We start from the raw sequence: 107,970 nt of genomic DNA on the forward strand, positions 1-107,970 counted from the left end.
GCTGGACGGAAACTCAACGCCCGGAATCAAATCAATGGCACAATCATACGGACGGTGCGCGGGAAGGGTGAGCGCCAGATCCCTTGCTGAAGACGTCAGCAAGATCGTGGTACTCAACCGGCACTGCCGTCAGATGGGAGGGACTTTGACTTCCTCCTTAGCCTGTAAACCGGGAGGAACCGAGGATCCTAAACACACCCGATGGCAGGTTTCGCTCCACTGAACCACCACCCCAGACGACCAATCAATCCGGGGATTGTGTTTCAACATCCAAGGGGAAGCCCAAAATCATGCGGGAGGTAGCAGGAGTCACAAAAAACTCGATCTCCTCCCGATGATTTCCAGACACCACCAGAGTTACTGGTTGTGTCCTTGTGTGTGATTAAAGGGAAGAAGGGTGCCATCTAGTGGCCCGCACCTGCAATGGCGAAGAGAGTGCCACCAGAGGGAGCCCTACCTCCCTAGTCCATCTGCTGTCTAGCAGATTCCCTTCTGACCCCGTGTCCACCAGTGCTGGGGTTAAATCCCCGCTCAGGATTGTAACTGGGAGTCGTGTGGAAATATGTGTATGCCCCACGTGAATGTCTTGGCCCACCTAAGCCCAGTTTCTAGGTGGCAGGGTTGGTGTTTAACCGCTTGGGGCAGTCTCTCTGCAGAGGGTCACTCGAGCCGCAGACAAAGCACTCCCCGCGGGCCAGCCTCCTCTGTCTGTTAGGTGGTCTAAATGTGGCCCTGCTCGTGTCCATAGCTTCATCAGCAGGGGGAGCTGTAGCCACACGGAGCGTTGAGGCTGTGGAGCGTGGGGAGGACAGCACCCTTTCGGACCCGGAAGGGAGAGGGACGGTGCATGCCCGGCCACGTCCTTCGTCTCGCTCCCGACGGCGTTCCCTCTACTGATTGTCTAACCGTATAACGAGATCAATAAGCCCATCTAGATCCCGCAGGTTCTTCCTTGGCTACCAGGTGCCTCCTTCAGGACCGACGACAGTCCGTTTATGAAGGCGGCGCAGGAGCGCAACGTTATTCCAGCCGGACCTCGCAGCCGCGATGCGGAAATCGACTGCATATTGGCTGCGCAGCAGCAGCACAGTTGAAGCAGTCTCTCCCTCTATTAGGGTGATCAAAAACCATTTTGAACTCCCTCACAAACCCGTATAAGTGGTAAGGAGCCGTGAATTTTGCTCCCAAAGCACTGTAGCCCAAGCGCGTGCCTCACCACGAAGCAAGTAATAACATAAGCCACCTTACTGGCGTCAGACGCGTACATGACGGGACGTTGTGCAAAGACGAGCGAACACTGCATAAGAAAGTCCGCGCACATCTCCACACAACCTCCGTACAGCTCTGGGGGACTTATGTATGCTTCAGGGGATGGTGGGGGGGATCATTGAATGACCAGTGGAATGTCTATATTCTGCACCGGGTCGGCAGGAGGAGGACGTGCAGCAGCGCCCTGAGCACGCGCTTCCACCTGCCTGGTGAGAGCCTCCATCCTGCGGTTAGGATGACGTTTTGCTCGGTCATCAAATCCAACCGAGCGGTAAAGGCGGTGAGGATTTGCTGCAACTCACCAATCACGCCTCCTGCAGACGCCTGTGCACCCTGCTCTTCCATTGGTTGTCCAACAGATGGTTGACGCCCCTTGGGATCCATGATGCTGGCCGAGATATCCTGTTGGGAAAGTGTAGTGACACGGACCCACAACAGGGGGCGCAAATGATCGGACAATGAAAGAGTCGAATATGAACACTTTACTGTTGTGAAAGAGCACAACAAAAACACAGAGGATTACAGAATTTGAGCAAACAGTCAATCCACAAAGGTGACGTGTGGGCAGGCTCAATAGAAGACGTCTGTCCTGAGAAGAACCGGAACCACACGATTTCCTCCGCCACCGAACCTGGAGAATACTGGAGCCGCCAAGTTCCGAGTCCCCAGGTGGCCACCGTCTCTGAGTGTCGGATCTGGTACTGCTGGCGAGGAGCAAAACAGTCATATGTGGGTGCGTGCACACCCAGTAACAACAATGGTGGGAATTCCACCTCCACCTCTAACACACACTCGTGCAGCTCCTGTCTAACCACTTATCTGGTTGGGGTGTGAAGCTGTCGCTGATCACACCAAACGCCAATCTCTCAGATAGGGAACACCACAGGAAAGCGGCTGCAAAAAGAGTTCAGACTAAGACACAGTTAAGGCTGAGAATATTACCTTCACAGGTAGATGATATCTCGGCAACGAGGTGGAGATGACGTCCGGTTTTTATGGAGTGGAATGATGAAGTGTAGATGGATGACAGCTGTCATGAGATAATGAGTGACAGCTGTCACCCCCGGCTGTGTCCGTGGCGGCAGCGCCCGCTCGTGCCTGAAGCCCACACTTCAGGCAGGGCGCCCTCTGGTGGTGGGCCAGCAGTACCTCCTCTTCTGGCAGCCCACACAACAATTCGTCTTCTTCCAAACATGACTAGTTGAGTTTTTACTAAAAAGTTCTATTTTGGTTTCATCTGAGCACATGATATTCTCCCATTCCTTTTATGGATCATCCATATGCTCTCTGGCAAACTTCAGACGGGCCTGGACATGTACTGGCTTAAGCAGGGGGACACGCCTGGCACTACAGGATTTGAGTCCCTCGTAGTTTGTAGCCTCTGTTACTTTGGTCCCAGCTCTTACTCCCACAGTTGATTTATTCACACCAACCTGCTTGACTATTGCAGATTCACTCTTCCCAGCCTGGTGCACATCTGCAATTTTCTTCCTAGTGTCCTTCGACAGCTCTTTGGTCTTGGCCATGGTTGAATTTGGAGTCTGACTGTTTGAGGCTGTGGACAGGTGTCTTTTATACAGATAACGCATTCCAACAGGTGCTATTTACAGATAACAGGTGGAGGACGAGAGCTTCTCAAAGAAGAAGTTACAGGTCTGTGAGAGCCAGAAATTTTGCTTGCTTGTGGGTGACCAAACGTCCTATATAAGTCCTACAATGTTCTGGATTCTGGATTTTTTTTTTTTTCTCATTTTGTTTCTTATAATTGAAGTGTACCTATTATGACAATTACAGACCTCTCTCATCTTTCTAAGTAGGAGAACTTGCACAATCAGGGACTGACTAAATACTTTTTTACCCCACTGTATAACTGAGTATCATCAGCATAGCAGTGAAAGGAATCCCAAAATGGTGCAATATGTGCCAAGGTTTGCTATGGAGAAAAGCAGGGGCCTAAGATGGACCCCTGTGGAACCCAAAATTTCATGTCACTGAGGTTAGATAATGTTACTGTACAAAACACAGTGAGAACGACTGGTCAAGTATGACGTCAACCATGCAAGGGTACTCCCAGTAATCCCAAAGTGATTTTCCATCTTATCAAGTAGAATATGATGATCCACGGTATCAAATGCAGCACTGAGATCTAACAGCACCAGAACGTAGTGATGTCTGAATCCATTGCGAGCACAAGATCATTCACCACTTTATTGAGAGCCGTTTCTGTGGAATGATATTTTCTAAAAGCAGATGGCTCAGAAAGATTATTCTCAGTAAGATAGCCCACGAGCTGCTGTGACACCACTTTTTTCCAGAATTTTAGAGCAAATGATAGATTTGATATCGGTCAATAGTTTTCATTACACTAGGGTCAAGATAAGGTTTCTTAAGTAATGGTTTAATCACTGCAGATTTTAAACATTTAAGAACAGGTCCAGAAGTTAAGAAAGATTAATAATTTCCAGCACAGTTGGCCCAAGAGCGGGCCACAGGTCCTTAAACAGTTTTGTTGGTATCGGATCAAATAAACAGGTTGTACTTTTTGTTGATGTTACGAGTTTCGTCAGCATGCCTAGAGAGATACTCTCAAATTCTGTAAATCTAGGTAATACCTCAATAATGGCACCCACCTCAATAGCAGGGTGTAGTGGCTGGGTTAAGGCATGCTGGGATATGTTTAACCTAATGTCTCCTATTTTCTTCTCAAAGAAATCCAGAAAATCTTGTGCTGTAAAAGGAGAGCGAACTACAGGTGGTTGTCTATGAATAAGTGTTGCCACTGTGTCGAACAAGAACTTTGAGTTATGCTTGTTTTTGTTGATCAAATCAGAGTAATAGGTCCGCTTTGTAGCCAGTAATGCATGCTTATAATCTAAGATAGCATCACGCCACGCAAGGTGGATTACTTCTAATTTTGAACTATGCCATTTCCGTTCTAGACCTTGCTTTATGCTTGAGGTCACGCAGATAATCACTGAACCAAGGTGACTGTGTTTTGGGGGAGCGCGGTTTTAACACAGGTGGCGCAATCATGCCGAGTGTAGTTTTGAGCACTGAGTTTAAACTATCCACAAGACTGTCTACTGATTGGGTATTTTCAAAATGTGAAGCTTAGACATCAGGCAGTCTAGCTTCGAGTTCAGTCTTAGTTGAGGAGTTGATGCATCGCCGTAGTGATAATAAGGTTGTTGTTTCACTAAACATGGCAGCAAAACTGTAAACTTAATAAGTGAGTGATCAGAGACTACTGATGTAAGAGGCATGATGTCAATATTCGTGACAGCAATACCACGTGCGAGAACCAAATCCAGGGTATATCCACTAATGTGCGTCAAGTCCCGAATGCATTGCCGAAATCCTAATGCATCCATAATTTCCATAAATGATTTGCAGAGGGGATCAGAAGGCTTATTTATATGAACATTAAAGTCACCAATGATCAGAATGTTATCTGCACTAGTTGACAAGTTGGAGATGAACACACCAAATTCATCTAAGAATGCAGAATATGGGCCAGGAGGCTTATATACAGTGACAAAGTTGTTATGTGTCGGACGCAGCTCGGAGAACCGACCAGCGTTTGAAGGACCCAGTATGAAATAAGCAGAGCACGGTACAAAGGCTAACTGAATTTAATACATAACAGTGATACAAAAATAACAGAAAGTGCGGTCTGGCGTGGTGCGCTCCCAGCAGCGCTAACGGTCCGGAGCCAGAAGCTGTTCGGACCCAAGGACCCCGCCGACACCCCCAGGTGGCCGCAACAAACCGAGTCTGTGAAAGAAGGAACCATTATGTGAGTCCACACACACACACAGAGAGAACACTTAAAGGTGTACAAACAGCAAACACTTCCTGGCTTGATTACTAATCAACTTCCCAACCTGCAGGCATGGAACATCCAGTTCACAAAACTCCACTGCAGTGGAAGCCGATACATGACTAACATACAGCTCAATATAAAAAGGTGTGAGGGACACCACATTTACTGACTATAAATGTTAGTCACAAAATCTAACGTACCTCAGGAAGTGTGCTGACGAGCGTGAGACCTCACCCCCTCCTCTTTCACAGACCGTGCATCAAACCTGGACGTTCTCTGCATCCACTGATGATGAGATGGCTCCCGAGATGACGATCTCACCCGTCTGGTCACAAGGTCGAGTCTCTGGCAAATACACACTGTAAACTCCAGTCTTAAATGCCACCATGTTCCAATCCATATGATGCACCTCAGCTGTGAGTCCTGACGAGCCGCAGGTGATCAGGGTGAGGTCCTGATAACCTCAGCAACACAGCCACTCAGTCCCAAATGCAAGCCACCTGGAAGGAGAAACAAAGGACAGAAACAAAAGGCAGCCAGGCCCCCCCAGCCATATAACAGTACCCACCCTCACGGGAAGCCTCCGGCAACCACACAAACCTGGCCCAGGAGAAACACCCCCTCCAGGGACCATGGCTGGAAACCGCATCTGCATTCGTCTTCCAACAGAATGGTTGATGTCCTCTCCTCTGGCTGCATCCTTGCCTTTGTTTCAGTCAGTCCCTTAGCACAGGTGTGGCCAGGAGTTCTTAAACCTGTGCAGTCAGCCTTTATCCAACCATGTTCGGTCTTTAGTCAAAAAAAAAAAGACAAACACAAACAACCAAAACATCCCCCCTCCCCAGGGGACCGTCCCATCAAACCCCGGGAAGAGGAGAAAAGAAAAAACCCCCCGTGCATTACACTTCCCCACAGGATAACTCGGCCAGCGTCATGGATCCCGAGGGGCACATACCACCCGTTGAACAATCAATGGAGATGCAAGGTGCACAGGCTCAGCAGGAGCATGATGGGTGAGTTGCAGCAAATATTGACCACCCTCACTGCTTGGCTGGATTTGGTGACCGAGCAGAACATACTGCTCAATCGTAGGATGGAGGCTCTCACGCTCAGGTGGAAGCGCACGGACAGGGCGCGGCTGCAGCTCCTCCTCCTGCAGACCTGTTGCTGAACAGAGACCCTCCAGTGGGTCGTTCAACGAACCCCCCCCCCGAAAGCATACATTAGCCCCCCGGAACCGTACGGAGGTTGTGTTGAGACGTGTGCGGACTTCTTGATGCAGTGCTCGCTCGTCTTTGCACAACGTCCTGTGATGTACGCGTCAGACTCCAGCCGGGTGGCTTATGTCGTAAATTTGCTTCGAGGTGAGACACGCGTCTGGGCTACAGCGCTTTGGGAACAGAATTTGCGGCTCCTAACGACATACACTGGGATTGTGAGGGAGTTCAGACAGGTGTCTGACACACCAGACACAGCCCTTAACACTGGTTGTGTCTGGAAACCACAGGGAGGAGATTGTGTTTTTTGTAACACCTTCTACCTCCAGAATTATTTTGGGTTATCCATGGATGAGTAAGCACAATCCCCGGATCGACTGGCCGACTGGGGTTGTGGCTCAATGGAGCGAAACCTGCCACCGGGAGTGTTTAAGATCCTCTGTCCCACCCGGTGCAACTGCTAAAGAGGAGGTCCGAGTTCCCCCCAATCTTACAGCGGTGCCGGCTGAGTACCACGATCTTGCTGACGTTTTCAGCAAAGATCTGGCACTCATGCTTCCCCCGCACCGACCGTATGATTGTGCCATTGATTTGATCCCGGGCTCTGAGTATCCGTCCAGTAGGCTGTACAATCTCTCACGCCCTGAGCGCAAATCAATGGAGAAGGCGGACTCCGTCCATGCATTGATAATAGAGGGCTGAACAAGATTACGGTTCACAACCGATACCCGTTGCCTCTATTGGATTCAGTGTTCACACGCCCCTGCATGGAGCCAAAATATTCACTAAACTGGATCTTAGGAATGCTTATCACCTGGTTCGGATCCAGAAGGGAGACGAATGGAAGACAGCATTTAACACCCCGTTGGGGTCACTTTGAGTCCCTGGTCATGCCGTTCGGCCTCACTAACGCCCCCACGACATTCCAAGCGTTGGTAAATGACATCTTGCGGGACTTCCTGCATCGGTTCGTCTTCGTATACCTTGACGATATCCTCATCTTCTCCCCGGATCCTGAGACCCATGTTAAGCATGTACGTCAGGTCCTGCAGCGGTTGTTGGAGAACCGGCTGTTTGTGAAGGGCGAGAAGTGCGAGTTCCACCGTACTTCTTTGTCCTTCCTGGGGATCATCATCTCCTCCAACTCCGTCACATCCGATCTGGCCATAGTAGCGGTAGTGAGAGATTGGCCCCAACCGGTAAGCCGTAGGAAGCTGCAACAGTTCCTCGGCTTCACAAATTTCTATAGGAGGTTCATTAAGGTCTATAGTCAAGTTGTTGGTCCCCTTACAGCCCTGACCTCCCCAAAAGTCCCCTTCACCTGGTCGGATCGGTGCGAAGCCGCGTTTAGGGAGTTGAAACCCTGGTTTTCGACTGCGCCAGTTCTGGTGCAGCCCAATCCTAACCGCCAGTTTGTTGTTGAAGTGGATGCCTCTGACTCAGGGATAGGAGCCATGCTGTCCCAGAGCAGGGAGTCCGACAAGGTTCTCCACCCTTGTGCCTATTTCTCCCGCAGGTTGACCCCAGCAGAGCGGAACTATGACGTCGGCAGTCGGGAGCTCCTGGCAGTGAAAGAGTTGAAAGAGGCCCTGGAGGAGTGGAGACATCTGTTGGAGGGAGCTGCGGTTCCATTCACGGTCTTCACTGACCATCGGAACCTGGAGTACATCCGGACCACTAGGCGTCTGAACCCCAGGCAAGCCCATTGGTCACTGTTTTTCAGACAATTTGACTTCCAGATCACCTACCGCCCCGGGACTAAAAACCAGAGGTCTGGCGTGCTGTCCCGGGTGCATGAAGAGGAGGTCAAAACAGAGCTGTCGGATCCACCAGACACCATCTTACCGGAGTCCGCTATTGTCGCCACCTTCACGTGGGGCATGGAGAACATCGTCAGGGAGGCCCTGACGCATCACCCAGACCCCGGCGGTGGACCAGCTAACCGATTGTACATCCCACCAGAAGCAAGAGCTGCAGTCTTGGACTTCTGTCACGGTTCCAAGCTCTCCTGCCATCCAGGGGTGTGAAGAACCGTGGCAGTGGTCCGGCAGCGATTCTGGTGGGCATCGATGGAGACCGATGTCCGGGAGTATGTCCGGGCCTGTACCACCTGCGCCAGGGGCAAGGCTGTGCACCAAGCCGAAAAAGGACTCCTCCAGCCGTTGCCAGTGCCTCGACACCCCTGGTCACACATAGGCCGGAATTCGTCACGGTGGATCCGTGCATTACACTTTCCCCAACAAGTACGGTAGAATGAATGCAACACCATCCCTGCTGCATTGGTTCTCTGGCCGATCTCATGTGCCATTGTCCCCTCACTCGTGAACAAGACCCTGAGGTACTTGAACTCCTCCACTTGGGGCAAGACCACATTCCCTACGCGGAGTAGGCAATCCATCGGTTTCCTGCTGAGAGCCATGGCCTCAGATTTAGAGGTGCTGATCCTCATCCCATCCGCTTGAACCGACCCAGTGAGTGTTGGAGGTGACAGGGTGATGAAGCCAACAGGACCACATCATCTGCAAAAAGCAGTGATGAGACCCTCAGCCTACCAAACTCCAACTACACCTCAATATCATGTCCATGTACATGTACATGTTCATGTCCATGAACATCACAAACAGGACTGGTGTCAAGGCGCAGCACTGGCGGAGGCCAACCGCCACCAGAAACGAGTCCAACTTACTGCTCAGTACAGAGACTGGATGACCCTGAGAAGAGACCCCCTCACACCATACTCCGTACCTCTTGCAGCATCTTCCAGGGTACCCGATTATATGCCTTCTTCAAGTCCACAAAACACATGTAGACTGGATGGCATAGTCCCAAGCCCAGAATTCTTATAGAGGGAAGAGCTGGTCAGTTGTTCTACGTCCACGACGGACCCAAGTTGTTTCCTTTCAATCTGAGGTTCGGCTATTGGCTGAGTCCTCCTTTCAGCACCCTGGAGTAGACTTTCGCAGGGTAGGATGAGTAGAGTGATGCCCCTGTAATTGGCACACATTCTCTGGGCCCCCTATTTAATATTGGGACCACCACCCCAGTTTGCCACTGTTTGGCACTGTTCCAGACCTCCAGCAATGTTGAAGAGACCATTTCTGGATGGATCTCATCAACCCCGGGGCTTTGCCACTGTGGAGTTGTTTGACTGCTTCAAACAACTGACGTTGTTTGACAGTGACTTTCACCAAGGAAATTGATGATGATCCCCCATCAGCTTCGCAGCTCTGCTCCTACAACAGAGGGAGCTCCAGTCTGATTCAGGAGTTCCTCAAATTGCTCCCTCCATCAACCCATTACCTCTTCAATAGAGGTCAACAGAGTCCCATCCTTACTGTATACAGCTTGGATGGTTCCCCATTTTCCTCTCCTGAGGTGCCTCATGGTCCTGCAGAAGCACCTTGGTGCTGACTGAAAGTCCTTCTCCATGGTTGCTGTGAACTTCTCCCACACCCGCTGTTTTCCTCCCCACAACAGATGCTGCCATCCTTCAGGCCTGTTGGTACCTTGCAACTGCCTCAGGAGTCACCTGAAATAACGTATCCTGGAAAGACTCCTTTTTCAGTCGGACATCTTCCCTGACCACCAGTGTCCGCCACGGCGTTCAAAGGTTACCACCTCGTGAGACAGTCAACAGCTCCCTGCTGCAGTTTGCCTATTCTGGTTCAATACCCCCAACCTGCACAGGGATGCCAGAAAAACTCCGCCAGAGGTGTGAGTTGAAGCTCTCTCAGACTGCTCCAGATGTGGGCTCCTCCAGATGTTCCTAGATCACCCACACTATCCATTTGGGCTTATCAGGTCTGTCCAAAGTCTTCCCCCACCCTCTGATCCAACTCACACCAGATGGTGATCAGTTGACAACTCTGCCCCTCTCTTCACCCATGTGTCCAGAACATGCAGCATCAGATCAGATGATACAATCACAAAATCAATCATCAACCTTTGGCCAAGGGTGCTCTGGTACCATGTACACTTATGAGCATCCTTGTGTTTAAACATGGTGTTTGTTATGGACACCCCATGACTAGCACAGAAGTCCAATAACAAACAATCGCTCGGGTTTAGATAAGGAAGGTCGTTCCTCCCAACCACACCTCTCCAGATGTCTCTGTCATTGCCCACATATGCAATGAAGTTCCCCAGCAGAACAATGGAGTCCCCCACTGGAGCCCCATGCAAGACTCCAGCCAGGGACTCCAAGAAGGCTGAATACTCCAAAGTGCTGTTCAATGCATATGAACACACAACAGTCAGTTTTCCACCCACAACCCAAAGGTGCAAGAAGGTGACTCTCTCATCGACTGGTGTAAACTCCACGCAGCGGCGCTCAGCTGGGGGCTCGTGAGTATTCCCACACCTGCCCAGCGCCTCACACACTGGGCAACTCCAGAGAAGAATAAGGTCCAACCTCTATCAAGGAGCGTGGTTCCAGTGCCGAGGCCCACTGGATCTAACTGGTAAAGCTCCACCTCCTGCACAAGCTCTGGCTCCTTCCAGCTCCGGATCCTAAATTGCTGGTTTTAAATCGCAACTGGAGTGGAGGTGAATTTCATAACTCAGTCTTCAAAAATTACAAAACGTGCAATTTTTAGACCCATAATTCTAGACTGGATCAGTGCAGCTTTCAAACCACTGACAATCCAGTTATTTGATTCTTAATTATTGTTTTACCAGTTAGAACTGATTTCACCATTGGAGGGGAGCGAATTTCAGACATCAGCCTTCAAAAATGTAAATAATAAATAAATTGCTCATTTAAGGGGCCATAAATTAGCTGAACGGATCGTCTGGCAACTCATGAATCCATTGCTACCTGGCAGTTTGATGGTAAATATCTGGATTACCAATTACAACGACTTTCTGTCCAGAAGGAGAGCATAGTGAATACCATAATTCAGCCTTCAAAACAGACAGGAAATTTGCATTTTTAAGGCCCATAATTACTGGATTACCAATTAGAACTGGTTTTTACACCAGAATGGGGAGCAGAGTTAAGTCTAGAGTTCAAATAGGATTCCTTTCCTTTCATCATCTGTCCGTTCACCAACACTCACAACAAGCACCTCCGTTTCTAATTGAGTTAGGACATACAGTACTTTGAATTTGAAATTGCAAAAACCCTTTAATTTGTACATTTATGTCAACCTTCATAATTCTATCACAATACCACATTACTGTCCTTAGCTGTCCTCCTTATTTGATTTTTGTCAAAACCTCAAATCTGTTTCATTTTTAGCTTCTTCATAAATCGAACAATATGTCTGAGGTGTCTGCTTTTACTGTAACTTTGGCTACACCAACACGCCACCTACTGTAGACAGTGAGCCTGACAGGTGTGCTCTTCATGCTGCTGATGGGTTTTCCACCGTGCACATGTAAATGTCATCATCTGCCATCAGCACCCGTAAGATGGTCAACACCTTTTGGTCATGTGACAGTAGGAGACGTGAGTCGTTGGCTAGAATTTTATCTCCCTTCAGCCAAGCGTAGACAGGCTTTGTGCCGTTATCATGAGAACAGTGCAGGTTGAAGTTCTCACTGTACTCCAGGACAGACGAGGCCACCATCTGGATGTAAGGTTTGGACACGGGAACTGTAAATCACAGGACACAAAAGCAAGAAGGAAACACTGGTTCTACTGCATTAAACTTCAGAAGATCAATATATTCTGAGTAACGTTTTGTCACATATAACATTATCACAGAGACAAGCAAATTCTTAAATTTTGTGCAAACACAGTGAAGTATATGTAGAGCAGGTAGCTCAGTGGGATAAGGAGTCTGGCTACCAATATGTAGCCTTGGGTTTGATTCCTAGTTGTCCTACCTGTCTGTGTCTTTGGACAAGGAACTTCATCTGCATTGTCCCAGTCCATCCAGCGATCAAGATTGCTGAATGTTGCTTGGGAAGGAACCTGCATGGACTGGAGTCCCGCCCATGAATCTGGGGATGACCAATGCGCCTTTCGGCCAACAGAGGACTAACAGTGGAATGCCAAAAAAGGACATTTTCCCTCTGGAGAAGGGCTGTTTCTAAGGGCTTCACATCTTTATTCATCATTTAGTTTTTTCAGCAAGCTAAAGCATGCTAGTGGTAGCTCAAAAACAGACATTCAAATTTGCTAAAAACACCCCATTACCTGCCAACTTTTGAATTTATCTATATGGAACACCCACACGTGGGCACATAGTGTATCTAGGGGGGTCTGGCTGCATGCCCGGACCAACACAAATGTGGGATGAATGGGCATCCTGCACACACTCGTGCAGGACATGGAACACGGGGTAAATACAGGGATGTCCCGCCCAATGAGGGACGGTTGGAAGTGCTACACCCCACTGACACTGAGGTGCCACATTCTTGACAATAAGTTTTCAGTTAGTAATTACCTCATGACAGATTGTGTGGGTGTATAGCACAGGGTGTAGACAAGTTCAATGGGCGTGTCTGATAGAGCAAGCAGGAATACATAATATTCCTAAAGTAAAAACACTGAAGTACTGAAACGTGCCAACATGTACAGCATACTCTCCATGCTAAAAAAGAGGCGCCTTCATTGGTTTCGACCATGTCAATCAAATGGACACAGGCCGGATCCCGAAAGATCTACTATATGGTGAGCAAGCGAAAGGTGCATGATCGAGGGGACAGCCACGTCTGTGATCCTGAGATGTCTGTAAAAAGGACATGAAGGTGGCAAACATCAGCGCCGGTGACTGGGAAACCTGTGGCAAAATGTTGTTTAGCCTGGTGCCATTGGCATGTCGCCCCAGGTCTCCCAGGCATTGAGGAAGCAGATATACCAGCACCTCCAACTCCTGAGGCTACACCATCATCTCTCGCAGACGGACAGATGCCAACAATATACACACATGATTAAGGAGGTGTAAGTTGACAAACCAACTCTCTCTAATTGTGCACAACATTGGCATGTTACAGATGGTGGATTTATGGCTCGTGGGCTACAATGATTTTGCAGGCCACCAGTTGGAGTCTTTGCTTGATGTCATAAATCCTTTTCGGTCTTTGAGCATTTTCAAAAAACAAGAGTAAGTGGCTTTTTTATTAAGGAGAGTCATTCTGCATACCATCCACAGTGAGCTCAATGTCGTGCTCGCCAGTGAAGGTGTCGTCCGTGATGGAGATTTCCACTTCATATGCGCCTTCATCAGACAGCCTCAGGTTGTGAAGCAGCAGCGAGCCATTTTCAAACACCAGGACACGGTTGCGGTACTCTGGCCTCAGGTTTCCTATAATGTCGATTCCGATGGACTGCACGACAGTGACGGGTTTCTCTTTACCCCTCTTCAGCTGCCACTTAATGACTGGCTTGTCTGAGCTGCTGCTGGCGTAGCTGACAGAAAATAAGGCCTCTTTCCCCACTGTGCCTCTCACCATCTGGGTCTGGCTGGTCACATTCACCCCTAATGCCTCACCTGCAAAAATGACACAATATGGGCCGTAAAAACTGCATTTTAAACATAGGTGACTCTAAGAAGGGCTTGAAGGGGCTGTAACCCCGCTTGAATTACTAGTGGATGCGACCGGAGAAGTTGTGCATAGTGCAAGTTTTGAATCTTGCATTACCAGTTATACAGCTTCACGTGAAGTGGTATAGAGAAGGATTTTTTTTTAAGAAAACTTGAAAGTTCAGCTACAATTTGCCAGAAGGCATACTGGAGATTCTAGCTAGATTCCCTGCTCCACATCACTATGAAGCTAGGAGTGATGATGCAAAATGCAAACTTGCACGATATGCACAATTTCTTCAATCACAGCTACAGAAGTCAGTTCTTCAGAGTTGTCTGGGTGTCTTGGTGGCTTTCCTCACTAGATGATGGTCCCTTAATTTCAATTTCACTTTATTTTCATTTATATAGCGCCAAATCACAACAGAATTGCCTCAAGGCGCTTCACACAAGTAAGGTCGAACCTTACTAACCACCAGAGCAGCAGTGGTAAGGAAAAGCTCTCTCTGAAGAAGAAACCTCAAGCAGACCAGACTCAAGGGGTGACCCTCTGCTTGGGCCATGCTACAAACATAAATTACAGAACAATTCACAGAAACAATTCACAAAAGGAATATACAAGAAATGCTGTTGGTGCACAGGACAGGATGGTCTCCAGCACAAATACAACTCCCATCAATGGATGGAGCGGCACCTTAAACAGAGAGAAAAAACAGAATCAGGCATCAGAAAGACAAGAAATACAGTATAATTTGCCAGCATTAAACAACAAAAAAACAGGAAATGCTAAGGTGATCGCCAGCCACTAACCCTAAGCTTCACTAAAAGACCCAGAATTTAGGTAAAGTTGAGGCCGCAGCCTGCTCCGTTTCTGATTAAAATGAAATAAAGAGTAAAACGCGCAGAACTATACTATGCCAGTATACTTGCCACACGAAAGGGAAAATAAGTACCTCTTAAGACTGGACTTTGTTAATTCTTCCCCCAGTTCTTTCTGTAATACCGCCGCTTACAAAGCACAAACTCGAACTATTCCACACTTTTAAATTTAATTAAAGTCACAACAAAAATAATCAGGCCTGGGCCCTGCAAGAACTTCTCTTACAGACAAGATACGCTTTTACAGAACCCCGGACAATGGATACAAGCAGTTTTTATACAGTCAATCAATCAATCAATTTTTTTTTATATAGCGCCAAATCACAACAAACAGTTGCCCCAAGGCGCTTTATATTGTAAGGCAAGGCCATACAATAATGATGTAAACCCCAACGGTCAAACGACCCCCTGTGAGCAAGCACTTGGCTACAGTGGGAAGGAAAAAACTCCCTTTTAACAGGAAGAAACCTCCAGCAGAACCAGGCTCAGGGAGGGGCAGTCTTCTGCTGGGACTGGTTGGGGCTGAGGGAGAGAACCAGGAAAAAGACATGCTGTGGAGGGGAGCAGAGATCGATCACTAATGATTAAATGCAGAGTGGTGCATACAGAGCAAAAAGAGAAAGAAACAGTGCATCATGGGAACCCCCCAGCAGTCTACGTCTATAGCAGCATAACTAAGGGATGGTTCAGGGTCACCTGATCCAGCCCTAACTATAAGCTTTAGCAAAAAGGAAAGTTTTAAGCCTAATCTTAAAAGTAGAGAGGGTGTCTGTCTCCCTGATCTGAATTGGGAGCTGGTTCCACAGGAGAGGAGCCTGAAAGCTGAAGGCTCTGCCTCCCATTCTACTCTTACAAACCCTAGGAACTACAAGTAAGCCTGCAGTCTGAGAGCGAAGCGCTCTATTGGGGTGATATGTACTACGAGGTCCCTAAGATAAGATGGGACCTGATTATTCAAAACCTTATAAGTAAGAAGAAGAATTTTAAATTCTATTCTAGAATTAACAGGAAGCCAATGAAGAGAGGCCAATATGGGTGAGATATGCTCTCTCCTTCTAGTCCCCGTCAGCACTCTAGCTGCAGCATTTTGAATTAACTGAAGGCTTTTAGGGAACTTTTAGGACAACCTGATAATAATGAATTACAATAGTCCAGCCTAGAGGAAATAAATGCATGAATTAGTTTTTCAGCATCACTCTGAGACAAGACCTTTCTAATTTTAGAGATATTGCGTAAATGCAAAAAAGCAGTCCTACATATTTGTTTAAATATGCGCTTTGAATGACATATCCTGATCAAAAATGACTCCAAGATTTCTCACAGTATTACTAGAGGTCAGGGTAATGCCATCCAGAGTAAGGATCTGGTTAGACACCATGTTTCTAAGATTTTTACAGGATTACGTCTGTGTAACAGAGGTGGACCTTATTTTGCAAAATCCTTCTCTTATTGGCCCCCGTGGGCATTCAAGGGAGGTCCATCCCCCTGCCCCAGGCCCGCACAATAACGGAAGACATATAATTTATAATTGTAACCTAACTCTCTTTATCCTAAGTGGTACAAACCGGTTAAATCCAGTTCTACATGCACATACCAAGAAAGAACAAAGGAAAGTGAGAATAAGAATGAAACTAAAACTATAACCCTAAATATAATAACTACCTTAATACCAAAAGAAATACAGAAAACAAATAAAGAAAACCATAATTAAACACAGAACTATATGTAACAACTTGAAAGTCTCCACAGAATCTGACTGTTTTATTGTCGTGGGGAGATCATTCCACAGAACAGGGGCATGATAAGAGAAAGCTCTATGACCTGCAGACTTCTTATTCACCCTAGGGACACAAAGTAGTCCTGCACACTGAGAACACAAAGCCCAGGCCGGTACGTAAGGTATAATTAGGTCAGCTCGGAAGGGAGGTGCCAGTCCGTGAACAATTTTATAGACGTTAAAATCTGATCTCACTGGGACAGGAAGCCAGTGAAGGGATGCCAAAATTGGTGTAATGTGGTCGAACTTTCTGCTTCGTGCCAAAAGTCTGGCTGCAGCATTTTGAACCAACTGGAGTGCCCTAATGCTGGACTGCGGTAAACCAGAAAATAGAACATTGCAATAATCCAATCTAGAAGAGATAAACATCTCAGCATCAGCCATAGACAGTATGGGACGAATCTTCGCAATATTTCAGAGGTGGAAGAAAGCAGTCCTCATAATATTTCTAATGTGGAGGTCAAACGACAATGTAGGATCAAAAATTACCTCAAGGTTCCTCACTTTGTCAGTGTGATGTATGACACACGAGCCTAGGCTGAGCATCAACTGGTCAAATTAATGCTGATGTCTCACTGGACCAAGAACCATCATTTCAGTCTTATCAGAGTTTAAAAGTAGGAAGTTTCTAGACATCCAACTTCTCACTGACTTCTAAGGATTTTATGTGAATGAGATTACCAGCAGTTATCAGCATGTACAGTGGGGTAAAAAAGTCAGTCCCTTATTGTGCAAGTTCTCCTACGTAGACAGATGAGAGAGGTCTGTAATTTTTAACATAGGTACACTTCAACTGTGAGAGACAAAATGAGAAAAAAAAATCCAGGAAATCACATTGTGGGATTTTTAAAGAATTTATTGCAAATTATGGTGGAAAATACTGTAAGTATATGGTCAATAACAAAAGTTCAACTCAATACTTTGTAACATAATCTATGTTGGCAATGACAGAGGTCAAACGTTTCCTGTAAGTCTTCACCAGGTTTGCACACACTGTAGCTGGTATTTTGGCCCATTCCTCCATGCAGATCTCCTCCAGAGCAGTGATGTTTTGGGGCTGTTGCTGGGCAACACGGACTTTCAACTCCCTCAACAAATTTTCTATTGGGTTGAGGTCTGGAGACTGGCTCGGCCACTCCAGGACCTTGAAATGCTTTTTACGGAGCCACTCCTTCGTTGCCCGAGCGGTGTTTGGGATCATTGTCATGATGGAAGACCCAGCCACGTTGCATCTTCAATGCTTTCACTGTTGGAAGGAAGGTTTGGCTTAAAACCTCATGACACATGCCCCGTTCATTCTTCCCTTAATATGGATCAGTTGTCCTGTCCCCTTTGGAGAAAAACAGCCCCAAAGCATGATGTTTCCACACCCATGCTTCACAGTAGGTATGGTGTTCATGGGATGCAACTCAGCATTCGTGTTGGGAAAGTGTAGTGACACGGACCCACAACAGGGGGCGCAAATGATCGGACAATGGAAGAGTCGAATATGAACATTTTACTGTTGTGAAAGAGCACAACAAAAACACAGAGGATTACAGAATTTGAGCAAACAGTCAATCCACAAAGGTGACGTGTGGGCAGGCTCGAGGATAGAAGACGTCTGTCCTGAGAAGAACCGGAACCACACGATTTCCTCCGCCACCGAACCTGGAGAATACTGGAGCCGCCAAGTTCCGAGTCCCCAGGTGGCCACCGTCTCCGAGTGTCGGATCTGGTACTGCTGGTGAGGAGCAAAAACAGTCATATGTGGGTGCGTGCACACCCAGTAACAACAATGGTGGGAATTCCACCTCCACCTCTAACACACACTCGTGCAGCTCCTGTCTAACCACTTATCTGGTTGGGGTGTGAAGCGAAGCCGTCGCTGATCACACCAAACGCCAATCTCTCAGATAGGGAACACCACAGGAAAGCGGCTGCAAAAAGAGTTCAGACTAAGACACAGTTAAGGCTGAGAATATTACCTTCACAGGTAGATGATATCTCGGCAACGAGGTGGAGATGACGTCCGGTTTTTATGGAGTGGAATGATGAAGTGTAGATGGATGACAGCTGTCATGAGATAATGAGTGACAGCTGTCACCCCCGGCTGTGTCCGTGATGGAAGCGCCCTCTCGTGCATGAAGCCCGCACTTCAGGCAGGGCGCCCTCTGGTGGTGGGCCACAGTACCTCCTCTTGTGGCGTCCCACACAACAGGACCCCCCCCAGGCTTGTCCGGGTGACGGCGGTAGAAATCGGCCAGGAGGGCTGGGTCCAGGATGAAGCTCCTCTTTACCCAGGAGCGTTCTTCGGGTCCACACCCCTCCCAGTCCACCAAATACTGGAACCCCCAGCCCATTCGACGGACGTCCAGGAGCCGGCGCACTGTCCAAGCCGGCTCCCCGTCGATGATCCGGGCAGGAGGCGGTGCCGGACCGGGAGCACAGAGGGGTGAGGTGAGGTGTGGTTTAATCCGGGAGACATGAAAAACAGGGTGGATCCACAGTGAACCGGGAGTTGGATCTTCACTGCAGCAGGACTGAGGATTTTGATGATCTTGAAGGGTCCAATGAATCTGTCCATAAGTTTGGGTGAGTCCACCTGCAGAGGAATGTCCTTAGTAGATAACCACACCTCCTGCCCGGGCTGGTATGCAGGGGCTGGGGACCGCTGGCGGTCTGCATGGGTCTTAGCCCTCATCCGGGCCTTTAATAAGGCAGAACGGGCGGTGCGCCACACACGATGGCACCTCCGCAGGTGGGCCTGGACCGAGGGCACACCGACCTCTCCCTCCACCACGGGAAACAATGGGGGCTGGTACCCCAGACACACCTCAAACGGGGAGAGGCCAGTGGCAGAAGACACCTGACTGTTGTGTGCATACTCGATCCAGGCCAGATGGTTACTCCAGGCCATCGGGTGCGCTGATGTCACACTGCAGAGGGTCTGTTCCAACTCTTGGTTGGCCCGTTCTGCCTGTCCGTTCCTCTGTGGGTGGTACCCGGACGAGAGGCTCATGGTGGCCCCCAGTTCCCTGCAGAAACTCCTCCAGACTAGAGACGAAAACTGGGGACCACGATCTGAGACTATGTCAGCTGGTATCCCATGCAGACGAACGACGTGGTGGACCAGGAGGTCAGCAGTCTCCTGGGCCGTTGGGAGCGTTGGGAGGGCCACGAAGTGGGCCGCCTTGGAGAACCGGTCCACTATTGTCAGGATGGTAGTCATGCCCTGGGACGGTGGGAGGCCCGTGACGAAATCCAGGCAGATATGGGACCAGGGGCAATGAGGCACCGGGAGCGGCTGGAGAAGTCCTTGGGTCCTCTTATGGTCTGCTTTGCCCCTGGCACAGGTGGTGCAGGCCTGGATATACTCCCGGACGTCGGCTTCCATAGACGCCCACCAGAAGCGCTGCCGGACAACTGCCACCGTCCTTCGCACCCCTGGATGACAGGAGAGCTTGGATCCATGACAGAAATCCAAGACTGCAGCTCTGGCCTCTGGTGGGACGTACAGACGATTTTTTGGTCCAGTTCCGGGGTCCGGGTTCCGTGCCAGGGCCTCCCGGACGGTCTTCCCCACGTCCCAGGTGAGGGTGGCCACTATAGTGGACTCCGGAATGATGGGCTCCGGTGGATCCGACAGCTCAGTTTTGACTTCGTCTTCGTGTACCCGGGACAAGGCATCTGATCTTTGGTTCTTGGTCCCGGGGCGATAGGTGATCCGGAAGTCAAAACACCCGAAGAACAGTGACCAGCGGGCTTGCCTGGGGTTCAGCCGCTTGGCGGTCCTGATATACTCCAGGTTCCGTTGGTCAGTGAAAACTGTGAATGGCACAGACGCTCCCTCCAAAAGGTGTCTCCACTCCTCAAGAGCCTCTTTCACCGCAAGGAGTTCTCGGTTGCCGACGTCATAGTTCCATTCAGCCGTGGTCAACCTGCGAGAAAAGTAGGCACATGGGTGAAGAACCTTATCGGTCTCTCCGCTCTGGGATAGCACGGCTCCTATCCCTGAGTCAGAGGCGTCCACTTCAACCACAAACTGGCGGCCAGGGTCGGGCTGCACCAGAACTGGTGCAGTCGAGAACCGTCGTTTCAACTCCCTGAACGCTGCTTCGCACCGATCCGACCAGGTGAAGGGGACTTTTGGAGAGGTCAGGGCTGTCAGGGGGCTAACTACCTGACTGTAGCCCTTAATGAACCTCCTGTAGAAATTTGCAAAACCGAGGAACTGTTGCAGCTTCCTACGGCTTGTTGGTTGGGGCCAATCTCTCACCGCCGCAACCTTGGCCGGATCAGGGGCGACGGAGTTGGAGGAGATGATAAACCCCAGGACAAAGAGGTGCGGTGAAACTCACACTTCTTGTCCCTTCACAAACAGTCGGTTCTCCACCATCACTGCAGGACCTGACGTACATGCTGGACATGAGTCTCAGGATCCGGAGAAAAGATGAGTATATCGTCCAGGTATACGAAGACGAATTGGTGCAGGAAGTCCCGCAAGACATCATTAACCAAAGCTTGGAATGTCGCGGGGGCATTAGTGAGGCCGAACGGCATGACCAGGTACTCAAAATGACCTAACGGGGTGTTAAATGCCGTCTTCCACTCGTCTCCCTTCCGGATCCGAACCAGGTGGTATGCATTTCTAAGATCCAACTTGGTGAAGATTTTGGCTCCATGCAGGGGCGTGAACACTGAATCTAACAGGGGCAACGGGTATCGATTGCGAACCGTAATCTCATTCAGCCCCCTGTAATCAATGCATGGACGGAGTCCGCCGTCTTTCTTGCCCACAAAAAAGAAACCTGCACCCATCGGGGAGGTGGAATTCCGGATCAGCCTGGCAGCTAATGAGTCCCGGATGTAGGTCTCCATTGATTCGCGCTCAGGTCGTGAGAGATTGTACAGCCTGCTGGACGGAAACTCAACGCCCGGAATCAAATCAATGGCACAATCATACGGACGGTGCGCGGGAAGGGTGAGCGCCAGATCCTTGCTGAAGACGTCAGCAAGATCGTGGTACTCAACCGGCACTGCCGTCAGATTGGGAGGGACTTTGACTTCCTCCTTAGCCTGTAAACCGGGAGGAACCGAGGATCCTAAACACACCCGATGGCAGGTTTCGCTCCACTGAACCACCACCCCAGACGACCAATCAATCCGGGGATTGTGTTTCAACATCCAAGGGAAGCCCAAAATCATGCGGGAGGTAGCAGGAGTCACAAAAAACTCGATCTCCTCCCGATGATTTCCAGACACCACCAGAGTTACTGGTTGTGTCTTGTGTGTGATTAAAGGGAGAAGGGTGCCATCTAGTGCCCGCACCTGCAATGGCGAAGAGAGTGCCACCAGAGGGAGCCCTACCTCCCTAGTCCATCTGCTGTCTAGCAGATTCCCTTCTGACCCCGTGTCCACCAGTGCTGGGGTTAAATCCCCGCTCAGGATTGTAACTGGGAGTCGTGTGGAAATATGTGTATGCCCCACGTGAATGTCTTGGCCCACCCTAAGCCCAGTTTCTAGGTGGCAGGCGTTGGTGTTTAACCGCTTGGGGCAGTCTCTCTGCAGAGGGTCACTCGAGCCGCAGACAAAGCACTCCCCGCGGGCCAGCCTCCTCTGTCTGTTAGGTGGTCTAAATGTGGCCCTGCTCGTGTCCATAGCTTCATCAGCAGGGGGAGCTGTAGCCACACGGAGCGTTGAGGCTGTGGAGCGTGGGGAGGACAGAACCTTTTCGGACCCGGAAGGGAGAGGGACGGTGCATGCCCGGCCACGTCCTTCGTCTCGCTCCCGACGGCGTTCCTCTAACTGATTGTCTAACCGTATAACGAGATCAATAAGCCCATCTAGATCCCGCGGTTCTTCCTTGGCTACCAGGTGCTCCTTCAGGACCGACGACAGTCCGTTTATGAAGGCGGCGCAGAGCGCAACGTTATTCCAGCCGGACCTCGCAGCCGCGATGCGGAAATCGACTGCATATTTGGCTGCGCAGCAGCAGCACAGTTGAAGCAGTCTCTCCTCTATTAGGGTGATCAAAAACCATTTTGAACTCCCTCACAAACCCAGTATAAGTGGTAAGGAGCCGTGAATTTTGCTCCCAAAGCACTGTAGCCCAAGCGCGTGCCTCACCACGAAGCAAGTTAATAACATAAGCCACCTTACTGGCGTCAGACGCGTACATGACGGGACGTTGTGCAAAGACGAGCGAACACTGCATAAGAAAGTCCGCGCACATCTCCACACAACCTCCGTACAGCTCTGGGGGACTTATGTATGCTTCAGGGGATGGTGGGGGGGATCATTGAATGACCAGTGGAATGTCTATATTCTGCACCGGGTCGGCAGGAGGAGGAGCTGCAGCAGCGCCCTGAGCACGCGCTTCCACCTGCCTGGTGAGAGCCTCCATCCTGCGGTTAAGGATGACGTTTTGCTCGGTCATCAAATCCAACCGAGCGGTAAAGGCGGTGAGGATTTGCTGCAACTCACCAATCACGCCTCCTGCAGACGCCTGTGCACCCTGCTCTTCCATTGGTTGTCCAACAGATGGTTGACGCCCCTTGGGATCCATGATGCTGGCCGAGATATCCTGTTGGGAAAGTGTAGTGACACGGACCCACAACAGGGGGCGCAAATGATCGGACAATGAAAGAGTCGAATATGAACACTTTACTGTTGTGAAAGAGCACAACAAAAACACAGAGGATTACAGAATTTGAGCAAACAGTCAATCCACAAAGGTGACGTGTGGGCAGGCTCAAGGATAGAAGACGTCTGTCCTGAGAAGAACCGGAACCACACGATTTCCTCCGCCACCGAACCTGGAGAATACTGGAGCCGCCAAGTTCCGAGTCCCCAGGTGGCCACCGTCTCTGAGTGTCGGATCTGGTACTGCTGGCGAGGAGCAAAAACAGTCATATGTGGGTGCGTGCACACCCAGTAACAACAATGGTGGGAATTCCACCTCCACCTCTAACACACACTCGTGCAGCTCCTGTCTAACCACTTATCTGGTTGGGGTGTGAAGCTGTCGCTGATCACACCAAACGCCAATCTCTCAGATAGGGAACACCACAGGAAAGCGGCTGCAAAAAGAGTTCAGACTAAGACACAGTTAAGGCTGAGAATATTACCTTCACAGGTAGATGATATCTCGGCAACGAGGTGGAGATGACGTCCGGTTTTTATGGAGTGGAATGATGAAGTGTAGATGGATGACAGCTGTCATGAGATAATGAGTGACAGCTGTCACCCCCGGCTGTGTCCGTGGCGGCAGCGCCCGCTCGTGCCTGAAGCCCACACTTCAGGCAGGGCGCCCTCTGGTGGTGGGCCAGCAGTACCTCCTCTTCTGGCAGCCCACACAACAATTCGTCTTCTTCCAAACATGACTAGTTGAGTTTTTACTAAAAAGTTCTATTTTGGTTTCATCTGAGCACATGATATTCTCCCATTCCTTTTATGGATCATCCATATGCTCTCTGGCAAACTTCAGACGGGCCTGGACATGTACTGGCTTAAGCAGGGGGACACGCCTGGCACTACAGGATTTGAGTCCCTCGTAGTTTGTAGCCTCTGTTACTTTGGTCCCAGCTCTTACTCCCACAGTTGATTTATTCACACCAACCTGCTTGACTATTGCAGATTCACTCTTCCCAGCCTGGTGCACATCTGCAATTTTCTTCCTAGTGTCCTTCGACAGCTCTTTGGTCTTGGCCATGGTTGAATTTGGAGTCTGACTGTTTGAGGCTGTGGACAGGTGTCTTTTATACAGATAACGCATTCCAACAGGTGCTATTAATACAGATAACAGGTGGAGGACAGAAGAGCTTCTCAAAGAAGAAGTTACAGGTCTGTGAGAGCCAGAAATTTTGCTTGCTTGTGGGTGACCAAATACGTCCTATATAAGTCCTACAATGTTCTGGATTCTGGATTTTTTTTTTTTTCTCATTTTGTTTCTTATAATTGAAGTGTACCTATTATGACAATTACAGACCTCTCTCATCTTTCTAAGTAGGAGAACTTGCACAATCAGGGACTGACTAAATACTTTTTTACCCCACTGTATAACTGAGTATCATCAGCATAGCAGTGAAAGGAATCCCAAAATGGTGCAATATGTGCCAAGGTTTGCTATGGAGAAAAGCAGGGGGCCTAAGATGGACCCCTGTGGAACCCAAAATTTCATGTCACTGAGGTTAGAGATAATGTTACTGTACAAAACACAGTGAGAACGACTGGTCAAGTATGACGTCAACCATGCAAGGGTACTCCCAGTAATCCCAAAGTGATTTTCCATCTTATCAAGTAGAATATGATGATCCACGGTATCAAATGCAGCACTGAGATCTAACAGCACCAGAACCGTAGTGATGTCTGAATCCATTGCGAGCACAAGATCATTCACCACTTTATTGAGAGCCGTTTCTGTGGAATGATATTTTCTAAAAGCAGAGTGGCTCAGAAAGATTATTCTCAGTAAGATAGCCCACGAGCTGCTGTGACACCACTTTTTTCCAGAATTTTAGAGCAAAATGATAGATTTGATATCGGTCAATAGTTTTTCATTACACTAGGGTCAAGATAAGGTTTCTTAAGTAATGGTTTAATCACTGCAGATTTTAAACATTTAAGAACAGGTCCAGAAGTTAAAGAAAGATTAATAATTTCCAGCACAGTTGGCCCAAGAGCGGGCCACAGGTCCTTAAACAGTTTTGTTGGTATCGGATCAAATAAACAGGTTGTACTTTTTGTTGATGTTACGAGTTTCGTCAGCATGCCTAGAGAGATACTCTCAAATTCTGTAAATCTAGGTAATACCTCAATAATGGCACCCACCTCAATAGCAGGGTGTAGTGGCTGGGTTAAGGCATGCTGGGATATGTTTAACCTAATGTCTCCTATTTTCTTCTCAAAGAAATCCAGAAAATCTTGTGCTGTAAAAGGAGAGCGAACTACAGGTGGTTGTCTATGAATAAGTGTTGCCACTGTGTCGAACAAGAACTTTGAGTTATGCTTGTTTTTGTTGATCAAATCAGAGTAATAGGTCCGCTTTGTAGCCAGTAATGCATGCTTATAATCTAAGATAGCATCACGCCACGCAAGGTGGATTACTTCTAATTTTGAACTATGCCATTTCCGTTCTAGACCTCTTGCTTTATGCTTGAGGTCACGCAGATAATCACTGAACCAAGGTGACTGTGTTTTGGGGGAGCGCGGTTTTAACACAGGTGGCGCAATCATGCCGAGTGTAGTTTTGAGCACTGAGTTTAAACTATCCACAAGACTGTCTACTGATTGGGTATTTTCAAAATGTGAAGCTTAGACATCAGGCAGTCTAGCTTCGAGTTCAGTCTTAGTTGAGGAGTTGATGCATCGCCGTAGTGATATATAAGGTTGTTGTTTCACTAAACATGGCAGCAAAACTGTAAACTTAATAAGTGAGTGATCAGAGACTACTGATGTAAGAGGCATGATGTCAATATTCGTGACAGCAATACCACGTGCGAGAACCAAATCCAGGGTATATCCACTAATGTGCGTCAAGTCCCGAATGCATTGCCGAAATCCTAATGCATCCATAATTTCCATAAATGATTTGCAGAGGGGATCAGAAGGCTTATTTATATGAACATTAAAGTCACCAATGATCAGAATGTTATCTGCACTAGTTGACAAGTTGGAGATGAACACACCAAATTCATCTAAGAATGCAGAATATGGGCCAGGAGGCTTATATACAGTGACAAAGTTGTTATGTGTCGGACGCAGCTCGGAGAACCGACCAGCGTTTGAAGGACCCAGTATGAAATAAGCAGAGCACGGTACAAAGGCTAACTGAATTTAATACATAACAGTGATACAAAAATAACAGAAAGTGCGGTCTGGCGTGGTGCGCTCCCAGCAGCGCTAACGGTCCGGAGCCAGAAGCTGTTCGGACCCAAGGACCCCGCCGACACCCCCCAGGTGGCCGCAACAAACCGAGTCTGTGAAAGAAGGAACCATTATGTGAGTCCACACTCTACACACAGAGAGAACACTTAAAGGTGTACAAACAGCAAACACTTCCTGGCTTGATTACTAATCAACTTCCCAACCTGCAGGCATGGAACATCCAGTTCACAAAACTCCACTGCAGTGGAAGCCGATACATGACTAACATACAGCTCAATATAAAAAGGTGTGAGGGACACCACATTTACTGACTATAAATGTTAGTCACAAAATCTAACGTACCTCAGGAAGTGTGCTGACGAGCGTGAGACCTCACCCCCTCCTCTTTCACAGACCGTGCATCAAACCTGGACGTTCTCTGCATCCACTGATGATGAGATGGCTCCCGAGATGACGATCTCACCCGTCTGGTCACAAGGTCGAGTCTCTGGCAAATACACACTGTAAACTCCAGTCTTAAATGCCACCATGTTCCAATCCATATAGATGCACCTCAGCTGTGAGTCCTGACGAGCCGCAGGTGATCAGGGTGAGGTCCTGATAACCTCAGCAACACAGCCACTCAGTCCCAAATGCAAGCCACCTGGAAGGAGAAACAAAGGACAGAAACAAAAAGGCAGCCAGGCCCCCCCAGCCATATAACAGTACCCCACCCTCACGGGAAGCCTCCCGGCAACCACACAAACCTGGCCCAGGAGAAACACCCCCCTCCAGGGACCATGGCTGGAAACCGCATCTGCATTCGTCTTCCAACAGAATGGTTGATGTCCTCTCCTCTGGCTGCATCCTTGCCTTTGTTTCAGTCAGTCCCTTAGCACAGGTGTGGCCAGGAGTTCTTAAACCTGTGCAGTCAGCCTTTATCCAACCATGTTCGGTCTTTAGTCATAAAACAAAAAAGACAAACACAAACAACCAAAACATCCCCCCTCCCCAGGGGACCGTCCCATCAAACCCCGGGAAGAGGAGAAAAGAAAAACCCCAAACTTAAGCTTACAAATAAAAGTGCTAAAACACCCCGCCCCCCCTCCCCCCCCAAACGACATGTAGGGACCAACACCCCCCAGAGGACTTCCCGCCAGCTCCAGGAGTAATAACCACAGCCGAGGTCCCTCTGGGATCCAACGTCACCCACGGGGACTCCCAGCGCCTCCCAGAGGACCACTCGTCAACCCCAGGAGACGCCTCCCCTCATGACCAACGGACCCAGCCTCGGCCGACTATGGCTAGATGGACCCACAGCCCTTTCCCCTCCAGAGGACACCACAGTCAAACCCTGAGGGCGGAAACTGGGGGGAAAAAACAAAAGGAGAAAAACACCCCCCCCCCCCAGGTGCAGAGGTTACCCGGGAAACGCCCAGCATAACCAACCTGCACCTCTCCAGCAACGCCGACTCTACGGCTCACCTGGCTGGAGTCAGAGGAGAAGAGAGGGCACAACAAAAAACAAACAAAAAAAGAAAAAAAAAAAAAACCAATTACCCCCCCATGACCCCCCAGGGGACCGTCCCATCAAACCCTGGGAGGTGAAACTGAAAGAAATAAAAAGAAAGACTAACAGACTAACATACAGTTGCGTGGGTCCTTTTTTTTTTTTTTTCTTAAACAGAGCTGCAGGGTCACGACCCCAGACACTAATAGTGTAATAAAAAAATCCCACACAAAAACCAACTCAAAAAACACCCACACAAAATGAACTAACACAAAACAAATCAGTGACGTATACCGTTAAGCTCAAACAAATCGAACACACCTGTTCTAACTTAAGAGCTTAACGGTAATGTGACTAAGTCACCAAAAGAGGGAGCCAAAGTGCTAAAAATGAAAAACCCCCTTTGGTGACAAAAAACAAACGAGCTGCATCTCCGTGCGCAGCTGTGTGCAACACACAACCAAAATGTGCTCAACTAAATAACGCCGGAGCTGATACAACAGACGCAGTAGTTATCTTTATCCGGGGAAACGGGGCTACAACTGTAACACAGGAAGCACAGCGACCCGTGCCACAGAGCTCCGCCATGCGCGTGCACCCATTACAGACACACTCTTGCAGCTCCCGTTTAAACCTCTTATCCGGTCGGAGCGTGACGCGAAGCCGTCGCCAGTCACACTCCACCACGACCCACGGATAAGGCACAAACACAGGAACACGGCTGCAAGAGAGCACAAATCAGTATTCAGTAATGGGTCTCAAACACGCACCATCCGGGCGGAGAGCACCCGCAACTGATCCGGATAACTACTGAACGTCTGCTGCCGCCTTCCCGCGCGTTACCGTCTCTGCTACCGCTGGGTCCGTGATGTTTGGCCAGAGACTACTGTTATGTGTCGGACGCAGCTCGGAGAACCGACCAGCGTTTGAAGGACCCAGTATGAAATAAGCAGAGCACGGTACAAAGGATAACTGAATTTAATACATAACAGTGATACAAAAATAACAGAAAGTGCGGTCTGGCGTGGTGCGCTCCCAGCAGCGCTAACAGTCCGGAGCCAGAAGCTGTTCGGACCCAAGGACCCCGCCGACACCCCCCAGGTGGCCGCAACAAACCGAGTCTGTGAAAGAAGGAACCATTATGTGAGTCCACACTCTACACACAGAGAGAACACTTAAAGGTGTACAAACAGCAAACACTTCCTGGCTTGATTACTAATCAACTTCCCAACCTGCAGGCATGGAACATCCAGTTCACAAAACTCCACTGCAGTGGAAGCCGATACATGACTAACATACAGCTCAATATAATAAGGTGTGAGGGACACCACATTTACTGACTGTATAAATGTTAGTCACAAAATCTAACGTACCTCAGGAAGTGTGCTGACGAGCGTGAGACCTCACCCCCTCCTCTTTCACAGACCGTGCATCAAACCTGGACGTTCTCTGCATCCACTGATGATGAGATGGCTCCCGAGACGACGATCTCACCCGTCTGGTCACAAGGTCGAGTCTCTGGCAAATACACACTGTATACTCCAGTCTTAAATGCCACCATGTTCCAATCCATATAGATGCACCTCAGCTGTGAGTCCTGACGAGCCGCAGGTGATCAGGGTGAGGTCCTGATAACCTCAGCAACACAGCCACTCAGTCCCAAATGCAAGCCACCTGGAAGGAGAAACAAAGGACAGAAACAAAAAGGCAGCCAGGCCCCCCCAGCCATATAACAAAAGTAATACCACTGATTTTTATTCTTCTGACCTTGGCAATGCGTAATATCCTGAGCAGAGCAGAGAATCAGATGCTCAAAGAAGTTATATTTGTGACCCCCAACAGCTAATAAATTAAACCAAGATTTGTAAATAAGAGCAACACCTCTGCCTTGCTTTGCATCACGAGGGACATGACTAAATGTATACGAGGTCTGTGTGAGCAGTGGTCCACCCCTCTCCGCTCCTCTTTCCATGACAAAAACTCCTGTAACAGAGGAATGTGCCATTCATTTCTAAACTGTGTTTTATCCGGGACGTCCTCTGACTAGCACAGAAATTGCGGAAGATGTGGACATCAGGACTTTTTCGGCACATTGAGACAGACATGTGGAGGAATTCCGCGAGTCGCGGCGGAGCCGCATGGCACAAAGCAACGCCGTGATGAAGCCTCACAGGACATGTTGGGGCATGTCCAGCTCATGCACAATTTCTGGGATAGTCACACGACTGAAAAGCCACCGACAGCCGTCTGAAATCCATCTCAAAGCCGTCCTGTGAGACCAACACGGAGGTGGTTTGTCCCGCGCCATGAGCGGCACGGTGGCACATCCGTCCGCTTCTTTTTCCATGAAAAAAACTCCTGTAACAGTGGAATGTGCCGAAAAAGTGCTGATGTCCACGCCTTATGCCTTTTTTGTGGAAGTCAGACGACGTCCCGGATCAACAAAGCCTTCACATTGGAAATGATCTGGTTGTTTCAGCAGTGTGTCAGCCTGTCGATCGGCGCTCGGACTGCGCCGCACTATCAGACGCTGTGGACGGTCTTTAAACCGGCTGGAGCACTCCTTAATCTGTGTAATCCCCATAAAATGGTCCCTGAAAGCCATCTGAATTTTCCGAATGGTGTCCACCTGGAGGTCTCTCACAGTTTCTCGAAAAAATTGATGCAGCAAAGCTCCAAATCGTTCAGACATTTATTCGCAATAAAAATCCAATGAGAGGGGTGGACCACTGCTCACACAAAGCCTGTTCACAGGCAACTGACGCAACCGACAGGCGTGAAAAAACTCACGCATGCGCACGAAGGTTCAAGCTTGGCTGATGCAATCACACGTGATTCAAATCCATATGGTTTTTGCAAAAAATAAAAAGGTCCGATACTTTTCTAACAGACCTCATATGTTGGTGGGCAGGCCTCATTTAAGGGGAGGACAGCTGTAGGTTTAAGGCAGGTTTCACATAACCCAATCCTATCTAAGTGATGATCAATAATTAGATAATTAATCAACAATGATTTTGCGGATAGTGATCTTATGTTAATGAGACCCAGACTAAGGACCTCAGTGGGGTCGACACTTGAACTGTTTGTGTTTAGGGGTGGTTCCAGAGTAGAATACTGTATATAAGATTCTTAGAAGTAGGTTTAGGTTTGAAACATTCCACTCGCGTTGTAGGGAGCAGACACGAAATCTTTGATATTGCTGGAACAACCATTGGGGCTTCCTCAATTTCAACATCATCCAATGTAGTAATGGGTTTTAAGTTTGCAAAGCATATCCCTCTATGATTTTTATGGACATGGCTACGGAAGCAGGCCACAGTCTCAACTTGTTGAATTTCCCTCCCTGGCAGATACACTGCACTATCACCATAGTGTTTTTTTGCACTAATTTCCCCGCTAAGCTAATGGATTCCACACCCACATTTGTCATAAGCCTTGCAGGGTCTCCAATCATCTGCTCCATGGCCCTTAGTTTTTCAAAACTGTCTGTTCCACACAGATTTGCCATACTGTTTGTATTTCGTCATAATTGATGTAAATAAAATCCAAGACATAATCAGTGACTAAGAAATGTTCATGTATCCATCCCCTGACTTGTCTAAAGAAGACTGGATATAAAAGTGATGGTTTAGATGTAATACTAAAGGGTACACTTACTCATGTATTCACACCATCATTTTGGCTTTTAGATTTGCATTTCTTTTAATTCAAAATGTAGAGATGACTTTTCACTGTGAAATTAAAGGGCACAAATTTAGAAATTCTAATATAAAACACCTGATTTTTTTTCTTTTTTTTTTTTGATGCCTTGAAAATTTTCAAACGTAAAAAACTCAATGGGATCACAAACTATTTAACACACTGTATGTTTTACTTTAAAGGAGCAGAATATTTGTTTCACAATTTGAGTTTTGAGATAGCTAGAATAAAAAAAGTACATTACCAGATTAGTTGTATCTGCAGATGCTGGTTCTAGTATCAATATTTGATCAGACATGGACAAGTATTGTGGCATCCCTTCTCAGAACCTTTAAATGTGACGTGTTAACACATTTCTAATGGAACACACTGCCATACTCTGCAAACTGAATACTATTTCTTGTGTTTCAGATTATATATTTGCAAAAGTTGTCATTTACACTGACATGTCTATATTTTTCACCAGAATTGCAAAAAACCTAAACAAACAAACAACCCCCCCAATCCCCCCCCCCCCCCCCCCCCCCCCCCCCCATGTAGTGTGCCCATTACATTTAGGTGATAACCTGGATCCAAATAATTATGTCAAATATTTGTTCATACTTTTTTGCACAAAAGACCTTGCTTTAAAAACACATTTTTTTCATGAATTATTTCTCAACAGCTAATGAATATTTAGTTGCTTCAGCCAGCAGTGCTCTGTTAGCCTGTGCTAAACACGCTAACAAAAACATATACACTCATGTTTTGTTTACTCATTCCCGTGATGTCTGATCCTGCAATGCTAATTCAGATGCTAACATCTTCGTTAAGTGCCGTGTGACTGGGCCATGACAAGGATTTTCTTGACATTTCCTCACAGTGAAAGGACTTTTTTTTTAATTGATATTGTTATGCTTCACCTCTTACGCAGTTAGAGTCAAGTGATCACAGTGTTAGCTGCGTTCTACCTTCTATGGAAGACTTCTGTTTTGGGAATGTTCATAACCTAAGTTGCCATAAGTCACTAAAGACTAAACATTGGTCTGTAAAGAGCCTTCTTCTGTCAGCTTGAAAAGTAGGGAGGTAGGTAGGGAGAGAGCGAGCAGAAGTGCTCACGATTCTCTACAGCGAGGCTGTTAGCATGGCATCGCCTCATTGCTCGGGCAACCATTTGGGCTGCCTGACAAGAGTTGCCAAGACAATAAAACAAAGGGCATGATTGTTGGAACGGGTTTCCAACCATGAAAAGAGAGAGCGAGTGAGAGAGAAAGTCTTTGTCACTGGGTGAAGTAGGAGACAGACACAGAGCCCAGTGATCCCACTGAAAGAAGCCCAGTCCCCGTTAACTGCCTCCTTGGTACGGCTCATAAGAATCAAATGGCATGCGTTTAAACCAAAATCACCTTTAGCTAAAAAAAACACAAAACTTTTATGTTACTATTGTTGGCCTAAAATGAGGGTAAATAAACAGAAAAAAAGATGGGGGGAAAACACCACAGTTTTTGAGTTTAGTCAACCTAAGGCATTAGTTTAGTCAATGTGTTCAGTATAAGCTAATCTAAGTATAAATTAACCTAACCTATGGCATTGGTCTGGTCAGTGTGTTCATTAAGCTAGCCCTAAAGGATGCCATTACTTTTTTACAATACTTATGTAAACATTATTATAAGTTTTTTTAAAAATATTATTTTGGAAAATTATCTTGGGAAGGAATGAATGAAAATAAACACGGCACTTGCGAAGGCAGATACAGAAGTCCAAAGTCCACTCAAAACAGCAACAAATTAAAGCTAACAATTGTGTAATTATTATACAACAAGTCAAGTCTGGGAGCATGTGCTGGTGCTGCACATCACCGCATCCACAACACCACAAAACTGCATCATGGATGGCATCCACTCAGGTTGTAAAAAATCCTTTTTGTTCATTAAACTCAAAAAGACTTCTCCACTACTTGCCTTAATATCAAGCCAGTATTTTAACATTCACAATTTTGGGTTCCACCTTAAAATTATTCTTCCCAGACTACTTTTATTCAAATAAAATATTAGTTAATAAAGTTCAATGTAAGACTGGGTGACATAACAATATGTATCTTTCAGACATTATAAAAATGTAAATTAATATGCAAATAATGAATGTTTACAAGTGCAATGATAATATTTCATGAGGTGAAAGATGAAATGTTCCATTCAACGAGGATCACAAATGAAAAAAATTATTTGTTTTATATAACGCCTAAAATAGATCCTTGTCATTTGATATCAAATTTATTGCCAAGTAACTTCAATAAATGGACTGCATTTATATAGCGCTTTTCTATCTGCATTAGACACTGAAAGCGCTTTACAATTATGCCTCACATTCACACTCACACACTGATGTCAGGGTGCTGCCATACAAGGTGCCTACTCCACACCAGGAGCAACACAAGGATTAAGGACCTTGCCCAAGGGCCCTTAGTGGTTTTCCGGTCAGGGTGGGGTTTGAACCGAGGATCCTCCAGTCTGAAGCCCAACACTTAACCACTAGAACATCACGAATGATGGTCAAGTTCTCACATATTTGACACCAGATCACATTCCTTGTATATGAGAATTTATTTGGCAATAAATTAAATTCTGATTGTGATATGTTATTAATTTATAAACGTGAGAAAAGCGACTTACATTTTGGTGTGCGTCTTTCACGTCAAGAGGTTCCAAACAGCCCAACACGAACTTTAAATAGTAGTCCAATCCAACCCAAAATTGTTCTTGCAAAAACAGTCAGATAGTTCAAAAACAATCCTGACAATGTAGTACCCGATTCTGTGAAAAAACAAACTCTGCCATGTTTGTCACCGTCAGCACTAGTATGCGCATGTTGTGCCACGCCATGCAATAGCACAAAACATATAGAACCAAAATTGCACGGTAAATGGAACACAATGGCAAATGGTATGAATAATCCATATCACGTGACCAACAAACCACCAGTCAAATGACAATGATCTATTTAGGCGTTAGATAATATAGGCAATATTTATTTCTGTTGTCAATCACAATTGCAGTTAACAAGTTAGGCCATGCTGCACACACACACTGTTTAGCCTACGCAGAGCTAGCTAGCTAGCTATTTCCAGGATCATTTCACTTTGTATGTTCACCTGTCCATTCAACATGGCAAAAGTTGATGTCTCAGAGCAACATTTATAAAGGTACATAGCACAATATTTACTGTGTGTGGTTGAAAACGAAGGCCACAACATTCAGAGGAAGACAGCAAGTGACCTCAGCAACAAGTTATTACCAGCAGCAGAAAAATTTTAATTTGTAATAAAATAATGAAAATAACATTATTAACTGGATACTATTACTTTGAATGTACATTTCTTCTCCAGAACTTAAAAAGATATATATAAAGTTTCTAGTGTTTGTTCCTTGAGGTGGTCAAAGCCTTGCGGTGTGCACGGGGTCACGCGATCAACGGCTGCCTATCAATCAGGAAAATCTGCTTCCAACAAAACCAGGACTAACTTCACCAAAGTATTTACACTTACGATTTCAGCTTCAAAGCTGAACTGATGCATTTGAAAGAGGCCGAAGGCTTTCTGCTGATAATCCTTTGGAATGTAGTCACTTGGGGAATGTCAGGAGTTACCTGTGATCAGAAGGAGCAGGAGGCTGCAGAGCATCGGTAGTGGAGGAACGTCAGCCAAACGCTCGCCCGGAGAGGAGCTCCTGCTCTTCACCTTCATGTTGTGTCCTGGACTGAGTGTTTCTCCCACTTGGTGATCATGGTTTGTCGTCCCTGTGCACGTCTGTGCAGCTCTGTGCACACTGGCCTGTCCGCACTGAGCTCTCCTCACAGCAGCAGCCAACTGTGGGTCATGTGAGGCAGTTTGTGTGAGCTGCTCCCTTTTATTCACAGTAGAAGCTCAAAGAAAACAGTTTTTAAAAGGGGTGATTTCTGTCATTTTGACTTTTTTTTTTTAAAGTGGTAAGAGCTCAGCCCATTACTGAATCCACCCGCTTTGATGGAATTCCTGCAGCGAGAAGTTCTTTAATTTAAATTGCAACTCTGGGAAAGAAAAACAACTCACTTGCCCCCCTCTTTGGCCCACTTTGTCTCATTGTGCAGAAATTTGTGTGGAGTCACACTCACAATAATCTCAGAATCTCACTTGTCATAAACTTGGAGGTCACCTCCAAGCACGGGTGTTTGTTGTGAAGAGAAAAATGAATTATCATAAAATAAATAATGTGCAAACCAATAAGATATGTGCCAACCAACTTTAAAACGGTAAAATATCTCAAAGTGAACTCTAATGTGCACAGTTCATTTTGTTTCGAGATTCAGCATAACGTAAATGAATGAGTTGTTGGCTCCTGATTTAAGCCTGTCTCAGTTAACATTCTTTGATATGGAGTTGTCAACAATTGCAGGGGTGTGAATTAGTGGTTAAAAACAGTGTTGTTGTTGTGTGGCTGGGGGGGCCTGGCTGCCTTTTGTTTCTGTTTTCTGTCCTGTCTTTTGTTTTTCCTTCCAGGTGGTGCGCATTTGGGACTGAGTGGCTGTGTAGCTGAGTTTATCAGGACCTCACCCTGATCACCTGAGGCTGATCACCTGCGGCTCGTCAGGACTCACAGCTGTGGTGCATCTACATGGATTGGAACATGGTGGCATTTAAGACTGGAGTACACAGTGTGTATTTGCCAGAGACTCGACCTTGTGACCAGACGGGTGAGATCGTCGTCTCGGGAGCCATCTCATCATCAGTGGATGCAGAGAACGTCCAGGTTTGATGCATGGTCTGTGAAAGAGGAGGGGGTGAGGTCTCACGCTCGTCAGCACACTTCCTGAGGTACGTTAGATTTTCTGACTAACATTTATACAGTCAGTAAATGTGGTGTCCCTCACACCTTATTATATTGAGCTGTATGTTGGTCATGTAATCAGCTTCCTCTGCAGTGGAGTTTTGTGAACTGGGTGTTCCATGCCTGCAGGATGGGAAGCTGATTAGTAATTAAGCCAGGAAGTGTTTGCTGTTTGTCCACCTTTGAGCGGTCTCTCTGTGTGTTGAGTGTGGACTCACATAATGATTCCTTCTTTCACAGACTCGGTTTGTCGCGGCCACCTGGGGGGTGTCGGCGGGGTCCTTGGGTCCGGGTTGGTTCTGGCTCCGGACCGTTGGCGCTGCTGGGAGCGCACCGCAAAACCACCACGCCAGACCGCGCACTTTTATATTTTTTCACAGCACTGTTATGTTCATTAAACTCTGTTATCTTTTGTACCGTGCTCTGCTTATTTTATACTGGGTCCTTCAAACGCTGGTCGGTTCTCCGGGCTGCGTCCGACACATAACAGTTGTGAGCAATCGGAATGTTTCAAAAAATCTGTGATTTCAGGATAAAAAATGTAAATATCTGGATTTAATTTCATATAAGTGGGGGTAATCTTGTGTAAAAGTAGTAGTGGTCTGCTTGAGGTTTCTTCCTCAAATCATCAGAGGGAGTTTTTCCTTACCACTGTCGCCTGTGTGCTTGCTCTGGGGGTTGGTAAGGTTAGACCTTACTTGTGGGAAACGCCTTGAGGCAACTTTGTTGTGATTTGGTGCTGTATACGAGGTCTGTCAATAAAGTAACGGTCCTTTTTATTTTTTTCAAAAACTATATGGATTTCATTCATATGTTTTTACGTCAGACATGCTTGAACCCTCGTGCGCATGCGTGAGTTTTTCCACGCCTGTCGGTGACGTCATTCGCCTGTGAGCACTCCTTGTGGGAGGAGTCGTCCAGCCCCTCGTCGGAATTCCTTTGTCTGAGAAGTTGCTGAGAGACTGGCGCTTTGTTTGATCAAAATTTTTTCTAAACCTGTGAGACACATCAAAGTGGACACAGTTCGAAAAATTAAGCTGGTTTTCCGTGAAAATTTTAACGGCTGATGAGAGATTTTGAGGTGATACTGTCGCTTTAAGGACTTCCCACGGAGCGAGACGTCATGCAGCACTCCCAGGCGCCGTCGTCGGCCTGTTTCAAGCTGAAAACCTCCACATTTCAGGCTCTATTGATCCAGGACGTCGTGAGAGAACAGAGAAGTTTCAGAAGAAGTCGGTTTCAGCATTTTATCCGGATATTCCACTGTTAAAGGAGATTTTTTCAATGAAAGACGTGCGGACGGGTCCGCGCGTCGGGACGCAGCCGGCGCAGTGCGGCTGCACAGGAAAAACACCTCCGTGTTGATAACCATTTGTAAAATCCAGGTGGCTTTTGATGGCTTTCAGTGGAGTGAGTATATGAGAAATTGTTTAACAGCTGGACATGTTCCAACTTGTCCTTAAGGCTTCCAACAGAGGTGTTTTTCCTGTGGCGGAGCGTCGTGGCGGCTGCGAGCCGACGCTGCAATCCTATGAACTATGAACCGAGCTAAAACAGCAACCGAGGACAGAGTAAAATATATAATGAACTGGGCATGAACATAAAAACTAATCAGAGAATAAATGGAAAATAAACACTAAAGTTAACCTAAATAGGAACTGACAAAGAAGACAAAGAGGTTAAACAAACTATAAGAAAAAAACTGACTACATGATAACAGCAAACAAAACCTGACATTACAGCATAACACAAATGAGAAAATAAACAACTGATGAACAAAAACACAAACCAGCTGAACAAAACTAGAATGGAGCTGAACAATGGCTAAAGTACAAAAAGTAACAAAGAAAAGTGACAACATAAAACATAACAAAGAATAAACAATTAATACTGAATCCACGCCCAGAGCCGATCCCAAAATCGTGACATTTGGCCAAAAATTGGGATTTGGAGATTTCCCTTACATCTGGTGTGAAGCAGTGCAACTTCCATTGCTTGTTTTGGTTTGAAGCAGTTGTCATTTTGTAAGTATCATCTGCAAACAAAATAAATCCCAGCATTTTGACTGTATCAATATCATTTATATGTAAAGTGAACAGTTTTGGACCTAATACTGACCCCTGAGGTACTCCACAAGTTATAGCCAAGCAAGTTGGCTTATAGTCACCTTACTTCACAAACTGCTGCCAGTTATTAAGCAAGCTTTTCACATAATCCAGACTCAACCCTCTAATCAACACCTTTTATTAATTATTTATTGAATAATATGCGGTGATCAATTTTATCAAATGCTTTAAAAATAATCTATAAATACTCCAGCTGCATATGCATTTTTGTCCATAGAATTTGTAATTTCATTTAAGTTCATGTAAGGAAAAATAAATTTACAGCAATGTTTGGTTACTAATGTCATTAAGCTTTTTTAAACTACTTTCTGGTTTATAGTCAGACCACATTATAGAATGAAGAAGTGAAAGTGGAATAGGAATTAAAAAAGGGTATTAACATGAAAAAAGAACAATCAAAAGTGTGCTGTATTTAATATGCACACAAGGTGGTGCAAAAGCTGCATCCTGTCAGTGCACTGCTTCTGGAGAATCTTCAACAACCTGCTTCAGTGTCAAAATGTGTAAAAATTCCACAGTCGCACCATGAGGAAAATCACCTCAGGTCTGCTTTCATTTTTAAATCACACAAATGTAACAGAGCTTAATATGACTTCTAACCTCCTGCTGTTCCAAAATATGCTTTGGTTTTGGCCAAAGAAGAAGTCATTCTTCCAAAATAAATCTTAAATATAGAACACAATGCTAAAATACCCTCGACCATACCAGCATATAATCACTGAAAGAGTGTGCAGAAAGAATGTGACCTTATGACCCCTTAGAATAGGTCAAGGTAAGCCATCTTTGAACTTGTCGTCTGTGTCCCAAGAATGCTCCCTGTCAATTTCAAGACTCTGACAGTAATAGGAGTTATGCTGAACACGGACAGATGGGCGAGTGTTTGTGATACCCGATGGCCACATTATTGGCTTTGGGTAAAAATCAAGTGATGGTTGAACATTTGGTTGTTCATTTGATATATTTATGGGTTTACCTACTTGTCTGTGATGACTGCATATGCTGATGTTTATACAGTTCTGTAATTTTGCAACATATTTTCATGGTTTTTTACATGATATAATACCCTAATATGCGTTTTTGAATGTTAAATGCGAAATGTGTTAAGGTTCAATTTAGGTTTAGCATAAAATGAATAATATGAATTTCCAACTTTTTTCTCAGGTGATGAATATGTGGGACATGTACGGATAACTTTGTGTATTACTTTTTGTGTGTTTTACTTTGAATTTTTCATGAGGATACCCTGACATACCCTTTATGTCCCCCCACACTGATCTGACATTGGACTGGTGTCCTATCCAGTGCTAATATAACTTCAACTTTATTTATATAGCGCCAAATCACAACAAGGCTACCTCAAAGTGCTTCACACGAGTAACGTCTAACCTTACCAACCCACACAGGTGACAGCTGTAAGGAAAAGCCCTCTGTCGCCTATGTGGTAAGAAGGAAGAAATGTAATATTTTGCCGGAATTCCAGTCTTTGGCTCCAGATTGTCTTTTTGCCCAACTGTCATTGTGAACACTGGACTGTATATTCTTGCTGAGTTACAACATTATTCTACAGTATATAGTGTTTTTGTTTTATTTGTTAGTATGGCCAAAGCAGATGGTCACCCCACTGAGGCTGGTCTGCTTGAGGTTTTTTCCAATACAAAAAAAAAAAACGCTAAGGGCTTTTTTTTCTTCCCACTGTGACTAATGTGCTTGTTGATTGGGTGGGAAAGGTTTTATTTCTACCCGGTTCTTTTATGTAAGATTCTGCCCCTTACCAAAAACCAAACCATTGTATTCCTCTTTTTAAGTTTATTCAAGGTCATGTTAGAAACCAGGCCTGTGTTGCTCTTATTTATAAATATAGGTTTAGCTTATTAGCTGTTGGGGATCACAACTACAACTCCTTTGAGCATCTGATTCTCCTCTCTGCTCAGGATATTACGTATTGCCAAGGTCAGAAGAATAAAAATCAGCCGTATTACTTTGTCACTGCATATAGGCCTCCTGGCCCACATTCTGAATTCTTAGATGAATTTGGTGCATTCCTCTCTAACTTGTCAACTAGTGCAGATAACATTCTGATCACTAGTGACTTTAACGTTCATATAAATAAGCCTTCTGATCCCCTCTGCAAATCATTTATGGAAATTGTGGATGCATTAGGATTTCAGCAATGCATTCGGGACTCGACGCACATTAGTGGAAATACCCTGGATTTGGTTCTCGCACATGGTATTGCTGTCACGAATATTCACATCATGCCTTTTATATCAGTGGTCTCTGATCACTCACTTATTAAGTTTACAGTTTCGCTGCCATGTTTAGTGAAACTAAAACCTTTTATATCACTACGGCGATGCATCAACTCATCAACTACGACTGAATTTGAAGCTAAACTGCCTGATGTCTTAGACATTTGGCAAATACCCAATCAGTAGACAGTCTCGTGGCTAGTTTAAACTCAGTGCTCAAAACAACGCTCGACATGATTGCACCACCTGTGTATAAAACCGCACTCCCCCAAATCACAGTCACCTTGGTTCAATGATTACCTGTGTGACCTCAAGCATAAGGCAAGAGGTCTAGAACGGAAATGGCGTCGTTCAAAATTAGATGTTTTCCACCTTGCGTGGCGTGACACTATCTTAGACTATAAGCATGCATTACTGGCTATAAAGCGGACCTACTACTCTGATTTGATCAACAAAAACAAGCATAACTCAAAGTTCTTGTTCGACATAACTCAAAGTTCTTGTTCGACACGGTGGCAACACTTATTCATGGACAACCACCTGTAGTTCGCTCTCCTTTTACAGCACAAGATTTCCTGGATTACTTTGAGAAGAAAATTTCAGACATTAGGTTAAACATATCCCAGCATGCCCTAACCAAGCCACTACGCCCTGCTGTTGAGGTGGGCACCATTACTGAGGTATTACCGAGATTTACAGAATTTGATAGTATCTCACTACATGCTGACGAAACTCGTAATGTCAACAAAAAGCACAACCTGTCTATTTGATCCTATACCAACAAAACTGTTTAAGGACCTGTGGCCCACTCTTAGGCAGACTGTGCTGGAAATTATTAATCTTTCTTTAACTTCTGGATCTGTTCCTAAATGTTTCAAATCTGCAGTGATTAAACCATTACTTAAGAAACCTAATCTTGACCCTAGTGTATTGAAAAACTATCGGCCGATATCAAATCTATCATTTTGCTCAAAAAGTTCTGGAAAAAGTGGTGTCACAGCAGCTCGTGGACTATCTTACTGAGAATAATCTCTTTGAGCCACTGCAGTCTGCTTTTAGAAAAATATCATTCCACAGAGACGGCTCTCACTAAAGTGGTGAATGATCTTCTGCTTACAATGGATTCGGACACCACTAAGGTTCTGGTGCTGTTAGATCTCAGTGCTGCATTTGATAGAGTGGATCAACATATTCTACTTCATAGGCTGGAAAATCATTTTGGGATTACTGGGAGTGCCCTTGCATGGTTGACATCATACTTGACCAGTCATTCTCACTTACCTTCACTGCTATGCTGATGATACTCAGTTATACATGCCGATAACTGCTGGCGGCGATCACCTTAGTATTTCTTGTTTTTTCTTGTTGTTTAATGCTGACAAATTATACTGTATTTCTTGTCTTTCTGATGCCTGGTTCTGTTTATTCTCTCTGTTTAAGGAGCAGCTCCATCCAGAGATGGGAGTTGTATTTGTGCTGGAAACCCTCCTGTCCTGTGCACCAACAGCATTTCCTGTATATTCGTTTTGTGAATTGTTTCTGTAATTTATGTCTGTAGCATGGCCCAAGCAGAGGGTCACCCCTTTGAGTCTGGTCTGCTTGAGGTTTCTTCCTCAGAGGGAGTTTTTCCTTACCACTGCTGCTCTGGGGGTTAGTAAGGTTAGACCTTACTTGTGTGAAGCGCCTTGAGGCAACTCTGTTGTGATTTGGCGCTATATAAATGAAAATAAATTGAAATTGAAAACTGGGACCCTCACAGACAGTGTCCATCTTGTGAAAGGCCCGTAAAATGAGTCAACATGGCTGTGGTTTAGTCTCACATTTCTGTTACTGGCCCTCACCAAGAGGGGACGAGCTCCCTGTGTCTAAAACTTGGACACATGATGAAGTAAAACTTAACTTATATTTCTCAGAACTTCCAAACAAATAACACAAACACTTGAGAGCTAACATAAAATAAAGAATTAGCACAGATATTATCTAACAGTTTAAACCTTGCTCATGTGCAGCACCTTTGGACAACTTACATTGTGATTTTGTACTATATACCAAAGGTGGGATGAAGTCACCATCAAGTCACTCTCAAGTCATGAATCATAATGACCACCAATTGTTTGCAAGCTGACTTGACTTGGGACTTGTAGCATGATGACTCAAGAATGACTTGACAGTGACTTTATCCCACTTCTGCCATATACCTGTAGCTAAACTGAATTTGCACTAAGTGGAAGCTGGGGTTTTTAGCTTTTGCCTGTTGGCACCTTGACACTTGTACAAATTTGATCCCCGGACTGGCACAGAATCTTGTGTGGCAATGAGTAAACTCATCTTAAACTGTTGTAAACTGTGCGCAGCTGCGTACCAGTGCCTTTGAGGCGCGGCAGTGCAAGGATCAAAGTTGTGCAAGTGTCAAGGTCGCTCATCTCTGTCACTTTAAGGCCTTTAATTGTTTCCAAAGTATTTCCAGTGACAACAAAGGGATGTCTCTCACAGAGAAAACAGTGCAGTTGATGGAAAGTTCCAGGAATGTGGGAACAGCTGCTGTTGGCCACCACTCCACGACACAGACTCCTGTGTAGTCGGTCATCAAAGTCGAGCCCCTCCCCTCCACCTCTGCCTTTGGTAAAAGCGGCGCCTCCCTCATCCTCTCATCTTCTTAGAGACTCTAAATCAAGGGCGACATTTTCCAGTCAGTCAAAGAAGAGACAGGAAGTCAACTCTGTCACTTGACGTGAACATTGTTGGGTGAAACATCGGTCTAACAACTGCTCTGATTCAGTGAGAGTCCCACAGTGCAGCCTGGTGCAAGGAGATACAAACGTCACGTATCTGAAAGTCTCAGACACAAGTTCAACAGCCAGTTCTGGATTTATTCAGTTTGTTTTGAAGAGTTCTTTCCCAGCAAATTCACTTCTGTCACTTGTGGCATGCCTCTAATTGCGCTGATGATTTTTCAGGATGTAGGATGATGATCAGATGAATCCAGATGTCTACTCAGAGTATTTTTAATAATGATAACGCCCATTTTTCTGGAGAGATTCCAGTGATAGATTTGAAAATGTGACTCCATGTTTCTTCAAGATGAGGTGGAAGTGGAACAGGATTTGAATTCCATATATATATATATATATATATATATATATATATATATATATATATATATATATATATATATATATATATATATATATATATATATATATGTGTGTGTGTGTGTGTGTGCAATATAGTAGCATTTTAAAGCTACAGCACAGCAATATTAACAGTTCATTAGTGTATACCGTAGTTCCACCAGAGTATGTCACATCTGGCAAAATAAATAAATAAAAATAAAGCCTCTTGCAGAGGACAAAACATATAAAAGTAAGTCACACCACTTTTTTCTTTCTGTATGTGGAACTCACTTTGTAACACTGTGTTTCCCTCGGGGCTGGTTTAACGAGGGGAAAGAACTCAGTGTTACGTATGTGCACACCACAGCCTGTTCTGTTACTTTATGACTTTTTCCAAAGTAAGCAAGATTTAAGTCTGAGTCACACTGTGACAGATTGAGGAAACATATGAGTAAAGAATACGGAATTTTGTCCAGCACAAATCCTTTTTTCAATCATTGAATGCGCTTCTTGTCAGCTGATGTCTGGGACCATGACGAACATCGGCGTTGCTCAACTGATGATGACTTTGCTCCTGTGGAGTCTGGTGGACCTTGATGCTGGTCGACGTTCATCAACTTTTCACTCTCCGTCAGCAAACGATGCGCTAATCGTCAGAGTGTGAATGCACCCTAAGCGGTGTGCCCAAAGTTCCCAGGACATTCATGCCCATGATGATTGTATGTAAAACAGTGACATCTCAAACACTGATTCAACGATTGCGTTACTAATGCACCAGCCCTCCAAAAATAAAAGTCAGCGGACCATCTCCAAACACCAAGCTCCGCCAGTACATCGCCCTCTGCTGAGAATATGTTGCCAAATCACACCAATTTTTCATTTGCTCGACAAACATGCACACAAGCCTTGTAAACCTTCAGATCAGACTTTACATGAGGATCTGTTAAAGGGGGTCATTGCACAAATTCAGCCTTTATTGACTTTTTATGTTGAAATACGGTTGCGCTGTCGTGATGAACACCCTCAAAGTCCTGGAACTGCTCGTGTGCATGTAGGAACTCTGAGCCAGCTGGTTTTTGGACTTCCTTGACAAATGTCAAAGAAGTTCATTTCTCAACTCCTTTCTCTGAGAAATGCTACGTGTGGGCGGGTTGCAGTGAGTAACAGACTTTAATGTGTTTATTAGCTTTGGTGGAAAGGTGTATAACACCACCCCTTTAAGATGGTTTTGAGAAACCTGTCTCTTCCCTGACTCTCACATTTCAATCTGCACCAGCAGGTGGGTGTTGTGCTATGTTTGGAGGTGTGCACATTATCGATTATTCACCCACAATCATTAAAGAGATGGGAGAACGTGTCCATGGCACCTTTGGGACTGAGTAGGAGAGAAGAGCGAATAGGTCCATAAAAAACCCATAGATTATGTTCATGGGAGTGCGGTGGAGGAGGAATGTCAGTCTGAGAAGGAAGTGTTTTGGGTTTGTGCAGAACTAGTGGTTGCAAATGTCCCATCTCTGCAGCTGGTGACACAACCAGTGTGTCCGCGTGTGCGTATACGCATGCACAGGTGACAATGAGTGACTTGTGTGGGATGTGCATGCTAACCGTATGGGTTGGGTGTTTTTCCTGTGTGTGAGCGCCGTGTGCAGCGTGGCTCAGATGTGTGTGGGTGGGCTGAGTGGGAGCGCTGGGAGACTGAAGATGCTGTAGTCTCTTTCTTATAAGACTGCCGCAGCAAACGGAGCAGAACAAGTGTTATTTTTCTCTGATTTACAAAGTCATATGGCAATAAGTGCAGGCGATCCACTGCAAAAACAGCACAGATGCACAAATCAGTCAGTGGTGTTGCCGTTGAGAAAACGAAACTAAGATTTTGTAGCAGAAAGAACGACACAACACTAGTACATAGTACTGATGCAAAAGTCAGCTGGCAGTTGTAAATGTATGGTTACATTTATGTATTATTCATGAGATTCCACGTTACAACTTGTATTTATGCCTGCTAGCATCAACGCCACGCACAACTGGCAATGAAATTTTAGAATTGTGGAATTTCAGTGCTATTTTCCACAATCAGAATATTCATGTGGGCAAAATGTTCACTAAAGTAATCCTCAGTAATGTCCCAATTGAATTACATTTCACAGAGATTCACATCAACCGATCATCAACAAAAGCTGACAAGCGACCACGCATATATTTTTAGCTAAACTATTACTCTGTGGTTGCCAAGGCAGTAATAATTTTTAATACCCACACTGAAGCCACTTGTCTTGAAAACCATTTCAAATAAATATGGACAGCCATCAAATTCAAATGGCTCATCTGCAGTACAGATTCTGTACATTAAAAATTATCTAAATATTCAACCATGACTTTCTAAACACTGCAGAGAAGAAGGCTAAAGTAAGTAGCTTTACGTAGAGGTGGGCGATACCGGGAATTTTGATATTGATCCGATACCAAGTAAATACAGGCCCAGTATCGCCAATATTGATACCGATACTTTTTCATATTTAAGCTTCATAGATCCAAAGGATCCAAAAGACCTAGGATAGAATTTCGCCAAACATTGTACGTGACAACAAAATACTTTATTATCACAATTGACATTTTAGTTTAAAAAATATCACTCACAACTTAAAACAAAATCTCCTGAGGTAGAGGGCTGACTTGAGGAGAGCGCTGAGTGGGCGGGCCAGGCTGATCCTACCTGCATGGCTGTTGGCTGGCGCCGCTGAGCCATGTGATGGCGCAACAACAAAAGACCAGAGAGGAGAGGGTGCGCTGCTCCGTGTTGTGTGACACAGCGCAGCACTGCTCTACAGACAGAGAGTAGACTTTGATGAATCTGCGTGCGCAGCAGTCAGTGCGTTGTTGTTGTACCACATTTTAATCCATGTCGAGATGTGTAGTACTATGGTGTTTTTAGTTTCTACTGTACACTTATATTTTATAGCCGTTTAGCTTGTGGTGGTTTTAACATTCAAACTAAAAACTGAGCCAGTTAAAACTGTTTTCATCACAAGTGATAAGTTGAACACAGAAACATCATTTAAAAATAGGTCCCTGGTTGAAAACTCCCACAGTTCTCTTTGGGAGTAAACAGTGGCTGTGTCCCAATTCAAGGTCTCCACCTTTCTGAAGGGTTACGCACAAAATTCTTCAGGCTTCAGCCCTTCAGACACAGCTGAGGCAGTAACAAACCATTCTGAAATAAGACTGTCTCGCCCATGGAGTGTTTTGCACAAATGTACCCTGGACAGGACGCCAGTCTGTTGCAGGGTCACATATAGACAGACAAACACGTTCCCACTCCCATGCACTCCTACGGTCAATTTCTTATTTAGAATTGTAAATATGGAGCCAAAAAGTGTCCTTTTTTATTTTTAATTCATCAAGTGTTTTGTCTTAGAAAGCGGAACAACAACAAAAAAAATCACACAATGCCTCACAGGATTGTTTGGGCTGTGAAGGTGCCACGTAAAGTATCCTTCATTTGCAGGGGGAAAAAGGCTACAAATGCCGGCCTCTTCACAAGCCCCCCCAACAAATGGAAAGAAAAAGCTCAAGCCGGATGCAGCACTTCCAGTTTCCAGTGTAAAATGTGCATTGGAAACTGTCAATGTTGTGTCCGCAAGCTTGTTGTTACCATAATCCTTCTTGTCGTCTCCAGTACGGAGATTTAAGCAATAGATAGCGATGCATCAGTTACCAATAGGGATGTTTTAATTTTCAAGAATAGGTGTATTTGTGACTGATTCCTGTGATCTTTCATCAGAACCTCCACATTTTACGGGGTGAACGGGAAATGTTCCATCTGGATTGAGCTTTTTCTTTCTGTTTATTAGGTTTGCCTGCACAAGCAGCCTTTGAAATGGGGCAGCCTAGTTGTGCCACTTAAGTCTACAGCCTTAAAGCGTGCAGCTGCTGAATTGGAACACAGCCAGTGTCCACAATGGTAGCTGCTATCCTGTTAGCTAGCCGTGCCAAATAATACAAAGGCTACAAATTTCTGCACTAACGAAAACTATTCCAATAACACATATTTTTTTTAAACAGTAAATCACAAGATAAAAATGGATGAATCAAGTACATTGCCCTTGTGAAGTTATTCACGCAATGACTACATGAGCTAACAAGCTAACTAGCATTGCTCAGTCTTGAGAATGGGTTGCAATGTGAGCTTTTTTGGCTACTTGGTATGTAGCTCTTTGGAAAACAAGCTTAATGGGTAAGCAGAGAATGTATTATGTGTTTATCCGGTGATATTAGACTGCTATCCAGTTAGATATTTTTCAAAATATTAACATTTATTTGTATAAAATGATTAGCTGTTTTCATGTGAAAAAGTAAAGATGGCAGATGAAAAAGGTGGAGAAAAAACTAATAAGTTATATTCCAATCCTGGATGCTTAACAGACCTGATTGTATTTTTGACATGATATTGTTTCATTGATGAAAACTGATTTTATAATCATCCTTTTAAGTTTTTCTTTGAATTTCTTTCAAGTTGTCTTTGAAATTATGTTTAATGTGGCACCAATTAGCCACACTAACAACAAAATGGCTAAAAGTAGTCCACAATACACTGGATTTCCAGATAAAATTGGATTTTGAGACAGTTCTGGATCATCATCTCACTGTCAAGGCTGGTGTAAATTCACCTAAACTGAATTACTGAAGTTTCAAACAAACATTTCACCATTTATTTTAGGTTATTTTATTAGTGCAGCGCCATGATTCTACAACAAAATGCAGCAAGTTACCACTCATCTGTTAATCAAGCGTGAAAGCTCTGACAAGGAAATTTCATACACCTGATTGAACATAAATCAAACAATTTAAACCCACAAACACAACATCACAGCAAACTGAATCTACTGTTATGTGTCACAAGGTAAGAGCTGTCCTAAATCTACGTGAGAATAAGTGTAATTACTGCATGCTTACTGTTCTGGAAGCTCAGATTTATAGAAAATGCTTGAAAAAGTGAAGAGAATTGATCAAACAGTTAAGTGAGCCAATTATAATCTAAATATAGCAATTGAGAATGACTAAAAACATACATAACTTCATCTTCTTGGACCTTTTAATCAATAATGAAGTCAAAATCAGTAGTTATTGTCAAGACACGCGCACAAGGCAGAAAACAGCTGAAGCCACTAACTATGCAAACTGTAATAATGCTGATACGTACAAAGTTTGTACACAGATGGTTTGAAGTGAGCCATCCAAAATAAGCCCTGTTTAGCATTAAGAGGACATTCATTTTCACATTCACAGATCATCATCTAAAACTAGCACACAACCAGAAGTTTCACAAGTACATGCAGTGAGTTGCAAATTCTGGGTCAGAGCGATCCGTACTGATGAGACTGCTGGAGAAGCAGAGGAGGAGTGCTGGAGTTCACAAAACGACACGCCCTCAAGACTGTCCATTTTCTACAGCTAATTTGTGTTGAAAAAGAAAATGACTCCTGGGGTGAAAAGGTGTGCCTGAAGCCAGCCCAGCCAGCTTATCCCAGCCATCTCTCGATACCTTGATTCCATCTTTTCTTTTCATCCAGGTCAGGACAGAGGCATCACTGCTCTGGCACAGATGTGTCGCCTCTCTCTACTGTCCTCGATCTTCCTGTCTCTAGAACCAGAAATAGGTAGAGCACAGTTAGAGCAGAGAGAGAACATTTGCTGAGTGCTTTTTTTTTCCCATTATGAAGGTTTGAGGTCCACATTCTTAGTATTTAAGTGCTGCATAAAGGAAAGAGTCTGATTTTCTATGAAGATAGTCATTGATATGTTACAGAGGTCCTAAAAACACTATGTTGTGGGGGGGGTCTCCTTCCCAGTGGGAGGTACATAGGAAGCTCAGTTTCTGTCTGACAGCTTCATTAATTTTGCTGGGTACTCTGAAGTATATATTGTACCAAATGCACCTGAAGCAATAAATACATCTCTTACGTACACATGGCAACCAGCAACTGGGCTATGTACAATTAAAGATACAAAAATAGGACAGAATAAGGAAAATGTCAACAATTTTAAAACAAAAGCAGCAGGACGGGGCACTGCCCTGTACAGCCAGGGAAACAAGGCATTTTCTCAAACAACACTTTGAAGGCCGCTTTATCTGTGTCTACGAAGATGCTGAGTGGCCACAGTATTCCCCTGACCTTACTCCTCCATACTTCTTCTAGTGGGGGTATCTGAAGGACAGGATCTCAGCTAAAGGAAAACATCCGCCAAGAAATTCTGAACATTCCTCAGGAAACGTGTTGTGAAAGTGTCGTGACACGGACCCACAACAGGGGGCGGTAATGAACGGACAATGGATAAGCCAAAAAGTAACAATTTAATGTTGTGAATCGCACAACGAAGTACAGACAATAACAATATGGTGGAATGTCAATTATACACAAGGTGACGTGTGGGCAGGCTCGAAGATAGAAGACGTCTGGCGAGAGAAGAGCCGGATCCCACACAGCTTCCACCACCAACGGATCTGAAGAACACCGGAGCCGCCAAGACCTGCGCCCCAGGTGGCCACTGTCTTCAGCAGTCAGACCCGGTACTGCTGGCAGAGAACAGAAACAGTATTGATGAGTGCGAGTTCGCACACTCAGTAATCCCACAGTCTGTGTTTAGTTAGGAGGGAGAACCTCCACCTCCGAATCACACACTTGTGCAGCTCCCGAGATAACCACTTATCTGGGTGGGGTGGGAGGCGAAGCCGTCGCAGTCCACACCAAACGCCAACTCAGCAGACAGGGTATCCGTCCCAGGAAAACGGCTGCAAAGAGATCAGACTAATGCTCGGATTAAGGTTCAGCAGAGAATTAATTACCTGAATGGTAGCTGATTTCTCGGCGGGGAGGTGGAGTTGCAGGCCGGCCTTTATGGTGGTGGTGATGTGAATGAGTGACAGCTGGTGCTGATAATGAGTGACAGCTGTCACTCCCGGTTGCTATGACGCCCTCTCATGCTTGAAGCCTGCCCTTCAAGCAGGGCGCCATCTGGTGGTGGTGGGCCAGCAGTACCTCCTCTTCAGCGGCCCACACAACAGGACCCCCCACACAACAGGACCAGGCTTGTCCGGGTGCCGGGCGTAGAAATCGGCCAGGAGGGCCAGGTCCAGGATGAAGCTCCTCTTCACCCAGGAGCGTTCTTCGGGTCCATATCCTTCCCAGTCCACCAAATACTGGAATCCCTGGCCCTTTCGACGAACGTCCAGGAGTCGGCGCACAGTCCAAGCCGGCTCCCCGTCGATGATCCGGGCAGGCGGCGGCACCGGACCAGGGGCACAGAGGGGAGAGGTGTGGCAGGGTTCGAGTCTGGAGACGTGGAATACTGGATGTATCCGCAGTGAAGCTGAAGCTGCCAGCTTCACTGCGGCTGGACTGAGTACCTTCACGATGGTGAAGGGTCCTATAAATCTGTCCTTAAGCTTCTGGGATTCCGTTTGTAGAGGTATGTCCTTTGTGGATAACCAGACCGCCTGCCCGGGCTGGTATGCAGGGGCCGGGGAACGCCGGCGGTCTGCATGGGCCTTAGCCCTCATCCGGGCTCTGAGCAGGGTAGAGTGGGCGGTACGCCACACCCGACAGCACTTCCTCAGATGGGCCTGGACCGAGGGCACCTCGACCTCTCCCTCCACTAGCGGAAACAATGGGGCTGGTACCCCAAACACACCTCAAACGGGGAGAGGCCGGTGGCAGATGAAACTTGGCTATTATGAGCGTACTCGATCCAGGCCAGATGGTCACTCCAGGCCGTTGGGTGCGCGGAGGTCACGCAGCGGAGGGCCTGCTCCAGTTCCTGGTTCGTCCGCTCTGCCTGCCCGTTCGTCTGGGGGTGGTACCCAGACGAGAGACTGACGGTGGCCCCCAGTTCCCTGCGGAAACTCCTCCAGACCTGGGAGGAGAACTGAGGACCACGATCCGAGACAATGTCCGATGGAATCCCATGCAGACGCACGACATGGTGGACCAGGAGGTCTGCAGTCTCCTGGGCCGTCGGGAGCTTCGGGAGGGCCACGAAGTGGGCCGCCTTGGAGAACCGGTCCACTATCGTGAGGATGGTAGTCATGCCCTGGGACGGCGGGAGGCCCGTGACAAAGTCCAGGCCGATGTGAGACCAGGGGCGATGAGGCACGGGCAGAGGCTGGAGGAGGCCTTGGGCCTTGTGGTGGTCGGCTTTGCCCCTGGCACAGGTGGTGCAGGCCTGGACATACTCCCGGACGTCGAATTCCATAGACGCCCACCAGAAGCGCTGCCGGACCACTGCCATGGTCCTTCGCACCCCTGGATGACAGGAGAGCTTGGACCGTGACAGAAGTCAAGGACCGCAGCCCTGGCCTCTGGTGGGACGTACAATTTGTCCTTCGGACCTGTCCCCGGGTCCAGGCTCCGTGTCATGGCCTCCCGGATGGTCTTCTCCACGTCCCAGGTAAGGGTGGCCACGACAGTGGACTCGTGGATGATGGTTTCAGGGGGGTCTGACAGCTCGGTCTTGACCTCCTCTTCATGCACCCGGGACAGGGCGTCAGATCGTTGGTTTTTTTGTTCCCGGGGCGGTAGGTGATCCGGAAGTCAAACACCCGAAGAACAGCGACCAGGGGCTTGCCTGGGGTTCAGACGCCTGGCGGTCCGAATGTACTCCAGGTTCCGATGGTCCGTGAAAACCGTAAATGGTACCGATGCTCCCTCCAACAGGTGTCTCCACTCCTCAAGAGCCTCCTTCACCGCAAGAAGTTCCCGATTGCCGACGTCATAGTTCCTTTCAGCCGGGGTCAACCTGCGGGAAAAGTAGGCACATGGATGGAGAACCTTGTCGGATTCCCCGCTCTGGGATAGCACGGCTCCTATCCCTGAGTCAGAGGCGTCCACTTCAACTACGAACTGGCGATTAGGATCGGGCTGCACCAGAACCGGTGCAGTCGAGAACCAGCGTTTCAACTCCCTAAACGCGGCTTCGCACCGATCCGACCAGGTGAAGGGGACTTTTGTGGAGGTCAGGGCTGTCAGGGGGCTAACTACCTGACTGTAGCCCTTGATGAACCTCCGGTAGAAATTTGCAAAACCGAGGAACTGTTGTAGTTTCCTACGGTTTGTTGGTTGGGGCCAATCTCTCACCGCCGCAACCTTGGCCGGATCAGGGGCGACGGAGTTGGAGGAGATTATAAACAACCGCTGTAGGACCTGACGTACATGCTTGACATGGGTCTCAGGATCCGGAGAAAAGATGAGTATATCATCTAGATATACGAAGACAAACCGATGCAGGAAGTCCCGCAAGACGTCATTAACCAACACTTGGAACGTCGCGGGCGCATTGGTGAGGCCGAACGGCATGACCAGGTACTCAAAGTGACCTAACGGGATGTTAAATGCCGTCTTCCACTCGTCTCCCTCCCGGATCCGAACCAGGTGATAAGCATTCCTAAGATCCAATTTCGTGAATATTTGGGCTCCATGCAGGGGCGTGAACACTGAATCCAACAGGGGTAACGGGTATCGGTTGCGAACCGTGATCTCGTTCAGCCCTCTGTAATCAATGCATGGACGGAGTCCGCCGTCCTTCTTGCCCACAAAAAAGAAACCAACACCCATCGGGGAGGTGGAGTTCCGGATCAACCCGGCAGCTAACGAGTCCCGGATGTAGGTCTCCACTGATTCGCGTTCTGGACGTGAGAGGTTGTACAGCCTGCTGGACGGTACTCAGCGCCCGGTATCAAATCAATGGCACAATCGTACGGACGGTGTGGGGGCAGCGTGAGTGCCAGATCCTTGCTGAAGACGTCAGCAAGGTCATGGTACTCGGCTGGCACCGCCGCCAGATTGGGGGGGACTAAAACCTCCTCCTTAGCTGTCACACCGGGTGGAACCGAGGATCCTAAACACTCCCGGTGGCAGGTTTCGCTCCACTGAACCACAACCCCAGACGGCCAATCAATCCGGGGATTGTGTTTCAACACCCATGAAAAACCCAAAATCACTCGGGAGGTAGAAGGTGTTACATAAAACACAATCTCCTCCCTGTGATTCCCAGACACCACCAATGTCACTGGCTGTGTCTGGTGTGTGATTAGTGGAAGAAGGGTGCCATCTAGTGCCCGCACCGACAATGGTGACGGTAAGGCCACTAGAGGGAGCCCAACCTCCTTTGCCCATCTGCTATCCAGCAGATTCCCCTCCGACCTCGTGTCCACCAGTGCTGGGGCGTGAAGGGTTAGATCCCCGCTCAGGATCGTGACTGGGATTCGTGCAGATCTTCGGGGTTTCCCCGCGTGGGTGTTGTGACCCACCCTTAGCCCAGTCTCTAAGGACGAGTGCTGCTGTTTTGACCGTTTGGGGCATTCTCTCTGTGTGTGCTCGGTTGAGCTGCAGAGAAAACACTCTCCACGGATCAGCCTCCCTTGTCTCTGATCTGATCGCTTTTTGGCCCTGCTCGTTTCCATAGCAACGTCAGCAGGGAGAGCTGTCGTCACATGGAGAGCCCTGGCTGTGGAGCGTGGGGAAGTCGGCTCCCTTTCGGACCCGGGAGGAAGAGGGACGGCTTGTGCCTGACCACGCTCCTCGTCTCGCTCCCGTCGGTGTTCTGTTAATCGGCTGGCTAACCGTATAACCAGGTCGATAAGCCTGTCTAAATCCCGCGGCTCGTCCTTTGCCACCAGGTGCTCCTTAAGGACCAGAGACAGTCCGTTTATAAAGGCGGCGCGGAGCGCAACAGCATTCCAGCCGGCTCGCGCTGCCGCTCCGACGCCCCTGCCGTATCGACAGCAGCACGCTTGAAGCGGTCTCGCCTCTATGAGGGTGGTCGAACACCTGTCGGAACTCCCCTCACAAACTCAGTGTACATTGTTAGGAGCCGTGAATTCTGCTCCCAGAGCGCCGTAGCCCAGACGCGTGCCTCTCCTCGAAGCAGATTTATAACATAAGCCACCCGGCTAGCGTCTGACGCGTACATGACGGGACGCTGTGAAAAGACGAGCAAGCACTGCATCAAGAAGTCCGCGCACGTCTCCACACAGCCTCCGTACGGCTCCGGAGGGCTTATGTATGCTTCAGGGGAAGGTGGGGGGGTTCGTTGAACGACCAGTGGAATGTCTGTCTCTGGCATTCGGTCAGCAGGAGGAGGTGCTGCAGCCGCGCCCTGAGCATGCGCTTCCACCTGAGTGGTGAGAGCCTCCATCCTACGATTGAGAGCAATGCTCTGCTCGGTGACTAAGTCCAACCGAGCAGTAAAAGCGGTTAAGATGTGCTGCAGCTCACCTAACACGTCTCCTGCTGGCGCCTGTGCACCTCGCTCTTCCATTGGCTGTTCAAGCGATGGTTGACGCCCCTCGGGATCCATGACGCTGGCTGAGAAATCCTGTTGTGAAAGTGTCGTGACACGGACCCACAAGAGGGGGTGGTAATGAAGGACAATGGATAAGCCAAAAAGTAACAATTTAATGTTGTGAATCGCACAACGAAGTACAGGACAATAACACTATGGTGGAATGTCAATTATACACAAGGTGAGGTGGGCAGGCTCGAAGATAGAAGACGTCTGGCGAGAGAAGAGCCGGATCCACACACAGCTTCCACCACCAAGGATCTGAAGAACACGGAGCCGCCAAGCCCTGCGCCCCAGGTGGCCACTGTCCTTCAGCAGTCAGACCCGGTACCGCTGGCAAAGAACAGAAACAGTATTGATGAGTTGCGATGTTCGCACACTCAGATCCCACAGTCTGTGTTTAGTTAGGAGGGAGAACCTCCACCTCACGAATCACACACTCGTGCAGCTCCCGAGATAACCACTCTATCTGGGTGGGGTGGGAGGCGAAGCCGTCGCAGTCCACACCAAACGCCAACTCAGCAGACAGGGTATCCGTCCCAGGAAAACGGCTGCAAAGAGATCAGACTAATGCTCGGATTAAGGTTCAGCAGAGAATTAATTACCTGAATGGTAGCTGATTTCTCGGCGGGGAGGTGGAGTTGCAGGCCGGCCTTTATGGTGCTGGTGATGTGAATGAGTGACAGCTGGTGCTGATAACGAGTGACAGCTGTCACTCCCGGTTGCACATGACATGACAATGCATTTGCAGGCAGGTAAACGGACAACGTGGCGCCTACGTCAAACATGTGTCGAGCAGAAAATGATACCCTTATACCAAAATTAAATTTTGGTCATTTTGACATAAGGACAATAAACTTCAACCTTTCAGCTTTCTATCCAGACATATATCTGTTTAAAAAATATATATGTTATGACCATCTTCTGTGCAGATGAAAATTTGTATATTGTTCTAGGACACCCTATATATGTTGTCCTGCTGGTACAAGGCAGAAGCACAATTATTTCTTTGGAGACCATGACAAGTCCAGACTTGAGATATGAGAATAATGTTTTTACAGTGACTCGACTCAAAATTCCCACTATGAGGGATTTCTACAGACTGGAGGACCAGCTGCAGTCTGAGAGAAATTTAACATACGTCCAAAACAAAATTGACAAGGAGATATGACTGAATAGCTTCTGTGCTACAAGTCTATGGGGAATCCTTGCGTTATGACTGGAATGATGTTTGTCAGATGAGCAGGTCCTCGGGACCTAGATGAAGCCGTTTCCATGCATGAGGGAGTGTCAGCAACAATAATGGTCCACGTGGCGCTTTTTCCAGATGACGATCCAAGTGCAGGTGCTTCTTTGCCAAGAGCACATAGCATCATCAAGGATGCCTCTCATCCCATTCATGAACTGTTGTCCTCTGCCCTCTGGGAGGCACTTTAGGAGTCTCTGGAACCAGGACAAGCAGGCTCCGAAGATTTTCCTCCCCAAAGCTGCGCTCGCTTCCCGGTAAACACCATCTCCCATACACACACACACACACACACACACACACCACACACACACACACACACACACACACACACACACACACACACACATAACTGATTTATAAGACATTTTACCCGTTCTGTCTTTACCTACTCTCATCCCAATATGTATATTTCTACTGTCTATACAGTTATGTCCAAATTATATCATACCCTCTGTGTCCGTACTGTATCTGTTTTAATCATATTGCACATATCCAGTTTTTATATGCATATCATGTCCAAAACCATAGTTTATTTCATAGTTTATTATCCTATCTCATATGAAAAAAAAAAAAAAAAAAATAGATCCTTGTCATTTGATGACATTCATTATTTATCAATTTGTATGGAGAAATACTGTGATATCATGTACTGCACATTCTGGTTCTATTTACCATGCATTTTTGTCTCCATTGAATGACTCAACTACCTTTTTGGGAAAGAAATGTGTCCATTATACAAAGAAGCTAAATCCAGTATGGTATAAGCCAATTAGTGTTCATGGAGACATACACTCAACAAAAATATAAACGCAACACTTTTGGTTTTGCTCCCATTTTGTATGAGATGATCTCAAAGGTCTAAAACCTTTTCCACATACACAATATCACCATTTCCCTCAAATATTGTTCACAAACCAGTCTAAATCTGTGATAGTGAGCACTTCTCCTTTGCTGAGATAATCCATCCCACCTCACAGGTGTGCTATATCAAGATGCTGATTAGACACCATGATTAGTGCACAGATGTGCCTTAGACTGTCCACAATAAAAGGCCACTCTGAAAGGTGCAGTTTTGTTTTACTGGGGGGGGGGGGATACCAGTCAGTATCTGGTGTGACCACCATTTGCCTCATGCAGTGCAACACATCTCCTTCGCATAGAGTTGATCAGGTTGTCAATTGTGGCCTGTGGAATGTTGGTCCACTCCTCTTCAATGGCTGTGCGAAGTTGCTGGATATTGGCAGGAACTGGTATACACTGTTGTATACGCCGGTCCAGAGCATCCCAAACATGCTCAATGGGTGACATGTCCGGTGAGTATGCCGGCCATGCAAGAACTGGGACATTTTCAGCTTCCAAGAATTGTGTACAGATCCTTGCAACATGGGGCCGTGCATTATCCTGCTGCAACATGAGGTGATGTTCTTGGATGTATGGCACAACAATGGGCCTCAGGATCTCATCACAGTATCTCTGTGCATTCAAAATGCCATCCATAAAATGCACCTGTGTTCTTCGTCCATAACAGACGCCTGCCCATACCATAACCCCACCGCCACCATGGGCCACTCGTTCCACAACACTGACATCAGAAAACCGCTCACCCACACAACACCACACATGCTGTCTGCCATCTGCCCTGAACAGTGTGAACCGGGATTCATCCGTGAAAAGAACACCTGCCAGTGAATGTGAGCATTTGCCCACTCAAGTCGGTTACAACGGCGAACTGGAGTCAGGTCGAGACCCCGATGAGGACGACGAGCATGCAGATGAGCTTCCCTGAGACGGTTCTGACAGTTTGTGCAGAAATTCTTTGGTTATGCAAACCGATTGTTTCAGCAGCTGTCCGAGTGGCTGGTCTCAGACGATCTTGGAGGTGAACATGCTGGATATGGAGGTCCTGGGCTGGTGTGGTTACACGTGGTCTGCGGTTGTGAGGCTGGTTGGATGTACTGCCAAATTCTCTGAAACACCTTTGGAGATGGCTTATGGTAGAGAAATGAACATTCAATACATGAGCAACAGCTCTGGTTGACATTCCTGCTGTCAGCATGCCAATTGCACGCTCCCTCAAATCTTGCGACATCTGTGGCATTGTGCTGTGTGATAAAACTGCACCTTTCAGAGTGGCCTTTTATTGTGGGCAGTCTAAGGCACACCTGTGCACTAATCATGGTGTCTAATCAGCATCTTGGTATGGCACACCTGTGAGGTGGGATGGATTATCTCAGCAAAGGAGAAGTGCTCACTATCACAGATTTAGACTGGTTTGTTAACAATGTTTGAGGGAAATGGTGATATTGTGTATGTGGAAAAAGTTTTAGATCTTTGAGTTCATCTCGTACAAAATGGTGAGCAAAACCAAAAGTGTTGCGTTAATATTTTTGTTGAGTATATGTACCAGCTGTAGAATACTGACAAATGAGGAATTGTGCACGTTCCATGTGTGTTGAGCTTTTTCTGGATGGATGAAAGCAGACCGTGTGCTGCCACACACTGCGCTTCTTCCTCAGGCGGCTCTCCTAAGCTCAGCGGCATGTCGTTTTATCGCCTGACAGGCAGAATCAACTACTCCAAAGAATAGTTTGATTTAGGTGTCATAATAAAACAAATAATGAATGTTTTCTGAATCTTTCAACACATGCAGACTTTCTTACCATTGCACTCATGAACATTCATTAGTTGTATACCATAGTTACGAATTACACTTAATGCTTCTTGCACTTTTGCTTAGATACCAAACTGCATTTTGTTGCCTCAGTACCTGTACCAGGTGCCAATGACAACACAGATGAATCTAATGTAATCTACAACCCCTGGCAAAAATTATGGAATCACCGGCCTCGGAGGATGTTCATTCATTGTTTAATTTTGTAGGAAAAGCAGATCACAGACATGACACAAAACTAAAGTCATTTCAAATGGCAACTTTCTGGCTTTAAGAAAACACTATAAGAAATCAGGAAAAAAAAATTGTGGTAGTCAGTAACGGTTACTTTTTTAGACCAAGCAGAGGGAAAAAATATGGAATCACTCAATTCTGAGGAAAAAATTATGGAATCATGAAAAACAAAAGACGCTCCAACACATCACTAGTATTTTGTTGCACCACCTCTGGCTTTTATAACAGCTTGCAGTCTCTGAGGCATGGACTTAATGAGTGACAAAACGTACTCTTCATCAATCTGGCTCCAACTTTCTCTGATTGCTGTTGCCAGATCAGCTTTGCAGGTTTGGAGCCTTGTCATGGACCATTTTCTTCAACTTCCCACCAAAGATTTTCAATTGGATTAAGATCCGGACTATTTGCAGGCCATGACATTGACCCTATGTGTCTTTTTGCAAGGAATGTTTTCACAGTTTTTGCTCTATGGCAAGATGCATTATCATCTTGTAAAAATGATTTCATCATCCCCAAACATCCTTTTAATTGATGGGATAAGAAAAGTGTCCAAAATATCAACGTAAACTTGTGCATTTATTGATGAAGTAATGACAGCCATCTCCCTAGTGCCTTTACCTGACATGCAGCCCCATATCATCAATGACTGTGGAAATTTACCTGTTCTCTTCAGGCAGTCATCTTTATAAATCTCATTGGAACGACACCAAACAAAAGTTCCAGCATCATCACCTTGCCCAATGCAGATTCGAGATTCATCACTGAATATGACTTTCATCCAGTCATCCACAGTCCACGATTGCTTTTCCTTAGCCCATTGTACCTTGTTTTTTTCTGTTTAGGTGTTAATGATGGCTTTCGTTTACCTTTTCTGTATGTAATCCCATTCCTTTAGGCGGTTTCTTACAGTTCGGTCACAGACGTTGACTCCAATTCCTCCCATTCGTTCCTCATTGTTTTGTTGTGCATTTTCGATTTTTGAGACATATTGCTTTAAGTTTTCTGTCTTGGCGCTTTGATGTCTTCCTTGGTCTACCAGTATGTTTGCCTTTAACAACCTTCCCATGTTGTTTGTATTTGGTCCAGAGTTTAGACACAGCTGACTGTGAACAACCAACATCTTTTGCAACATTGCGTGATGATTTACCCTCTTTTAAGAGTTTGATAATCCTCTCCTTTGTTTCAATTGACATCTCTCATGTTGGAGCCATGATTCAAGGTGTGATCACTCCTTTTTAGATGCAGACTAAGGAGCAGATCTGATTTGATGCAGGTGTTAGTTTTGGGGATGAAAATTTTACAGGGTGATTCCATTATTTTTTCCTCAGAATTGAGTGATGTCCATATTTTTTCCCCTCTGCTTGGTCTAAAAAAGTAACCGTTACTGACTGCCACAATTTTTTTTTCCTGATTTCTTATAGTGTTTCTTAAAGCCAGAAAGTTGCCATTCGAAATGACTTAGTTTTGTGTCATGTCTGTGATCTGCTTTTTTCTACAAAATTAAACAACTGAATGAACATCCTCAAAGGCCGGTGATTCCATAATTTTTGCCAGGGGTTGTAATATCAACACAGCATATTGTGGTTTCAGATAGCGTACAAGGTTAGTTTCAATTAATCAAGATGGACTGTAGATCTGCCTGGGTGGTTTCCATTTGAGGCATAAAGCTCTTTCATGAGGTGGTGTCCCTAAACACAGCACCGGCACATGTTACAAAACCTGGTTGTCTGTAACATTGATAGGTAAGGCATTTTTGGGCCTATGAGGTTGGATGCCTTTTCATTGGAAAATTTCATCAATCATAAAGGTTGAAAATTTAAAGAAAGTGGTGTTCAAACTGAACAAACGTCTTTCCTCTTTAGTCACATAACAGCCTGTCTGCATTGGTCTCATTATAATCACTTTAGCTGAAGAAATAATTGAGAAATTCAATCATGTGTTGGTGGAGACCCAGTGGGGTAATTAAATGAGTCACTCAGTTATGCACTGCATTAATCACACTTGGGATACCTTTGTGAGGGGCTCTAATAGGTGTATTTAATTATGCATACCTTTTAGATTGGTTGTTCTGTGTTGGAAGGCGAAGTCAGCATCACTGCAGCTGAATGCATGCATCATACAACTTTTTAACAATCTTATATTTGCAGATGTCACGCCTATAAAATGAGAGTAGCTGTTATGGAAATGAGCATAGCACTTTGACTGTTTTCAGCACTCATAATTTTAAATTTACCTTAAGGCTCCGGTCACACGGCACACAACGATAGCTGAACGAACAAAAAAGTCACAAAGTCAAAAAAGGTGGATAAATGATCCTGCACTTTTCCATCGTTAAAAAGCCTGCGAATCAAGAGCGCAAAAAGGAACGAAACGAAACCAAAACTAACAAAAGAAAAACAAAGCGAACGTCGGCTTTGACGCCTTAAATTAAATCAAAGCGAAACATTCACGCACCCGACAGTATGAGGCCGAGCGCAGCCAGCTTGTCCTTATGTCTGCAGCACCTGCAGGTTCAGGATCCGGTTGTCTTGACAACAACATGTGCGCACACGCAGGCTAACCACAAACCACTGCAACATGCATAAATAGTTAAAGTAGTTGATAAAACGTTCTTGCCACTACTGTTTCTGTATGACAACGTTGCTTTTCATCTCACACATCATTTCATCTCCGGAGCACAGCGGTGTTTTTCTGTATCTGTTAGCTGTTTAATCTGCGCAGTTAGATTGATCTAGTTATCTAGATTACGATTTGTTTCCCAGTGTAATCTTTACGTGCCTTAACTAAAGCACTCCTTCTGCTGAATCACCTCTAAATTATTTACACATTATTCACTTTGTGTGTTTTTAGGAATCCGCTAGCTTAGCGTAGCTACTAGCTCTTAGCCGATTTAGCATGGCCGGCTTCTCCTGTCTCTCCCGCACTTTCTGCTCTGGGTGTGAAAGGTTTAGTTATTCCTCGCGCCTCCTTTAGCAGTAACGGTACTGTAATAAGTGTAGCTTATTCGTAGCTTTGGAGGCCAGGCTGGGCGAATTTGGAGACTCGGCTCCGCACCGTGGAAAATTCTACAGGCTAGCCAGGCCCTGTAGTCGGTGCGGACCAAGGTAGCTTAGCCGCCGTTATTTACCCCCTGGCAGATCCCGAGCAGCCGGGGAAAGCAGGCTTGACTGGGGTGACTGTGAGGAGGAAGCGTAGCCCTAAACAGAAGCCCCGTGTACACCGCCAACCCGTTCACATCTCTAACCGTTTTTCCCCACTCGACGACACACCCGCCGAGGATCAAACTCTGGTTATTGGTGACTCTGTTTTGAGAAATGTGAAGTTAGCGACACCAGCAACCATAGTCAATTGTCTTCCGGGGGCCAGAGCAGGCGACATTGAGGAAATTTGAAACTGCTGGCTAAGGCTAAGCGTAAATTTGGTAAGATTGTAATTCACGTCGGCAGTAATGACACCCGGTTTACGCCAATCGGAGGTCACTAAAATTAACATTAAATTGGTGTGTAACTTTGCAAAAACAATGTCGGACTCTGTAGTTTTCTCTGGGCCCCTCCCCAATCGGACCGGGAGTGACATGTTTAGCCGCATGTTCTCCTTGAATTGCTGGCTGTCTGAGTGGTGTCCAAAAAATGAGGTGGGCTTCATAGATAATTGGCAAAGCTTCTGGGGAAACCTGGTCTTGTTAGGAGAGACGGCATCCATCCCACTTTGGATGGAGCAGCTCTCATTTCTAGAAATCTGGCCAATTTTCTTAAATCCTCCAAACCGTGACTATCCAGGCTTGGGACCAGGAAGCAGAGTTGTAGTCTTACACACCTCTCTGCAGCTTCTCTCCCCCTGCCATCCCCTCATTACCCCATCCCTGTAGAGACGGTGCCTGCTCCCAGACTACCAATAACCAGCAAAAATCTATTTAAGCATAAAAATTCAGAAAGAAAAATAATACAGCACCTTCAACTGCACCACAGATTAAAACAGTTAAATGTGGTCTATTAAACATTAGGTCTCTCTCTTCTAAGTCCCTGTTGGTAAATGATATAATAATTGATCAACATATTGATTTATTCTGCCTAACAGAAACCTGGTTACAGCAGGATGAATATGTTAGTTTAAATGAGTCAACACCCCGAGTCACACTAACTGTCAGAATGCTCGTAGCACGGGCCGGGGCGGAGGATTAGCAGCAATCTTACATTCCAGCTTATTAATTAATCAAAAACCCAGACAGAGCTTTAATTCATTTGAAAGCTTGTCTCTTAGTCTTGTCCATCCAAATTGGAAGTCCCAAAAACCAGTTTTATTTGTTATTATCTATCGTCCACCTGGTCGTTACTGTGAGTTTCTCTGTGAATTTTCAGACCTTTTGTCTGACTTAGTGCTTAGCTCAGATAAGATAATTATAGTGGGCGATTTTAACATCCACACAGATGCTGAGAATGACTCTATTGGCTTTGCTCCAAAAGTAAATGAGTCCACCCACCACTTTAATCATATCTTAGATCTTGTTCTGACTTATGGTATGGAAATAGAAGACTTAACAGTATTCCCTGAAAACTCCCTTCTGTCTGATCATTTCTTAGTAACATTTACATTTACTCTGATGGACTACCCAGCAGTGGGGAATAAGTTTCATTACACTAGAAGTCTTTCAGAAAGCGCTGTAACTAGGTTTAAGGATATGATTCCTTCTTTATGTTCTCTAATGCAATATACCAACACAGTGCAGAGTAGTTACCTAAACTCTGTAAGGGAGATAGAGTATCTCGTCAATAGTTTTACATCCTCATTGAAGACAACTTTGGATGCTGTAGCTCCTCTGAAAAAGAGAGCTTTAAATCAGAAGTGTCTGACTCCGTGGTATAACTCACAAACTCGTAGCTTAAAGCAGATAACCCGTAAGTTGGAGAGGAAATGGCGTCTCACTAATTTAGAAGATCTTCACTTAGCCTGGAAAAAGAGTCTGTTGCTCTATAAAAAAGCCCTCCGTAAAGCTAGGACATCTTTCTACTCATCACTAATCACTAAGACAGACACCCTCTCTACTTTTAAGATTAGGCTTAAAACCTTCCTTTTTGCTAAAGCTTATAGTTAGGGCTGGATCAGGTGACCCTGAACCATCCCTTAGTTATGCTGCTATAGACGTAGACTGCTGGGGGGTTCCCATGATGCACTGTTTCTTTCTCTTTTTGCTCTGTATGCACCACTCTGCATTTAATCATTAGTGATCGATCTCTGCTCCCCTCCACAGCATGTCTTTTTCCTGGTTCTCTCCCTCAGCCCCAACCAGTCCCAGCAGAAGACTGCCCCTCCCTGAGCCTGGTTCTGCTGGAGGTTTCTTCCTGTTAAAAGGGAGTTTTTCCTTCCCACTGTAGCCAAGTGCTTGCTCACAGGGGGTCGTTTTGATCGTTGGGGTTTTACATAATTATTGTATGGCCTTGCCTTACAATATAAAGCGCCTTGGGGCAACTGTTTGTTGTGATTTGGCGCTATATAAAAAAAATTGATTGATTGATTGATTGACACATGGCCGAGTCATCAGCGATACAAGGATGCTACATTCAGCTCGTCAGAGCTTTAATTATTGATCCGTTCAGATATCGTCAACCTTCGTACATTACGTCAGACTTGGGAAGTTGGACAAAGTTGGACAACAGTCAACAAGGACGCTGACATCACAGGAACTACGCAAATGATGAGGAACCGTCAGGACAGAAAGCAAAATGAAATATGGATGAATTGAGGTTGTTGTTGGGATTCACAATTTCACATTTTTCAACAGTTTGAAATTTCTGAGGAAGCGCCAGCTGCAGGAACGAAGCTGAATGACTGTTAAACGATGCCCCAGAAAGTTAATGTAAATCCAGATTTCTTGTTTCGTTTTGGGTTTGGAGGTGATGGTCTAGTGGTTAAGCGTTGGGTTTCAGACCAGAAGATCCTCGGTTCAAACCCCAGCCTGACAGGAAAATCACTAAGGGCCCTTGGGCAAGGTCTTAATCCCCTAGTTGCTCCCGGTGTGTAGTGAGCGCCTTGCATGGTGGCATCGGTGTGTGTGTGTGTCTGTGTGAACAGGTGAATGTGAGGCATCATTGTAAAGAACTTTGAGTGTCTGATGCAAATGGAAAAGCACAGTATAAATGCAGTCTATTTACCATTTGCCATTTGTTTAGTTTTGGCTTCATTGTCCTTCGTTAGTGCCGTGTGGCCGGGGCTTTAGATTGTTAAACTGACGGATGCTCTTTTAAAATGTGCTTACATCCAGCTCTTCAGTTTCAGATCAAATGCTTCTATCAACTCCCCATCACTTACCGTAACTCATTACAGCTTCAAATAATGGTCTGTCTTACCATCATTAGCCATGATGCCCGCCAACCTTAAGGGCACTAAGTGACCTAGTCTTTACCCCTTGGGTCCACACCACTGACCTGTATCCCCCTTGTTGCTGCTGAGCACCTCCCCAGTGCTGCTCACCTCCTCCCCTTCCGCTTTGTCCTCGGGCTTCATCTTCTTACGGGTCATGTGGCCACGGAAGCCAGCCTGGATCTTGGCTGCAGCCCTGTTGGCCTCAGGGTCATCCAGGGGGATGTCCATGATGTCCTCCTCCTCCTGGGGCCGGCTGCACTCCTCCTGTATGGTAAAGGAATGCTTCGTCATCATCATATTGTTTTCTTTTACCAGACTGTTACGTCAAATTTTGCAAAATTAAATGTGGAACTGTCATAACATGTTTCAAGAAGTCAGAAAGTCTGAGTGCCTCCCCGCTTCCTCTGCTTTCAGATTCTAAATAATGCACTAGTTGGAAAAACACGTCTGTTTTGTCATGCATTACTGCTGTCTGCTGGTGTGATGCAGCCTGGAAAAGCAGTAACACCACGTGTACAGCAGATACATCAATTCCCAAAACTGCCACTCATAAGACCAGCCTTAATTAATTAATCTACTTGGTACACTTGAGAATACTTGGCTGCTTTGAGAAATCAGTAAAGGGAATGTGCCTTTTAACAGCCATATTTTTAGCTTCTTTGAAATTAAAAGGTGTTGCAAACTAGAAATATAACTTTTCTTATAAATTATTAGATTTTGTATGGGGTTTGAATATGAGCGGTTTTATTTATTATTTGTCTGTCTTGCCAAGGGAAGCAAGATCCCCTGCTGGGAAATCTAAGCTCACAGGAGGTGGTGAAGATGCTTTGGATGCTCTAAGGCTGTCAAAATTAGAAGTGCATAATCCATAAAATCCTAATAACTCACTTACCAGATAATCAAAATTAATTAACAGATCGTTATGTTCTTTGGATAAAGCAAACAGAAAAGTAGAATAATTACAGTTATATATGTCCATTTAAGGTCATTTTTTTAAAACCAAAAACAAACCAAAATTGCAATTAATCACTTTATTCTTTGCAGCGTGTGCCTGCAAGCAATTTAACATATTCTTATGACACATTTCATCCATCCATCCATTTTCAATAGCTGCTTACTCCAATTAAGTGTCACAGGGGCTAGGGCACGAGGTGGGTTTCACCTGGACAGGATGCCAGTCTGTCGCACGGCCACATATAATATTCTCCCTCAGCCCCAACCAGTCCCAGCAGAAGACTGCCCCTCCCTGAGCCTGGTTCTGCTGGAGGTTTCTTCCTGTTAAAAGGGAGTTTTTCCTTCCCACTGTAGCCAAGTGCTTGCTCACAGGGGGTCGTTTTTGACCGTTGGGGTTTTACATAATTATTGTATGGCCTTGCCTTACAATATAAAGCGCCTTGGGGCAACTGTTTGTTGTGATTTGGCGCTATATAAAAAAATTGATTGATTGATTGATTGATATAAACAAACACATTCACACCTGGACTCACACTTACAGACAATTTAAAGTTTCCAATTCTCCTCATCTGCATGTCTTTGGATGTGGGAGGAAGCCGGAGCACCCAGAGGGAACCCACACAGACATGGAGAGAACATGCAAACTCCACACAGAAAGGGTGGGCAACGATCCCACGACCTTCCTGCTGTGAGGCATCAGTGCTAACCACTAAGCCACCATAACACATTTCATACGATACAAAACTTAAACCCAACATTTTATGCATATTCCTACGAATTTCCACACGCATGCGCAACGTGCATTTCGTGTTCAGGAATGTAGGTCTACGTTTTGGTTAGAACGACTTACCAAACTTTTTTCCCCTCCCACTTCGATGATCCACCGTTTTGTTGTCGGTGACATCATCACCACCTCCTGCTGGAGGGCTACATGGTCTATATGTGCGAATCCGATTTGAAAAGAATATGCACAAATTTGTAATAACTGATGTGCCGTATTTTTTTACAATTTTTTTTTTGTGAGAATAGGTTGGGAAGCACTGTCCTATTGGATTAGACTATGGATCATTTTTGACTATATGTGTGATAATATGTAGCTCCTATTAAAACAAACCACAAACAAGGGAATCGGAGACAGAAGACGTAACCCCATTCACACAACTACTGGAATATATCAACTAATAAAAAACATTTTAGCAAATAATTTGTGAATAATATTAAAACATTAATATTAGAATTATTAAAATTTATTTTTTCTATAAAATTATATATAAACATTTTTCATATATGTTATTATTATTATTATTATCATCATCAAAATATCAATTGGGCTCGTGACCCGGTCATGAAAGTGTGTCGACCAGCCCATCAGTTACACTCCATTGCAGGTATTGTCAAGTGCAGAAACAGAAACACACACACACACACACACACACCCTCGGGTGGGTGAGTCAAATATTAAAGTGAAATAAATGCAGAGTTCATAATGGTTGGAGTTCCAGTAGTGTCTCAAAGGAAACATAAAGTGTGTTGCTGCAGTTATCACCAGCAGCTCATTCAATAACTGAAACTAAAAAGCATGTAAGTGTCCTGCTGAAAACACAAGTGGGCGGGACAGAAATCCTGACTTGTCATAAAGTGTCAGTGGAAAAAAAACACAGAGGCTATCAACTAGTTATGTAAATACCAGTTGAGATTCTGTAGTGAGCAAACAATTGGCTACACCCCGCACTTTGACCAACAAAAACAGAATGACATTTTGCACAAAAGCGGACCACAGATTGAGCCCACTGTCATCCCACCAAGTTGGTGCGGCAGTGCTTCTCGTCTACAGTGAAACCCTCCAGCGTGGGAGTGCAGCCGCCCACCTGTTCAGCCAGCATTCATTAGCCTCTCTGTCTGACTGCTGCACTGAGGTGCCACATTCTGCTGGAGCTCTTTTTCCAGCTGCAGAGATGCAGAGCTGCTGGAAGGGAGTTTTTTCCTGACACTTTTCCCTTCCTTTCATCAGAGCAGTACTAGTTTTAAAACTGTGTTGCAAACTCACTTTATACACAACAGAGTGACAGCAGGCGGTCAGAGCTCTTCTTAACCAAACCCAAAGCTGTGCTGCATACAGTCCAAAAACAGTTCACGAAGTAACTGACCAACATTTCAAAAGAAATCTGACTCTGTTACTTACATTGTGACAGTCCATGGCTTCCTCCGAGAGATGACTGCAGTCTTCAGGTGAGCTGATTGAGTGTGCCTAAATTTCTGTGTGAATCAAGTAAGCTCCAGTATAGTACAGATGCCTCACTGGATCTCACTGACAATCAGTGAATGTTCACTAACAGCCGCTCACTCACAGAGAGAGCGAGAGTTAGTGAGGAGCAAGAACGAGAGGGTAGCGAGGGAAAAAGAGAGAGAGAGAGACCTCCTACAAACATGACAGCATGTTCCATCTTTTCAGGCTCATTAAGGTCACTCACCTACTGCGATGGCTTCACTGATCCAGACCATTAACAGAACTCAGTTCACCGTGCACACGAGTTTACAGTACAATCTTTACGACTGAACTGACGCTGTAAAGTTTGACAGCACATCAAGAAGCCTTTGATTAAAATGCCGACAGGTTTTTGGCATTAGAATGTTGACATGCATGCTGGGTCTACATATCAGCAGCCCAATTAACAGATGCCTCAGCTCTGGAAAACAGTAAATGATGTCACCTTCTACATCTCAAAATTAAAAAGGGCATATAGGAATCAGAACTGCTGCAATACGGCCTCTATACATCTAAAAGTAAGAGCTGTGTCCACGTTCTCAACGATACATCAGCCCTGTTCCCAGTGGATGTTGGACTCTGCCAGGGCTGTCCCTTGTCACCAATCCTGTTCGTGAAGTTTATGGACAGGATTTCACCTCAGAATTGCATCTCTGCTTCTTATCCCAAAGACCAGAAAGTGGATTCTGTCTGTCTGTCCTTCCCAAAAAAGGTTATAAGCATTCTGAAATCAACTCCTTTCACTTTTACGAGGAATTTCGTGAAACTCGGTGCAAGTCCTTGTTATAGATTGGTAATACGCATATTTTAATATCATTAAATTTGGGCCCATTTTTACCAGCTATGGCCCTTGATTAAAAAACCTAGACACTGCCAGTTTCATACTTGGGTGTTTGCATTCTGAAATCAACTCCTCTCACACTTTTAGACGGAATTTCATTTAACTTGGTACAATTCCTTGTTATAGGTTAACACACATATTGTAATATTGTACATGACTGACACATTTTGGCACAGTTATGGCCCTTAATTAAAACACCTAGACACTGCCAGTTTCATGAGTTGGTGCCCACATTCTAAAATCAACTCCTCACATATTTAGGACAAATTTTATGAAAATTGGTACAGGTCCTTGAAATGGTATCAGACTGTAGTAAGCACTTGCACCAAAGCAGCATTTGCCAGCAGGGAATACTGTGCTCTCAGAGCACTCTTGTTGATGTGGTTCATAAGGCTTCAATTGGGCTTGTGATCCGATTGTAAAATGCCACCACTACCTGTCACTCAGTGTTGAGAAATGTAGGTTTTTAACCTACATTTCTCAACATTGCACCCAGTGACTCAAAATTTACACATTACACAAGATGGAGAACTACACCCTGCTTTTCAGGATTAGGCTCAAAACTTCTCAGTCGCCCCTCATATATTAGGGCCCCTTCACACATAACATGATTGAAGATGACTAGTGCATGAAGGAGGAACTGCATGCCATTTGTGAAAAATCGGAGCCGCCTCAAACACTTTGTACAGCTGTCACCACAACATTCACACACAAGCGGCCGAAAGACAGCAAGTGCCCTGCGCGTACTCACTTGGCAGGTGTCGGCCAAATTCCAGGTGTCACACACGAACATCTAATACCGCTCACTGCACACTTAGAAAAGGTGGGCGGCCTAGCTGATGTGCCAGTTCTTGCACCAGCTGTACCGCCATCAATGAAATTAACCAAAAAAAAAGAAAAAAAGAACTGATGCCAGCCAATTTCAGCATGCGGGCAGGGATGATAACATTTTTTTTTTAATGGGGCTTAATAATTATAGCTTTTTTTTTTAACACCGATACTCAGTTTTCAGCACCCATAAGGGCCCCTTCACACATAGTGCGAAGTTTGGATGAAGTGTACACTTAGTGCGCATGACGCAGGAATCGTGCAAACCGTGTGAAATCGTCCCTGCCTCTAACACCTCATACACCTGTTGCGACAACTATTTGTGCACACCAGTGGCTGAAAGACAGAGTGTGCGCTGTGTGAACCCATCGAACCCTCTCGTGGCAGGTGTCAGCCAAATTCCAGGTGACACACACAAACATCTAACACCGCTCACATGGCACTTAGAAAATGTGTGGCCAGTCGCACTTTTGGCACAGTAACAGACTGCAGACAACCACTGTTGTACTCACAGAGAAATTTGTCTGTTCCCCACGGGTGTGGCTTTACGTGCATTGCTGAGAACTGGCAGGAGGCATGGCTTCCGTCAGAAGCAGCTGTGGTGATCTGTCATTCTGGATATTCCAGCTGGACAACACCTACTGTGTTTGGACAGACATCGACTAACAACTGTCCACTGTGAGGCACGTGTGTCTGATTGCTGTACTTACGTGGGCATAAATAAAAACATGTTGCCATGGCAACAAGCTGCAGCGAGCGAGTGAGCGTGTGCACGGAATGGACACAGCCTGCAAGGTTTGAATCGAACCATCAGATCAGAACACGCAGCGGGCGATCTGACCGTCATGTCACCCATATGAGCTCTGTTCCACATGACGTGGTGTGTGTGCTGCAGCGCGCCGTCCACAAGACACGCATGTCAGGCAGAACACGTGTGGCTGACTGGACGTATCGGACCAGTAGATGTGGACATGATCAGAGCACACTGCTTCTCATTCATGCCATTTCATGACTGTATGTCTGTGACCATGGGTCATCACCAGAGAATGAATGAATGAATGAATGAATGAATGAATGAATGAATGAAAACTGTTTATTTCGAACATTTGATACAACAACAATTACAAGATAGATCAGTAAAGACAACAACAAAAAAGTTCCTACTGTGTACCCAACATGTCCGAAAAGGGGTAGGGTGAAGCATCAGCTTATTTATCTCTACCCCTTCTTCCCCACAACCAGTAATACCCTTTGCCACATATACACATAGATTCCTACACACCTAAACCGATATCAATATATATATATATATATATATATATATATATATACATACATATACACATATATATATACATACACACATCAACATACATACACATATACATACACATATATACACATATACATATATACACATATATATATACACAAACATAAATGTACACCTACACATACCTACTTACATACAAAATACTATATATTTACAAGCCGAAGCAAAAAACAAAAACACCCTAACCCTCATTACCCTTCCTCCTCCCTATACCTAGAAAAAACCATATTTTTGTACCGCTGTTTGAACTGGTTCATGCTTGGACATTGCTTGAGCCCCACTCCCAATCTGTTCCACATCCTCACCCCACAGACAGAAATACAGAAACCTTTTAATGTTGTTCGTGCCCACTGATGCTTTAAATTAAATTTCCCCCTCAGACTGTAATCCCCTGATCTGTTAAAAAACATATTTTTAATATTTGCTGGAAGTAAATTGTTTATTGCTTTATACACAATTTGTACTGTTTGAAAATGAACCAAGTCTGTGAATTTTAAGAATTTGGATTGTAAAAATAGTGGATTTGTATGATCTCTATAGCCAGTATTATGAATAATTCTTATAGCTCTTTTCTGCATTACTGACAGTGATTGTGTTGTACCTTTATAAGTATTACCCCATACCTCTGCACAGTACTGTAAATATGGTAAAACCAGTGAGCAGTAAAGAATGCGGAGTGAGTTTTGGTCCAGAATATGTTTCGCTTTGTTTAGAACTGAAATGCTTCTTGACAGTTTACTTTGTATATGTTTTATATGAGTCTTCCAGTTTATCTTATCATCTATTATCACCCCCAGAAACTTATTTTCATGTACCCTTTCAATATCTACCCCCTCGACTTGTAACTGAACCTGTATGTCTGTATTACAATAGCCAAATAACATGTATTTTGTTTTACTTAAGTTTAATGATAATTTGTTTCTGTCAAACCATATTTTCAATTTTCCCATTTCTATACTGATCCTCCTCAGTAACTCCTGCAAATCCCCCCCTGAACAAAAAATGCTTGTGTCATCTGCAAATAATACTAATTTTAATATTTTGGAAACATTGACAATATCATTTATATAAATTAGAAACAGTTTTGGACCCAATACTGACCCCTGTGGGACGCCACAAGCATTGTCCAAGCATGATGATGTATATTCCCCCAACTTCACAAACTGTTTTCTGTTACTTAAGTAGCTTCTCACCCAGCGCAACACCAACCCCCTAATCCCATACTGTTCAAGTTTATTGATTAATATGTCATGATTAATTGTATCAAAAGCCTTTTTAAGGTCTATAAATATTCCAACTGAATGTAATTTGTGGTCTATGGCGTTTGTAATCTCCTCAACTGATTCTATTAATGCAAGTGATGTTGAACTATGTGCTCTGAATCCATATTGACTATCAGTAAGTAATTTATGTTTATTTATGAATTTGTCTAATCTATTATTGAATAACTTTTCTAATAATTTGGAAAATTGTGGAAGCAAAGAAACAGGTCTATAATTTGTGAAGTGGTGTCTATCCCCAGTCTTATACAGCGGCACAACCTTAGCTTTTTTCATTTGATTGGGAAATTTACCGGTTTGAAATGATAAGTTACAGATGTATGTTAATGGTTCTACAATCCATTCAATGACCTGTTTTACCACCACCATATCAATTTCATTTAAATCGGTAGATGTTTTATATTTACAATTATTCACAATGTCTATAATTTCATTTCCATCCACTGCTGTGAGGAACATTGAACAGGGATTTCTTTCTATAAGATTATTATCCCAATCCTCAGATTGGGAATCAGGAATTTTTTCTGCCAAGCTTGGTCCAATATTTACAAAAAAATTATTAAAACCGTTGACTACCTCATCCTTATTTTCCTTCTTGACATTATTATCAATGAAACACTGAGGGTAACTCTGTTTTTTATTACCATTTTTGATAATGCTATTTAATATATCCCATATTCCTTTAATATTGTTTTTGTTATTATATAATATGTTACTATAATATTCCTTCCTACATACCCGTATAATATTAGTTAATCTATTTTTGTATTTCTTATATCTATTTTCTGCCTCTTTAGTCTTTAGTTTTATGAATTCTCTATACAGTGTATTTTTCTTATTACATGCATTTCGTAACCCTTTCGTCATCCATGGTCGAGCTTGGATTTTTTGTTTTCTGTAGTCTTGTTTAATTGGACAATTTTTATCATATAATGATGTAAATATTTGTAAAAAAGTTTCATATGCACTATCAACATCACTTTCACTGTATACCTTTTCCCAGTTTTGCTCCTGTAAATCCTTCTTTAGTGTGTTCATGTTTTCCTCTGTCCGCACTCGCCTGTATTTTATTTTCTCCTCTGGCTGATTCCGCCGATGGTTTCTATTATAAACGATGAAAACTGGTAGATGATCACTAATGTCATTGATTAATAATCCACTCACAGTGTTATTCTCAATATCATTGCTGAATATATTATCAATTAAGGTGGCACTATGGGATGTAATTCTGCTTGGCCTGGTGATTTTTGGATATAAACTCATACTGTACATTATACTGATAAATTCATCTGTTATTTTATGCTTATTTGGATTGAGCAGATCAATATTTAAGTCACCACAAATGAACACAGTTTTTTGATTAGTTTTTGAGAACATTTTTCCCATACAGTCAGTGAATGTTTCAATACTAGATCCTGGTGCTCTATATATACAGCTGACTAATACATTTTTGCTTTTTTCTTCACATATTTCAATAGTTATACATTCTAATAAGTTATCAATCACAGTTGTCATATTGTCTACTATTTTATAATCCATGTTCTTATCCACATACACAGCCACTCCTCCTCCACTCTTATTTTTTCTGTTTACACAATTAAATTCATATCCATCCAGTTTAAAATCCATTCCTTTATCTTCATTGATCCATGTTTCTGATATAGCAATTATGTTAAATATTTTTTTAAACTGACTTAAATATTCTTTAATGTTGTTAAAGTTTGCATATAGACTTCTGCTGTTGAAATGGATTATTGATAATTTGTTATCCGTTTTAATGATCCGATTAAACTGTTCATCTGTATAATAGCAACAACTGTCATTGATATTTGAGAAGAAATTATTGTCCGGGTCTATATCGTGCTCCAAGTCCAGTACATTGTGGTCTGTGTATTTAAATGTTCTCAGTTCTACTTTTCCATGATCAGCAATCCTTTGAGTTATATCCTTCTTGTCTCCAGATGTAGATGAATAGGTAGTAGATGAATAGGTTCCTCTGGTCTGTGTCATGGTGCTGTGATGTGTTTGTGTCCTCATACCTTATTGGTCATATTTGTCCAGATCCTCACTTTAAGAAACACTATTGTTCATATTTGTCCAGCTCCTCGATGTTCCTTATTGCCATGACTTTTGCTTGTTCTGGTGATCCGTTCAGTTTGATGAATATTTTACAGTTTGAAGTCCATGTGTGCTGGATTTTTCCCTGTTTCTTCAAGAAGCGTGCTTTCCTGGCGATGTCGGCATTCCGTTTGGTGAGATGTTCATTGATGAATACGTTTGTCCCTTTCAGTTTTCTTCCTTGTTTTAACAGTGCTGTTTTGTGTTTTCTGTTGATGAATCTCATGATGACGGTTCGTTTATCACCGTCATTTCTCCGGGGCAGAGGGTGGCACGCTTCAATGTTATTTAAATCCATTTCTATACCTTTAGATAGGAGGAAATCAGCAACCTGTTTTTCCACAGAGCTGACCTCCTGTTCACTGGGCTCCCCTCCGCTCTCATCTGTTACCGCCCGTGCGTAGGACCGTGGTTTGATGTGAAGACCTGTGATGATGATGTCGTTAATTCTGGTGTACTGCTCCAATTCAGCCACTCTATTTTCCAGCTGCACCAGATGCCGGTCTTTCTCGGCGTTCTGGAGCCGTAATGCCTTCACCTCCTCCACCAGATCCATGATTGATTTCTGTTGCTGCTTCACAACAGAAATCTCCTCTGATAGAAAGTCCAGAGATTTTTTAATATCGTCACCTTCCTCCGCTGTCAGAACCTTCTTAGGCCCCATGGTCGGCTTATGAGCAGCTTGTCGATCGCCGATGTTAACAGCCTGCGTTGTTTGTCACCGGGATGGATCTGCACTGCGCTGGTGCCGCGCGGCCTCGGTGTTTCGCGCTGATGGATCCGCGGTGGCTGCACGAGGCCTCGGGGAAGCGGCACTCGTGACGCGCGGCTTTAATGACGCAGCGCGCGGCCTCAGTGAATTCACCACGTTGAGCCTCGGACGTTGTTGCTGTCCAGTCGCGGGGCTAAGTTGCCGGTTGAGGTGGTATTCCCACTGTCCGGGTTGGCAAACACCGGCGTGGCAGATGGCAACTACAAACCCCACCTCTGAAAACTCAGGTACAAACTTTTTGCAGCTCGCTCTGACGACACGCAGCTCTGACTCTCCAAACAGATGGATCATATTTGTATTGCTCACTGAATAAATGCAGTGTTTTTATATTGTGTGTGATTTTATTTATTTTTTGCCATGTCCTTCCTGATATGAGGCAGATTCCTGCAGCTTTCAAAGAACAGCTCCGTAGCTCAGTGGTAAAGTTGCTGACTGGGAATCAGAGCTTTTGGAAGGTGCAGGTTGAAGTGCAGTGGGTGGTTTTTGTTTTTTTATTTATTGCACATAACCGGCGCAATGTGGTCTCACAGGTACCGGCTGGTTTTATTTTTTTATTTATTCCACATAAGCGGTGCGATGTGGTCCCACAGGTACCGGCTGTTTTTATTTATTCCACATAAGCGGAGCAATGTGGTGCACCCTCGCACTGTTCCTGCTTGAAAGAAACCGTTGCGTGCACAAGCTCTTGCCCCGGGATCATACACGCCTGCCTGTCGGCGCAATGTTTCATGGTGCGCAGATTTGAACTGTTTCATCGTATTTGTCCAAACATCGTCCAAACTTCGCACTATATGTGAAGGGACCTTAAGTAACTGCACAACTAAAATATGTGTATTATTGTGAATAGCCAATTGGGTAGGATCCAACCCACCCCTGTAACCCTTAAATGTCAGAAGCAAGTTTAGAAAAATGAATGAATGGATTATTGTGAATACAAATCATTTACAGCCACCTTTTTTTTAAAGACAAGTCGGGATGGACACATAAACCTTGCAATATGTCTTGTATGTGTACATCTCTTAAACGTACAGGCATATCTTGATGGGTGAATTTCAAATCCACTGGTCGTGTAGAGGCAAAATTACAAATACTTTTTTCCAACATTTTCATCAACTTCTGTTAAAATTCTTGTACTTTTTTATGACAATGGGCACGTATAAACATGCTACGATATATATATAAAAAACAAACTCCTCCAACTTCGTTGGTGGAGGTTATGTTTTCACTCGTTTGTGTGAATTTTTCATATATCGTTATCAAACTTTTACTGACGATTCATATCCTAATAGGCAAGAACTGATTCATGGTCATAGGTCAAAGTCAGGAAAAATCTTGGGAAAAAATTCCCTATCTTTAACACTGAATGAATTTCCAAAAATTCATAACTGTAAAAAACAAAACAAAAAAATAAAACTTCTTTCATATTTGAAAGCGTTATGTAGGATGGTATCCTTTATTGGCTGACAAATTTAAATGGCCACAAACTCTGTAATCTCTGTAATCTGTATCAGATCTGGTTCAAACGTTAACACTGATAATCCCGTTTAATAAATGTTTTACAATGTATCTTAATCAAATGTGTACCAATCTCATACTTGAAAGTAAGGTGCACACTGCCACTCACTATTGTCTGACAGTTTCATTCAGCTCTGGATTGTAGATTTTGTGGACATTTGCATTATATCTCAATCAAAAGTGCCTCAATCACTCATTTTTCTGTTATGAATTTACCTGCACCACCAAAATCGGATGGAGGTTCCAATTTTATACCTGTTTGTCTATCTTTCAGTTGTCAGTCAGAAACCAAGTGCCAAAAAACAATGACAAGCTGTGCACAGCAGAGATAACCAATGTTCTGTGAAAATTATCTGAAAAGTAATTCAGAAACCGAAAAAGTAGAAAAAAAAACAAATCAAAACCTGACAACACCACAAAAAAACTTTGATTCAAGTGCATGAACTAAATACATCCTCCTGACATTTGATCACATCTATTTTAGCTTATGAAAAGCAACTTCTAGCAGGACTTTGACCTTGAAATTTTTTTACAAGGTAAAATTTTGTGGAATTGGAAACTTGTGGGAGATTTGCGCTGTAAGAGTGCGGTGCTCTATTTAATCTTCATAATTGTAAAAATTACATGTGTAAACCTTCCACATGTATTTAAATTCCTGCTTGTTCAGAAGAAGACTGAATGATCAGAAACAATGCCATAAAAACACTATATAAGGCTCTGCACCCTGCCTATGTATGTCAGAGGTGTCCAATCGAAGCAGTGACAAACATTTTTACTGCTAATAGTGTAAAAAGTGGAAATAATGGGGGAAAAAAAAATGTTTTTTTTTTTGTTTTTTTTATGCTGTTTCACCCGAGGGTCAGACTCCACCACTGAAACCAATTCAACATGGTCATGGATTTAGAAGAAGAAAAAAGCATCAGGCAGACACCAGTTGTCTGCCTGGATGATTGCAATCTCGGACCCAAGGCAGTTCCATGGTGTTGTAGATGCAGTAAAGCATGGCACAAGCACATTCTCCCAGACTTGACGTGATGAGTATTTAAGACCTCTTCTTCTTTGGCCTCTCCCTTCTCCTCCTGCCTGGTGGCTCTATCCTCAGCATCCTTCTCCTGATATACCCCACGCCCATCCACTGCACAAGCCCAAATCATCTTTGTCTTGCCTTCCATCCGTCCTACCTGCACTGTCTCTCTGACATGCTCATTGCTTATCCTGTCCATCCTCGTCACTTCCAAAGAAAATCTCAGCATCTTCACCTCAGCCACCACCACCTCTGCCTTGTCTTTTTGTCAGCATCGCCACCTCCAAGCTGTTCAGCACAGCTGATCTCATTACAGTCTTGTAAATTTTCCCTTTCGCTCTTGCAGTTACCTTCCTCTCACAAAGTACTCATGACATATTTCTCCACCCACTCCACCCTGCCTGCACTTGCTTCTTCACCTCTCACACGCTCCTTTACTTTTGGCAGTTGACACAGGGTTGGATACAGTTTGAGTGCTAAACCATTAAATTAGTGACAGTTCTTAAATGTGACTGATACTGAAAAAGTACACTAAAGTTGGCTACATTAAATAATGGCTTTTTTTAAATTGCTGAGCCAGCTTTGAAAGCCAAACTGAACAAAATATTAAGAATAAGAAAGAACTTTATTCATCCCGAACATGTTTATACAAAATGACTGAGACACTTGCACAAAATATTGATAGTATTGCACATAGCTCTGAGTAACTGAAAAACACTGATCGTTATGCATTCATGCTGCAGAAGGGGGAGGAGTTATACAGTCTGATTGTCACAGGTAGGAAGGACATCCTTGTGCATTCTGTGGTGCACCTTGGTGGCTCAGTCTTTGGCTGAAGGTGCTCTGACAGGACATCAGTGTGACATGCAGGGGGTAGGAGGTGTTGTCACGGATGGTGAGCAGTTCTCTCAACATCCTCCTCTCCGACACCTCCACCACAGGCTCCAGTTCCACCCCAGGAAAGAGCCAGCTCTCCTGATGAGTTTGTTGAGTTTGTTTGCGTCAGCTGCCTTCAGCCTGCTGCCCCAGCACATGACAGCATAGATTAAGATGATGCTGGAGACCACAGAGTGATAAAACCTCTGCAACATATTTCTGCAGACATTGAAAGATCTGAGCCTCCTGAGGAAGTACAGTCAGCTCGGCCCTTTCTTATACACAGCATCTGTGTTTACAGTTCAGTCCAGTTTGTTGTCTATGTGGACACCCAGGTACTTGTAGTACATAGTAAATTTTGCAGAGTAAAATATACTCTGCCAGGATAACATTTGGTCCCAAGTCTGAAGAAATCAACTCTACCTTCTTGTTAAACCAAGTTTTTCAACTCTAATAAGAGTCATTCACAGGATGATAGAGTTTATTTTACACTGTGACAGAAATTATTTAACACTGTGACAGTATTTTTGACTCCATTTGGACTGAAACCAAATGTAGTCCTGGCAGAGTAAATTTTAATCTGCAAAATTTACTGTGTAGTCCACAATGCCCACCTCAGTTCCATGAATGGTAACTTGGTTCGGACAGTCGTTCGTCTTCTGAAGATGAAAGACCTTAACACCTTAAATATACAGCACAGCAGGTAGATCAGTGGGATTAAAAAAAAATTAAAAATCCATATGATCCTTCAAGATTCCTCCAGGACTGGGATATGTGAGATCTACAGTGGAATCGTAGAAGTCCTGAACATGCCAAGAAATTTAGGCTGCATCATGTGGACCACATGATGTTCAGCCACGTTTCCACTTCTCCAACCATGTATCCATGACTTCAGTTACTTTGCACTTTCCAATTCACTCTCTCCACATCATCCAACCCTCTCTCTATTTCATCATTCAGCAACTCCTCAAAGTGTTTCCTCCACTTTCTCAATACACTTTTGTGGCTTGTTAACACATTTCCATTCTTATCATCCTAACCTGATACACATCCTTTCCAGCTTTCCCCCTCTGTCTGGCCAAACTGTACAAGTTACAGTGTTAAAATAAAGCTCTATAAAAGAAGATGACCAACATAAAAATACTATGTAAATGCCAGATGGTGGCAAAATAATCACATCAACTTTCAAATTCCAGTGCGGAAGGAAAATGGTATTACGCATCTTGCACTAGTTTACACTCAGAGGTGTGATAAATTTATTACAAGCAGAGTGAGCTATCAGCCCTCGCCATCCTCTGATCCCAGCTGGTACACCCGCCCACACTCCTCTGTCAGCCTCAGAGATAAGACAGAGAGAAACAGAAAACATCCATTTATCTAAGTTAGATCTCTGCCATTAACACACTCAGGCTGCAAACCATTCAAACAATATGCTAATCTGTCCTCTAATAAATGGCTCAGGTGACCCTTGCTAACACTATGTTTTGCTGTCTCAAATGAGGCATTATTTAATTGTATTAATAGTAAGTGTGACATAATAGATTTTTCTGTAATCAAACATCCTGAAGTAATCCTGCTTAAAGTGCTCCATTCACCAAAGGAACACTACTGCTACTTTTACAAAGGTTGCAAGAAACCACAGTAAAAACATTGAGACATTTGAGGTGCTGTAGCTGGGTCACTACTGGAATAGATGGCCTACATACGGTATAGTTTTGCTGCAGTTATCTTTAGCTGGAACAGAATTTCGGTAAGCAACACTGCGCGCAAAAATACACAGAATGCTTCTGGATGCTGCTTACACTGTCGGGTAAAAACTGCTATTACAGGCACATTACTGATAAAGATTGTGCCTAGCAACTGTCAGCATCACTATCTCACATTAATTCCATGACGACACCATGAGAGAGCCGGATGGTGAGGGGTTACCATGGTAACATTCTTAGTACACCATTCCTACATTTCCTCCCCTCCACACTTGGAACCTTGTTAGCCCAGACAGTTGAGACGGGCTGGGTGCAGTGGCACTCAAAGATATTAAAGGCCTAATACACAAGACAAATTGTTCAGTGTTTTATGATGATACATTGCCTTAACAACTTTCAATCTCTAGAAGCTCTAGCGGCCCCCAAGAGGAGTAAGGATTTGGCATTAAGAAAAAGTACCGCATTAGAGCACTGATGTATACCCCTATGCAGGCTAAAGGCTTCAAACAGCCTCTTGGACAATCATGTCCACACATGATAAAACACATGGATTATGCTGAACTTTGGCAATACATCTTTTTAATTCGTTGTGACTTTTTCCTAATATGGCATTCGAAGATGCCTACAGTCAGGTCAATAAATATTTGGACATTGTCAAAGTTATTGCTGCTACACGCTGCAGCATATTGGAGGTGACAGAAAATAAACAATCTTAAAGTTCATACTTCCAGATTTGTGAGAATATTCACATCCAAAATTAGTTTTACAGGACTTACTTTAAAAGTAAGTCCAGTAATGGTTCATTGATTGCTTCAGAGCCAAATTAAGCAGATAAAAGATGCAGGCATCATAGTAAATGCTTTCGTTGCAGTTACAGTATATTTGCTGTTCACTGACAATATGTCCAAAGAGCTCACAACTGTCACTGAAAATAAGCAATCACTAGCATAAAAAACAAAATCATTTTGTCACATTAGCCATCGACAAATCTACTCCTGGTACATTTTGCAAAAAAAAAACACAATGGTGTGCTTGGAAAAAACAAAATACTCGCGTTCAGAAAGCCACGGATAACAAGTATGCTGTTTGATGGAATTATTTCCCTTGTGATGCTTCAGAGAAGATAACAAGTAGCAGGCAGAACTATGTTAAAGTCAACAGTCAGGAGAAAACTTTACCCCACCTGAAGATGTAAACCATCGGAAAGCCTAAAAACAGGACAGAACCACCCTGGGTATTGATTGACAGCCAGGTACATCCCCACCTTCTGAAGGCAGACAACTATGTTGCAACCTGGTGACACATGAATGTCCTCTTGGCCTTTTCCAGTTGCTGAGTTCCTCAACTTTGAGACATCAGTACACTGGATACTGAAATGTGCAGTGTGGCCAAGAAGTCATAACTGACATACCATTATAATGCAAGCACGACTCATCTGGGTGTTCCAAAGTATCTATTCTTTGACACAAAGTCATTCCAACAGTACCCAAGGGTAGTCTGCAGAGACCTAGTAGCAAAGACAAGCAATCATCATATGAGCATCCAGGTCTTGCAACCATACAGTAAGACTGAAAACACCAGCACTCTAAAGAGTGGGACGGTCTTTCCCCTTTGAAGGTATCAGCATCTCCAAACATCTCTGTCCAGTGATCTCAACTCTATCAGCTCCATACAATTTGTGGATCAAAGTCTGCCCCCCGCCCCAAAAGTCATTGCTCTGGAATCAGATCCTCTGAACAGACAAAGATCAGCTCCCACCAAAATTATGATAACAAATGATTATAAAGACAGGAAGCAACTGGTGATGATGTGACACCTCATGTGTGAAACAGTGGAGGAAGCAGTGTTAGGCAGTTGGCATGTAACGCTGTCAATGAAAATGTTTCCGTAGTATTTATTGATGTGAGTGGCAACACATGCAGGTGGAAGAATTCCGCTGTGATTAGAGTTACATTATCAAATGAACAAATTTAAACACTTCAAAATTTCATTGGATGCCACTTCAGAATTTAAAAAATAAATAAAAATGCAAATGTAACCCATTAAATTTTTAGGGGCAAAGAAGTGTTATGTTCTGCAATCACCAAACCTGAAGCCAAGTAAGCATGAATTTCATTTGCTGAAAGCAAAACACCCAAAGAACAAGCAGTAAGTGAGGACAGCTACAAGAGAAGCCTGGCAGAACACCACCTGGGAACAAACCCAATGTCTACTGATGTCCAGATGGCAAAGCATTGACAACAATTTGATGAAAATGACAATCTATATATTTTAAGTTAATCTATACAAGACTGAAATTTCAACACAATAAAAATTCAACACTCAGAATCACCACTGGAGCTTTTACTTGCTTAATTTTCCATGAAATGAGGAAACAGGCCAAACTGTCCAAACAATTATTGCATCTGAAAATAGAGGAACTGTGTTTAAAAATAGCAGTATTTTGTAAATACTGAATATATTTTTATTAAAACCTTGAATTGAAGCTTAAAGTCTACATTTATTAGGACATCCCGACTGCATTATTTTAAATCTACTGGGAGAGTATAGAAGTACTAGCTGATGTACGTGACTGTATATAGGAAGGTTTAACAATATTTTTTTACACTGAAACCAACTGGACTTATTTTAGCCTTTAATATGAACATGTCCTCAGTGTGCACTGATTCAATTTTGACAATGAAGGCACTTAGCACCAAATGATTTGAAAGAAGCAGGAATGACAGCAATTTGTGTGTTTATTTTCAAATTATTTCCATAAAAACAGCACGTACATGTGATAATAACCTTTTATTGAGTAGTTATTATAATAGTCAAATTTCAATAGAAAAAATATAAATCAACTCTGCATATAAATCATTACAGTGAAAAATGTGTATTATCTACAAACAGTATTAAAAAAACAAACTTCACTCACCAAGGAGATGCAGATGCCAGGTATGAAACCAGCATACTAGCGATACAACAAATGATCATTTTTATTATAGATTCATTAATTAGCTGTTTGGCCCATAAAATGTCACAAAATGTCTATCACTGTATTCCAAAGCCCAAGATGACTTGAACAGTCTCATTTTATCCACAGTTCAAATATACTCAGGTTACTGTCAGAGAGGCATAAAGAACCCAAAAAATGATTACAGTTAAAAAGCTGAAATCACATAATTTGAACCCCCCCCCCCCAAAAAGGTTATTCAATTATGAAATAACTGGTCAGTCAGTTAATTGTTGCAGCTTGACAGTGTAATGACCTTGGGGATCAGGGAATTTATTCCTGATTCTCCAAACACAACAGCTGGGGAGGACAAGCCGATTCCCCTGACCTAAAGAACCATGCTGCCAAAAGATAAAATGTCTATAGGCTGCATAGCGGTACTCCCTATTATCATCTCCTGGCTCTGTAATTTGACCCAATAGCGTAATGTCATCCCGGTACTGCCTGTGAATGCGTAAATACCCTTCATCCAAGCAGTAGTGGGAGAACTGTGGGAGCACGCTGAAACAGTAGTCTGGGTCCTGGCCACAGCATTTCCTTTCCCTGTCTGTACTCATGTCCCTGCAGTTCCCACAGGTACACCATGGTACCCCTGGTACTTGACCAACAGGAGGAGTACCATGCCTGTGCTGGTACATCATCAGAGCATCGAACAGTAGCCCTGGCTGCCTCTCCAGCAACTGAGCGGTAAGCTCCCTGTGCTCCTCCAGGCTCATCTCTTGAATAAGTCTCTGCCAAAATAAAACACAGAAAACATGCACATAAGGTTTTTTGGTCGTTGCATGACAATACTGTATGTTATACAATGTAAATATGGTAATGGCACTGCAGATCAGAGTGTGCAAGTTGTTCCCACTGTGTAAAATAGTTACTAAAATCAACATTATGCTGCCCAGCTGCTCCTATAGTCAGGTCTCTAACTAAACATCAGCACAATTGTATTTTTGCCTCTGTGCACCACCACAGTGGAGGTGAAATGAAACAATCAAGATGTGCTTGTTGTGCAGAGTTTTAACTTTAATTCAAGCCATTTTTCAGTCTCACAATGTTCAGAGTCCAGAAGACAAACTGGACAAATTAAACATCAGGATTATTGTGAAAACAAATAATCAATTTGACAGTCATCTTTTCTCAGACAACTCGATGTGGATACACGAAGATTTCTAAGCCAATGAATATGTCTTGGACATTATTCTTGACATTCTTATTTTCTTTTCTTCCCCAGACCAGGTTTATATTTGCACTGAAAGGGTTGCACCTTACCTTTCGTTGTACCTGTTGACAATAAAGAATCTGTTGACAATAAAGAATCTGTATCTATTCATGTCAATCAATAATAAATGCAAAAAAATGACACTGCATTATAAATCTATCTGGAGCATGTAGTTTTCAAAATCTGTCTAACCACGCAAGGAGGCTAGTGAAGGAAGCCACCAAGACAACTCTGACGAAATTATAGGCTTGAGTGGCAGTGATTTAAGAAACTACAGGGTATAACTTGTACCTACTCAGTAGTCACAGCTTGATGGTGGAGCTACTATATTTGCATTAAACACCACAATTTCAAGCGGAAAGTCAATACTACACGCACACCTGGATAGTTTCATTTCAAATACTTTTGGACCTGAATGCTCAGGAGTGCTGTTTCCCTGGTAGACTCATGTTAGACACTGATAACCCATTAAACTACAGACTACAGTAACTAGATTAGATTAGACAGAACTTTATTTATCCCTTGGGGAGACTCCCTCAGGGAAATTGAGGCCACAGCATTTCCACTCATGTCCCTGCAGTTCCCGCAGGTACACCATGGTACCCCTGGTACTCAGGGAAATTGAGGTTCCAGCGGCATTGTATTGCAGCACACAGGGTAAGAAGCACACAGAGTATCAAATGTGAAAGTAAAAAAGAAAAACAGTTTGCAATATAAATATCAGACACACTGATCAATACTGGTTTACTGGCTTCTGTTCCTCTCCTTCCCATCCTCTGTCTTCCTGTTACTCCTCCTCCCCCTGAGTGAAGAGTTGCACAGTCTGATGGCCTGAGGCAAAAAGGGGTTTGTCAGTCAGTTTGTCCTGCAGTTGAGGAGGAGCAGTCTGTGGCAGAAGAGGCTCCTCTGGTTGCTGGTACTTGCATGCTACCTTTAAAGCCGTGACCTACTACGCAGCACATAATATTATACTAATACTGTCCATACTGCGCAGAGCAACAGAACACATTTTGAAAAATACAAACCTCTGTCACTTCCCTCCGGGCCCTTTGGAGGGCTTCCACTCTCTCCTCTTCTTCTCTTAACACTGTCACTCCACCACCACTGCCTCTCACTGCTCTTGATCTCCCTTTGACTTCTGCCACGTTATCTGGTGGTGTTTGACTCTGCACATGGGAGGGAAAGTGTATCCTGCAAATAGTATCTCCTAAAAACAGCATATCTCATAATATCACATTTTTTTCTAGCATTATTTCCCTAATATGGGCTTTAATTACAATACAAAGTAGCAAAGGTAATGCTATCAAAAAATGCTACAACAATGCAGGAAAAACAAGAATAACATTCACCATATTACATGGAAAGAATGACATATTGTTTCACAGATCAAATTGCTACATACAATCTCTAAATATATGTCTACATTTACCTCATCACTTGATGAAATACTCAACGCAGTCGCAGAAGAAGACATCATTTTGGAATTAGTTTGGTGTGTGACAGCCATGACAGCTGGTACCGCACACTTGGGTAAGGAGAGAGTGAGAGTGGCATCCATCTGGTTGCGATCTGCAACCTCATTTCTAGAAGTCACAATCCTACGATTGATTAAATGATTCAATAATAGATATTCTGTCCATGAGGCACACTTCTCCGAGCATGATCCTACGTGCATATGCCTCAGTGTTGATGACCCCAGCAACTGGCAAAGGCCAAGGAGACTCCCACGTATTGCCTGGTTACAGCAGATAGATGGCTACTCTTGGGAAGTGGGGACAGACCAGAAGTCTGCCTGGTTGGTTGCCATCCAAGATTGGGTGGGTGGGTTTCTGTGACGACACGCATCAGCAGCGCATGCTCCCAGACCTGATCTGTTCTTGAAGTGAGCCTGCTCCATGGAAATTTACCATTCACTGCCATACTTTTTTTTTATATAATTGATTTAAATGAACTCCCAGAAATATTCAGTAACTTGGTAATGTTTAATAATCACCCCTCGCCCCCTAAAAAACAAAAAACTGTAAAAGTAACATTTGTAGATGTTCTGTTAAAGGGTATGCATACTTGTACTGATTTTGATTGCAATGGGTTTGTGCTTTTGGACCTATATTTTCAATATAGTTTTTCAAAAGTATTTGTTTTCTGGTGTTCCTAATAAGAAACAGTCTCTTTGTTAAGATAGAATCTAATTATTGACAGGAGATACAATTTTAATCACTTGACATTTTAGTGATATTGCAGAGAGAGGCATACTCACTTTTGTTGTGTATCATAAATTGTTGCAGAATACATTGTAAAAAAAACAACAACTTTGCATCCAAGGCACATTAAAATTTGTAGGTAACTTTTATAATCAACTCAGCATCACGGCTGTTCATGTTACAGTCCCACATGATTGATCTATGAATTTGTGCTTAGTGATATGAAAGACAGGTTTGGTCCTGCACATAGCAGCATGCATTTGAGGGGGAAAGAAAGGAAACTCGACAGCAGAGGAATTCAACTCTTTCCAGAAAGGGCTGAGAGGGTGCAGGTTTTCTTTGCAACCACCCACTCCACCAGGTGATTTCACGGAATCAGTTAATCAGTGAATCACCTGGTGGAGTGGGTGGTAGCAAAGAAAACCTGCACCCTCTCGGCCCTTTCTGGAACGAGTTGAATACCCCTGGTCTACAGCATGGAATATAAAGCAGGTTCATTAGGATCTCATTTACATTCACCCATTCATTCACATCTCTCTCACATTCTGTTTTGAACCTAAAGTTTTTTTTTGTTGTTTTTTTTTACTTTCACTTTTGATACTCTGTGTGCTTCTTACCCTGTGTGCTGCTAGGCAATGATGCTGGAACCTCAATTTCACTGAGGGAGTCTTCCCAAGGGATTAATAAAGTTCTATCTAATCTAATCTAAGCAAACCATCCATAGCTTTGAAGTGTATACGTCATTGTTGTGAGGCAGGTACACCTTCAACATGCCTCTATTCTGCTAGATATAACAAAAATACATGATGGTGTAGAGGTTAGAGAGGTGGGCTTGTGACCAGACAATCCTTATTTAGAATCCACATCAGGCCACTAAGGTCCTTTGGGGGATGAAATTATTCTCCAAGTTGTTCTTGGTGTGCAGTTGAGCACCTTGCACATGGTAACATGTTGCCATCAGTGTGTGTGTGCGTACGTGGGAATAGCCAAATGTAAGATATCATTTCCTTTTGTGAACAAATAAACATAAATTACCTAAACAATATTGTAATACGTCTTTGCTTTCCTCAACAGCAAAGCTGTGTGTTGGTGTAATGACTTTAAGTTATTATTATTTTCAATTAGCATTTGTTAGCTTTATTTATTTCTGAATTATTTGTATTTGTGAAGATAACTGAATTTTATCTCACTGAGGCATTTTATTTTTCTTTCTGCAGAAATGCTATTGCTACATGTTATTTGTGTTGCACTTGCAGAGCTTCCATACATCTCTCCCTGAGTACTGTTTTGTACGTCTTAGGGAGACAGATGTACTGGACAGAGCACACGACAGACCAGATGACAGCTTGTTATGATGTTATTTTTCTACAGAGAGATGCTGCTAATAAATGGAAACTGATCCTTCAACTCATCAATATCAATGCCATCACTAACATAGATGTCAACCTGACCCCAGAAAGGGCAAAGAGGGTGCAGGGTTCTTTGTAACCACCAACTCCACTGGGTGACTTCACTGATTAACAGCAGATGGGATCAGGAGACTGGATGAGTTCATCAATGAGATCACCTGGTGCAGTTGGTGGTTCCAAAGAAATCTGCATCCTCTTTGCCTTTTCTGAAGTCAGGTTGATTTGTTCCACTGGTAATGATCCAACCTCACAAACACACAGTGCTTGGTTTGAACCCAGACACCTGTTTTATATTTCATGCTGTGGGGGAGGGACATTTTTCTTCCCCTGAAATATGTGTCATTCTGCAGGAAACCACAGATCAACCAATACCAACTATGACATAAAAACATGTGACAAACACAAAACACTGTTGGTTGAGTTTTTATAAATTGACCTCAACTTGTCCTCTCAAGTTCAGTCAACTTAAAAAATTAAAGCAGCCTGTACACCTACTTTTAACTTTAACAAAGTGGTTAGTGACATGGAAGGTTCTGTATTGAGAAGAATCCTCAAAAATTACCTCAAGCTGTGTGGGGTCCTTTTCAGACGGGCCTGGCCTTTGTTGTCCAAGGTCAGAATTTGTTGGATCACCATGATGACTGGATCTGATGAGGTCGTCCGTATCGTGTGGATCATTTGGCACTGCTACTTCAGAATCAGCCTGTCCTTCCTTTAAAGTCTCATTCTCCAGTACGGGTTCCTTTGAAGTGACCTCTGTTTCTTTCAGTGCTCTCTCTTCCCCTTCTGGCAGACACTGTGCACTTACCTGCAAACTTTCACTCTCGTCCTCCAGTTCTGTCATTGATATATTTGCGTGGGCGGCTTGTGATGAACTGTTTTCTGCACCACCTGCAGTATCGTGCACACTGCTGTAATCTTGCAAGTGGATGGCTTCTCCATCCGTATCAGACATCTCTTTTTCTTTGGTCTTAGCATCAGCGGACTCACATTTTGACTCTTTGTCAGAATCCACATCTTGATGAGGTTCTGCTTCACTTTTCTTGTCATGATCTTCCTTCTTATCAGTTTCATCCTCTGAGGGGTTTTCTTTTGTTTCAGTTATCCACTGAGATGATGAATCTTTAACATCTCTTGTATCGTAGTCACCATCACTTGAATCAGATTCACTTGTGTCCAACTTCTTCATCACATCAAAAGTCTCCTGCTGACTCTCCATTTCTTCCAATTTAGACTCTTCTTTCTCCAGCGTTTCTATTTCAGGCTCATCGTGGTCTTGTGTATCATATGTATTATGATCTGTCCCCACAGCAGAAACCTGCTTGGATTCATCATCTTGCTTCTCTAAGATCTCGGTGTGTAAATCTACCTTCATCACATCAAAAGCCTCCTGCTGACTTTCCATTTCCTCCAGTTTAGACTTGGCATCCTTTTCTTGCTCTTCCATTTCAGGATCCCTGTGGTCTTGTGTGTCATATGTATTAGAATCTGCTCCCACAGTAGAAACCAGTTTGGACTCATCATCTTGCTTCTCTAAGATCTTTGTCTGTAAATCTACCTTCATCATGTCAAAAGCCTCTTGCTGACTTTCCATTTCCTCCCATTTTGACTTGGCATCCTTCTCCAGCTCTTCCATTTCGGGCTCCTCATGATCTTTGGCATCACGTACATTATGATCGGTTCCCACAGCAGAAACCTGCTGGGACTCCTGCATCTCTGAGGTCTTGGTCTGTAAATCCACTGATCCTTTATCCACTGACTGGTTTTTCTCAACTTCAGTAATCTGTTCAACCTCTGGAACATCTTTAAAGCAAACTTCAACCAAAGAGTCCTCCATTGGTGTAGCATGATCCTCTAGACCATCCTTCATATGAAGCTTTTGTTCATTATCAGTAGGTGCTTCAGTTTTACGTGTTTCATCAAAACTGTCTTTGGCCTCTGTTTTGTTCTTTTCTGCTGTTGTTACAGGAATATCGTCTGGTTGCTGTTGACTACATTCAGGATTTTCAGGTTGAAATGGTGATGACAGATCAGCTATTTCTTCCATATGAGGCGTTTCTTGTTTGATAACATGTGCATCACTGAGTTTGTCACCAACCAAGGCTCCTCCCATTGTGTCTTCTGTTCTTTGAAGCTCTTCAGCACAAACATTTACATCAGCTAATCCAGCACGTGGAACTACATCCACTGCCTCTCCAACTTCAGCACTTTGTGTTGTTTGTGACTCTCCAGTTTCCTTATCTCCAACCTCTTGGTGAGCCTCTTGTTCATGCCTGCCTGCTGCCATTCCCAACTCTTGAGAACAAACATCTACGTTTGATACTCCATTGAGTGATAAGTCAGACTGCTGCAATTCAGACTGGAATACATTTGTGCTGGGGGGAGATATACTGCGGTTTTCATTAGCTGCCAAGTCAACCTGGTCAAGTGTGGTAATTACTGCATTTTTCTCATGGCCTGTCCCACTCAGTTCATCTAAGTGTACATCACGAGGTGCAACCCTGTTGACACATTCCTCCTCGGAAAGGCCATCCTCCAGTGAAATGTGTTTCTCTCTAATGTCCACCTTTTCTTCTTCATCTATGTTGACAGTTTTATCGACCTCTTCGGAGTCTTTATGTGGCACCACTGAAAGAGGCAAGGCTTCTGCTGAATGATCGGATTCCTCAACAGTTTGGGTCTTATGTGAGGTTTCTCTAAAAAGGTACCAGTCACAATAAAAAACAGAATGTGACAATTGGTTAAAAACAAACAAACAAACAAGTAAACAAAAACACGTTATATATAATTCAAATGGTCCCTGGTGCTTTTTCAAAAACACAGAACAATGTCTATTTTCTGGGGTCATCTGAGACCTAGTCACTGGTCAATCTGGCATGTTACGTACATCTTACAGCTTCGTGGTCCTTTTCCTCTTACCCTTAATTCACAGGAAACCTCACTGCTTTCAAGAGGAATCTGCTGTTTCATGATTCTCCTGGGTCTGCCTCTGTCTCCCAAAGATTCCCTTCTTCAGAGGCATTTTAAAAGCTTACGTATTCTGTGTGAAAAGGTGAAATGTAATATTGGCTTATTCTCATAAAGCAAGAGTGTAGCCGTGGTGCTAACTGCTGCAGTGCCCGCCTTCCCCAAACAAATTTTGGTCAATGGAGCTTACTGCATACTTTACATTCAATTTCAAAATTTCAAATTTTAAATTCTCTAAGTAATTCTCTTTGACTGTATTTAAGTTAGTGTTAAAGCCGATTCAAACTGTTTCATAAAATACCATTTTACCTTCAGTGTCAGCCTGTGTGCAGCCAGTGTAGCCTGCAGTGCCCCCTATCATAGCTAACATTAGCTGCATTTACAAAGACGGTCATATTCTGATATTAATCTGATTAAGACAATACTCTGAAGAAGACACTACCATGTAAACAACAATTTGTCATTACCTTAACCCAAATACAGCCATTATCAGAGTAAACAACAATAATGTAGAGTTAAAGGTAGGGGGCTGAATACTACTTCAGCGGTCATTGGGCAAAAGGTGGGGTACACCCTGGACAGGCTGCCAGTTTATCACACTCATGATTTAAATCTTTTCTTAATTAGAATAAGTGCAATAACTGGATTATTGCTGCCCATGTAAACATAGTCATTGATAGACAGAAGAGGCAAGTTACCAAGGTTAGCAAGTATGGTATTGACTGCACCTCATCACTAAACTACAGCGCATCCAGAAAGTATTCACGTTGCTTCACTTTTTCCACATTTTGTTATGTTTCAGCCTTATTCCAAAATGGATGAAATTCATTTTTTCCTCAATCCATTTACTTCAGTTCTACCCACAAAACCCCATAATAACAATGTGAAAAAAGTTTTTTTTTTCTAGTTTTTTTTTTTTTGGGGGGGGGGGTATTTAAAAAAACAACTAAGAAATCACATGTACATACGTATTCACAGCCTTTGCCATGAAGCTTAATGATAGATGTTTCTACAGCTTAATTGGAGTCCACCTGGGGTAACTTTAGTTGATTGGACATACTTGGAAAGGCACACACCTGTCTACATATAAGGTCCCACAGTTGACAGTGCATGTCAGAGCACAAACCAAGCATGAAGTCAAGTAAGTCTGTAGACCTCTGAGACAGGATTATTTTGAGGCATAAATCTGGGGAAGGGTTCAGAAACATTTCTGTTGCTTTGAAGGTCCCAATAAGCACAGTGTCCTCCATCATCTGTAAATGGAAGACATTCAGATCCACCAGGACGCCTGTGTATATACAGTGAGGAAAATAAGTATTTGAACTTAGAAATCATGGAGGGGTCTGAAATTTTCATCTTAGGTGCATGTCACACTGTGAGAGACATAATCTAAAAAAAAAAAAAAAAATCCAGAAATCACAATGTATGATTTTTTAATAATTTATTTGTATGTTACTGCTGCAAATAAGTATTTGAACACCTGTGAAAATCAATGTTAATATTTGGTACAGAAACCTTTGTTTGCAATTACAGAGGTCAAACGTTTCCTGTAGTTCTTGACCAAGTTTACACATAGTGCAGCAGGGATTTTGGTCCACTCCTCCATACAGATCTTCTCCAAATCTTTCAGGTTTGGAGTTTCAGCTCCCTCCATAGATTTTGCTATTGAGTTCAGATCTGGAGACTGGACAGGCCACTCCAGGACCTTGAAATGCTTCTTACGGAGCCCCTCCTTAGTTGCCCTGGCTGTGTGTTTGGGGTCATTGTCATGCTGGAAGACCCAGCCATGACCCATCTTCCATGCTCTTACTGAGGGAAGGAGGTTGTTTACCAAAATCTCACAATACATGACCCCATCCATCCTCCCTTCAATACGGTGCAGTCGTCCTGTCCCCTTTGCAGAAGAGCACCCCCAGAGTATGATGTTTCCACCCCCATGCTTCACGGTTGGGATGGTTTTCTTGGGGTTGTTCTCATCCTCTAAACATGGTAAGTGGAGTTGATTCCAAAAAGCTCTATTTTGGTCTAATCTGACCACATGACCTTCTCCCATGCCTCCTCTGGATCATCCAGATGGTCACTGGTGAACTTCAAATGGGCCTGGACATGTGCTGGCTTGAGCAGGGAGACCTTGCTGCCCTGCAGGATTTTAAACCATGACAGCATCATGTGTTACTAATGTAATCTTTGTGACTGTGGTCCCAGCTCTCTTCAGGTCATTGACCAGGTCCTCCTGTGTAGTTCTGAGCTTTCTCAGAATCATCCTTACCCCACAAAGTGAGATCTTGCATGGAATCCCAGACCAAGGGAGATTGACAGTCATCTTGTGTTTCTTCCATGTTCTAATAAATAATCATAACAGTTGTTGTCTTCTACCAAGCTGCTTGCCTGTTGTCCTGTAGTCCATCCCAGCCTTGTGCAGGTCTACAGTTTTGTCCCTGGTGTCCTTAGACAGCTCTTAGGTCTTGGCTATGGTGGACAGGTTGGAGTGTAATTGACTGAGTGTGTATACAGGTAACAATTTCAAACAGGTGCAATTAATACAGGTAAAGAGTGCAGAATAAGAGGGCTTCTTAAAGAAAAATTCACAGGTCTGTGTGAGCCAGAATTCTTGCTGGTTGGTAGGGGGTCAAATACTTATTTGCCACAGTAACGTGCAAATAAATTATTTAAAAAATCATACATTGTGATTTCCGGAATTTTGTTTTTTAGATTATGTCTCTCACAGTAGACATGCACCTAAGATGAAAATTTCAGACCCCTCCATGATGTCTAAGTGGGAGAACTTGCAAAACCGCAGGGTGTTCAAATACTTATTTTCCTCACTGTATATTTAGCCTTCTGACATTGTCCTAATCAGTACAAGCTATACCCAAATGCCTACATAATTAAAAGACCTCATACTCATGAATCCAGTGGCATTAATTTATTTAATAAACATGAACTTTATCTTCTTCTCCTCCTAACTTTCCTCCGATCTTTCCCTGAAGTCACTTCCTCTCCCTCTTCTCATGTGGCAATAAGACATAAGGTGAGACTCACTGAGAAATGATGTCCTCTGTTTCAGGTTCTGCTGAAGGACCAGCCTGAAAAAAAGTAAAAAGACAAGAACAAAGATAGATTATTCAAAGAAGCACATAAAGACATAAAAAGGGCAGTCAAAGGAATGTGAATTATAGGTCTGTTAGAAAAGTATTGGACCTTTTAATTTTTTTCAAAAACCTGATGGATTTGAATCACATGTGCTTGCATGAGCCAACCTTGAACCTTCGTGCGCATGCGTGATTTTTTTCACGTCTGTCGGTTGCGTCATTTGCTTGTAAGCAGCCTTTGTGTGAGGATGGGTCTCTCATCATTTTTTCTTTGAAAGGAAATGGCGGAACGACTGGAGCAGCGCAACTGTATCAAATTTTGCCAGAAACTGGGTGACAGCCAGGTGGAAACCATTCAGATTATTCACACGGCTTTCGGTGACGATTTAAAGACGGCCGCACAACAGTGGAGAGTGCGCCACGCTCCGGTCGGCCATCAACACACTGAAATGACCAGATCATTTCCAAAGTGAACGCTGAGATGATGTGGGACCATTGTGTGACTATCCAAGAAATTGTGGAAGAGGTGGACATCAGCAATTTTTCGGCACATTCCACTGTGACAGACGATTTGGCCATGAAAAGAGTTGCAGCGAAATTCATCGGCACGAAGCTGATGGCGGCACAAAAGCGCCACCGTGTTGAAGCCTCACCGAACATGTTGTAACATGCCCAGCTCTTGCACCATTCGGAAGATTCAGACGGCTTTCGGTGGCTTTTCAGTCATGTGACTATCCGAGAAATTGTGGACGAGCTGGGCATGTCACAATATGTCCTGTAAGACTTCAATACGGTGGCGCTTTTGTTCCACCATCAGCTTTGTGCCGATGAATTTCGCTGCAACTCTTTTCATGGCCACATCTTCTGTCACAGTGGAATGTGCTGAAAAAGTGCTGATGTCCACTTCTTCCACAATTTCTCGGATAGTCACACGACGGTCCCACATTACCAAAGCGTTCAGTTTGGAAACGATCCGGTCATTTCAGCGTGTTGATGGCCGACCGAAGCGTGGCGCGCTCTCCACCATTGTGCAGACATCTTTAAACCGGTTGTACCGCTCCTTAATCTGTGTGATGCCCACAGCATCGTCACCGAAAGCCGTCTGAATCTTCCGAATGGTTTCCACCTGGCTGTCGCCCAGTTTCTGGCAAAATTTGATGCAGTCGCGCTGCTCCAGTCGTTCCGCCATTTCCTTGCAAAGAAAAAACGACGAGAGACTCCACCCATCCTCACACAAAGGCTGTTTACAAGCAAATGACGCAACCGACAGGCGTGAAAAAAATCAGTCATGCGCACGAAGGTTCAAGGTTGGCTCATGCAAGCACACGTGATTCAAATCCATCAGGTTTTTGAAAAAAATAAAAAGGTCCGATACTTTTCTAACAGACCTCGTACACCATTTGATTGTTTATTAATGCTGCAACCAGGAGTTCTAATGCCAGTTTTTGTTTAATGTGCTACCAGCTTCCTGCTACAACATTAGCAGTTATGAAGCTGTTCATTGACAGCGCAGGGCCTTTTTTTCAAGGATCCTCTTATTCCATATTTTCCATTTTTCTTTACTTCAAGCCCAGTCACACATGTCAAACGTCTGCACTACAAATGCAGTCATTTTGGCTGCATAAATTCTTCCAATTAACAGTGTCACTGTGGAAGGTGGGAATTTGACACTACTTAATCATTTCTGTAATAATAATAATTTCCAAAGTGGGGTGTGACATCCAGGAACACTATGTTAAAGGGGTTAAAGCTGTAATCATCTTTTTTATTCCCAAAATTTCATCTGTAGAGCACTTTGCAACTATTTGAGTTCTGAAAAATGCGTATAAGGAATAACTGAAAATAACAGACAGTCAGCAATGTTCCTTCCATTAACTGTTTCAGCTGCACTCTATAAACTGAGCACGTGTGCAACTAACCTCAAATGGATGGTTGTTGTAGAATCCATCTTCCAATTTGGCAGCCCACTCAGCAGGATCCACACCACTCTCTACAAGATCAGCCAAAATTATTAACATTATTATTATTATATTCCAGAGATGTTATCATTAGCATAATCCCATTATTTATTGTTGTCTCACAATTGTAAGATGTCAAAAGCCAACTTGAAGTTCAGTGTCTTTCAGACCACACAGCTGAACGAAATTGTTTTTCTCTGAGCTCACGTGCAGAATCGACAGCATTAAGTAAAAGTAAAGGGGAAAAAATATATGGATAAAATACTTACGGGTCTACAGACAAGTTATGATAAAAAAAAATGCACTCTGTTTACACCGTAGTTGCAGTTATTGCACAATGTAACAAGAACTTGACAATAGTGAAAAAAGTCATGTGGCAATCAAGGGATGAGTAACACTGCATTATTGTACAAAAAATAGCATTTCACAAATGTGTATAATATATATATATATATATATATATATATATATATATATATTATATATATATATATATATATATATATATATATATATATATATATATATGAGTGCATGTGTTCAGGACATCAACAGTTCCATTTGGCCAGCAAAATGATGTGCTGAGTCAGGCAGTCTTGCAAGCTATGTCAAGTACCAAAGTAACACAGGTAATTATGTGAAGTCATGATCACTTCTGGCACCCCAAAAGAAGAGGAGAACAATTATGTGATCAACCCTGCTGTGCTCATATTGATCATACTGACAGACTGACAAAATGCTTGTGATTTAGGTGATTGAGCTCCCTCCCCCATGCTTCCCCCCACCCTTTTTTGTTTAGCTCTCTCTGTAACATCCTTGTCAAAACCAGTTCTCTTCTTGCAAAGATGGGGCACTGCAGTTTTTCCCAAGGAAGCCACATTATGACAGCCTGAAGATTTACAGATATCCTTCCTGCAAAGAGATTTTGTAGCTCTGCCAAGGCCCAACAGCTTCATGACACACCTGTGAGATAAATGATAAATGTGCTGCATTTCTACAGCACTTTTTCATCTGATGCAGAAGCACAAAGCACTGCAATGATGCCTTATATTCACATATCAACAAACACTCTAACATCAGCCATGCACAATAAATAACCCCATCTCACGCCATTTCGTAATGGCATCACAAAAAGTAAATTAATCTATTAGTGTCAGGATTTCCCTCAAAGCCTAGTTTTAACTCTGTTTTACCAGTGTCATGTGTTAGTTTTTCCACTAGATGGCTCTCTCAGTTTTGTTTCACACCTGGATCAGATGAGTGACTGATTATTGATAGACTATTTAAACCCTGAGTTTCTGTTCATGTATTGCCAGATACTTGTGTGTCGTGTTTGTGTGTTGCCTTGCTTGCCTCATTTTACCTCACCAGCTTCCAGAGCCACCTTTGATGATCCAGGTAGTCTCCAAGAGGATCAAACCTGAATGCCACCCGGTGACCTTGACTGTGTCTTCCAGCAGTGAGCTTAAGACACCGAAGCGTCCCACAGCAAAAGCTCAGGTAACCTGGCCTTCCCTCTGTCTTTTCCTGATGTTCCAGACTATTCCGGTACAACTCCCACGCGGACCTGGATCCTGGCTCTGACTATCTGCACAGCAATGTCACTTTGGAACTCCTCGGCTCTTGGCAGAGCGCGTCTCGATTACACGCCAGTTAAGTTCCTCCTTGTCTCAGTGAGATCCCGTTCTCACTCGCTCCTGTTTGTGACTGTGCTATGATAAAGAACTGTTACAAGAACTCTTCCTAAGAACGGCATGAATTCTGATATCAAACAATTGAGAACCCAGCCGTATCAAGTCCTGCTTAATTGAACTGCGTTACAACACGCGGCACTTGACATCTGACCTTTGGCTACAACTTATGAACTATGAACAATTCCTGAACAGTGAACTTTGTTTCTTAAGAAGAGAACTTTATTTCTTGACCTCTGAAACAACCAGTGTTAAACCTTTTATGAACTGTGACTGTTTTGAGGCTGCAGCGTTACAAGTGCATTCACTCACCCTGTGTGTCTTTATTCCCCATAGTTCCTGGTCTCGGAGGAAAGCATTCCACCTGGTCCTGAACCCTGAAACCTTAGTTGATATTATCCTTCAAGCCTGGCTCAGGATCTTGCAGCTCCCTCATTTCAATGCCAAGAGGCGGGCCTTCTCTCAACACTGCAGGCACCCCAGCACAACACCTTTATTTATTATAAATAAATATATTTTCCTTTGTACTCTTCTCTGTCCAGCTCCCTGCATTTTGGTCCATTGCCTGCAACGGTTCAGTTCCACCCGAACCTCTAACCACAACAATTAGTTCATGCCACCATCACAAAAATGTGGCGCTTCATGACTGAAGCATGAGTTCATTTTGTGATGATACCACAAAATGCAGGATGACACTGGGGAGTCTGTGGGGGTTATGGTTAGGGGAATAGGGTGTCTCATTTTTTGCAAAAGTTCTCAGATCTTGCTGCTCTTTAAACCAATTTGTCTCCCATGTGAACTGATAAAACAGTAAAATTTTCAGCAAATTCGGACAAGGCTTGACCCCCCCCTCCCCTTCCGCCATCTTTCTCGCATCAGCGTATTTTTCCGCGAAATGCCCATTTTCACATAAAAAACGTTAAAAAATTCAACAGAAAACACTATCTGAACAGAAACTAGCTTACTGTGGTTTTTGGGGGTGCTGGTTTCATTTATGATGGTTACTTAGTCCATTTGTGTGAGGTTGACATCAAGTTATATCGATTTCATAGAAAAATATACTCACACTTCACAATTTCATGTTATAAAAATCTTACTCAAGCGAGATACTTTTTTCAAAGGTTACATTAACACATTTCCAACTAAGAAAGATTGAATAGTTGAGGGTTTTAACCACAGAGGTCACTGCAATGGTTCTGAGACAATTAATCAGTGCTGCTCCTAGTGGTCAAGATGTGTGGTTGTGGTGGTTAGAGCTTCTGGCCAGCTTCCTTCAATCAGTGCTTTTTTTCATGGTCTTTTAAAGCTACCATACAATATACCTACATGCTTTGTTTGAGTTAAACTTATTCATAAGTGTAATTAAAAGGGATTATGTAATGTTTTGTGGAAATATACAGTAGATGTGAGCACAATTAATATAAAGTAAAATGTATATTTCAGATAGGTAGAGGTACTGTGACAGATGTAGATATGCCAACTCATCCAAGGGGAAAGAAAAGAAAGAGTAGTTCTAACAGAGAGAAACATGCAGGAGGACCGTTCAAGAGGAAGGGAAGCTCAGCAGAGGAGTGGGAGGATGTTGTTGGCCCGTCCCTGGCTGCAATGCCTGCCCACCAGCTTCCAACTATCAGAACCATATTGCAACGCTACCCTGGTTCCTGCAGTCCAGACTACCAACCCCTGCTCCATGACTGGACCTACAGCTGTGGCAAGACGTGTCGTCTCTATGAGGTATGGTTTTTAGACACTGAACAAAAGTCTCATTTTACATGATTGATTTTGGCAGAAGAGACAGACATTGTTCTGTACTTTCAGACTGTGGATGCTCCTGTGGCCAAGGCTGTCAAGAAGTCCATCCAGAGACATCTGTGGTATCGGACCGGGAGTGACATGTTTAGCCGCATGTTCTCCTTGAATTGCTGGCTGTCTGAGTGGTGTCCAAAAAATGAGGTGGGCTTCATAGATAATTGGCAAAGCTTCTGGGGAAAACCTGGTCTTGTTAGGAGAGACGGCATCCATCCCACTTTGGATGGAGCAGCTCTCATTTCTAGAAATCTGGCCAATTTTATTAAACCCTCCAAACCGTGACTACCCAGGGTTGGGACCAGGAAGCAGAGTTGTAGTCTTACACACCTCTCCGCAGCTTCTCTCCCCCTGCCATCCCCCCAATACCCCATCCCCGTAGAGACGGTGCCTGCTCTCAGACCACCAACAACCAGTAAAAATCTACTTAAGCATAAAAATTCAAAAACAAAAAATAATATAGCACCTTCAACTGCACCACAGACTAAAACAGTTAAATGTGGTCTATTAAACATTAGGTCTCTCTCTTCTAAGTCCCTGTTAGTAAATGATATAATAATTGATCAACATATTGATTTATTCTGCCTTACAGAAACCTGGTTACAGCAGGATGAATATGTTAGTTTAAATGAGTCAACACCCTAGAGTCACACTAACTGTCAGAATGCTCGTAGCACGGGCCGAGGGGGAGGATTAGCAGCAATCTTCCACTCCAGCTTATTAATTAATCAAAAACCCAGACAGAGCTTTAATTCATTTGAAAGCTTGACTCTTAGTCTTGTCCATCCAAATTGGAAGTCCCAAAAACCAGTTTTATTTGTTGTTATCTATCGTCTACCTGGTCGCTACTGTGAGTTTCTCTGTGAATTTTCAGACCTTTTGTCTGACTTAGTGCTTAGCTCAGATAAGATAATTATAGTGGGCGATTTTAACATCCATATAGATGCTGAGAATGACAGCCTCAACACTGCATTTAATCTACGAGGGCTGTCAATAAAGTATAGGTCCTTTTTATTTTTTTCAAAAACTATATGGATTTCATTCATATGTTTTTACGTCAGACATGCTTGAACCCTCGTGCGCATGCGTGAGTTTTTCCACGCCTGTCGGTGACGTCATTCGCCTGTGAGCACTCCTTGTGGGAGGAGTCGTCCAGCCCCTCGTCGGAATTCCTTTGTCTGAGAAGTTGCTGAGAGACTGGCGCTTTGTTTGATCAAAATTTTTTCTAAACCTGTAAGGCACATCGAAGTGGACACGGTTCGAAAAATTAAGCTGGTTTTCGGTGAAAATTGTAACGGCTGATGAGAGATTTTGAGGTGATACTGTCGCTTTAAGGACTTCCCACGGTGCGAGACGTCGCGCAGCGCTCTCAGGTGCCGTCGTCAGCCTGTTTCAAGCTGAAAACCTCCACATTTCAGGCTCTATTGATCCAGGACGTCGTGAGAGAACAGAGAAGTTTCAGAAGAAGTCGGTTTCAGCATTTTATCCGGATATTCCACTGTTAAAGGAGATTTTTTTAATGAAAGACGTGCGGAAGGGTCCGCTCGTCGGGACGCAGCCGGCGCAGTGCGGCGGCACAGGAAAAACACCTCCGTGTTGATAACCATTTGTAAAAGCCAGGTGGCTTTTGATGGCTTTCAGTGGAGTGAGTATATGAGAAATTGTTTAACAGCTGGACATGTTCCAACTTGTCCTTAAGGCTTCCAACAGAGGTGTTTTTCCTGTGGCGGAGCGTCGCAGCGGCTGCGAGCCAACGCTGCAATCCGTCCGCACTTCTTTCATTAAAAAAATCTCCTTTAACAGTGGAATATCCGGATAAAATGCTGAAACCGACTTCTTCTGAAACTTCTCTGTTCTCTCACGACGTCCTGGATCAATAGAGCCTGAAATGTGGAGGTTTTCAGCTTGAAACAGGGTGACGACGGCACCTGGGAGCGCTGCACGACGTTCCGCTCCGTGGGAAGTCCTTAAAGCGACAGTATCACCTCAAAATCTCTCATCAGCCATTAAAATTTTTACCGAAAACCAGCTTAATTTTTTCGAACCGTGTCCAATTCGATGTGCCTCACAGGTTTAGAAAAAATTTTGATCAAACAAAGCGCCAGTCTCTCAGCAACTTCTCAGACAAAGGAATTCCGACAAGGGGCTGGACGACTCCTCCCATCAAGGAGTGCTCACAGGCGAATGACGTCACCGACAGGCGTGGAAAAACTCACGCATGCGCACGAGGGTTCAAGCATGTCTGACGTAAAAACATATGAATGAAATCCAAATAGTTTTTGAAAAAAATAAAAAGGACCTATACTTTATTGACAGACCTCGTATTATTAGACTCAATTGGCTTTGCTCAAAATGTAAATGAGTCCACCCACCACTTTAATCATACTTTAGATCTTGTTTTGACTTATGGTATGGAAACTGAAGACTTAACAGTATTCCCTGAAAACCCCCTTCTGTCTGATCATTTCTTAATAACATTTACATTTACTTTAATGGACTACCCAGCAGTGGGGAATAAGTTTCATTACAGTAGAAGTCTTTCGGAAAGCGCTTGTAACTAGGTTAAGGATATGATTCCTTCTTTGTTATGTTCTCCAATGCCATATACCAACACAGTGCAGAGTAGCTACCTAAACTCTGTGAGTGAGATAGATTATCTCATCAATAGTTTTACATCCTCATTGAGCACAACTTTGGATGCTGTAACTCCTCTGAAAAAGAGAGCCTTAAATCAGATGTGCCTGACTCCGTGGTATAACTCACAAACTTGCAGCTTAAAGCAGATAACCCGTAAGTTGGAGAGGAAATGGCGTCAAACTAATTTAGAAGATCTTCACTTAGGCTGGAAAAAAGAGTCTGTTGCTCTATAAAAAAGCCCTCCGTAAAGCTAGGACATCTTTCTACTCATCACTAATTGAAGAAAATAAGAACAACCCCAGGTTTCTTTTCAGCACTGTAGCCAGGCTGACAAAGAGTCAGAGCTCTATTGAGCCGAGTAGTCCTTTAACTTTAACTAGTAATGACTTCATGACTTTCTTTGCTAATAAAATTTTAACTATTAGAGAAAAAATTACTCATAACCATCCCAAAGACATATCGTTATCTTTGGCTGCTTTCAGTAATGCTGGTATTTGGTTAGACTCTTTCTCTCCGATTGTTCTGTCTGAGTTATTTTCATTAGTCACTTCCTCCAAACCATCAACATGTCTATTAGACCCCATTCCTACCAGGCTGCTCAAGGAAGCCCTACCATTAATTAATGCTTCGATCTTAAATATGATCAATCTATCTTTATTAGTTGGCTATGTACCACAGGCTTTTAAGGTGGCAGTAATTAAACAATTACTTAAAAAGCCATCACTTGACCCAGCTATCTTAGCTAATTATAGGCCAATCTCCAACCTTCCTTTTCTCTCAAAAATTCTTGAAAGGGTAGTTGTAAAACAGCTAACTGATCATCTGCAGAGGAATGGTCTATTTGAAGAGTTTCAGTCAGGTTTTAGAATTCATCATAGTACAGAAACAGCATTAGTGAAGGTTACAAATGATCTTCTTATGGCCTCAGACAGTGGACTCATCTCTGTGCTTGTTCTGTTAGACCTCAGTGCTGCTTTTGATACTGTTGACCATAAAATTTTATTACAGAGATTAGAGCATGCCATAGGTATTAAAGGAACTGCGCTGCAGTGATTTGAATCATATTTATCTAATAGATTACAACTTGTTCATGTAAATGGGGAGTCTTCTTTACGGACTAAGGTTAATTATGGAGTTCCACAAGGTTCTGTGCTAGGACCGATTTTGTTCACTTTATACATGCTTCCCTTAGGCAGTATTATTAGAAAGCATTGCTTAAATTTTCATTGTTACGCAGATGATACCCACCTTTATCTATCCATGAAGCCAGAGGACACACACCAATTAGTTAAACTGCAGGAATGTCTTACAGACATAAAGACATGGATGACCTCTAATTTCCTGCTTTTAAATTCAGATAAAACTGAAGTTATTGTACCTGGCCCCACAAATCTTAGAAACATGGTGTCTAACCAGATCCTTACTCTGGATGGCATTACCCTGACCTCTAGTAATACTGTGAGAAATCTTGGAGTCATTTTTGATCAGGATATGTCCTTCAATGCGCATATTAAGCAAATATGTAGGACTGCTTTTTTACATTTGCGCAATATCTCTAAAATTAGAAAGGTCTTGTCTCAGAGTGATGCTGAAAAACTAATTCATGCATTTATTTCCTCTAGGCTGGACTATTGTAATTCATTATTATCAGGTTGTCCTAAAAGTTCCCTGAAAAGCCTTCAGTTAATTCAAAATGCTGCAGCTAGAGTACTGACGGGGACTAGAAGGAGAGAGCATATTTAACCCATATTGGCTTCTCTTCATTGGCTTCCTGTTAATTCTAGAATAGAATTTAATGTTATTCTTCTTACTTATAAGGTTTTGAATAATCAGGTCCCATCTTATCTTAGGGACCTCTTAGTACCATATCACCCCAATATAGCGCTTCGCTCTCAGACTGCAGGCTTACTTGTAGTGCCTAGGGTTTTTAAGAGTAGAACGGGAGGTAGAGCCTTCAGCTTTCAGGCTCCTCTCCTGTGGAACCAGCTCCCAGTTCGGATTAGGGAGACAGACACCCTCTCTACTTTTAAGATTAGGCTTAAAACTTTCCTTTTTACTAAAGCTTATAGTTAGGGCTGGATCAGGTGACTCTGAACCATCCCTTAGTTATGCTGCTATAGACTTAGACTGCTGGGGGGTTCCCATGATGCACTGAGTGTTTCTTTCTCTTTTTGCTCTGTATGCACCACTCTGCATTTAATCATTAGTGATTGATCTCTGCTGTCTTCCACAGCATGTCTTTTTCCTGATTCTCTCCCCTCAGCCCCAACCAGTCCCAGCAGAAGACTGCTCCTCCCTGAGCCTGGTTCTGCTGGAGCCTTGTTTGATTTTGTTGAAAATTTTACTGTTTCATCAGTTCACATGGGAGACAAATTTGTTTAAAGAGCAGCAAGATCTGAGAACTTTTGCAAAAAATGAGACACCATATTAGGGAGAGGGGTTATGCTTAGGTTTAGGTGAAGATGTAGTGTTATGAACAGTTAAATTAAACAAAATGACTAATTTCATAACAAGAACACAAAATAATAATAATAATAAAAAAAAAAACATATCTTGGCTTAAGTCTCAAGTGGCATCTGGAAAACTGAAACTAAAATTTCACATCTTCGTTCTTTTGAAGAAAATGCTTCTCTGTTCCACTCCACCATGAAGCTGTATAACTGGTGATGTAACAGACAAAAGCTGTATTCTGCACAATTTCTCAAATCACATCCACAGTAGCCTGTACCTCTGTCAGAGTCATCATGGGTATCTTGGTGGTTTCCCGTATTTGCCTCCCTCTTGCATGGACCCTCAGATTTGGGAATTTTGTACTGCAGACACTTTTACAAACTATCATGTTTCTATTTTTTAGTGGTTGAAATAAATGAAGCCCAAAACATCGTCTGTAATTTGGAAATGCTCATATCCCCCACGCATACATTTGGCCACTGCTACTGGGCAGCGTAGTTATTTTTAAGGGTGGGCGATAAAGGGGTTAAATGAAAGAGCATATTACACAATAATCCGACTTCCGGGTACAGCCCCATTATCATTATTCATAATAAATCTTGCTAAAACTTATCAGCACAACCTCTCCCATTCTCTAACCCTCTCTTTCCTTCTCCACTGGGAGCAAAAAAAACCCTGCACTTTTCACGAGTGCTTCGGTGACTGCAGCTGAAAACAAAACAGTACACCATCTTTTTGTGTGACATGATGCTGTGTTTGTGTTACACACTTGCAGGCTGTCCCCAGAAGTGGTCAAATCCAGCAATATCCCGCAGGGGTTCAAACAATACTGTGCTGCTATGGTACTGTACACAAACCACAAATTCCTAATAGTCCCATACCCATTTTATTAAAAAAAAGGTAAATGGACTGCATTTATACAACACTTTTCCATCTGCATCAGACGCTCAAAGCGCTTTACAATAACGCCTCATATTCACCCCAATGTGAGGGTGCTGCCATACAAGGTGCTCACTACACACCGGGAGCAACTAGGGGATTAAAGACCTTGCCCAAGGGCCCCTAGTGATTTTCCAGTGAGGAACCGAGGATCTTCTGGTCTCAAGCCCAATGCCTTAACCACTAGACCATCATCTCCCCATTTAACCTACCCAATGTCACGGTTCACGCACAGCCCTCACCCTAATCCCACATTTTGAGCTTGAAATTCATCAACTGCTTCCTGACCCTGTACCGCTTCAGCGCCATAACATCCATCTTTATCTCGCAGTCATCACAACAATCTGTTAATGAATGGCAGAACATGGCACCATTAGCCACTTTGCAATTTACTAACTATGACTGACATCTAATAATAAATAGCTTACTAAACTCATGACATTAACATCTCACAGTTTCTTCTGGTATCTCAAAATCATGACTCAGCATCTCATATTTTAGTATTTCATAATGATCTCATTGATTTAGCATTTCATATTGCATACATTGAAGTAGACTATGACTCAGCATCATCTTGCTCCTGAAGGAGTTAGCAGGACCTGACAATTTTAGCAGCTCATCTCAATATTTTAATGCAGTACTATATCATAATTATTAATTTATAATTATTTTGGAATATTGAATTAGTATGGTCATTTTTATGATTTTTAAATATAGTCAATGAAAGAAGAAGTTAATGTTTTTTCAAAACTAAACTACCTTCGCGTTGTTTGAGGAGGCCGCTGAAGTACTGGGCAGCGTATTTTGGGATGTCTTCAGGCTGGTCTCGAAGCACTTCTCTGGACAGTCCTTCCAGAATGTTCCCAAATCCTCGTGGAACTCGCAGGTGAGTTCTGGAGAAAGGCACCGCCATGGCTTTTTCTATGATTTAAGCTTTATGTGACAACTGCCACAAATTATATATATATATATATATATATATATATATATATATATATATCTAATAACCTTCTTGATGTAATTCAACAGCGAGCAAATTAATACCCGAAACGATGCCCCAAAGCTTGTGCCAGACTCGCTCTGAGTCATTGTGTCGACACAATGTTCAGTCAGGTGGCCGAAAATGTTTGAAGCATTGATTCATTGGACGTGTTGGCATCAACAACTGGAGGCAGCAAAATGACTGCTTTCTCAAATAAAATGGAACATATGTTTAATAAGATGCAGTGCAAATCTATTTTCTGGGTCACTGATGTGACAACAATTATCTCTAAGCGTAGCAGCAACATTACTGAGCGAAGCAACAAATTTTACTGAGTGTGGCAGCAACATGACACTAAGTAGCAGAAATATTCCTGAATAAAGCAGTAACACGACTGAGCAACGCAACATAGCAATAGCATTACAGAGCATAGTAACAATACGA

At 43.9% G+C, this 107,970-nt stretch overlaps 2 protein-coding genes and 1 long non-coding RNA gene across 5 annotated transcripts; all 3 read right to left on the reverse strand.

The window, feature by feature from the left end:
* Window positions 1-11,629: 11,629 nt before the first annotated feature.
* On the reverse strand, window positions 11,630-35,501 carry LOC117509570 (hepatocyte cell adhesion molecule-like). Its single transcript, XM_034169306.1, has 3 exons — window positions 35,117-35,501; window positions 13,401-13,748; window positions 11,630-11,905 (listed from the first exon to the last, which is right to left on the reverse strand). The coding sequence occupies exons 1-3, from the start codon at window positions 35,211-35,213 to the stop codon at window positions 11,655-11,657; spliced, it is 696 nt and encodes a 231-aa protein (XP_034025197.1). The 5' UTR covers window positions 35,214-35,501; the 3' UTR covers window positions 11,630-11,654.
* A 13,030-nt stretch (window positions 35,502-48,531) lies between these two features.
* spa17 (sperm autoantigenic protein 17) lies at window positions 48,532-107,498 on the reverse strand. Of its 3 annotated transcripts, none has more exons than XM_034169310.1 (6): window positions 107,304-107,498; window positions 96,982-97,052; window positions 95,013-95,056; window positions 89,566-91,699; window positions 65,781-65,936; window positions 48,532-49,462 (listed from the first exon to the last, which is right to left on the reverse strand). In XM_034169310.1, exons 1-6 carry the CDS (start codon window positions 107,455-107,457, stop codon window positions 49,439-49,441), a joined length of 2,583 nt encoding a protein of 860 aa, XP_034025201.1. In that variant the 5' UTR covers window positions 107,458-107,498; the 3' UTR covers window positions 48,532-49,438. The 3 variants fall into 3 exon arrangements, with proteins under 3 accessions (XP_034025201.1, XP_034025199.1, XP_034025198.1); XM_034169308.1 differs by having other exon boundaries at window positions 65,735-65,936; XM_034169307.1 differs by lacking the exons at window positions 48,532-49,462; window positions 65,781-65,936 and adding exons at window positions 84,393-84,911; window positions 86,419-86,559.
* Window positions 61,170-61,589, reverse strand: LOC117509572. Its single transcript, XR_004560439.1, has 2 exons — window positions 61,433-61,589; window positions 61,170-61,363 (listed from the first exon to the last, which is right to left on the reverse strand). It is a non-coding gene; the product is annotated as an uncharacterized LOC117509572 (long non-coding RNA).
* Window positions 107,499-107,970: the final 472 nt, after the last annotated feature.

Source organism: Thalassophryne amazonica, chromosome 4 (assembly GCF_902500255.1).
Source record: "Thalassophryne amazonica chromosome 4, fThaAma1.1, whole genome shotgun sequence".
In the NCBI taxonomy this organism is placed as follows: domain Eukaryota; kingdom Metazoa; phylum Chordata; class Actinopteri; order Batrachoidiformes; family Batrachoididae; genus Thalassophryne; species Thalassophryne amazonica.

What these genes read in the sequence shown, in the direction of transcription:
- LOC117509570 (XM_034169306.1), bottom strand. Translation starts at nt 35,213, where the DNA reads ATGAAGGTGAAGAGCAGGAGCTCCTCTCCGGGCGAGCGTTTGGCTGAC. An exon ending in CCTGCTCCTTCTGATCACAG is followed by an intron (nt 13,749 to 35,116) that starts GTAACTCCTGAC and finishes TCATTTTTGCAG; the next exon opens with GTGAGGCATTAGGGGTGAAT. An exon ending in CATTGAGCTCACTGTGGATG is followed by an intron (nt 11,906 to 13,400) that starts GTATGCAGAATG and finishes TGTGATTTACAG; the next exon opens with TTCCCGTGTCCAAACCTTAC.
- spa17 (XM_034169307.1), bottom strand. Translation starts at nt 107,457, where the DNA reads ATGGCGGTGCCTTTCTCCAGAACTCACCTGCGAGTTCCACGAGGATTT. An exon ending in CCTCCTCAAACAACGCGAAG is followed by an intron (nt 97,053 to 107,303) that starts GTAGTTTAGTTT and finishes CTGATCTTGTAG; the next exon opens with AGAGTGGTGTGGATCCTGCT. An exon ending in AGGACCCCACACAGCTTGAG is followed by an intron (nt 86,560 to 89,565) that starts GTAATTTTTGAG and finishes TCCCATGTGCAG; the next exon opens with AGTCAAACACCACCAGATAA.